Genomic DNA, 144179 nt, shown 5'->3' with positions numbered 1-144179 from the left:
TTAGACTTATTATAAAAATTGAAAGAAACCTTGTTGTGAACAAGCCAAGTAAAGGATACCAAAACCACATACTTTGAATTAGGTTGCAATTTATCCATACACATACTTATTCAGTGCACACTATAATATCCATGATTGTAAATGCAGATCCGAAATTGCAAGAATATGAAGTGGGGGGCCTCTTAACAGAAGCAAGGGTAATAAGGCTTGGCACGAGGTTATCTATTAGGCTACTTAGGCTTCTCTTCAAATTCGAACACAAACTCATGCTCGAACAAAGGACCAAGTTGAAATGATCATGATGATGCTTTGGCAGAGCTTACTTGGGCAGTGGAAGGGGTTGTCTTGCTGTTGCCAGCTTGCCAATATTGGGGGTGTGCCAAAATGCTTTGCAGTCAAGCTCCTATATGCACCAATTGGGCATCCTCCAAGGTGGCGGTGCATGAGACGCTAACTCTAGTATCAAACCAAAGTTTCCCTAACTTCATATTCGTCTATGCAGGAGCAAGAATGGGCCCTTGTCTCTCTATGCTACTTGTGTCCACTTCCTTTAACCTTTATGGCACCAAGGGTCGGTGTTGTAAATCATGTTAATACCAATGTTTACAAAAATGAATTGTAATTTTTTCCAAAATACCTTCAAAATTAAAAGAAAACATTTAAAACTTTCAAATTTACAAAACTTTTAATGATAAAAATAACAAATACATATACTTTAACTTAAAATTCTCGTCAAAAATGTTTTTTAGAATAGCGATTAATACTCAGACCAGACAACTGAACTGGCGACCAAATATGGCGCCGCATGGCCATAATCCTGGTCTTCAATCTAGTCCATAACGACAGGTTTACAACTTCTTCACATTCAGAGGTCTCCCCCGGGCCTTGTCCGTTCAGCGGAGATCCCACATGCGCAAGGGTTCGTTGGTAGGCGTCTGCTAGGATAGGGAACTGGTAGGGTATATGAAAGCCTTCCCGGCTCTCTGTGACCAGAAGCTAGGTGTTCGGATATAATATTAGCTGGCCTATTGGTCGACGCAATGACAGGCCTACAACCTCTACAGCCAGCATTCGATGCTCACACACCCTGTATCTACTCTCGGCATACTGGAACTTTTAATAGGCTATAGCCATGACTTCGACGACTCCTCATGACGATGTAGATGATCACTGCCTGCCACCAGGAGAGAAATTGAAGAAGCTTGGCAGCAACCCCAACTTAGCTTCCCTCCCCATCATACGCTGCTAAGGCCTCGCGAAGGACTCTCTGTTGTCCTTTCATGGAGATTGAATCTGGTGGCTGGATATCTGGATGTGCGTGCCCAGTTTATGAAGATGAGACTCCACTTACTGTATTCCCAACCTCTACTACGTCTCCCTCCATGGTATCAAGGAACGCTGCCTTGCCATCTCCAGTCCACACCCCTTGAACCTCACCATCTTTGACTCCGTGTCCACCCTAACCCTCCACTTACCATTCAGACCTCCGAGCCTTCGTCTCTCTCATCGAAGCCAATATACACCAATTATAGTGGTGCGGCTGGCTGGTATCGGCTAGTTGCTCAGCCGCATCCAATATCCCACTTGTAGTTGTGGGGCCAAACGGGGTGGGTTGCGTGTATCGTCCTTGCTAAAGGATGGAGAGACGCTGGCCTGCGAGGAGGTGCAGCGATCGCCTCCATAGCCAATATCGTGCCTCCTGCTGCTGCTGGTGCTGCTGCTACCATAGCCGATACTTTGACTCCTGCTACTGTTGCTCCGTGGAGTGATGTAGTAATCATCCCTCATTATGAAGCCATCAGTGCGAGGCTTGTCGAACTGACGGCCGAGAAGCTCAGCCATGGCAGCTCGATTTCTCTCGCGGGTCAAATGAAAAGGCCATTCTCGGATCCAATTTAAAGATCGGATTATGAGGAGGTGCTTCCCTGTTTGGGTTATTCTCTTTCTGTTACTGCCCGGAGAGAGAGAGAGAGAGAGAGAAGAAGAGGAGGAGGAGGAGGGAGGTTACAATTATGGTGAGAAGCATGTTATTAGCCTTGAATGCACCGAAGAGAAAGGATATTTTTATTTTTCGAAAAGGAAAAAGGAGATAAACTAGGAGTATTGTGCATATGACAGCTAGGTTAGGTGTTAGGTTTGTGAAATCTTTCAATTATAAGGCTTACTTGAGCATGATATTAGCCTTGAATGCATCGGAGAGGAAAGATATTTTTATTTTTTGAAAAGAAAAAATGAGATTTAGGAGCATTATACACATGGTAGCTACATTCGGTGCAAGGTTTGTGAAATCCTTCAATTGCAAGACTTACTTGTACTTATATTATAAGATTTGTATATTATTATGTTATAAGAGATTAATAGGTAATAGATAATGGATTGTATTTGGTCCCTATGACCTTTTGAAGGTCATTGTCAATATTAAGAGTCTAAATGTTACAATCTTATATGATAAGGGTTCTACTATGATGTTTATTCCTTCTTATCTAGTGCAAAGACTTCAATTTTACATGGTACACTTGTAAGTAACATTTCCTACAAATTAAAGGCATTTCTTATTATCCAAGAAATTTGTGATCCCAAAAAATATACCATACTTTTTGTCTCAAAATATCATGTTGATTATAAAGCACCTTCAAAATCATGATAGCTCTCTCTTTCCTTTTTTGCAATCAAGTGGTTACCCTAATGGTAAGCCACTTGTTTTTATTAACCCATTGACATAGGTTCAATTCTCCCTTCTATAACACCTATATTGAATGACCATGCAAAATATAAGAGTTGAACTAACGAACTTCTAGTCACCACCCTATTCAACTTAACCAACTTCTCTCTCTCTCTCTCTCTCTCTCTCTCTCTCTCTCTCTCTCTCTCTCTCTCAAATAGACTATCATATTATGAGCTCTCCACTTCTAATAGTATGAGAATAAGGTGATTGAGGAGGATGTGAAGGGTGAGTCATGGCATATTCTCTCAACTCTTTAGTATTTTTCATTTATGAAATGAACATTTTGGCAAGGTCCATGGATCTTATTTTGATACCTTTACTGGATATATTCGTATTTGTCACTTTTATCACATATGTGACGTGTCTTACTTTAACTTTTAATATTTATGACTTTTATCTCAAATACTACTTCCTTGATCATTATAAATTATATATGTTGTTTCTATGTACAAGCCGAAGTGCATAGGCAAGTAATGACAGCATAGCAAAGAATATGACAAAATTATGGAGGCAGCATGGATATTTGCTAATGAAGGCAACAAGTATTTTCTCACTTTGATATCATTGTTAGGTATCAAGCTTGTATGTGGCCAAACGGTTATGGCAGATAGAGCTCCATGGATGGAGAGAGAGAGAGAGAGAGAGAGAGAGAGAGAGAGAGAGAGAGAGTTGCAAGTATACACAAACTAAAAGATAAATTGATAGTGACAGGGGAGAACAAGCACAAGTGATAGAGCTTAAATATATAACCTAAGCTAATGTGTATTTATATACAAAAATAAATAAAATTGACAAAACAATGAATAAATAAGTCCATTTCTTTGAATAGTTCATGTATGTAAGGTGAATGAATCATACATTTTAACATATAAGGAACGCTTTTGGATATTTTTTTAAATTAATTTTATAAAAAACTTGTTTGAAACGTATTGCCTACATTGTTGTTTTAAAATTTTTGACTAGTATGGCAATAATAAAAAATAATGTACACTACACAAAAGGCTCAAATTGTGGATCATTGGGATCGGTTGGTGTTAAGATTAGACCTTTCAATCCAACAATGCCATGAGTCTATAGACTTCTAATTGATGAGCTTCATTTATGTCAATATCATCCTTAATATGCAATGGTTCTTTGATAAATTTTACTCTGTTTATTAATTTCATGTATTTTCTTATAAGTTTAATGACCAATTTAATGTGATCAATGGTGGTTCATCCTCCAAGATTATCGAATCTAGCATATATATAATATCAGCTTTGAGATTCAATAGATATTTTTATGATCCAAATGTTATTACCTATGTCTATTTTATTGAAAATGTTCAATTATCTCTTGCTCAATGTAAATTTTTTAATAATAATATTGATCATATTTCATATGTGAGTAAATATTCAGATCTGATCCTACATGAATACGTTGATATCTTTTTGCCCAAATTACTAATGAGACTTTAGTTGTCTCATGATACATTAGATTATAAGACAAAAATTACATACCAACCATCTCGTCTCTTCAAAACCTTATTAGTTTAGCCTGATAGAGAAAAACAAGATCATTATAAAACTTCACAATTACCTGACTAAGGACTCTATCAAACCTAGTAAGCCTCTATGGGGCATACATGTTCTTCTCACTAAAGAGAAAAAATGACAATATACTTCTGCATAGATAATAAAGGTCTCAACAAAGTGACCATAAAAAACAAATATCCATCACATCAAATAGATGATTTCATTGATTGACTCTATGGTGTACATTATTTCATTAAGCTTAACATTAAACTGCATTTCAGACACGACATAGACAATATCAACTTTTGATCCTACCTCTTGAATTGACTAATACTCTCACAACTTTCCAACAAATAATGAATTATTTATTTCATATCTTGAAAAGTGCGCAATCACTTTTCTCGACGGCCTACGTATTTATAGTAAGTTGTTGGAGAAGTATACGAACCATTCGTGTATCATTTTACATTTCAAAAGGCAAGAATAATCATTGTAAAACTATAAGTGTAAAAAATTTTAAAACACAGAACTATCATATTTCATACATGTCATCTTGATTGATCCCAAAAAGATTCTAGTGCTAGATTGGCATTTTTCAAGGACCCTAGAGCAAAGTGAAATCTTTTCTAAACTTTAATGGCTTTTTTCGAAAGTTCATTAAGAACTATGCTTACATTCATGAATCCTTAATATATTTGCTTAAGGATATTCAAAGCAAGAAAAAGCACATTAGTTTGCCAATTGTTTGAACCAGGGAGCTCGATCGATATCTTTAAACTTTGAAATTGTTGGTTACTACTGTATCAATATTGCATATTCTCAATTTGAATAGACCTTTCTAGGTTCATACAATATGATTGATTATGCTATGGATGTTGATATTTATCAAGATGGCCAATCCATTGCATTCAAGAGCTTTAAGCTCATAGATACAAATACCCAAACACATTACACCACTCAAGAGAATGAATATTTCGCAATTAACCACATACTTAAAATTTGGAGTCATTATTTGTACAGCATTCGGTTCATTATTTGGCATAGCCAACACTTCTTAAAGTACCTCTACAATCAAGCCAAACTCTTTGGCTATAAGGCGAGATGAGCAAAGCTTATGTAGGAGTTTGACTTTGAGATCCATTACCTAAAGGACACAACTAATCTTGTGACCAATGATCTTAGTTGCATCTTTAAAGTTATTGCCTTTTCCTTCTCCAACATTTCAACTGAGTTCTATCTTTCTCTCAAAGGGCATTGCCAAAACAATCCTCACTTAGGCAAGATCTAGTAATTAGTCCAAGATAGACCTAGTAGCCCAAGAAACTTTGGCAATCCAGATGTCCAAGTTGGACCTAGGCAGCATAAAATCGTAATGTACCTGGCTGGAAATAATGTACAGCCAGTGTGAACACACTCCTAGACAGTCTAAAACTGTACTGCACTCAAATACAAGGCTGGAAACAGTCAGAGCCCCACTCTGTCCATGATGGCGCTCACAATCAGGAAATGACAGCATGAAATAAACCAGACTCACCATAACCTATCCCCCCAACATCACCCAACTTGCATGCTGGGGTAATTTTATCTTTTCAAGAATAACCTGGACCTGGGACTTGGTTTTGTTCAGAAAGAGAAAAGCATCGTACACTTACATGAAAAGGTGAACTCTCTGCAGATTCAATGTTCCTGATATTTTCACAGGGTATAGACAAGCATAAGCTGATAAACATAACATGCTTATCTTAAGTGAACAACTGCTGACTATTACTCGTGTAAAAGGGAGTGGTGCCTTCTGTACAAGTGGGGTATCAGGCTCTGCTGTATACCGGCTGATTGAAAACTGTACCAGCCTTGAGCCGCTGCAGTGGAGAGACTGTGCCAGCAACACTCTAATGGCTATAGAAAGAGCCACCATTGCAAGTGGCTATCAATAATCATGGACAAACTATTGAATCTCTAAGAGCAGAAGACCAGTCTAAAGGCCAAAGTTACCAATTCGAGATTTGGGTTTGACTGGCCCTCCAGAGCAGACACCAGAAGTGTCAGTCATCACCAGAAAGATAACCCAACTTTGGGAATTTTTGAAGAGCCTATCTTGTGGACTGGCTCATAATGCCTCACTCATGAAAAGGCCAGATGACTTATATTATCTTACAACCTTTAGCAGATGTTGACACCAGGGAGAATCATCATACTACACCTGGTTGTCATATATTTCCTGTTACTTCCTTCTTAGTAGAATGATACATGAAAGGAGAATGATTGGAGAGAAAAGAAAGCCGATATAAAGAAATATGAACTTCTGCACATTATCAGATTCCTTATCCTCAGGATTAGACTTGTATAGTGTGTTGTACCCATCCACAAAGGCATTGAAATACTTCCTATATGGTGAGGTGTCCCAGCTGGATGTTGTTGAGACCTTTAAGGAATCCATGGCCTGTGGTCATAAAGGACCCCCTCCCCACAAAAGACAGATGTGAGTTGGTATGTATATGCATGTACATGCAACATGCAAGCAAAGTACACATACAAAACAAACATAACAATACAGTGTACAAAACATTACAAGGACTCAGAGTGGAAGAGCTTGTATTCTCCACTTACTCTGAATCCGAAAAGTAGCTGCTTTGCCTGCTTCCTCACACTGATATTTGGATGAGAGACAATTTTCTCATACATAAATCGTGCCTCCTCAAACCTGAAATTTTTAAGAAGGCTCATACTAGATCAAAGCATAAAATTTATAAGCATGCAGGACTTGAAAAACACATGTTATGGCTGACAAAGTGAAACATTCAAAGAAAAACAATATCTTGGTCAGGTACCTGTTTAATGAATCAAGACAGAGTGACCATTGTAAAGCTGCCAGGCCATGCAGTTCACTCTGTCATACGAAAAGGAAGTGAAATCTCCCTCATTCCCCTCCCTTCCTCCCTCCACCCTCCACAAGCAAGCTCTAGGTCCAGAATATTCTTAAGAGGATATCCCTCCCTAGAAACGTGGAGTTTTATCAGATCTAATAGGCACAGACTAGGGTGATCCACATCACTGAGGGCTTTTCTGGTGAGACCTCTAGTTTCAAGTTTCAATGTTACATTTTTCTTTTCTCCTTTCTTTTTTCGGAGAAAGGCTTGAAATTTGAAAGATGCCTCAAGGATGTACCCAAGGTTTGAACTCACGCACCCATGTACACACCCACACGCTCAAACCACACATTTTTCATTTATTTTTTTTGGGTTGTTTTGTTTTGTTCTGTCTATCAGTGAAGATATTTGGATTAGAATAATAGGCCTACCTTCTTTACTAGCATTGCCTCTTAGGGCATGCTCAGGTGATGGTTGGGGAGCTAGAATGTTCATGAGAGAAACAAATTACCCTGAGTTGGCATGCAGTGGTTGGTGATCCATATTTTTCTATTTTTCTGTTTTTCTATTTGTATATCAATCGTTTCTTTTTTTTCCCCCTTTCTCTAATCCACAACTAACATACAAGGGGCGAGAGGAGAAAAGCCAGTACAGGGCAATGCTCCAGTGCAAAATTTGCACTCGTCTTACAGGCCTTCTGACATTTTGTGGACATTTATATAATTATTTTCCTGCAGAAAAAAACAGCTCTTTCAAACTACTTTTGCTGGAGGGATTGCTCGATCCAATTGATATTTTCTGAGCAGATGTTCCTCAAGCATTATTTTCTGGTCAAAAATGATCCAATTTATCAAACAGCCTTGTCTTTTCAGCAGAGATCTAAGTTGAGATGTGCAAAAGTGCATTATTTGGCCTTAAGGCAAACCGGTGTGCTGAAAGTAAAGGTTTGCTGCATGGTTTAGGACTGCAGAACCTGATATGGCATCTGCTGCATGACTTTCTCATAGCATTTGAGAGCACTTTGCATCTGCCCTTTCTCCATCAACTCGTCCCCTTGCTTTAGAGCCTGGAAATTTTTGTTATAGATTGGATAATCAGTAATCCAACTTCTGTGTTGCTAATCAGGAGGGCCATGCTTTCACATGGTTAACAATGTAGGAAAAAGCTTACCTTGACAGAGTCTGCTTTCACATCTGGATCCACATCAAGACCTGCCTTCTTGCGATATATATCCAGTAACTGTTTTGTCCTAGCCTCACGCTCTCTTTTTTGGTCCTCTGTCTCCAACTGTTCCCCTGGTTTGATATTTCTACCACCCCCATACTGCGATCATATAGAACTGCATAATGTTCTTGACCAAGATATTCTGAACTTGGCAATTCTACAAAAACAAAACGATTTCCACTGCTAGACTAAGGCTTCATTATCATTCAGATCTTATCTCATGTCGTGCATCATGCTCAAATCAATAGCTCTTTTGTGAAGAACAAATCCGACAAAGAGAAGATTTATCATGCTCAATATTACTACGCAGCCAGAAAATTATGTTCACAAAATTTTGGCTGCCCAAGAACTAGTACTTCAGCAACACTGGTACCAACATATTATTGCAGAAATAAAGACCATCAAACAGAATTAAATACATCTACCATACCTAATGTGCATGTGGGGATGTGTGCCTGTGTGCGCATGTGTGTTCTCTCCAAGTTTTTCATGCTTCGCATGCCAAAGGGCAGGGAGAGCAGGTTTCTCATCTATCTCAAGTGAAGGCAGAAGTGTATGAGGAGGGCTTGCCAGCTGTGTTACAGCCACACTAGGTTCTTACCCCGTTTGGTCCTGTTGATGCTGTCTAAATCACCATCCAAGCTAGAGATTCAGAGAGACAGCAGTAGACCTGAACATAACAGCATGTGTTACTACATGGCAGTCCATGAGACTACTCTAACAGTCTCCTTTAGCTTGATTTATCAAGGAAAAGAGTGGCATTAACACAGCCTTTGTGGAAGCCAATTTAGGTGTTGAAAATGATTGGGAGAAGGATCATAGTTGCCGAGCAATGTGTAGGAAACATCTATAATGTTTACACCTTTTCATAAAGGTATAAAACGGCTGAATTGAGAATTCCAATAGAAGTGATCAGGTTGGTCAAAGAAGACATGTTGGTTGAAAAAGGTGTCTTCTGGAAGTGGCACTAATAGTGAGGATGAAGCTAATTACATTGAGTCTAGAGATGAGGAGATGGCTGCGAATGAGGATCTTAATGCTGATGAGGTTCAAGTCTCGAGTCTTGTGTATGACTTGAGAGTTAGGGTTTTAAGTTTAGTATATCATTACCATACAAACATTTTTGCCAACAATTCTTGTGAGACGTAATCATTTTGATGTCTCAAGCAATTCCAACCATTGGAGTGGAGATTTTGAAGAATCTCTGATGTAAACCGTAATTTAAAGCAAGGATTAGGGTTTGATAGCCACCTCCGAAAGTTTGCTCAGATTCACAAGTCTAAGACTTGAATTTCAGCAACTAAAATTGAAGAAATGGAGGAGATTCAAGAGGCCAATCAGCTAACAATGAATTTGGGGCTGAATTGTCACCCAAGGAGCACAATGAAGGCCAATTCCCCAAGCAAACCAAAGGGCACATTGGTCTTAAGGCTTACTGGTCATTTGTGACAACAAGAGGCAATTGGAGAATGAATGAGATTCAAGGAATCTCAATGTATGTCATCCAAATTGCAATACAAGATAAAGAAATACCGCAAGGAGCGCAAATGCAAGGCTATCTCAGTAGTGCCAATCCAATGGGTTTTGGACAGTTTTGGACAGCAAGGCATGCATGCAAATATGGGGAAGCCAAGTATCTTTCATGCTATAGTGGATCAAGGACCGCATACGAGAATGTACAGCACAACTCCTTATGGTGCAACAACCAATGCATGGAATGCAAAATCCAATGTATCCAACAATGGCTAGTGGTATGCACAACCCCATGTATGGTAGTGTTGACATAGTGCCTAGGGCACAAAGTGGTATGTATGGTAATGCATCTAACCCCGTTGATGCATATGGGGCTCAAGGAATGAATGTTGGTCATACAAATGCTTCTTATGGTGCTAGTTATGATGCAAACGCAACAAGTGCACCCTTTTTGCAGCAATCGGTTTATGATAACTTGACTCCCAAGGGGCCAACAAAGGACCATAATGAAGGTGAAAAAGAGACGAATTTTGAGACCTTCAGTAGTGCACAAGATAGGCTGAAAGCTTTGACTTTCATTTTGCAATTTGATGCAGCCTAGTCTGAATCCTCTAAGATTCAAAAGGCTGCCACTTTCTTGAAGGGAAATACATTGCATTAGTGGTCCACACTCTTAATACAAGGTAGAGCACCATCATCATGGGTACAATTTAAGCAAATCTTTGCTTCAAATTGGTTGACAAGTACTTTTAAGGTAGACACTATGATAGCTTCGATTTAAGATTCAAAAGGCAACAACTTTCTTGAAGAGAAATGCATTGCAATGGTGGTCCACACTCCTAATGCAAGGTAGAATACCGTCATCATGATGGCTTGGATTTAAGCTTCAATTTAAGATTCAAAAGACAACAACTTTCTTGAAGGGAAATGCATTGCAATGGTGGTCCACACTCCTAATGCAAGGTAGAATCCCATCAACATGGAAAGCAAATATTTGCTTCAAATTGGTTGACAAGCACTTTTGAGGTGGACATTATGATAGCTTGGAATAAGCTAGATACAACTCAATGGAAAAATTTGTAGTATAACAAGAAGTTTTGGGATGCCTTATTGCCTGTGACTTATTACCATCCAGTTCCCCTTCATGAGCAAGTTGAGAAGTATGTTTATGGGTTGCCAAAAGGAATCAAGAATTTTTGCACAAAATCCACCGTGTCTAGCATGTCACGGCTCATAGAAACAACTAGTACAATTGATGCTTTGTGGTGGCCAATGCACAATGAAGGTTCGAAGTTCAGCAATGGCAATGGTGGAGAGAGAGAGAGAGTGCGTGTGTATGTGTGTGTGTGTGTAAGCAACAGTAAAGAGTAAGAGAGGGTGAGATGCACGATGTGTGGGTACAAAGAGTTGTACCACTCTTAGGTTTTTATGATAGTTATATGTAAAGTACTAAAGTACAAGTGCTAAAGATATCTTCACACCCGAGCATGTATAAAAGGCACAATGGCCCTTTATTCCCAACAACCTCTCACCTAAAGGCAACATGCCTAAAGGTTGAGAAAATAATCTAGTCTAAGTATATACAAAGCTGAAATACATATACTATCCAACTCCCATCGTCTGTCAGCAATGAGCAAACTGCTCTTTTGGAAGACCCTTCATAAGAAGATCTACAGGATTATCATATGTATATACCTTGAGAAGCTCGATGCTTTTTTTCTCAAGTACATTCCTAATAAAGTGATACTTCACCTGTATGTGCTTCGTATTTGCACGGAAGACGGGATTCTGTGCTAGTATGATATCACTCTGACTATCACAATGGAGGATAGGAGTCTCATTAATGCCAAGCTCTCCTACCAGACGTAAAAGCCATAAAGCCTCCTTGCATGCCTCAATGGCAGCCACATACTCTGCCTTTGTAGTAGACAATGCAACATACTTCTATAGCCTAGAGATCCAAGAAAATTGCTCCCCCCGAGAAGGTGAATACATATCCTAAAGTAGACTTCCTAAAGTTAGTATGACCAATATAGTTTGCATCCGTAAAGCCAACGATAGATGCCTTCTACTTTCCAAAGCAGATACACAAATTCTTTGTGCCCTTACAATATGTCATGATACCTTTCATTGCTTTCCAATGCTTATTACCAAGATGTGCCATGTACCTACTAACCACTCCCATCACAAATGCTATGCCGGGATGTGTAGCAACCATAGCATATATCAAGCTACCTATAGCTGAAGCATATGGGATCTTAGCCATTTCATCCTTTTCATCATTAGATTTAGGGTTGTCCTCTACACTAAGTTTCACATATGGAGGCAATGGTACACCGATTGCTTTCCCCCCTCCATATTGAAACACTGCAAAATCTTGGATACATACTCTTACTATGACAAATAAAGAAGATCTTTTGACTTGTCCCTAAGTATACGCATGCCAAGAATATGATTTGCTTCACTAAGATCCTTCATATCAAAGCTGCTATGTAGGTTCTACTTCAATGTGTCTAACACATGACTATCCCTACCACCAATCAGCATGTCATCCACGTACGAAATCAATACAATAAGGCTGCCATCTGCCACCTTCTTGGTATACAAGTAGTGATCCACTTGACTTCTCTTAAATCCTTGAGCTTGCATGAATGTATCAAACTTATGATACCATTCATGCGGTGCTTGTTTCAGCCCATACAAGCTTTTGTTGAGTTTACATACCATCTTTTCTTGCCCCTTAGCCACAAAACCTCCCAGTTGTTGCATATATATATCCTAATGCAAATCACCATGTAAAAAGACAATCTTTATATCCATCTGTATGAGTTTCATACCCTCACATGCAACCAAGTCTAATATGGTTTGCAAAGTAGTCATTTTAACTACAAGAGAAAAGATCTCATCGAAGTCAATCCCACATTTCTGCTTGTACCCTTTGGCAACAAGCTGTGCTTTGTACTTTGGTGAGAAACTAGAGATGACCTTCGTCTTATAAACCCATTTGCATAGTAGGATTTTCCAAGTACCATTTTTCTTTAGAGATTCCATCTTTGGTAGCATAGCTTTGTGCCATTTTTTATTTGTCCTCTCTATCCATTGCTTCCTTGAACCAGGAAGGTTCACCACAATCTATCAACATGACATAATCAACAATATAACTCACACCAAGAACAAACCGATTTGGCTGTTTGGTATTTCTAGTCGGTATTTTTGGTCGATCTACTACCAATGATCAATGTTTGCTGGCTGTTTAGCCTACAAATCTGCATTAATAGCTTGCTGTTCAAAAGGTTCAACATGCCATCGTGCCTGTTTTGGCTGTTCCAATGACATATTTTCGTACTGAAACTACACCATATCATGGGCAACTTCTTGCTGATCAATTTCAGCATCAATCTTTGCATTTATAGAGTCGTTTACAGGAGGTATTTGCCATTGTACAACCGGCACTCTTTGCTGTCCTATAAATATTTCTTCTCAAAACACAATCCTTCTCAGTTCCTCTGTCTTTTTGGCATGTTTATGCATGCGAACTTTTCGGAAGATTGCATCATTGCTATGTACAATTTTCCTTTTTCTAGGATCCCATAACTTATACCCCATTTCTCCCTAGTCACCATATCCTAGGACAATGCATTTACAAGAATTTGGCTCTAATTTGTTGTGTTGTTCTTTGCGTATGTGCATAAATGCCTCGTAGCCAAACATTCTCAAGTATGTATACGAAGGTAGCTTGTCCAACCACACTTCTTGAGGGGCTCTTCCCCCCCCCCCAAAAGACCTGTTTGGTGACCGACTTATCAAGTATACGGCTGTCATGACAGCCACTGCCCAAAATCCATGAGATAATGCAGCATGAGACAACATGATACAAACCTTCTAGTCCTATTAATACGCTCTACAATAACAATTTGGGGCGGATTATGAGAGGCAGTGAGCTCCCTTTTTATCCCTTTGTTGTCATAAAAGGCCTAAAAGACTTTGGACACATATTTTCCACCATTGTCAAAGCGAAGACACTTTAATGTCTTGCTGGTCATATTTTCAGCAAGTGCCATGAATTTTTTAAACTTATTCAAAGCCTCGTCTTTACAATGGATCAAATAAACCCATACTTTGTGTGTGGCATCATCAACAAAAGTGATAAAATGTTTCTTTCCCCCTAGAGACAACTCTCACATCTCACATACATCTGAATGTACCAACTCTAAGGGTGAAGATTCATGCTTGCCAAAAATACAATGATAACAATGGTCAAAATCAGCATACCTCAAACACAGCAAATAACCCAAACGAGAAAGCACTTTCATTCTAGTTTGACTCGTATTCCCCAACTGGCTATGCCACAAAGATACACTTAGCTGCTCGATTATGGCGACAACATGATCACACACGCTAGATACATATAATGGATACAGAGTATCACTTTTAGAGCCTTTAGAAACAATCCTAGAGCCCTTACATAGCTTCCATTTGCTATCCCCAAAAGTGGTATGATAGCCTTCATCATCTAGCTTCCATATGCTTATCAAGCTCTTCTTGAGCTTGTTAGAGCTAAACATTCCTTGCACAAAGAAGCAATAGGAGTAGCAGGTACAACATGATCACATACACTAGATACATGTAATGGATACAAAGTATCACTTTTAGAGCCTTTAGAAACAATCCTAGAGCCCTTACATGACTTCCATTTGCTATCCCCGAAAGTGGTATGATAGCCTTCATCATCTAGCTGCCCTGTTCTTATCAAGCTCTTCTTGAGCTTGTTAGAGCTAGACGTTCCTTGGACGTCCTGCCAAATATCACTTCGCGTGTTTCTGAGTCTCGTCCTATCCAGGACACGTCTGGAGAGCCACGCTGCCTCTAGTAGTGCTTGTTGAGTAGTCGCTTGCCTACCACGTGCCAACCGCCTAGCCGTGTCTGCCTCCAATGCCCTTGTCAACGCTGCCCTTTACACAACCAACTCCCCTGTGCTGCCCTCTGCACGATCAACTCCCCAACACTTCCCTATTTTGAAGAAGCCACCAGTGCTATAGGCGCACCCCAGCTCTACGTTCCTTGTCCCTAACCCAAGCATCACCTTACTGAATGCCACCAGCACCCAACAACTTAGCCCAGGCTCGCTAGGTCCGCCAGATCTACCCAAGCTCTGCATTATCAAAGGGGTTTTGTTTGCCTGGGGGGCTTCAAGAATGAGCCGAACGTCTTCGATTGGGAAGGCCAAGCGTTGGAACTCGATGAGACGCAGTTCGATTTTGGAACAATTTTTGAGATTGAGTACGAGACCATTGATCCTGAGGCGGTGCAACAGTGACTTGAAAAGTTTTTGGAGGAGTGCCGTACACATATTCCACCTCTTCCAAGTTTGCAATCTCTAGATCGGGGAAATTGCCTGATTTTGAATCAATGACATAGGGGAGGTGGTTCTACATTCCATCACATTTGAATTCCAGGAAAAGATATTGATTTGTGAATCGATGACCTTGTAATGCATTGGCAGTCCTGATTGGGCTTAAGGAAGGGACCATTCTAAGTAGCTATTGACCTACTATGGTAGTTCCACCCTCTGCCTCACGCACGAAAGACCTCTCTAGTCGACCTACTCCGGTGCCTCCATTCTATGCTACACGTTCATACCACTAGCATTCGTTGCTCCCTCCGTCTATAGCAACATTCCCCCTGCTATCACCACAACTAGATTGGTAGCCCCCAGCAATGACGCGCAATGAAAACCTCTGGTCAGATGCCGAGGCATTCTGCGAGTGCCCCCCAGTCAAACACCTTGCACGTCGTCCTCTCTGAGGAACAGCTCCTTTGCGTGCCACAGAGCTGGAACTGAAAGAAACAACAATCTATGGACAAGTCGTAGGACACACTTCATCCAGGGCTTAGCTTTGGGATTGGCTTCACGCCACGCTACGCATTGGCATAGCACAGATTGCAGAGGCAGTTCTCATGGATCAAGGGATCTTCATGGTTTGACTCATCTCTGTGGATGCAATCCGCGAGCTAGTGGATAGCTCACCTTATGCCTCCACGAAGGGGATCATTTACATGGTTCCCTGGTATAGTGGCTTCACAGTGAAGGAGTTCACGCTCCACAACAGGTTTCCTAGACACCCAGTCACCCTTCTCTCCTCACCAACAGCCCAGCCCCCCCCCCCCTCCCCACACAGCCACCAACTCATCTGGTCCAAGCACCCGTCACACCTTCCCTCAACGAGCACAATTACTCCCCCAAGAGTTTTTCCGTAGTGGTCCATGGTCTTATTTGAGAGTTGCGGAGCGCAAAGAGTTGCCACTACCTCTGGAGGTGGGGATCTTTGTGATCCGCAAGTCAAGGAGAGGCAAGGTCCATTTACTTGCACCACCGGATGGACCAAACTATGCTCTCATCTTTTAGACCCTTTCATTTAGGAGACTGGACGATGACACAGATAGAGAAGGAGGTGAGGAGCCAGGTTGCCGACCACATCTCCCAGTGGATGGGAGAAGGAGGACTAGCACTCTTTTCCAGCAGTGGCCAAGGTACATGATGGACATTAACTGGTGGGCTGGAGCTGAGGTCCCACATCTGAGCATTATTTTTCGAGCCCCTCCACAGTGGAGCTCACCGATGTGGTCAAATGGCCCCTTGCACAGGCTGCCCGCTTCTACCAGTTACAGAGTCACACCTCTCAGCCTGGCTGATAAACACCCTAGAGGTACCGCTTGAAGCATCTATCACCCCCATGGTCCGCGCAAGAGCCGCCATGGGGGAATGGAGTTCACTCTCGAAGCCTGCGGCTAAGCGTATTAGACGTTCCGAATGTCGTATGTCCTCCATGATCGGAGAGGTGGCCAACCTCACCAACCAGTCTGAATGTGGTAGCAAAACTGGTAGGAGGGGTGTAAACATCACCATACTTGTTGCGATAGTACTCCTCAAAGTCCTCCTCTGTCATGTTATTGAAATCTGGTGAAGGTGGAGTGTCGTCCTTCTCACCGAGTCCATAATGCTATCTCAGGGTCTCCAATGATGGAGAAGCCTGATAAGACATCATAGGAACTGGAGAAGAAGGTGTCTGGGACATTGTGATTCGATTACGAGTCGTATTGTGTGCCTCGCACAAAGACTAGCTCTCCACAATATCCGCAGGATACTCTTTACAAGAGCACCGGCTCTGATACCATGTGAAGGAAACTGCTAGGCTTTGCACTGAGGACACACAGAATGTACGACCACGACAGAAACACAAAGAGACAGACACAAACATAGAGGGCAAAACTCAAACCCTAAACGCAAAACTCAAAACTCAAACACAAAAAAAAGAAGGGAGAGAGAGAACACAACTCTGAAGTGAATGAATGCTGTAAATGAATGTAAGAGTATACAGTGTGCTCAAGGGCAGAGCAATGTCGGAGTGTGACATCCACCGAAGATGGATCCCAAGTCCGTGACCACCAATCGGAGTGTAGGAGTGCTAAATAGTGAATGGCAGCAAACTGGTCACCAAAATGCAGCAGTCTAGAGGCTAGAATCTGGTAAACACAACAGCGTACCACCGATCGGAGGCTGGAAACTGTGCACAGTCTGCTGTAAATAGCAGGCTGAAACAGTGTCTGAGAGTGTCAGGGCTTGCAACGCTGAAAATGCAGGTTGGCTGACCTTGGAGATGATGGACAGCGGGCTGAACAGCAGTCTAGGACAGTCTGGAGCAATCCCCAGCAATTGAGAGCTGTCGCCTACAACAATGGACAGGGTGAAGATAATGTGGCTACAGTCAATGATGGCTGGACAACAAATGGAGGCGGGCTACAGGCTGGAAACTGGGCACCAACAGCAGTAGAGGGTGTGTGAGCTGGTGAAACCAGCCTTCCTTCTTGGAATGGGTGGTGATAACCTAATTTAAGAGTTAATTACAACAATAAATAAATGCACGTAAAATGAAATACACACTTTACCATAACATTCTTGGACAGTGGACACCCTATTGGCCCCAAAATTGGCACCCCTTGCAGTATTTCTTTAGCTTTCATTCAATTGGAAGGAGTACAACTTGAGATTCTTCAAGCTCCTCCTGCTAACCAATTGCTCTTGCTGTCATAAATGTCCAGCAAGCCTTTTGGGTCATTTGCCCCTTGTTTCACCAGGACTTCTTCTCCAATATGACCCTTGGCTGGCCAAATGCTGCCCCAAATCAATTCAGGTTGGGCTGGCTCCTGAAATCCCTTGATAATCTTCAATTATCAGCTGCTGATTTCAGTCCCTTGAGCCTTCAATCTCTAGCATGGATCGCAAGGTGGCTGCTAAACCCTAATTTCCGCTATGAATTAGGGTTTACTGCAGAAATTACAGATCAGCCCACCAAAAATGGCTGAGATCTCCTCCGAATGGCTGAGAATTGCTGAGAATAGCTGAGCATAGACTGAAGGAGATGAGAGAATGCTGTAGAGAGAGAAAATTTTGAGATTTGTTGCGAAGAACTGGTCAAAATCAGCTGCTGCCCTGCTGTACCACCCCCAAATGGATGCACCAACAACAATAGGCGCTTCAAAGACTGTGATCTTCAAGAGAAAGTGCATCAACAGCAATTGTCAGCTTCCCAAGGTCAAGAATATGCAATCTCCATCACCAAAATGGTCTCTAATGGCTGGGAATTGGCCCCAAAAGCTGGCAGCAACAGTCCAACATCTCTTTCCAACAACTCCAAAATGAAAAAACGAAATTTCCCTCTCCCTTCAGCCCTATTTAGCCTTTCCCCCACTTGCATGGGAAAGTTTTGCCAAGTGGCAGCTTTCTTAATCTATTTTCAGCAATTTCCAGTCATTTAATTAATTTTCAAAATTAATTAATTCTGAAAATTAATTCAGCCCTTAATCCATGCCCAGAAAATTGACCTTGCCCATCCAAAAATTAATTGGCTAGGCCATTTGCAACCCAAAGTGGTCCCATGCATTAATTGACCCTTGAACAAGCATTAATCCATTAATTAATGCCTAGTCCCTAGTGTCACCACTGACACTTAATAGCCAATTAATGGTCCTAGGGGCAAACTCACACCAAAATTCACCTAGAATCTAGCAAGTGTAACTTGTTACAACTTTTGCCTTTGACACCCATCTTTTTCACAGGGTCCTTCGGTCTTCAACTGTGAGAAAGTAGCTTGCACCTCACATGTGCAACACATGTGCATCTTTTAATTGTACATTTGATTAATCCTTTAATCAAATGTCAATTAAACATAAGCAAAGCATCAAATTTTCACGTCCTCATGACAACTGGTGTAACCTGCAAACAAGGATGATGGCTAAATGGGGACAGCCTATCTATTTATAGATATGGAAGGGCGCCCCAAAAATTAGGGTTTCCACTAAACTCTCTCAAACCACTCCTCGTTTTAGGGTTTTCACTGAACTCTCTCGAACCACTCCCAGTTTTAGGGTTTTACTCTAAAAGAGCATTTCTAGTGTGTTTTGGAGCTGTTTAAGAGACTAATCAGCAAGTAATGCATATTTTAGCTCAACACACCCTGCCCATAGCAAATACTTTTCGTTTGTGTACCCTTAAGGTATCGAAAAATACACTTGGCAGCCTCCCAATGTGCTTTGCTAAGATTTGACGTAAACTTGCTAACAACTCCCACTGCATGAGCAATGTCTGGACAAGTAGCAACCATAGCGTACATAAGAGAGCCACAAGCTTATGCATAAGGAACTCCCTTCATAGCATTTGCTTCCATGTCATCTTTCGGGCTGTTGGCTTTGCTAAGCTTGAGATAAGGAGGTAAGGGTATCCCAAAAGGCTTAGCTTCAACCATGTTAAATCTGTCAAGTACCTTTCCAATGTACTTTTCTTGAGATAAAAACAACAATTTCTGCATTTTATCTCTACGAATCCTCATGCCCGAAATATGCTCTACATTCCCCAAATCTTTCATGAGCACTGATTTCATCTAATTTTTTAGAGCATCCAAGCTAGTCTTTCTTTTTCCAACTAGTAACATGTCATCTACATACAAAACAAGTATGATGGGGCTGCCATCTGTATCCTTTTTCATGTACAAGCAATGATCTGCATGGCTGGGTATAAACTCATGAGATAGCATAAAAGTGTCAAACTTTTTGTACCACTACCGTGGTGCTTGCTTCACCCCATATAGGCTACATTTTAGTTACACACCATTTGCTCTTTTCCAGGAACTACAAAGCCTTCGGGCTATTTCATGTAGATTTCCTTATCAATGTCACCATGCAAGAAAGTTGTTTTTAGATCCTTTTGATACAGCTCTAAATCCAAAACAGCAGTAAGAGCAAAAAGCACACGTAAAGTGGTCATCTTCACAACAGGTGAGAAGACCTCTTAGAAGTTGATCCCTTCCTTGGCAACTAGCCTTGCCTTGTACTTGGGTTTCCCATCAACTGTCTTTGCTTTGTACACCCATTTGTTTGAAAGTGGCTTCCTTCCCTTGGGTAGTGACACAAGATCTCAAGTATCATTTGCATATAGAGATTTAATCTCTTCCTGCATAGCTAGCTCCCACTTACTGCTGAACTCACATGACTTGGCCTCTTTGTATGTAAGAGGCTCACCCTCATCTATAAGCATCACATAATGCAAGGAGGGGGATCAAACCTATGTGATTACCTTCTTACGCGTGCAGACCTGCATACCCAATGATCAACATTTTCAGGAATTGGGTCTACATTTGGAGGTATATTATTTTCAACATTTATTGGCTGCTATAAACCATTTTCAGCATGTTGTTCACGCTGTACAGCACCTTCATTTTCATTTCCAGCACCTGTATTTTCATAATCAGCAAGCCTATCTTGTTGTCCATGACCTCCTTGTGCTTCTATTTGCTGTCCATCATCATCTGGCTCAAAAATAACCGGCTAATCATTAGTTTCAGCCTGTGGTACAGCACCATGAGGCTCATTTTCTGAAGTAATAGGTGGCTGCAAACTCTGAAACTTCACCTTTTTCAGATCTTCATTAGAGGCTAGAGTGTCTTTCAGCAATTTTGCCTCATTAAACACAACATTACAGCTGCGAATAATTTTCTTGGACTAAGGTAACCACACTCTGTAGCCAAATTCACCCTCATCACCATAGCCCATGAAGATGCCTTTGGTGGATTTTGGGTCAAGTTTATTCCTCAACTCATCCCTAACATGCACAAAGGCATCACAGCCAAATATGCGTAAAAGGTCATATAAGGCCGATTTGCCAAACCAAACCTCCTCAAGGATGCCATTATTTAAGGACCTATTTGGAGAGCGATTGCAAATGTGAACCGTGGTTTTGAGTGCCTCTCTCCAAAATGCATGAGGGAGATTGACAGTGGACAGCATGCACCGCACTCCTTCACATAAAGTCATGTTATATCTTTCAACCACCCCATTTCAAGAAGGGCTGTAAGGGGTTGTAAGCGTTTGTAAGCTCTCTCTTAATACCATGCAAGTCACAAAAGGACTTGAATTCAATCGATGTGAACTCACCCCCATTATCAGTTCTCAAGCATTTCAGCTTTCTACCTATCTGAGTGGTCACAAATGCATGAAAAGTTTTAAAAACAGCAAACACTTCACTTTTCTTTTTCAGCAAATACACCCAAATCTTCTTGGAACAGTCATCCATAAAGGAGACAAAATATGCAGCACCACCCAACAATTTCACGGGCATACTACATACATCAGAATACACTAAGTCCAAGACATTGGACTTACATGAGACACCAAAGTAAAAGGAATTTTTTATTTGCTTTCCAAACAGACACTCATTACAAAAATCAAGTTTAGAGCCTTTTCCATCAACCCTCTTCAGAGAGGTAAGGACATCAAGTCCTTTTTGGCTCATATTGCCTAATCTCTTATGCCATAACTCCAAGTGGCTGCAAATTTCAGCAACTGCAAGAAACTTACCATTCAAGGCTTTACAGTGCAAACAATACAAAGTGCCCTTCTTGGTTCCTTTTGCAATCAACATGGAACCCTTTTTCACTTTCCACAAACCACCACCAAACAGTGTGGTGTAGCCATGCAAGTCAAGCTGACCAACAGATAGTAAACTCTTTTTAATGCCAGGCACATATCTAACATCTTTCAACACAAGCTCTTGAACATCGTCTAAAGACAAGTTTATTGTGCCAATCCCATCAATGCTACAAGCATGGTTATTTCCAAGATACACCTTTCCATAACTACCTGCATTGTACATAGCAAAACACTCCAAGCAAGGAGTTACATGGAAAGAGGCACCAGAGTCTACAATCCAAGTCTGAGTGGCACGATCATCAACTGTCAAGAGTGCATCAATCACATCCGCCTTGGTAATCTGCATATACTGCATGTGACATACAAGGGCATCATAATCAATTGCACATAATACATCAGCCTCTGTATCTAAAAGCTCTTCTATGACCACACTAGAGGCCACATTGGCCTTCTCTTTGCCTTTGGTTGTCTCCAATGCATCTGTCTTTTCTTCCTTCTTCTATTTATCTCCTGCATTTTTCTCTCTCTCTTGTTCCTTCTTGTAATACCTGCAATTAGGTTTCTTGTGGCCCTTCCGACCACAATGATAGCAAGTAATGTCACTATTTTCCTTTCCTTTGCTCTTGCTCCTGTTTCTATGCCCTGCATTTGCATTTTTCTTTTCAGCCCTGTCTCTTACATTGTAAGCTGAGTTGCTGCCTTCTCCACTAGACATACGTCTAATTTCTTCATTCAAGATAGAGCCCCTCACCCCATCATATGAGAGATTAGGGTTATTGCTGAGTGAAAACACCAAGGCTTCCCACGTGTCCAGTAGTGTCGTGATTAAAAAGATTGCCTTCAACTTATCATCAAAGTCTAAATTTGCATCTTTGAGCCGATTTAGAATCCCTGTAGATGCACTCAAGTGCTCAGTTGCAAGCTTTGACTCATCTAGTCGCATATTCACCAACTTCCGCATTAAATGCACCTGATTAACAGGTGTGGTGATCTCATAAGTAGTTTTCAGCTTCTCCCATATTGCATAACCTGTGTCTAAACCCTTGATGTCTGTCACAATGTCATCAGTGACACCCATCTTTATGTAAGCCATAACCTTTTTATTCACTCTAGCCCAATCTGCGTCAGACATTGGTGCGGGTTTATCTTCCTGCAAAACATCCTCACAATCCTTTAGGAATAAAATGCCTTGCATAAGGTCTCTCCAAAGATCAAAGCCATGACCATCAAACCGTTTAATCTCCATCAAACTCTTGATGTTTGAACTGGAAGAAGTTGCAGCCATTTTATCACAAACACAGGAGTAATCTGCGGAAGCACAAGCTGAACCAGCAAAATACACTGTTGTTCTCCCTCAACCAAAAACAAACCTCTGCTGTTTATACATGAACCAGCCACCACACGAGCAAAAGATGCAGAAATTTACCAAATTTTACACGAATCCCTAAATTTTCAAGTCCAAAAATGCATAAATGTCAATCAATCTGATCCAACTGAACAAAACTTTGCCAATACATGAAACCCAAATTTCTAAGATCTACTGTCATGAAATTTTACTCAAAAAGGTAAAATTTCAACAAAATTGGCAAAATCCCCAATTTAATTTGGGTCACCGCTCGCAATGTCTACAATTTCTCATTGGAAATTTACTAACAGGCATGAACAATGTCAAATCTGGGAAAAGCCCCAAATTTCTGGCTCGAATCCTCACAGATTTGTGATATGTGCTTCCGGCATATGCTCCCATCAAAAAAAGGATAGTAATTGAAAAATTGAAAGAATTTTTTTAATTTTGGGAGATTAACGGGAGGTCGTTGACCATCGTCTACCGCGTAACCCTGACGCGAACCATTGGTTGATCAACGCATGCTTGTCACGATGAAGTCGTCGCCCACCTACAAGAATTGTCATGCCCGCCTGTCGCCTAGTCCTCCGCTTGTCGCCCGGTCATCTACCTAAAGAAAGCCGTCACGCAATCACCAACTACAGCAAGTTGCTCGCCAATCTGAAGGTCATCTGCCTGTCAGTCGCCTGGGACTACTGTCCGGTCCCCCCGCGTATGCCTGCTGGAACCGTGAGCTCGTCAATGAGCCTACTCACTAGACATCAGCCCTGTCCCGCAATCACTCGACTGCCCCTCGATCTCAGAAGCGCACAGAGTCTTAAGCTTTGATACCAATTGTTGGAAGAAAAGGGGGAGAGCACAGAGAGATGGAGGTTGAGCAGGAGTGAGCGTGAGAGTGTGACGGCTGGAGAGAGAGTGTGAGCAGAGTGAAGTACAAGTCGATTAGAGTGTACCAACAAATGTGTTGATACACAAAGAATAAAATGTATTTATACTTAGGGCACGTAAAGGGTGAGTTCACATGTACAATGTGTGTGTACTATACACCGAGGTTACCGGGCCTTTATCCCAACAAGCCATGGAAGCTAAAGACAATTAGGTTGGAGATGAAGAGGATTTGTATTACTCAATGAATGATTAAAAACTAATATTTTTACATCTTATACTCATGCAAGTGTGGCTAAAATAGTTTTCCCCATATTCTCTCCCTAGAAATAAGTGCTTATTTTTCACTTCATTACAAGAGAAAATAAAATTGATGAGATGGAGAGAGATGACACATTTACAAGACTACACAAATAGACACATGTATATTCTTATCTAGCCTGAGCTTTGTAGGATGTGGGGAAAAATCAAAGATCAACATGCATTGAACTTCTTTGATAATGAAGCATGAGGCAATTTAATCTCCATGGATACGACAACCCATCTAGGCATCATAGAGGATGAGGTGGGACCTATGGGATTCATTGGTATGGCATGCAAGGGCCATGCAGAGCCAATTGCACTGCTCGCTAGAAAACATTGCTTACACATTTACAATTAAGTAAACAATGAAGAGTTTTTCATGGCACCACTTGAGAATTGTGATGTATTGCTTAGTATATCTTGATGCCATCATGTGCATGCAGTGATTGACTCCCATACTAAAGCGATTACTATTCAACACAAGGGCAAGATCCATACATTGGATGTAAAACTAAAAGGGAGATCTATCTCAATTATATTGGTTGTTGCCATTTCGAAAGTAATGAAAAATCATCTATCAACGTACTTGGTTTTCACTAAAGATAAGGATGTAAACACCCCAAACAACATAGTATGCTCAACAATTACAATATTCATGTATTTTCAAGACTTGATATTTCAAGAAATGGAGAGAAAAAGTACTTAGAGTTGAACATGACAACTATTCAAAAAATTACAGCCATGGAAACATAAAACTAATGGAGACAAATTTGAGGGTTGACGATGGGCATATTAGAGATTTGGTCATCCCCTGAACGGCGGGCACAAGTAGTTGCATTTTAGGGCAAATTCATGCATTTCTTGATCAAGCCAAATAGTATGCAGCAGTCGCCAACAGTTTACACAGCAGTTTGGGGAGACAATGCCGGGAAGGGCAGGCAGGTTGGGCAGCTGCGCGTGGCAGGCAGCCTGCAGTCGCAGCAGTTTATTATTACTCTTGTGCAACTTATGTTCAGTCTGCCAATTTTTTACTGGCCGATCTGCTATTTGAATTATTTTTTGCAGCCTATTTATAGGCATGACAGCCCATGTGTGCAAGGTAAGAGATCTTCAGCAAATACACAGCCCGTTATACATATCTGCTCCCTTTATTCAGCATTCATTCACTGTAGATTTTTGCGTTCTTTTGTCTCTCTCTCTCTTTTCTCTTCATGTTCCTTTCTTTCCATCAGTCCGGTCATACACTTCTTCATTTGTTGCACTTTGACATGGTATCAAAGAAGCATCCAAGAGCTGATTGATCATGGGCAGACCGAGAGAGGAGATTTCAGTATGACGCGAAGGTTGTGTTTTCAACACAGAAGGGCTATGCATCAATGAGCGGAGAAGCACCCAAAAGGAGAAAGGTTGCCGATTTTTTGCAAGTTCTTGCTGTTTGTGAAGAAAAAAAAAGATTGCTTTTTCAGCCTTCTGGTGCAAAATTTAATTTATCGTCCGCTTTGGTGGTTGAAGAAGTTTGGAATGAGCAAAGAAAGCCTTAGCAAGCCACATTTTTTGAGTCAAAGGGGACTGCCCTTGTTTTTGTGCAAGTTATTCATGTGACAATGCCTTTTGAGGTTGACATGGAGTTCCAGGCTATTATGGACCATAAGGTCCCCGTGTTACCAACTGTTCTACATAATCAAAAACTCATGGGAGAACTACCACATTTGGCGGGTGATGATGCTTGCCATCTTGGAGTCCTATGATTTGGCCAAGCTGGTGACAGAGGCCATAGACCTTCTTCAGCCTATGATTTTTTAAAGCCTTTTGCATATGAGAAAGCCAAGTTGGCGAAGTTTCGAGCACATTGGAATAATAAATGCCCGTATCCAATTGTTGCTCTCTCTTTTTTTTCGTAAAAGGGAATTGTATTAATTACAAAAAAAAAAAGATACAAGTTTACATGATTACAAGATACACGAGGGCCCTAAGCCAACGTGTGTAAAATCCCAGTACTAGGCCACGAAAAGGTTACACAAGTCATGGTAAAGACCTAGAGGAAATTGCCATATGCCAGGGAAGCAAGTCCTCCCGAGGGAACAAGTCCGAGTGCCGAATGGATCTATCTGCCAATGCAAGAGACCTTTAAGCCGGGCAATGTGTCTTGGTACATTAGAGGCCGAATCAAAAAGAAAGGCATTCCGAGTGGTCCAAATGTGCCAGCATCTCCAGTATCTGAAAAAGTGGAATAAGATCTTCATATGCAACTGTGGCGATGTGGGGTATTTTGGGCGCACAAAAACCCAATCAAAAGGGGACAGTGAGGACCCCACCACTGCATGCCAAACCTGTGACAAAAGCGACCAGATATTCCTGGCGAGCAGGCAAGAAATAAATCAATGTCAGGCCGATTCCACAGCAATGGTATAGAAGAAACAATTGCCGTTCGAGATTCGACGCTTGGAAAGGGCCGAGGCAAAAGGAAGACCACCAATCATCACCCGCCAAAGAAAGACCTTACATTTGAAAGGTGTCTTATTCAACCAGCCCTCCATCACAGTTGCCTTCCACCATGACTGAGATTTCCGCAATCCCCATACAGTATTAGCTTTCACACCCAACCATTGATGATCTTTAATCAGAAGATGATACACCTGATTAGCAGAGGCCTTTTCCAAACTCAAGCGGCTTGCAAGGTCCCAGTCCTGCCAAGGACAATCCACAGCCAAGGCAGGAAAGGGTTGTCTGCCCTGAAGCACTGACAAAAGCTGTTCCCATAAATCACGGTATCCGTGCGGGATTCTGAAAAGTCTCCTAGCAGTACGAAACGATGCGAAGACATTACGACTGGCAAGGGTGGCATCTACAACTGAAGTCACACCCAAACGGGCCATGCGGTTAAATCTGGTCTGAGCTCATGTTTGTCTTCCCATGAAAGTAATCTCGAGACTGCCAACATTTCAAATTGAAAGGAGTTAGTATGCACGCGATCCCCCACTGGATGCCAACGCGCCTTTTGGAGCACCACTTTCCAGGAGCCGACCAAATGCAATAACAGAGAGGAGGAGGGACTGGAAAACCGAGAGTCTGCATTAAGGACATGCCACCAGGAGCACCGAAGACGTGTATTACCATGCCGAAGCCCGCTGTCCTCAAGAAAATAATGGGCTATAATGAACCACGGGTGATGATCCACACACATAGCGCGAAAAAGAGACCAACGAAGAGCCAACAAATGAGTTTCAGCATCCAAAATAGCTCCACCACCCAGGCGTTTGGGAGTACATGTATGTGACCATGAAATCCACGGAATACCTGCGTGCAACGAATCCTTCTTCCATAACATGAAACGAATGGGGCGAGTGAGAGCCTTCAAAGTAGTAGGAGTCCACGGCAATAATGGCAAGAAATAACTGAGCATTGGCAGCGTAATTGTCTGAGCCACTTTGAGGCGGACATGGAATGGCCACGCTTGCGACTTCCAATACATAAACTTAGCTGCCAGTTTCTGTGAAATCCACTCCAGTAGTTCCTTTGGCCGAACATCAACCCCCAATGGGTATCCAAGATGCCTAACAATGGAGCCATGGGGAACAACTTGACCCTGCCAGCCCAATGACTGTAAATCAAACTTCGTGCAACTGAGAATGGCTGATTTGAAGGCATTGATGCGAAGACCAGAAGCATGGCCAAAGAGCGTCCAAGCATCTAATGCCTTGCGAATGTTGTCCTTGTCCGCACGCAAAATCATAAAGCTATCATCAGCCAGAGATTGGCTAATGAAGTGCTGTCCCAAAGGAAGAGAGAATCCGGCCAGCTAAGCAACAGCTGCCATTGAAGATAACATTGAAAGAACCGGGTGGGTCGCCAGGGCAAAGAAGAGAAGACTCAAAGGGCAACCCTGTCTCACCGAGCGTGCAAGGACAAATGGCTCTGTAACCCCACCATTGAGCATAATGCGTGAAGAAGCCTCAACACTAATGGTGTAGATCAATCGGGACATCCAAGTACTAAAACCCATAGCAGACATAAGTTCTGCAATGAAAGACCAATCCAAATAGTCAAAAGCCTTTTCCAGATCCAATTGAATCAATACCACTTCCTGACTGAAGTGCCTTGCATAGTCAATAGCCATTTGCACATTTAAAATATTATGTAGAATGTTGCGGCCCTCAATGAAACCATATTGAAGAGGATGCACAATAGCTGGAAGGTGCTTGTGAAGCCGATTCGCCAAGACTTTGAAAAAGATTTTGTACATCGAACCCATCAAAGAAATTGGTCTCCAGTGTTGCAATATTGACGGCGAAGGAACCTTTGGAAGCAGTTTGATAAGGCCGCCTTTCCATGAGGAAGGCATGACCCCTGTTTCCCAAACTTGCTGAAACATAGTTGCCAATGGCTTCACCAGTTGGGAGGCTGAGCTCTCAAAGAATTCATTGGTGAGGCCATCCCAACCAGGGCTTTTATCCTTAGGCAGGTGTAACAAAACATCCATAACCTCCTCCTCACAAATATCTGCCTCCAAAGTAGCTTGCATATCAAGTGGAACGTGCTGGCGGACCAGATCATAGAAGATTGAGTGTGCATGCGTAACCTGGTTAGAAAGCGATGAAGAAGAACCAAGAAGATCCAGAAAATAATTCCTGCACATATTGACAATGGTCTGCGAATCAGTGACCATGCGACCTTCTGAATCCTGGAGTCTAGTCATATTTTCTCGAGCAGGAGAAGTATGCAAGGCGCGAAAGAACTTATGAGTCTGACAAGCACTATCTTGCAATGTATCAGTCAAGTTGTGCAGTTTGGCCTACTGATAAGATTTCAACTGAAATACTTGAATAAGATCAGCCAAACGCATCGCCAATGATAGTAGAAATTCATCATCTGGGGTGTCCCCCAGCAGCAAACGAACCAAAGCCAGTAAGTCCTCCGCTGCGTGTCGACGCCGCCGACAAATAGAATCAATTGCTGCATATAGCCCTGAAAGAAAAGATGCTTCAAATAAGACGAGTTGAAACTAAAGGGAGTCTATCCAGCAACTGCATAAAAGATGCAATAGGTTGCGCAAGCATCTCAAGCTGGAGAGGGAAATGGTCTGACAAGGCATATTGCTGTAAGACTTTCATTTCCAGCATCTCAGGAAGAAAATCATCCCCCTGCATGATATACATTCGGTCCAACCGCGACCAAGTAGTTACATATTGTGCGGAATGAAACCCTAAAGAAGAAGGATGGAGCCACGACCAGAGATCTTGCTTAAGTACCTAAAGAGCAAAGGCATTCCACACCCGACTTTTCGGAGCATCCATCACCGAATGCCCTGAAGTGGACTAAGAAGAGTCAACACACATATTGAAATCCCCCATCAAAAAACCCCTTCTGCCAAGTGACATGGAGCTCTGCAAAGTCTTCCAAAGATCCCGTCGGGATGCAGGGTCATTCAGAGCATAGAGGCCCAGCAACCATAAGATCTCGCCTTCAAATAAAACTTCGATTACCACAAAGCGGCCCTACACATCATTTTTAATAAGAACAGGTTGGTATTTCTCATGGACAATCATAAGCACGCCAAAATAGTGCCTAGCATGTGTCCCTGCATAAAACATGCGAAACCCATGGCAATCCACAACTTTTCCTGCTTCACCGTGACTCTTGTGCTCAACCGCACACAAGACATCCCACTGGTTCTCATGCAAGACAGTCCACATGGCATATTGCTTATGCCGACAACAAATGCCTTGCACATTCCACGTGGCTATCTTCATATATCTTCAAAAAAGAGAATCAAAGAATCAGGAACAAGGCACCTGTTGCCTTGATTTCACCTTTTCCGCGAGAACGTCCAGAACACCCTCATCCAGAAAATCAGCTAACACTGCAAAAGAATTCTGGCGGCCCGCTTTAGAGGTAGAGGGAATATCCACTGCCTTGGAAGTGGAACGGGGATAACGACGATCCTAGGGTGTAATCACATTACCTCTAGTATCAAAGGCCAGCTTAGCAGGTGGGCCCTTTGGACCTTCTGTATATACTTTCCTTGTAGACTGATTACGGGGGGCAGAAGGAACCATAGTACGCGCAACATGCTGTGAAGAGAACATTTCCTTCCTGCGCATATAGGTGCGCACGGAATCCTGTGAAACATTAGGCCCAGAATCCGCCATGCCTACATCCAACTTTTTACCTTTTTTGGGACGTGCCTCTAGCCAGTCATTGCTACGGGAATCCAAACCCAAGACCTGTTGTTTACCTTTATCCAAAACATTAGGTGGCTGGGGGGCCTCCTGTGCCTGAGCATCAAGCACCATGTCATCCATAGGCAGCACAACATGCGCATCATCTGAAGACAGTTGCCACTCTGGGCATTCAGCCATAAAATGCCCTAATTTTCCACACGAGAAGCAGTGTCCTGCAAAGTTGCCCCATTTCAAGCAAAAGTGCAAAGGATGCATGCCAGAGCAGTTGATGCGAAGCCACGCAGGCCTTTTCCTGGCCATGTCCCACAACATACATAAACGGTTTCGATTCATGGTCCTTAGGCTTAGGGGAACCAGCACCGTTCCCACAACTGCCATCGCATCCTTTAACAATGGCCAATAGACCGCGGGACAATTTTCCACTTCAATCCACACCGGGCATTCACATTGAAGCAGGCGCTGAAAGTTTGCCATAGGGCGCCATGGCACAACATGGACCAAGCGGCGATCAAAGAACAATGGCAATTTAGACAGGAGCTCAGCCCGATGCTTCTCTGATTTCAGCAGCACCTCATAAAAGCCGCGGGGTCCAAGAAAGATCTCCTCAACACACTCCCCTTGTAATAAATGGTGCAACCACTGATGAATATGAGAAAGCACTGGGATCCTGCCAGTGAAAAAAAGTATAACCGCACGGTCATAAAACACCAAAAAAGATCGCAAGACAGCTTTCGGGTCCACCGTGGCTTCCAGCACTTCATCAATTCCTGAGCTAGAAAAAGCTTCATGATTATGCTGGACATAATCGCCAAGCAGAGTATTTGCAAATTCCAGCAAATGCTCCCAGTCAATCTCCTGCGAATCCATAGAATCAAAGGCAACCTGCGCATAGGAACGTTCCAAAGGACCCATAGTCTCGTCGGAAGTATACTTGGAGCGTTTGCCCGCAGGCGGCGAGTCAGAACCAGAAGGCATCTCCTCCGTGCAAAGAATCATATCTTCCGGCTGCTCTGTATCAGAATCCGGACCAAGGGCTGCCACCGTCTGGTCGATAAAAGCCATATCCAGCCCAGCCATACTTCTGTCCTCTCTCGCTGTTTCTCACTCTCTTGCTCTCTCACTGGCGCTCACACTCTCTCTCGCTCTCTGTCTTTGTACAGATCAATAGGCACTCCAACCGAGATGCTGCCTCTCTACCAACTGTTTGGCTTAGGGTTTACCGCAGCTGGGCGCCTCAGCAGAAGAGGACCAGAAGGACGAATGGGCAGAAGACAAGCCGATTGGCTAGCACGATTGGACAGAAGGCAGGGCGGGTCTGGGCGACTGGGCAGAAGACAGGGCGGGACAGAGCGATTGGGCGAAGCAAGGCGGCGCTCAGGAGCATGACGAAACGAGGGCCCACGGAACAGTCACGACGAAAAGAAGCCTGAAAACGCAAGAGGCGACTGCACCACGAACGTCGATGCATGGACAGGGATCGCCATCGCTTTCCGTCGCGTCAGCATCCCAATTGTTGCTCTCTCTCTCTCTCTCTCTCTCTCTCTCTCTCTCTCTCTCTCTCTCTCTCTCTCTCTCTCTCATTCATGTATACTAGCCGTGATAGCCCACAGAGCATTTGACCATTACTCGAGAGATATGTCTAGAATTGGATCAATAGTGCAATCAAATAACCACAATAAAGCGGGTGTCTCTAGAGATACAAATGCGGGCATTGAACCCAAACAAGTCTGCTTCCATGTGGGAGCATCTCAATAAGCTTCAATAATTGCAAATATCACGAAGTAAAATTTTATTGCTTTGCTTAGCATTCGATTAAATGTTAATCAAATGTCCAAATGTGACTTACACACGTGAGATACAAGTGAATTATTTCACAATATGGGACTCAGGACCCCGAAATCAGTTGATGCCAAAGACAAAACTTATAATTAGTTATGTCTAACAATATTGGGTGGTGTCTCGTGTCAAACTTTGGCCTAGACCAATTTACTGGCCACTAATGTCAATGGTGACATTAGAGACTAGGCATGCATTAATTAATTAATGTTAATCTAAGGGTTAATAACTGCTCAGGGACACTTGGAAGACAAAGTGGCCTAGCTAATTTAATTATTGGTTGGTGGAAAAAAAAATTGAGCAATAGAATAATTATTAAATTAATTTTTAAAAGTAATATTCTGAAAATTAACTTAATAAGTTACGTAATGCTAGAAAATGGGATTAGAAGGCTGCAACTTACCAAAACTTGCCCATGCAAGTAGGAAAAAAGTTTTTCAAGGCTAGTAAAATTCTATTTCTGCCATTGTGAGAGAAAAGAAGGTTGTTAGAGAGCAAGGAGATACTGCTAATGTGATTTGTAGCTACCAAGGATCCGTCCTTGCAAGTGACAATAAATTGGAGCCCTCCAGGTACATTTGACAGCAGCCCAAGGTCCTTTTGATGCAAGTGACAACACACAAGAGGAGACAGCAGCCTTGCTAGTGGTGCTAAGCTGTAGGTGACAACTTCCATGTCTATTTGAGCAAGACAACAACAATTTTACAACATTTCTCACGATGAAACTCTGTATTTTCTCTCTCTACAACATTCTCTCTCATCCTACAGCCATCTCTCAAGTATCTCAACAAAATCCAACCATTTGAGTCATCAAAGATGGAGGTATTGGAAAATCTCTGCTGTAAACCCTAACTTACAAACAAAAAATAGGGCTTGGCAATCACCTCGAGATGTGTGCTCAAAATTAAGGGAATAGGACTTGACTTCTAGCAACTAAAATTAAAGAATTTCGAGGACATCCAAAAGGCCAACTAGCCCATATTAGATTTAGGGCTCAATTAGCCTTTCAAGGAGCAAGTGAAGGCCAATCCCTGAGCAAACCAAGGGGCGAATTGGTTTGAAGTTTTGCTAGTCAATTTTAACAAAAAAAGGCACTTGGATTAGTGGAGGAGATCGGAGAATCTCAATTGTACTCCAACCATTTGCAATAAAAGTTAAAGAAATACCAAAAGGGGCACCAATCTTGGGGCCAACAAGCTGTCCAATGTCCAAGATTTAAGAGATAAAGTGTGCATTCAATTTATGCTAATTAATTACTTGCTGCCATCACCATTAGATTAGGTTATTACCATCCTATCCAGGAGGAAGGCTGGTTTTATGATTCCATTTCCGCGATACCATCAACTCCCTTGATTTGGTAGGTCCAAGGCACCTAATTGAAGGTCAAAAACTTTACTCTAGTGCTGAAATTGTATTCAATTGAGCAATTACAGCAATGATATCTTCAAATAGTGAGATGCGATCAAGCAATGATGATGCATCTCATTCTAAAAATGCATACAATGAAGGAAAAAATGCAATGCCTAATCTTGAAACATGCTTACAACATGGACAGTAAGCTAATAATGTTGGTTTAGACCAATGTAGGTCCTTCATGGCCACTTGAAGCTGATGACTAGCAAGAGGAAGAGAAATTTGATGACCAATTTAAAGATCAGCTTAGGACAGCAACTAAAATGTTTGTGCAATTGGCAAAACATCCTTAGCTCATATGCTTTTTGAACCCCTTAAAGGATGGCAGCAAAGGCAAGAAGAAGAAATCATCTTCAAGAGCTTCAAGACAGCAAGATGCACTGAAGGAAACGCCAATTTAGCAAAATGATATTCCAAATGTGGGTGGTGAGCATTAATGCTAGTGGGGCAAGTGATGCATATACAAGGCCAACTTGGAACTGCCAATCCCATACCTTTTGGATATCACGGCATGCATACAATGATGGGGCAGCCAAGGTACTTTGGTAGTGGCTTTAGTTTTGATGCTATGGTGGGTCAAGGATCACATATAGGAATGTATGGCACAACTCCTTATGGTATGCAACAATCAATGCATGGTGTGCAAGGCCCAATGTATCCAGGTATGGCTAGTAATATGCATAACCCCATGTATAGCAATGTTGGCATAATGTTGGGGCACAAAGTGGCAAGTTTGGCAATGTATATAAGCAATCCATTGTGTTTAGGACTCATAGTATTAATGCTAGTCATGCAAATTCCCCATGTATAGTGTTGGTTATGAGGGAAATGCAGCTAGTAATGCATGCAATGCATGGGAAAATGTATCTTGGCATACTGGTAGTATGCAAATTCCCATGCGCAGTCACATTGAAATGCTCCAAAGTATGCAAACAAGAATGTTTCCTAATGCATCTAGTGCTCCTAACATGTCAGGTACACATGAGGGGCTAGTCAATTGGATGCAATGTTGCATATTAGTTAAGTTGGAATTATAGCCACGTAAAAGTATTAAGCATCACAATGCTGAAGAGAGAAAAAGACCTTGAACCTGGTGGAGATTTTGAGGCAAGTGAAGTTGGAGGTAATATGTGCTTCTTAGTGAAGCTTCAATATTGTTTCACTCATGAATGCAATTGGATGGAGAAAGGCGACCTGGCAAACGGATTTTGAATCAAGCTCTTTTAGGCTTAGCAAAGCATAAAAGGTCCAGAGTATTGCTTGATGCTCAATGGAGAGGTTGTATCTCCACTCCCCTGGTGATGGACACCTCGGTTATGTAGTGCATCTCGGATATACTTGGTTTGCATCTAGGGTATTGTATGCTAACAGTATTTCTACCATTAGGATCACTATTCAGTGTATTAGTCACTGTGAGTTGGCATGCATATGTATATGGTTTGCACCTAGGCTCTGAAAGTATACATTTGCAAGGTTGCTAGTATGTATGGAATACATGGAGTGTACATTTGGATGTGATGTACATTTGCAAGACATTTATGAAATACATGGATGGTATGCAATGTACATTTTTATAAGTGATGCAAAAGAAGTACAATTGCGTAAGTTACATGTGGTTTGTAGCTTATGTATGCTTTACATGACTATCGTGTGGTACATCATTGCTATGAGGTGTTGCTTATGCTTAATTTATGCATTACAATGCCTTAGCGGTTAGAACAATTCTGGGTTTTGGCATGTGGATGTATCCCTTATGGTTTTGACACTGGTTACAATTCATGTATGTGAATTGTAATTGGTTTAAGTGACTCGAATTTCATATGTAAAGGGCATGAGCAATTATTTGACTACAATGCCAACATATATTTCTAGTAGTGGCAACGGATGCCTTGGCACATTGCACTATAACCAAGGATGATTGCAAGGATTTCAAGGGGGTGGCCTATCCACGAGGACGTGAAATTTTATTGCTTTGCTTAGCATTTGATTAAAAGTTGATCAAATATGCAAATGTGACTTGTACATGAGAGATGCAAGTTGATTATTTCAAAATATGGGACCCAAGACATCGAAATGTCAATCGATGCCAAAGGCAAAAGTTGTAATTAGTTAGGTCTAACCGGTACTAGGCAATACCCAATATCAAACTTTCGCCTAGACTAATTTATTGACCACTACATGTCAATGGTGACATTAGAGACCAGGCATTAATTAATTAATGTCAATCTAAGGATCAATAACTACTCATGACACTTGGAAGAAAAATTGGCCTAGCCAATTTAATTATTGATTGGTGGAGTTATTTTCCTAAGCACCAGAATAATTATTAAATTAATTGTCCGAATTAGTATGCTGAAAATTAACTTAACAAGCTACATAATGCCAAAAAATGGGATTAGAAGGCTGCAACTTGGCAAAACTTCCCTATGCGAGTAAAAAAAACATTTATCAGGGCTGATGGAAGTCTATTTCAATCATTATGAGAGAGGAAAATGCTATTAGAAAGCAAGGAGATACTACCAATGTGATTTGCAACCACCAAGGACCAATACTTGCAAGTGGTAGCAGTTTGGAGCCCTCCAAGTGCAATGGTAGTAGGTCCTTCTGCTGTGGATGATAGCATATAAGAGGAGACAACCACCTTTTTGGTGGTCCTAAGCTGTAGGTGACAACTTCCATGGCTATTTGAGCAAGGCAACGACAAATTTTCAACCTTTCTCGCGATGAAACTCTAAATTTTCTCTCTCTATAGCATTCTTTCTCATCCTATAGCCATCTCTCAAGTTATCTCAATAAATTCCAACCATTTGAGTCATCAAAGATAGAGACATCATAAAATCTTTGCTATAAACCCTAATTTACAACAAAAATTAGGGTTTGACAGCCACCTCCAGATATATGCTCAAAATTGAGGACCTAGGACTTGAATTCCAACAGCCAAGAGTAAAGAATTTTAGGGAGATTCAAGAGGCTTGCTAGAATTGGTTTGAAGGCTTGTTGGTTAGTTTTAATAACAAGAGGCACTCGGATTAGTGAAGAAGATCAAAGAATATTGGTTGTACTCCAACCATTTGTAATACCAAAAGTAGTGCCAGTTTTGAAGCCAATAGGTTGTCCATTGTCCAAGATTTTAAAGGTAAGTGTACATTCAATTTATGTGAATTAATTACTTGCTATAATTGCTCTTAAATCAGGTTTTTAACCAAGAAGGAGAAATCTTTGAAGGACTCGGGAGCACTAGTTACTCCTTCATCAACAACCTTCCTACATTTGGAGGTGATTGAGGCTTCAACACCAACAACTTTTGATGTGGCGATGATGGCTCCACAACCTCGTGACTGGATCATGGATAGTAGCATATCCCATCACATGACTCCTTTAGATGGCATTGCCCATATGCAACTTGTAAATGGGCAATTGTCTCATTGGTGACAGCTCTTCAATCCCTATTAAAAGCACAAGTGATATGTAGCTGATTTTGGATGGTCATGGTGGTGCTCACATATTGAAGGTTCTCTATATGCCGGATTTGGGATATTATCTACTTTCCATGGGCAAGATCCTTCCAAGTTCTTGATGATGAGTCAAGACAAGTTCTTTATACTACATCGGTTTTTTCCTCTCTTCTTCTTTCTTCATTGACACAAACCAAGCTAAGGTATGCTCAATTTGGCCACCTCAACTACAAGTATCTTAGGAAGGCAACTTGTGGTCAACTTGTTCATGGATAACCAGAAATTTGGCTGAGCCACCTGCCATGTATGCCTTGCATTTGTGGCAAGCAGTATAAAGATGTGATTCCCAGCAAGGCTTCTTAAAGGAGAAAGGAGTACATGGAGATAGTTTCAATGGACTTATGTGGACCAATAAGTACGGAGTCTCTTAAGGGGAGTTTGTGTTTTATGCTAATTGTTAATGATTTTAGCAGGATGACATGGGCACATTTCTTGGAGTTGAAGTCTGAAGCATTCTCAAATTTCCAAGGATTGATTGATCTTCAAGGAGAACAGGTCTAGCTAGAAACTAAAGACCTTGAAATCCAACAAAGAAGGAGAGTTTGTCTCCAGCAAGCTTGTCAAATTTTGTGCAGATAGTGGCATTCACCAAGAGTTTGCAAACACAAACACACCTTAGGAAAACAGCATATTAGACGGAAGAACCAGAGCGTGATGGCACACACTATGATGGAGCATTCGCAAAAACAACCATGTCTATGTGTTTAGGCAATGGCCATAGCTGTCCACATCCTCAATCAGCACCCTATACTTGGAGACCTCGATAGTGGAGGAGAAAATTGCTTCGCCACGGCATTCACCCACAGACTCAACACCAATGGATGTTTCACAAACTTCAGCAAAGACAGAGCAATAAGGGCAATACTTGCCTCCTTCTTGTTGGAACCATGAGACACTCCGTGAGGCAAGGATTGAGAAAGTTCTTGAGGAGTGGTAGCCCTGCAAGATGGCCTGTAGCGATCTCAAAGGAACCAACCATATTCCACCAAGCTTGTTTATGCTAATTACTATTTCATGGCTCATGCCATATAGGATAGGAAGCCCACTCCATGAAGGAAACTTTGCAATCAAAGCATTGGTGAAAGGCTATAGGCCAGGAGTTGGAGGCCATAGAGCAGAATGGCACTTGGAGTCTTGTGCCATGGCCCATTCATAAGAAGGTGATCAAGTGGGTCTTCAAGACCAGATATCACAATGACGGCGCTCTAGATAAGCACAAGGCGTAGCTAGTTGCTAAAGGGTTCTTGCAACAGCCAGGAGCAGATTTTCATGATACCTTTGCACCTACAACTCAAATGGCTACCATAAGGGTCTTTCTTGCCTTAGCCAACCATAGGAGATAGATAGCTTATCAGCTAGATGTGAAGTCTACCTTCCTTGATGGTGATTTGAGGGACGAGACCTATGTTGAGCAATCTCCTGGATTTTCCTCATCAAATGGTCAAGTCTACAGGTGAAAAAGACCCTTTACGATCTCAAACAAGCTACACATACTAAGAAAAAGAATATACACTCATTCCTCCAAGGGAAGCTAGGGTACCAACGTTGCAATGTTGATCCCCAACTCTACATCCACACATCAAGGGAGGACGTGCTTTGGTCATGCTTTATGTAGACAATCTCATTCTAACAACTAACCATGCCCAAAAGGTTAAGCAAACAAAGAAGGCACTACATGAGATGTTCGAGATGACAGACATGGGACTTCTCCACTTTATCTAGGTCATGAGATTCGATAGACTCCAAGGCGAATTTTCATCACTCAGCAATGGTATGTGCAAGAGCTTTTGACCACCTTTGAGATGGAGGGGTATCAATCTGTTTCTACTCCCATGGATCCAAACTAGAAGGCTACGACCCATACAAATTCACCAATGGCAAATGCTACCCACTATAAGCAGTTGATTGGGTCATTAATATGGCTCCTAAATACTTGGATTGATTTGTGTTTTGTTGTTGATCTACTTGCAAGGTTCATAAGTGAACCCAAGCTAATTCATTGGCAAGCTGCTACAAGGATTTTGCCGTTCCTGAAGGCTAAGGGGAACTCCCAACTTAAGCCTTTATTATCCAACAAGTGCAAGAGATAACAGCTTTGTTCTTCAAGGCTAAACAGATTCAAACTTGGTTGGAAATGTTAATCATGGGAGGTCAACAATAGGCTATTACTTTACTTTGGATGCAGCTGCTATCTCTTGGAGTAATAAGAAGCAGCCCACAATTGCAATATCATCTACAAAGACAAAGTATAGAAAAGCAGCACCTTCTACCACATGTGAGACAATGTGACTTTGAAGCTTACTAGGAGAGCTTGGCTGCCCATAGACAAGTCCTACTACACTTCATTGAGACAATGAGAGTTGCATTACTTTGGCACAAAATCCTATATTCCATGCTTGAACAAGTACATTGAGATACAATACCATTTCATTCAAGGGAAGATCTTGGATGGAACTAGTGATGTGGTATATTATAAGATAGAGGATAACTTGGCAGACTTGTTTACAAAGGCTCTTTCTCAGGCTGTTCTTCAACGGCACTCCAAATCCCTGAAGCTTATGCCACCTCCAACATCAGAGAGGGGGTATTAGAATTTCAGTCATTGAAACCAGCCTGCTAGTAATGACCTCATTAATCAACAAATAGAGCAAGTATTTAATTACCATAAGCTGAAATGCACAATTTACCACTTAATCTTGGTCAATGGACAGACAGTTGGCCTGAGAGGGGTAGAGAACTACAAAATTTTCTACTTTATGCTCATTGGCAGTACAAGCCAGTAGCCCAGTTTAATATTGATTATAAGCATGGCAGCATGAGAACATTCGAGATGAGCAGTTAACTGTTGTTAACATCTCCATTTGTTTTGTTCTTCATAACCTCCATTTGTGATGATGAAAGGAAAAAAGTTTCTGTGTACCACCACTCATTCAGCTTACAGAAACTTACTGCAGAATTATGATAGAAGTTCAAAATTACAAGTACTCAAGCCAACTTTTAAAATATAGACTATACAAAGTGACACCTCTTTCATCAACGTGGTCCTTAAAATGAAACTGACAAGTTACAAGGCAGGAACACCCCCATCTAGTTTGGACCCTGAATCACAGGAATGACTGTGTGCAGGTCCATTCTAGGCTATTTGATATCCGGAAAAACGACCTATAAACTCCTCCTAGGATGTTCACATAACGTACAGTAAGCAACGAGCATTAAGGCCATTCATTGTTAGGCAGGCTTATAAAAGGATAAGAGGACATCTTGTGCAAACAACCAAAATTATTTTACAGGAAAAGGTAATGATGACGTACTTAATTATGCAAAAGGCTGTGCTTAGGCATTCATACCGTTCGAGATATGTTTTCAGGGCGTTCAAAGATGCCCCATGTAGCGACCTTGGGTTTATAGACACCGCTATCTTTCGTGAGTTCAGTTGCTGCACTGGCATCCCTGGTTATGATCTCAACCTGGGGTAAGCCATCCCCTGGAGGGGGCGGCGCAGGCCCTTCAGCCAGCCCAGCCGGACGCTGCACCTTGCTCTTCTTTTCAGAGAAGCCCAAGCCCATAAAATCATTGCTGCTTATTTTGTTCCTGACGACATAGGGTTTTTTTATTCTTGACAGCGCTTCATCCGGCTTCACTACTTTCCGCCTGATTATCCCGTCTCGTGTGATAATCTCTACTTCTAAGCTTCTGCTAGAAGTGTCTTGATCTGTTTTGTCCATGACGGATGCAGAGCTGTCTTCCTTAGCTGACATCAAGGTGTTGTTTGAATCAGGCACACTAGCATCACTCACGAGCTCCTTCTTCTTCTTCATGTAGGCAGCAACTTTCTCAAAGGCTGGTATCATCTTCCTAGAAGAAGTCGAAGATGATGATTGTACTGCTGACAAATCGGAACTCGTATTCTTCTGCTGTGCGCTATGGCCTTGATCTGCTTTATCCACAACGGTTGCAGAGTTGTCCTCCTGTGCTGGCATCAAGGTTCTGCTTGAATCGGGTACACTAGCATCACTCACGAGACTAGAACTGCTCTCCTTCTTCTTCTTCATGTAGGCAGCAGCTTTCTCAAAGGCTGGTGTCATCTTCTTCGAAGAAGTCGAAGACGATGACTCTACTGCTGACAAATCGGGATTCGTCTCCTTCTGTGGTGCGCTATGGCCTTGACCGTCGTCAGCTGAAGCATGGCAACGCCAGGAAGAGCGTCGGCAAATGAGATAGCCGGTCGATGCTGCAGCTACAAGATTAGATGACCACGCGACGGCGCTGCAACCACCTGCACTGGCCATCAGTCGAACCAACGAGCCACGTGAGGTTCCAATCAGCTATTTTCCAGCTAGTGCTACAAATCTATGGTCGGGACTCGGGACTCGGAACCGTTATCTCCTACATCACATGTAAGATCCACGTTAGACATTGAGAAATAGAGAGAGACATGGCGGATCATGGATGTAAGAAATTATGTGTGACAAAATAAGACCATTAAAAACAACATATAACAGCCACGCCCCACACAGGTCAACCTGCGTGATGGCCTTAACACCAATGTGGAACTCCGGACGCACAAAAGTTCAAGTCATGGCAGGCCCCTATTGCCACCGAGCACATAGGACATTTCATGGGTTCGGGAGCAGAGAGATGAGCACTACGAGGAGAGAGAAATGACAACATACATTAGCGAAAACAAAGAGAAATGATAACTTGTGTTAGCGGAAATGACCAGGAAATGAGAGAAAGAATCCACATCTACATAGTCAATGGAGTAAACCCAACCGCCTCCATTTTTAGAGGTACTTAGTGCACTTGTTGAAGTTTCCCTTTTTTCAAGGTTAAAGTTGTTGGCAAGACAGAGGTAGATCAACAGCTACTTTATCCACTTACACAAATCAATTGACTTGCGTGTATCCTAGCCCTAAGAGTAATGGAAATATGCATGTCCTTAAATAGTTAAGACCATGTAAGAGCAATGATTGCAACTAAATTATTAAATTGTTAGTGAAATAAAAGTTCAATTGCTTAATATCGCATCAATGCTAGAGCGATGCGACATGAGCATCATAGAATGCTATTGAATCTCTTTCTCTTTCACCTACCAAAGGCTAGGCCATTGTGTTCATTCTTAAGGTTCCCATCCTTTATCTCTTTTAGCTAAATAGATAGGTAGATATATAGGAGAGGCCGAGGGTGCCAAATGGCATGTAGTTGCATCCCCCCACAAACATCTCCTTGCTCGCCCATGCTCACAACCCCACATGTATTCTCACAACCATACACCAACTTGCCCACATGATAAACTTGGAAGCTTTTTCAATTTCTCCCTGAGACCTATAACCTGCCCACCATGGAAATTCCTACACAATGGAAATACTCTTTGAAATTATTCCTAGCCATAACCTTAACCCTAAGGGTCCTCAATTCTAACCCTAACTCTAGCAGTGGTATCTATATAAAAAGTTGGCAAATCCTCTCTCTCCCTTCCAACGAGCTTCTAGTTTGAGATCTCTCTCTCTCTCTCTCTCTCTCTCTCTCTCTCTCTCTCTCTCTCTCTCTCTCTCTCTCTCTCTCTCTCTCTCTCTCTCTCTCTCTCTCTCTCTCTCTCTCTCTCTCTCTCATTTAATGCATAAAAATATTTACATCAAGCCTTCAGGCTAGCCAAGCCCACACAAGATCGGTAGCAAACACACACACACTCTCTCTCTCTCTCTCTCTCTCTCTCTCTCTCTCTCTCTCTCTCTCTCTCTCTCTCTCTCTCTCTCTCTCTCTCTCTCTCTCTCTCTCTCTCTCTCTCTCTCTCTCTCTCTCTCTCTCTCTATATATATATATATATATATATATATATATATATATAATAATGATTTTAAATTTTTTATTTTATTAATAGGTTTTTTAATTCTCTCTCTAGCTTTGTAACTCTCTCTTGATCAATCAATTGATTTTGAAAGCTTAATTTCTTTCACTTTTTTGTTAATAGTTATTTAATTTTTCAATTCGTTAATAGTTCTTCAAAATTCTCTTTCTACCTTTATATTTTCGTTTTTAATAGTTTTTTATATTTTAATATGAAATTTTTCAATGCTTGATCCAATTTGTAATATTCTCCCCACCTGCGGCCCATAAAAACCCCCCCTTTTTATTAAGCTTAATACAAATTTTTTTCCCTCCCCTCCCCCCCATTGTCGCCGACAGGTGGCGGGGAATGACGGCGCAATGACGTCGACATGGGGAGGAAGTATCAATGATGACACTGAGTAAGAGGGAGACGATGCTGACAAAGTAGAAGAAGAAGAGGCCGATGACAAAGATCGCTATAAGGGAGGCCATGAGCCTACAAACTTCCCATGCCGCCATGCGCCACAGAGACAGGTGGTGGGTGGGGGAGACACCACCACCACCACTCCACCTCCTCCCCACGCCCCCCCCGCCCCCCCCCCCCATTGTAAGGAGAAAAAAAAAACTAAAAGGCCTTGAACGGCATGCTGAAGGGAGAGAGAGAGAGTGAGAGAGAGAGAGTGTGTGTGTGTGTGTGACAGAGAGAAAAAGGAAGAGAGAGAGGAAGAGAACCTCCCAAGAAGGTTCTCCTTGAATTCCCCTCCTTAGAGGGTATCCACACACATCCTTTCTTCCCCTTTGCAATGAATCTATACCTTTCCTCGTGAGATTGTCCTCCACCTCGCGAGCTCAATTCTCTCCCCAACTTGGCCCCCGCTAATCGAGTATAAGGCACGGAAGTCTTGTGCGATTCATGTCTAAGGGAGAGGAAGATTGAGAATGGCCCCCAAGTGAAGAATATCGCGCGTGGATGGCAACCCCACAACGAGCAAGGGCACCACCGCCAATCCAACTGCGATACTAGTCGTAAGTAATAAGATGCTTGCTTTTTTCTAGCATCGATCTATAAGTGAGGCTAAGAAACCTCCTCGAAAGTAATTTTGGATTCACTTGGCTCAACTTGGTCTAAGTACTAGGTGGATTTTGTAGAGACATCAATAGCTTTGGGATTAGGGTCTAAGGTCTCGAGCATACTACCATATCCTTGCTTCTAGAGTGCTCATATATGTCATTCTATAATATTCAATGAAGATTTCGTAATTGCTTGGGCTCCTATATAATATGGAGACCCTTCTCTACTTCTCATCCTATCCATTTTGTCAAATTTTCTATCATCTCTTACTTGCTACTATGGTGGCTACACTAGCACATCTAGCAAGACCAACACGACTTCTTCATTTACTACTCAGGTTTTCTAACTAGGCTTGACTTGATGTGTTGAACTTTTGACACCTACATGTTATAATGGTGTGTTTGTTCTTACTAACACATTGTTAGGGATGGTTTTGTAGGCAGAAGGCTCAACCATTCATCAAAATTCATTTCTATTTCTATTTTTGTAGCTCATGATGATTCATGGCATGGCAACATTGCATGAATGTTGTACCATCCAATAGGATATATTATACATTGTCTTCTTTTATGCATCCAATGTTGCATCATAATATCACTTTTTATATGGTTGTCTTAGCCTCTTACAAAGGATGATTATGCTAAGTATATGTTTCTTTGATCAATTGATTATCATGTCTCATATTTTGAAAACACACGCATATATATGCACATACAAACATAGCATGCTTAGACTGTGTAACGTGCTCGCCTATTAGCTATCCATGCACATTTTTTAGCGGTCCATCGAGAGACGAATCTAAGTGAAGCCACCCAACACTCCCATGGAATGTTACGAGGTTTGTTGCCTAGGGTTTCTCGAGTCCGCCTTGCAAGGGAACGTTCACGGCCGAACCCACTAGGATCTACCTGAAATCTGGGTTTCTAGCGGTCAAGGTCTCCTATCAACATTCTAGTGACAAGTCCTGGATATCCTACTTTGCGTATAGATACCCAATCCGAATCAAATCCATGCTGCACTTGGTTCAAGGAGAATGGGAAATGAAAGGGATGCGCCGCTCAACCTCTCTGCTCGTAGAGCATAGTCCCATTCCGGTCCCCTAAAACAGTATGAATTGGGTTCTAACAATACATAAAGGTCGAACGACGATAAAACCTTGTGAGAAGCCTCCCAGTTCTCTGGGATCACCTTGCTGTAGGACAAACCCATCGGGGGTTCCATGCACCCGCTTCCCTTGATAGCTTTAGTTTTCTAATTAGGTCCTATCATGTTTATATGTGACATTTAAAATCGGCTTCTTTAATTAAGCCTTTTAGGGAACATGATTCGTTTGCGTAACTTATAGCATTGACACAAAAATAGAGCAAAATGTCCTTTTGACAAATAGGTTCCTTAACTTATCTTCAAGTTAATCTTTGTCTCCTGCCCATATACGAGAATTTATATATCCCTTCTGTCCAACAGAAGTACCCGGCCCAAATCGCATGGCACCATAATTTCCATCCTTTATCTAGAATAGGATCTTCCAATATTACAAACATTGGGCTCACGACAGTCTTCAACTCTATTCCGGACTAGTCAAGGGGTGTCTAGAGCTCCATTGACCCCAAGCGGCCTAGGAGTGAGACACAATTTCCGTGGTTGGCCTTTTCACCACTCAACCTTCGGCCCATGAATCGAGTAGTGCCCTTGTCGAGTTAATCCATGGTGCGATCTTGGAGATAATCCACTCGTGCAAAATATCCTTTCCTTAATTAAATCATTTAAGAATCAAGCACAAACAAGGCAATCGGCCTAATATCATCTTCCAAAAAACATTCTTTTATCCCCATGGCCATTTGTCATTGCAGACCCCGCCATGAATTTACCATCAATCACAAGCACTTGGAATAATCATCCAAACCACAATCCAACAATGAGTTGATTGTAAAAGCATTTACGGTGTTGTTCGATCAACCAACAAAAACAATGGTATTCTTTTCCAAACATTGCAAGAATAGACGGAATAACGTTCCCATCGCACATTTGCTCTCTCCCTTGGGATCGAAGAGCAATTCTATGCAAAATTTACTTAACACTCCCTTCCTTTGTTAGGGGTTTTAACACTGTACACGACATAAGTTCTATAGGTCATTTACATTGTTCAATAATCCAACCTTCTTCTCAACAAGCACAAAAGCATTAGTCTTTCCTTTGACTTAGGGTTTTCCTAATCCTTGAGCTCTTCATTTGCCTTGGAGCAATCCGTTTACATATTTGCAATGTCTATTACATCCGAAGAGTGATGCCCCTAATAAGGTTAAGGCTATAGATGGGATGGCCATCATAAACTAGTTGATCATGTCATTTGGGTCTTATCCTTTTGTAGGTAGATAACTTATTTTGTGTTGTCATGCTAGTACTCCATGCTTTGCGATGCATCATAGGAGGTGGTTTTTTAATCCTACATATAAGAGGCAATGTATATTAAAATGCATGAAATCTACAACCATAAGCACATGCCATCGTATAAAGGCCCTATCTTTTGATGGGTTTTTGGAACCAGGACAGGTTAAATTAGGTTAATCATTGGATAGCTAGCTTTTTTTAAGCTTTTGGCCATTGTTATAAGACATATTCTACTATGTCATAATTGTCCAATCTTATATGCAAAACTAAGCTGGGTACATGCCACGATGGGAAAGTTATCAAGACATTGGAGCCAACATAAGAAATTATGAGTGAGTGTTACTTGTGGTCAATTGTTACCATAATAGATAAGACCCATGCATGAATGAGTTGTACTCATGGATTAATTAAGATATTGATGCATATATAAAGCTAAAATATCCATCCAATACCTCAATATACCATAAAGGATGGGGTTTTGGTTTACCATAATACTTGTGAAGCGTGTGTAGCTATCAAAGGAGGTGTAATCCACAAGCATGGTCGTTAAGTGGAGCTCTTGTGCAATCGGTAAAAGAGATACAAGAAACCATGAGTGTCTCTCTGTGTGAGGCCATTCTGCACAATCCATAGAAGAAACACACATGTGAGAAGCCATTCGAGACACACCGCCTCCATTGCACACATGTTGAGTAGCCACATCCAATGAGCATTTCATGAGTGTAGAGAAGTATTAAGGGAAAGAGAGGGAAGAAGATAAAGTAAGGGTGGCAAGTAACATCACGGAATCCTTATTTTCAAGGCTGGTTTATGTAAGTCCCCTTCTCTTTACAACCTTTTCCTTTTTTTCATGTACATGATCATGATGAGATGATCCTACCCACTTTTTTTCCTTTATCATCTTACTAGATATCTACACAATGGTGTACAATTTGAGTTGTGTACGTGCATGTGTATGTGTGCACGTGTGTGTTTGCCATATTGCTTTAGACATCCATGCATTTGATTAATTCGTATGTCTCCATGCAATGAAGCATGTAGCATGTATGCATTATACAATCACAAGGCAATCCATAACACACCATTTTGATACATCCCAGCATAGCAATCACCATGAATGATGGTTTATCATGCCCGATAATTATTATATGCAATCATAAGCTTCAAGGCAGCATAATTACGTAGCATACCATAGCATATTGTCTTTTGCAAGACCTAAAGCTAATTAATTAAAGGAATCCCTTGTCACCCATGATGGGCTATGGATGAAGCCGGGAGGCTAGCAACTGAGAGGTACAGTCGTATACAAAGGTGGAAGTGACGCTGCGAAGGAGCAAGAACGTCCATGAAAATGGGCTCAGGGGCGGCAAAGCTGACATGTGAAATATGTGTAGTCATGGCGGTTAGTGATCAGAGGCCGCTGCGATTAAAAGGATAGCCCAGATTTTCTTATTAGCTGGCGAGGCAGTACTATCATGGTAGGAGGTAGGCGACATCTCTTTGAGGGTTAAGAGTGACAGAGGGGGAACCTGGCATGGAGCAAACCACAAGGGAGAAGCCATGCATACATTTGGCAATAAGTAGAACGCCCACGGTTTGAAAAGGAGGAAAAATAAGGAATTGACCACACCAAAACCCAAAAGACATTTCCTCTTAGGGAAAAGGAGAATCTAGTAGGGGATAATGAGGGTCAATAAAGAAGCAATTATAATGTTGGGGTTGGGGAAGTGAATCCTAGCGGTTGAATAGATGTTGCATTGGTTAGAGACTAGTTGGGTAGTTTGTCTGGCTAGGTATTCTCTTTTTCAGCCAACGTTTCGTATTTGTAACTATTCAATGGTAGAAATGTGAGGAATTGTGTTTATGCATGTCCTAAAAAAAAGAAAAGAAGATTACATATGGCTTGAGAGAGATAATATAAACAATAGCAACAATACCAGCAAGGTGATGTAGTCACAAGGGCATGCCTATTTACGAATTTATAAAAGAAGAAACTATGTTGTAGATTCAAAAAGCAGGAAAATAATGTATTGAAGTTTATGTATACCCCATTTTAAGAATAATGAACATGCTAAGCTACAAATAATGTTCTCAAGTTTTGGGATTATTGAACCAACGTATATTGTAGGAAGGCCAGTCCTTGAAACAAGGGCTTAGTCATTATTTGGGAAGACACTTGTTAAGCATCCAATTCAATGATGGCAAGTATAGAAACTTGTCTTATAAAAAGTTCTCGTTCCTTTCATGGCAATATTCATGACCATCTTGAAGCTAACCCCAAACTGATAAAATGTTAATAGTCTAACAATTTGTGCAAATGTTCAATAACCAAGAAAGTAATTTACTTGTAACCATTTTTAAGGATAAATTTAAACATGTTAAGATATCAACAACAATCTCAAGGTTTGGGATATATTGAACCAATATATTTTGAAGGAAGGTTAGTATGTGAAACAAGGGCTTAGTAATTACTTGGGAAGACACCACGTAGCTATCTAATTCAATGATGATGGAAATAGAATCTCGTCTTGCGCAAAGGGGCTCATTATTCTCATGGCTAGCTAACCATAATGATCATGATCGTCTAGGAACTAACACCAAATCGATAAAATGCTCCTTGTTCAACATTGTGTGGTCCTTAGGCATGTACACATTTCTTTCTATTGTTACTGCTTCTTCCAAGCATCACTCTAGAGCTGTACGCACCTCTTTGCAACCTAATCAATTAGCGACATACAAGTACAAACTATAAATAATTGTAAAAATTGATTTGGTATGCATTGAAACATACCCCACAAGGATAAATCACAGCTTTCACTAGCATTTCAAATCCAACCCCTTGAAGGTAATTCCCATGATAGTACACCATGTGTGAAATGCTCTATAGACCACTTTATCCATGTCACAAAAGAAACACAAATCTTTGCAAGGGAACATCACTCCTTTAAACCATAAGATTAGTCTATAAGATGTCACCTATCACTCAATGCACTCCGTGATCATTTAGCCCTACTTTTTGAGGATTCAAGGGCCTTAACCACTTGAGCTATAGGATTTTGATATATGCACTTACATAGATGTGCACATACATAGAAAAACACCATACATTATTAAGGAACAAGGCAAAGGGAAAGAAAAAGTGTTAGGAGAGAGAGAGAGAGAGAGAGAGAGAGAGAGAGAGAGAGAGAGAGAGAGAGAGAGATCTTGAAGTTCTTTGTTGGAGGCAATAATATAAGAAAAAGATGCTATGCGACTTTACCTAGTTGTTATATTGATCTACACCATCAAAGGATGTTCTAAAAATGTTTATGCTACTGCTTGCTCTAAGTATGAAGTTGACATGCTAGCTACAAATTGTTTCAAACCTTCTAGAATCCATAGCATGAAAATCTCTACAAGCTCATTTGATTTATTATTTTTCTAATTTGCAAATTGGCATTAGATCAATTCTCAAATATGCAAATATGATGTGTATTTAAAGCCCTTGGGAATAATGTTATATAGAGTAATCTATACCATTAAGGTCAAGTATTATGAGCTCGGCCTATTTTGTCGCAATATGTAGAAGAGAAGTGGAAAATCCCCAAATGATCAAAGATTTTGAGGACTCCACATAATGTTGATTAGCTAGTCAAAGGAAAATCAACTTGGGATTTATTAGATGACAACCAATGGCAAGTATATATTAAGTAGAAATTGCATATCATAGGTTGTCATCCATGGTAGCACCAAAATTTTGACCATATCAAAACATCTTCATCTACATATGATATTCACTCCATATAGATCTCAACCCCATTATATTATCATTTTGTGGGGGTTTGAGATTGGCAATTCCAATGTCCTTACTTTTCACATATGGGTCCACTTGATCAATGACACTATGAAAGTTCATTGTTGGTGAGAGTAAATGTGATTGAGGGTGTCCATGAATAACTAAAACTAATGTCAATATTTATGGATAAGCTAATTTTAGCTTTGGCCATACACAAATTATATGTGCACATGCATATAGCCTTATCATGAACAAAATGTTCTCTAAACTTCAAATACTTGTTATACATACTAGTGAATGTTACAGATATTTAAACCCTTAACTTTGCTAATGTTGTCTAAAACTGTGTACACATGTTAGATATGTTAACTACATTGACATGTTAGATGTGGTATCATTAGGGTTAATTTTTCTATATATCTTGTAAATTTTTATATACATGATGTTATGTGTGTGCACACCTTAAAAGAATGTGTAAAAGAAAGGCTATGTGAGACATCGCATAGTACGATTTACTTGCTAGGCATGCTGATCAAACTTTATCCACATGAATTTGAGTGTGTGAAATAACAACTAATCTATATTATTAGATAATAATCTCAAAGGACGCATATATTATAAAAATCACTTGACAAAAATTGTAAAATACAAAAGAGTGTAACCTTGGATATCAAAGTGCTTTCACAAATTTTAGGTGCATAAATCAATTCCCATGGATATTCATAAGGTTTTGGCTTTACAGTTCTCAAAGCCAATACTTGTAGACGTTAGATTCACCAAACAATCATGACATTTTGGAAGCTTTTTGGAGTTCTCAAAACCAAATCTTGCAAAAGTTAGAAATCACCAAGCATTTAACTTTAGGCACAAGTATAAATGCCAATCAACATTAATTATACAGCTTTTGGTAGCCTCAAAACCAAGAGTTGTAGGACTTAGGATGCAACAAATAATTATTTTAGTGGTAAGGATATTATGTGTTGTGAGCTAGGTGTAGAGCTCAACACCTACATTAAGATTAGTTGTAAATGCTAGTAATTTTACTTTGTTTCAATCTCAAAGGTAATAGTTCTAAAGGTGAAGATACTAGGATTTTACTTTTTGCAATGTCAAGCTTGCAAATGTCAAAATGCTTGCACTTTACTTCATGGAACCCGAGTCTTGGAACCTAAGAGGGTTGGAATTTTAAATCTCAAATTCATGGAAGAGCGTGCTAATGTGGCTAAACCAGAATGTTATCAACTTAAGAGCAATGGAATGATTGGGGAATCGACACGATGGATATGATCTCTAAAGTGACTAAATGAGGTTCCCTAGTCCGATTGAATAGGTCTTTTATCCAAGTGATGCACTTGATGTCGTAGATTCATTTAGAGAGAAAGCTGTGAGCCATTTGACATCAAAGGTTTCTATAGTAGTAGTTAGTACATTGGACTTTGAATCCAATGACATGGGTCCGAATAGCAAACAATCAATAGACATGGTCTATAAATATATGTAAATGCTTCTATGTTGTAGTGGTGCTAGCACTCTAGACTTTAAATTGAGAAACCTAGGAGATGAATAGTTGTAGGACTTGAATCCAATGACATGCGTGCAACATAGCAACATCATATATATATAATCAACATCACTATTTGTAATGTGTAACAGTTTTGCTCCTCACTCGTCAACCTAAAATAATGGTTGCAAGATAGTTTTTAATGTAGGCAGATAAGGCTTGCACAAACAAAGATTTTAAGTTTCAAAAATAAGGGTTGCATTGATAACTTAAGGTTTAGCTATTTGTGACACTCGAATTGGTGATCAATAGCTCATCATCCAATGTTTTACTATTCAAATAAGAATGACATGATGAAGCCAACATACCTATAAATAAAAAGATTGTTCCTAATGGAAACAACTTGCGTCTTCACATTCATGTGTAGATCTATAATATTTGTCCTCGACTTGTGGGCTAGGACACTGATGCACCTCGAGATCTATCCTTGCGGTACACAAATGCGAGCAATGAAGCCATGGTATGGTGTGAATGATAAATGTGGCTCAGTGAAAGTGAACGCTATGGAGTATGCCATGCCCAAAATTTCTATACTATTTTTACTTTCCCAAAAGGACTATCATACTTCAAAGTGTGTATATATGTGTATTTGTTGGCATTATATTTTTTCTATTTTTACTATTGTCTGTACTAGTTAGTGTGTGTGTTTATACAACTAAAATCGTGTGCATGTGCTTTTGTTGGCATGATATTTTTACCATTTTTACTTATGTTTATAGTAGTGAGTGCATGTGCGTGTGCGTGTGCGTGTGCGTGTGCGTGTGCGTGTGCGTGTGTGTGTGTGTGTGTGTGTGTAGCAACTAGGTAATTTCCATTTTTAATAAATCATCTTACTTGTAACTGGTTAATGGTATCAAGTCAATTGGTGTATGACAACCATTTGATAAATGCAATTGTGTTGATCACATGGTGGCAATTATGGGATTTGAATCCCTTGACATTCATCACTACAATTGTAGGCTGAACAACTTTTCTTTTGATGCAATAGAGCCCATGCCTGGCAATGAAGCCTTAATCTTAGATTGCTCATTCTCTGAAGATGAACTCAAGGAGGTAGTATTCCACATGAAAGTTGGTCTTGATGGTATGCTAGTGGAGGTATTTCAAAAGCTTTGGTTGGTTTGCTCGCATGACCTTGTGAGGCTCCGTCAATCACTTATCATCTCGCACTTTGTTGGAGGAGTTTGATGAGGAGCTAGTTAAGCTGATCCCTAAGTCTCCCAACAAAACCAAGATCTCCAATTGGAGACCTTTAACCATGCTAAAATTTTCATACAAAGTATATGCAAAAGTGCTGGCCCAACGGGCCAAATACTTACTAGCTAAGGTTTTTATTCTAAACAATATGGTTTTTTCTTGGCAAGCATATCCAAGCTGCCATTACAAACTTATCTTCTCAATTGACTATGCTCTATCCAGAAAATCCAACTTTGTGCTCCTAGCCATCAACTTGGAGAAGGCCTATGATCACGTTAGCTAGGCCTTCATTCTAAGGGTGTTCAGAGCCTTCAAATTTGGCATAGTGTTTGTTAATATGGTCAACTCCCTCGTCAAGAATGCATGTGCCAAGATTGGCATCAATTGCACGGTCTTCAACTTGTTTCATCTCCGAAGATCCATAAGGTAGGGATGCTCCTAGCACCCCTTGTATTTGCCCTAATTATGAATCCCCACCTAAGGAGGATCAACAAGTGCATTTAGAATGAAGCAATCAAAGGGCTTCTACTCCCCGATGCCAAGATCTTCTTTGCACAGTTCTTTATGGATGACAATGCCCCATTAATTGTGGTTGAAAAAACTCAATGGACAATTTTTTGTAGATTTAAGAGGAGTTCATAGTTCTCTTTGACTCTAGGATCAATATCTTGAAATTTTTGAAAGTGCAGCTATCTTCAGTAGGCAAAGATATAGAAGAGGATGAAGCAATTGTAGTACTACTCAACAGTGTTGATAAACCTAACAAAGGTTATGAGAAGGTGGTAGCAGCACTAAGGAATGTACATGATAGGGGCTTTATATGAGCAAGAAGGTAAACTTAAGGGGAAAGCCCAAGAATCTACACTGAGCCCTGTAGTAGTAACTACACTTTATAGCGAAGTTTCTTCTTCAAAAACTATTTGTAAGATGTGTGGGAGAAATGGACACAAAGAGGAAGACTGTTGGAGCAAAGGAAAACCAAGATGCAAGAACTACAACAAGTTTGGACACACTAAGAAAGAACGTTGGAGCTGGAAAGTAAATTTTGTAAAAGATACAAATTCTAAAAAATGCCCTAAAACTCTTTTCTAAGTTGTAATTTACCTACACTTTCTTTGACATTGCATAGGCTAGAGGCCTTGTAGGCATTCACAGGGGGGACCTACACTCTTAGGTACACTTGTTTATAGGGTGATCTAGCAGCAAGGGGGGGTGTTGGAATGTATGGTGCTAGAGGCATCAGAGCTAGAGATAGGTGTAACCAAATCCCATAAGCAAAGAGAGAAGTGCGTACCCAAGCTAAAAACCCATAAAAAGATGTACTTGCTCAACCATGAATCAATCAAGTTCTTCTCCATTTCATTATGGTCTCATTTCCATTCTTCTTTTTCCCTCCTCAATCTCCTATCTTTCTCATTCTCTACCATGTTTCTCAATTGGTCTGGGATCACCCCCCAAAATACTTGGTATGATGAGATCAAGGCATAATATGGATAGCTTTAGATGCAAATTGCACTGAGATAGATTACAAAGAGGTAGGCTTAGAGAGAACGACAGTGCTTCATCATTGAAAACAACAAGAATATGATGAGACACACCGTTGGGACCTTTCCCTACTATTCACAAGTAGAGATGTGGTTGTAGCATGAAGGAGCTTTAAAAATCCTAGATGCCAGTTGCCCATGGAGGACCTAGGGGCATGGTAGGCTTATGTAGAGTGTCTATATGATGTACCACACCAACTTCCCATAACAAACTTAGCAGAGCCATGCCCCACCTCATCGAGCTTCTAAGTAGAATGGTGGAGTGGGCTATTCGAAGGCTATACCATGGATTGGGGACCGATCAAAAAAATGCTTGGGGGGAGCATCCCATATATGCAATAGAGGTTCTTGCACCATTCATTACTCTCATGTTCAATAGGGCCTTGGCAGAAGGATTTCCCAACAAGTGGACTATGTACACCATCATGCCTACCAATAAGATTGTGTATCTCTTTGATCCAAGGAGCTATCAAACTATCATGATTGTTCATTTGTTAGCCAACTTATATGGAGTAGTGATGGAGGTAGACTTGAGAGCATATGCTAAGTGTGAAAGTCCATGCGAGCAATAAGATAAGCAAGTTTCAGAAATGTCTTCTCCATAATTGACCTTATTTTCACCATGCAATGCATGATCGAGAAAACTTGGACCAAAAGCCATAGACTATACTACTACTTTGTGGATTTCTACAAAGCTTTTAAATGGTGTCGAGGGACAAATTAAATATATATTACTCTAGTGCTTGTTGGGTTAGAAAGTGCCACTAGCATGATATGGGGCATATATGCACTATATGAGTGAGTAGTGAGATTATGCAAATGCCCAAGAGGAATGTTTGGAGAGATAGCTAGGAACCATAGGAGTGAAGTAGGGTTGTGCATTATCACCTACTTTATTTGGGCTACACATCAAGAAGTTCGCTAACTATATCACTAGAGGAGGAGGAGGAGCTGGTTTTGACTTATCAAATATTCATACCACATGTTGTTGTATGTTGATGATATCATTTTGATTTGAGAGTCACAAGAGGGGCTTCAAAGACACCTTGAAGCCCTTGATAGATTTTTCCTAGACAGAGGATTGTCACGTCATTATTAGTAAACCTTGGAAAAACCAAGGTTCTCATTTTTCACACATCAACCAAGGTCTGCTAGGGATCATCTTTCACTTCTAGGGTAGCATAGGTAGCACAAGATTGTCTCACCAAGGGATATGCATCATTGGCACTTTTTGAGAGACAATTCCACTAAATATACTTGCAGGAGCCATATACCAAGTAGTGGCTATATAGGTGGTGGCACTCTAGCACAATTGTAGTAAAACGGGAACTACAATGTTGAGGGTTAATATGACTGTATTTTTAGCTGTTTTTTGTTGGATTTTTGGAAAATTTTTGTGTGATTTGAATGATGATTGATTGTTTTGGAAGTGTTTGAGAGAGTTTTGGATAAGGTTGAATAGATATGAGAACCGCATAATATTTTTTAGTGGAGATATTATGCGATGAAAGGTTCTATTCAGTGTCTCATAATGTTTGATTGGTTTTATTGAGCTTCTATTTTGTTTTGTTTTCCTTCTATATGAGGGGATGGAGCGATGATTGATGGAGTTTAAGATTGTTTGGAATCTTATTGAATGATTCTTGATGGTTTTTAATGGTTTTAATAGAGCTAAATGCTTTCTGATGAGCTTCTATATGGTACTATAAACCATCTATTGAGCTCCTATTGAGCCTCTGTCCATGTTTTGTTTTTGCTCTATATGTCTCTATAAGTGTTATGTGGGATGAATGTGTAGCTTGGGGAAGTTTTCTAATCTTGGGAAGAGATGAATATAAGTTCAAAATAGCTCAAAGAAGTAGAAGAAGTAGCTGCTGAAGACTCAAGTGAAGGCTGAAGTGATAGTGACACTGTTGAGCTACGAAAGGACATTGTAGTGGCTCTGATGACCCTTCGTATCAAACATACCTTTTGAAAGGGGTATCCATGACCAAAGAGGGATTATGGATTATTATTCTTCGTTATTCCAATGCACTATTGAGAGGGATTATGTATGAGAGAGTGTGTGTGAGTGAGTGATAGCCAATTTTTCGTGCAAAATAAGGTATCTATGAGTGAGAGATCATGAGAGAGACTATGAAGATTATGGAGACATTGAAGATGAAATCTATGTGATGATTTCCATTCAAAGTGGAGCATTCCTTTGTGTTCTCTTGTTATTTTGATGAAGAATATGAAGAATGTGTTGAAGTTTTGTTGTGATAAATCTGTAAGAGAATTGTTATATGATATTGCGTGAAGATTTGAGAAGATTGGTGTTGTTTTTCTTATTGTGGTTGATTAAATTATGATGAAAATACTTGTTGATTATACAAGATAGATTTTCATATAGTAGATTCTTCATTTTTTTGGTGTTCCTCTTTGGGCTCCATGTCTTTTGTGCATAGTTTGGGAAAACTCCCATTAACAAGCACCAAAATAGAGGCTTAAAATGGAAGAAATGGCACTGTTGAAGACGAAGAAAAGTAATAAAAGATCAGGAAATCCTTGCAATTGTTGAAGAATTGGAGATCTTTATTGCCAAATCCACTTTCTACAAGAATTGCATCCCTTAATGGTGGAAACATGTCACTATCTTAATGTAGGCTCTATGTGAGAAACTGATCCTGTATCCTCTGAAGCTACAAAAAGTTGTATCACAATAGCCAATTTATTTTTCACAAAACTGAAAAGAGAAGCAGAAACAAAGAGAATGACCGTCCATGGGAGATTTAGCATTCATTGAAGAATTTTTAAACATCATCAAGTGGGAGATTGTGAAGAAGCTTCAAGAGTCATGATCAATTGAAGTTCACAAGAACAAGAAGGAAAAGAGTTGAAATCTGTTTGTGGATGCTCAACAGCAAGATACGTGGGATGCTTGGTGCACTGACAATCTTCTATTTGTCCGATGAGCAACCCACTAGAAGCTAGTAGATAGAGTGTTCTTCACAATCTATGTTATATTGAAGCCCTCCAAAGTTGGTATTATAAAGACAATGGCACTATAGCGATCCTCAAAAGAATTAGTTTTGATACATTCAGAATTGAATATCTTCCCCTCTGTAATGGAATGAAAGCTGAATTCAGAGATGTTGAAAGGAAGGAAGTAGAAGAAATGTTGAAAAGAGAGTCCTCTAGAGACTGAAGCCCTTTTGATTCTATTCAGTTGAGTATAGACAAGCTAGGTGGAGCTAACTCCCTAATGAATGACATAATCAAGAGGTAAGCACAAGAACGAGTCCAGAGGTACGTGAAAAGAGAGAAGGAAAAAATCAAAGCTGAGAATAAGCTAGTAGCAAAAGCCTCCTTTGACACCCTTGGAGCACTCTTTACAGTAGTCCCCATGGCAACTCAAGGTCCCCTTCCTAGTTAGATCCATCCTAGACGGACCAACAAATGTAGTCCTATTGCTCATCTTTAAGGGAGAGTACAATGAAGACCCTGATTTTCATGTAGACGAGTTCATGGTAGCGTGTGTAGCCAACAATGCCAAAACCCTCAAGCATTGGTTGGCGATATTCCTCATTAGTTTCAAAGATGTGGCATTTCAGTGGTATGAGAGACAAGTAGTAGAAACTTTTGGCACATGGGACAATATGAAGTTGGCCTTTCTCATGAAATTTAGGTGTGAAGGTTTTGAAGAGTGGATGTAAAAGGAGTTTATGAACTTAAGTTAGTCCTCTAGTGAATAGGTGAAAGCATATGTCTCTAGAATGAAATCCATATTGAAGAGGTGGACCAACCATCATTTGGATGAAGGCATTCAGAATGGAGGTTTTCTAAGAGACCTACAACCAGAAGTTTGTAAGTTTGTGGAATTGAGAAGACTAGTCAACGTGCAAGGTGCAGTGGAAGGTGCAAGATTGTGTAATGAAGTTGAAGCAAGGTTTTCAATGACCTTAGGAAGAGGAGTCTTACCTCCTCCCATGCCAGAACGATATATGTACCAAGTGTAATCCCAAGGACTGTTCACTACCCCTATCTCAAATGCAAATAGTACCACACTGCAATGCATCGAATCCACGCAGACAACAGTACCTCAAATGATGGTTGAACCACAATAACAGTGGCCTCAAATAGTTCCCCCAATGGCGACTCAACAACAACAATGGAACCCTACCAACTAAAACCAACAGCCACGAGTCTCAATAGGAGCTTTGAATTAGAATCGAAACAGAGGACCCTTTGGGTTAACCCAACTAGTCTATACAATGATTACATAGGCTTTCCAAAATCCTAGTGCAAGTGCTCCAAGAGGAGAAAATTTTAAGGACTATATGTCCAATTCAATTGTAAGCATCAAGGAGCTGATGGATGTGATTACATAATAGCTGCAAATGGTGAAGGTGAGTACCACCAACAAATCCCATCCTGTAGGAAGTGGAAGAGGTGTGATGAGATTTAATACATGGTGCAAAAAGTGCCATCAAGGGAATAGTTAGCTATTGAATGTACCCAAAAACCAAGTATCCCTGGAGCCTTTTTTTCGTACTATTTAAGGAAGAACCATATACAAGATACTTGCTCTTTAAAGGAGATTCATGAAATAAGGAAGAAATATCAAGAAGCAAGATTCAACTTGTTGGAATCCAAGATGACCACCCAAGATATTGGACCCAATCTTAGAGAGTTTGGCCCTAATTTCGGCCCAAGGAGGTTTCCCTCTCGAAGTTAAAGAGGACGACAGTCTGGTGATGGCCAGAGATCAAAAGTGAAGTGTTACACATATGGAGAAAAGGGACATATCTCACCAAATTGTCCAAACCCTAGAAGGTCCATGGACTACAAACCCTCATGTATTCGATGCAAAGGAGAAGGCCACATTGCAAAAGATGTCCCAATCCAGCACCTGGTGAAATCTACCCCTAATACCCAATAGAAGGTCCATGGACTACAAACCCTTATGCATTTGATGCAAAGGAGAAGACCACACTACAAAAGATGTCCCAGTCCTAATCTTGTGAAAGCTACCCTTGATACCCAATAGAAGATCCAAGAACCTACCTCCAATTTGGTGAAATTGAAAGTTGCCACAATAATGCGTGCTAAGAAAAGAGAACCGACAGTTCCAAAAGAGAACATTTCCACTGCCAAAATGGTGAAGTTTAATCTTTCTAAGAAGAAACAAAATAGTATAGAACAGAACAGTACAATACAGAGCTGTCTAGTAATACAAAAGTATACAAACGTAGTTATAAAGATAGGATTAGAGGTCCAAGAGATAGAGGATGCAATAGTACCTCCGGTGATAGAAGAAGTACAGATGTTGCCACTATTAGAGGAAAAATGAAAGACAAAAGTGGACGTTTCCCCATTCCCTAGCTAGTTGCAGAAGCCTGTGGATCCTATCAAAGAGTATGACCTAGTCAAAGACCTAGATACCTTCAAACCAAACCTAACATTCCGACAATTACTAATGTTATCCCCCAACTATCGTAAGAAATTTAAAAGCATATTGACAAGAAGACATGGCTTAAGGATTGCTCCTACCACTGTCCCTAAGTCCAATAAGGCCTCAGAACCTGTGAAAGAAGTAGATGTGGCTATTGCCTTCCTAGATCCCAGTACTCTAGAGATCTGCATTTGGATTCAAGGATGCTTTATAACGGATGCATTGATTGATGGAGGTTCATCAATGAACATAATGATGAATGTGACAATAAAGGATCTAGGCTTGCAAGGTATGCAGCCTACATAGTGGCTTATAAGACTAGCAGACGAAAGCAAAATTAAGCATTTGGGCATTCTCCCATATGCTTGCAGGAAGAGATTATTGGTTGACCTATATGGTGGTAAAACCAAATTCCTACGAGACATCATATCCTCTACTGTTATGAAAACTGTGGCTTTTTAAAGTAAGAGCACGAATGGATTGGTTCAAAGGAACCCTAACCCTAGGCAAAGGACCCAACAAAGTGGTGTTGAAGTTGTATGGCTCGCAAAAAGGTAATGGATTCACCTCCATTGAAGTCTTAATCAACTCCTCCAACAAAGTAATAGATGGTGCATTAGGAGACAAATAGGTTGTCAAACAAATATTTTCCAAGAAAATAGAGGCACATTCCCTAACAGTGGGCAGTGTAAGCCAACTCCCAAAAGAAGAAAAGTTCTTGTAAATGGGTGAAAACCTCTTGCTTGAAGCACTAATGACTTTGAAAATCACCTGTGACACTGAGATAGAGGCATGGATGTACTGTTCTCCTTGTTACATGGCCATAACAGAGCTAGAGATAGAAGGAGAGACAGAGACAAATACAAGAGCAAAGCCAGACGCAAAATCAGAAGTAAAGAATACAACAGAGAATCTATTCTTCTCTTACAGAGCCTCTACTGAGGCAGAGACAGAGTCTGAAGTGGACAATGATGATAATACAAAAGAAGATTATGGAAGTGAATTGGAAGGATCTATCTAGCTTGAAGAGGATACAAATGAGTGTGAAGTCCGAGAGGTTCCAAAAGTTGAAGATCCCATGCTATTAGACAAAATAACAATGGTACCCTTTGGACTGGCCAATGAGTCACATCATATGCAATATATCCATAAGAAATGGATTAAGCAAAATAAGCCTTTCTTTAGTAGTGGCTCTTGTAACCCGTATTTACCCTTCTCAAGAAAGGATGATGACAATGCACCTTGCCAACAACCGCTAGTCCTACAATCCAAGCAAAACTCAGATGGTTCCTATTGTGTGATGTTCCTAGAGGCATCTTCAAAAGATGAATCCTTGAGTCAAGAGATAATGAACCCTCCCATAAAATTCGAAACATTAATGATACCCTTTTAGCATCCAAAGGAGCAAGCTTAGTTCTCATTGAGAGAGGAAGTCAGCTCCAGTGGTGGCGCATCAGATGAGGAGACCACTCCCTTGAAGGAGTCAGATCTATGCCCAGAAGCAGTCCATGGGACCTTCATCTACAACCTTCACCATAGAATGGGGGACCTATGCCTATAGAGTGATGCCATTTGGGCTTTGTAATGCTCCTGCCATCTTCCAACGAGTAATAGTGGCTGCCTTCCAGAATCATTTGCATAATTTCATTGAGGTGTATCTTGATGACTTTTGTGTCTATAGCTTAATCCGTGACCATTGGGGACACCTAAAGCAATGTTTTGACAGATGCCGAGAGTATGGGATTTCTGTCAACCCCGACAAATGTGTCTTTGGCGTCTCATCAAGAGTTCTTTTGGGCCATATTGTCTCTACACAAGGGATTGCAACAGACCGGCGAAGATTGCCGCCTTGGCAACACCAACAAGCCTCAAGCGATTGAGGGGATTTCTCGGCCACGTGGACTACTACAGAAGATTTATTGCACATTTTGTAACCAAGGCAGCCCCTCTGCACAAGCTCCTAAGGAAAGATGCGGATTTCCTTTGGACCAATGACTGCGAGGGCGCCTTTAATACCCTAAAATAGTGCCTTATCCAAGCACCTATCTTGCAGCCTCCTAACTGGACGAAGGAGTTCCATGTGCACACAGATGCATTAGTTGAAGGGCTAGGTGCTGTCCTATGTCAAAAGGGCCCCTCTAAATTAGATCAACCAATATATTATGCAAGCTGAAAGGTCACTGATAGGGAACGGAACTACACACTGACAGAGCTTGAGTGCTTGGCAATGGTGGTTACACTGGAGAAGTTTCGACACTATCTATTGTCAAGGCATTTTAAGTTCTATGTGGATCATAAAGTCATGTCCTTCTTGATGAACAAAGTAGATGTTAAAGGACGAGTGATGAGATGGTTGCTACTATTCTAGGAGTTTGACCTCGAAGTGGTCACTAAGCCTGGCCGTTCCCATGTCCTAGCCGATCATCTATCATACGGATCCCTCAAACTACAGAAGAGGTCTCTATAATTATCTTTCTCTATGTTCCCACTCTCTCTCCCTCTCTTTCCTCTTCTTTTTTTTGCTCTTTATATATTTCTCTCAGTTTCTCTCTCCTTATTTTTCTTTTGCTCTCTCTTCCTATTTTCAAGTTTTTTTCTCTCGCTCTCTTTTCTCTTTACATATTTTTTCTTCTCTCTCTATTTTTCTATTTCCATTTCTCTCCCCCTATTTTCTCTATCTTTCAAATTATATATTTCCTCTCTATCTCTCTCTCTAAGTTAAAAACTATATAAAAAAGTTTTAATTAAAAAAATACTATTCTCTTTTCTCTTTCCCCCCTCTCTCCATCTTTTTCTCTTTATTATTATTATTCTTTTTATCCTTCTCCTTCTTCTTCCTCTTCTATCTCCCTCTTAAAGTGTGTGAAAAACTATGTCCAAAAAAATTTAAATTAAATAAAGCTTGTAAAAATATTTAATTAAAAAATTAAATTAAAAAGTTTAATCTAAGAGAGAGAGAGAGAGAGAGAAAACCTAGGCCCTAAACATAAGAGAGAGGGGGGAGGGGGAGAAGAAAAATGTTTAATTTAAAAAAGACTATTCTCTTTCCTCTTTCCCCTCGTCCTCTCTCCGTCTTTTTCTTTTTATCCTTATTTTTCTTCTATCTCCCTCTCAAAGTGTGTGAAAAACTATGTTCGAAAACTTTTAAAAATATTTAATTAAACATTTTTAAATTAAAAAGTTTAACCTGAGAGAGAGAGAGAGAGAGAGAGAGAGAGAGAGAGAACCTAGGCCCTACACATGAGAGAGAAGGGGGGAAGAATTTAATTAAAAAAGGGAGGGGGGACCACCTTTTAATTAAAAAAGGGAGAGGGAAGAGAAGAACAAAGATTACATGCGTGAGAAAGAGATGAGGGGAGGGGGTTTTGATTGAAAAAGGGAGGTTTGGAAAAGGGGGTAGGTTTGGGAAGCCCTCTTGAGGTTCAGGGCTTTCTAAACCTATAACAAAAATAATATAGTAGTAAAATGACTTGTTGCAAAGCACGTGATATCATATAATTCTACTCCATTCTTTCACCTATCTTAGAAAAAATTATGTAATAATTTCCAAAATATAATTATCCCACCTGAAACAAAACAACACTAATATTAAACAAGCTCACTTTTCTATCACCAATTCAAAAGTTAAAGGTCTTTGTACTTATGCTTCCCATTAGTAAAAGATACTCCCACACATTTATTGGGCTCTAACGATCACTGACTATGACCGAATCAAGCATTCCACCTAGCATACAAATTGGAATATCAAAGGCTTGTTCCATGTCTTTGGTGGACTCTAAAGAAATCCATTAGCCTATGTTTTTCATCCATTGTACGAAATAGAAGAGTACATATAATGATGACCACGAAATCAAGTAGCAAAATGTAATACTAGGAACCACCTCTCTGCATGAAACTTTCACCTTTGTGCACCCCACCCACCTCGTTTCATCCTTCTTCAAAGTTGGAATTAAAGAAGTCCTCATTTGTATCCTTATAAATGAATATGAAGCGATAATAATGTGCTTTAGTGACTTTGAAAATATAAACAAAAACATGAATTAGTGCAAACCATGAAAGGCCCATTGATCTTGAAGCTTTTTCAAACTTCAACAAACTGTGAAGGTCATATGTAAAATTTTTAAAAAGTCTATTCACTTTTTCAAAAATGTAGTAGTATTATTTTGAGCTTATATCTAACTGTGATGTTAAACATTCTCATAAGAAGTTTGTACTCTTGGTAACATGTGAACATTCATATTGCAATTTGACTCTTTAGTCATCTCAAATTGCTTTTATTGTTCTCAAATTTCATCATTATCGAGTTTTCATTCCAATTTGTACCTAAAGTGCATATACACCATGTAAGAATTCACTTAATCATAACCTACTCATAAGTATGTATTACAAAAATTTTTAGGGTAATTATTCAACACCCATATGCAAAATTTCAACTATTACAAAAATGCTTGTAAAATCAAGAAAAGGGAATATTCTATAAGTTATTTAGCAATGCACACGCACGTGCGCACATGCACATGTGCATGCACCAAGTTATATTAGTGCTTTAGACCTTGCAAATTTGCTATGCATCCTTTCACCTCAGTTTTGGAATGAATTAGGTCTATAGGGGTATATGAAGGCGTCAAAGTAGATGAAGATTTTGATGACTTTTGGGCTATAAAATACTTCCTTGACATTTTTCACAATATTTCCTTCGATGGAAGGTTTCCTTTAGGTCTCTTTGTGTGCATGTCAAGTCATACACACATATCAATACTAAAGGCATATGCCTACACAAAAGATCACCTCTAGAGCATACAAAGCAATGGAGGCCCATACAATCATATATGAAACCATGGTTGCTTGAAGGACAACACCTTCACCTAGAATGTTATGGCCATGCCTTAACAAAGAAATGATATTTTACATAAACTTTGAATACATAATGAAGGTCCCACAATGACATAATGGATTATAATTGCAAGTTGTTGATTTTTGTTAAGTCCTCCACTTAGCACCTCTCTCTCTCTCTCTCTCTCTCATAGGTGCTTCTCGAAGAAAGTAGTGCTAATGAAAAACCTTTTTTTCAATAGGTAAAATCAAGGCAAGTTCTCAAAGCAATCTATTTTGATGTTCAAAATGTACATGAAATGCAAGTTTTATAACTTGTAAGCACTCCGACCAACCTTGATGTGTAAGGCCTTGTACTCTTGCACCCACTCCATAAACACTCCCATATATCCAGGTTGTTCATTTGTGTGTGGATAGTCATAGTCCTTCACCCATAATAGGCCATTAGCCTTGTGCTTGGTTGTTGCTTCTAGGATTTTCTTTGGAGATAATAGATTAGAGGACTCTCATGGAGAGAGAGAGAGAGAGAGAGAGAGAGAGAGAGAGAGAGAGAGAGAGGAGTTGAGTGCAAGAGCTACAACAATCATCACCACCACTTGCTCTAGAGAGAGAGAGAGGAATTGAATGCAAGAGCTACAACAATCATCACCACCACTTGCTCTAGTGTTTAGCAATTATCTTTTAGAGGTTTCCCATAATGAGTTTGAAAAGAGACATAAAGGGCATGAAAGTTTCAAACACATAGCATGAAGTTTGGAAGGAACTTCGCTTGTTAATGAAGTTGGACAACTAGTGCAACTACTAATGTGTATGTGGTGGCAATGAGGGGAAAACTTAAAAATATATATGACCTCCTACTGTAGGTAATGAGGGTGAAATTATCATGCTTGTTTCATAACGTTTGTTATTTAGCAAAAGTTTCACAAAAGGAATAGAGTTCCCAAATTTTATGGGACTCCTAAACTCCCATGGAAAGGGGATAGCCTTAAGAAAATGTGCAATTTTGGCCTCCCCAACTTACCCTGGGACACCCCTCTTCATGAACCATGCATGATGACTCCTCATCGGATATTGAGCAAGCTTTTGACAATTTCAACTAGTTGTGTTTTCATGCTCTTGGAAAATTTTAACTAAACCTACTTGTTTTCAATAAGAGAAAGTTCATTCTCCACCATTTTGGTAAGGTTTTTACAAACCTTGAGTTGGTCCCATGATAAACTTGTCTTTCTCAAACCCTAGATTGCTCTCTTCCTCTCTTCATGGAGAAAGTGAGAGTGATGACTCTACCACTTGATCTTTTTCCCCACCCATAGCTTTTGGCCCACCTCTAAATCATCTTGACCATGCCATACAAACCCCTACTTTCAAGTTGCATTTCAATGGTCACTCATCATCATTAGAAGGAAAAGGTAAAAGTCAACACCACCCCTATTAAGGATTTGGTTTTAAATGGTAAGATTAGTACTTATGTACAAAGTGTGAAGCACCACGTCTACAATGTAAACTTTAAGTTGTAGATTTATGCCCATGTGCATTCATGGGCACACACTCAAGCACCACATTTTCCATGAAAGCAATAGATCAATCGGTTGTAGTTGAAATACACGTCATATTGCATTATCGATAATTTTATGAGACGCCACAAGTTTCAAACTTATTAGATGTAGTATCATTGAAATTCCTATTAACTGCAATTGCAACGCTTGGTTTATTTTTCAATGGTGTTCTTGTGCTCATGGGTCTGCTCTAGGTGCTTTTCACTGTTATGATTTGTTTTCTATTTGATTCTACTTTGTAAGAGAGAAACTACGCAGTCCGTGATTCATAAGCAAGGGATCATTTAGACGTTCCAAAGTGTATATTTAATACTGCTCGGATACAAAGTACACATATCACTCTCAAACGATGGGCTGTTCCAAAAAAGGAAGAAAAGGAGGAGATCCCTGATATGTATCTCTAATTTGGCCGTAATCTGGCGATACATGCGATGTAGGGAAAAAGAAAAGGAGAAGATCCCGACACCCCGCAAAATGCCACTGCCTACTCTAAAGAAGACCGATTCGAAATCGCATTGACAGCGTGGGAGTTTTCCGTCCTTAGGGGGGGAGGGGGAGGAGAGGCAGGATCAGCGGCAGCGGCAGCAGCAGGGGAGAGGGCTTTGGGTTCGAGCGGCGCATCCCTCTTCTTCATGTTGCGCTTGTAGGACGCGTTCACCTCCACCCCCTCTTCAACGGACCCCATCTTCCTGAACTTCGCAAATCGTTGCCGCATCACTGCGTCCCCATCCAGCTTCAAAAGCTCCTTCATCCATCCATTCAATCATTATTCACGAGCCGTTACTTATCCTGACAATCCTTACATAATTTCAATCCATTTCACTACCTGCACATGCTTCATTATGCACTCTTTCATGATTCTTGAGGTTTCGTAAGGATCCGAATGAGCACCACCGAGCGGTTCCTGTGCAAACCAAAAGCGAGGCTTCATTATTTTTCACTCGGAGTTACTTCATCTAAATGTGAAAGAATGCCCAAAAGGCTGGGGGAGAAAGAAAGAATTAACCTCGATAACTTCATCCACCACGTTCAGCTTCAAAAGCTCTGCTGCCGTAATTTTCAAAGCTTCCGTCGCCTGCAGTAGTTTTGGCCAGTTCGAGGAGTGAGCAAGCCACAGAAATAAATCACATCCATAGATTCAGTGGTTGGGGGAACAGTAAGTTTGTCAACTGACCTTTGGGGCTGCCTCAGCTGTCTTCCATAAAATAGCCGCGCACGCTTCTGGGCTGTGGCAGGGTCGCATTACGAACCAATCAATCTTCTTTAAATTAACCAGACAAGATCCAAGACCTCTTCAAAAGTTCAGTTAGTCCACATGAGCTAGTCAGCCGATACATACGGCTATAGAAACGTTGCAAACCTCAATCGATGCTTACATGATACTATACCCAACTAGCACAAGGAACTACGAGCCTCATATTCAAACGGAGATGAAGAAGTGCCGCAAGAGCAATACAGGGCCCTGGTTCAACACTCAAATGCATCATAACTTATTGGCCCTGGTTCCACACTCGAATGCATCATAACTTATTTGTCCAGCTATCTTGCAAACTGTAATTGCACCCCTACATTTAGACGATGTTTCCTCATGAGGTGCGTCCCCACCAAGCAAAAAAGATGGGGCCCTCCGTGTGGGACAAGTTTCAATGCTCACCATTAGTGTATTGGCCAATCACTGGCAGCTTTTTGATGCCTCTCAAGCAACTAAGCACTCCTAGGTAATACTTAATAGTGGTAGATGCATGTGGCCTTCGATTGCACCCTACCTTTCTAAGTTGGAAAATCAGAGTGTAAGATAAATAGATAGATAGATAAATTATACTAATATCTGCAAAGAGGCCTTTCCAACCCAACCGATAGAATGTTATGATTCCAATACATACATCACCTGAACAAAAGAAAGGAAAGTTTCCTTGCCTGAGCGAGAGCTAAAACACTGAATCTCATAAAAGCATGCTATGATGCTAGACTAGCCTAGATCTATAATCATGATAGGCACACGTACATGTGTCTTGTGAGGGAGCACAATGATGAGAGGGGGGAACAAGCCTCCTGACAAGAAACTAACAAAGTGGGGAACTGTTGTCATCTAAGGATGACCCTCATGGGTCACTGAAGCCTGGTGATATATCCTCACTAAGGTGGCAAGCCAAGCGCCTTTTGTGGTGTACATGCATCAATGGGGGAGGCTCATCCTCCACCTCACACACTTTCAAGATTTTTCTCTGGTGTGGATTAGTTGGTACCACAGTTTGCAATGAACAAGTCACATTGTTCCTGCATCCAAAGAAATATTGCAATTTCATTCAACAAGTGACTTCATTGCCAACTATGCCCACATTTTACAAATTTGAGTGTCAGCTACTGCATTATGCTTGGCTATTCAATCAATTTCATAACACTGCCTCTTTAGAGGGGGCTCTTGTTGCTGCTTCTTGGAAGGGGCAACAAGGGAAAGGCAAGAAGGCTCAAAACCAAGACCAAAACCAAAATCAAAGATCAAAACAGTGAATCATGAGGAAATACCCAATCTTCTCTCCAACCAAGGTGGTAGAATGTGCCTCAAAAGAATAGGTATGACCAACATTGTCAAAAGGCTGGCCATTTTGACGATGAGTGTCACTCCAAGGCTAGAGGTGCACCCCCAAAAGTCAGTTCTCCGCCCCTCAATCCGAGGGTAACCCCGAACAGGGGAAGTAGGGTGGTGGCAACCAAAATCAAGGGCAATGGAGATGTCGCACCTACACAACCACTAGCCAACCAGTGGAAAAGGCAGCAACTCAGCTTATAATGTTAGAGGCAGGGCTAAAAAGAAAAATACAAATGCTAGACAGAGAAACAGAAGCAAGAGCAAAGGAAAGGAAAAGAGTGATGTTACTTCTTATCAGTGTGGTCGGAAGGGCCACAAGAAGCCTGATTGTAGGTACTACAAGAAGGAACAAGAGAGAAAGAAGAATGCAAGAGACAAAAAGAAGAAAGAGGATAAGACAGATGCATCTGAGGCAATCAAAGGCAAGGAAAAGGCCAATGTGGCCTCCAATGTAGTCATAGAGGAGCTCTCGAATGCACAAGCTGATGTATTATGTGCAGCTGATTATGATGCCCTTGTATGTCACATGCAGGATATGCAGATTACCAAGGCTGATGTGATTGGTGCACTTTTATCAATTGATGGTGGTGTCACTCTGGACTGTACACACTGGTGCCTATTTTCATGTAACTGCTTGCTTGAAGTGCTTTGCTATGTTCAATGCAAGCAGTTATGGAAAAGTATATCTTGGAAATAACCATGCTTGCAGCATTGATGGGATAGGCAATGTACACTTGTCTTTGAATAATGGGCAAGAGCTTGTGTTGAAAGATGTCAAATACGTGCCTGATATCAAGAAGAGTTTACTATCTGTTGGTCAGCTTGACTTGCATGGTTACACTACACTGTTTGGTGGTGCTTTGTGGAAATTGAAAAAGGGTTCCATGCTGATTGCAAAAGGAACCAAGAAGGGCACTTTGTATTGTTTGCATTGTAAAGCTTTGAATGGCAAGTTTCTTGCAGTTACTGAAATTGGTTGTCATTTGGAATTGTGGCATAAGAGATTAGGCCATATGAGCCAAAAAGGACTTGATATCCTTACCTCTTTAAAGAGGGTTGATGGAAATGGCTCTAAACTTAACTTTTGTAATGACTGTCAATTTGGAAAGCAAATGAAAAATTCATTTTACTCCGGTGTCTTTCGTAAGTCCAATGTCTTGGACTTGGTGCATTCTGATGTATATAGTATGCCCGTGAAATCGTTGGGTGGTGCTGCATATTTTGTCTCTTTTATCGATGATTGTTCTAGGAAGATTTGGGTTCATTTGTTGAAAAAGAAAAGTGAGGTGTTTGCTGTTTTTAAAACTTTTCATGCATTTGTGACCACTCAGACAGGTAGAACGCTTAAATGCTTGAGAACCGATAATGGGGTGAGTTCAGATCTACTGAGTTTAAGTCTTTTGTGACTTGCATGGAATCAAGAGGGAGCTTACAGCTCCTTACAGCCCTTCTTTAAATGGGGTGGCTGAAAGATACAATAGGACTTTGTGTGAAAGAGTGCGGTGCATGCTGTCCACTCCTAATCTCCCTCATGAATTTTGGGGAGAGCGCTTAAAACCGCAGTTCACATTTGCAACCGCTCTCCAAACAAGTCCTTACATAATGGCATCCCTGAGGAGGTTTGGTCTAGCAAATCGACCTCATATGACCATTTACGGATATTCGGTTGTGATGCTTTTGTGCATGTTAGAGATGAGCTAAGGAATAAACTTGACCCAAAATCCACCTAAGGCATTTTCATGGGCTATGGTGATAAGGGTGAATATGGCTAGAGAGTGTGGTTACCACAGTCCAAGAAAATTGTTTGCAGCCGTAATGTTGTGTTTAATGAGGCAAAGTTGCTGAAAAGTACTTTAGCCTCTAATGAAAACATGAAAAATGTCAAATTTCATAATTTGCAGCCACCTATTACTTCAGATGATGAGCCTCATGGTGCTGTACCACAGGCTGAAACTGATGATCAGTCGGTTATTTTTTAGCCAAATGATGATGAACAGTAAATAGAAGCACAAGGAGGTCATGGACAACAAGATAGACTTGCTAATTATGAAAATGCAGGTGCTGGTGATGAAAATAAAGGTGTTGTACAGCATGAACAGCATGCTGAAAATGGCTTACAGTAGGCAATAAATGTTGAAAATAATATACATCCAGATGTAGACCCAATTCTTGAGAATGTAGATCATTGGGTACGTAAGTCTACACGCTTAAGAAGGCAGCCGCATAGGTACGATCCCTCTTTGCATTATGTGATGCTTACAGATGAGGGTGAGCCTCTTACATATAAAGAGGCCAAGTCATGTAAATTCAGCAGCAAGTGGGAGCTAGCTATGCAGGAAGAGATTAAATCTTTGTATGCTAATGATACTTGGGATCTTGTATCATTGCCCAAAGGAAGAAAACCTCTTCCAAATAGATGGGTTTACAAAGTAAAGACAATTGATGGGAAACCCAAGTACAAGGCAAGATTGGTTGCCAAAGGGTATGCACAAAAGGAAGGGATTGACTTCAAAGAGGTCTTCTCACCTATTGTGAAGATGACCACTCTACGTGTGCTTTTTGCTCTCGCTACTGTACTGGACTTAGAGCTGTACCAAATGGATGTGAAAACGGCTTTTCTGCATGGTGACATTGATGAGGAAATCTACATGAAACAGCCCAAGGGCTTTATAGTTCTTGGAAAAGAGCAATTGGTGTGTAAACTAAAACGCAGCTTGTATGGGCTGAAGCAAGCACAACGGCAATGGTACAAAAAGTTTGGCACCTTTATGCTCTTTCATGGGTTTACACGCAACCATGCAGATCATTGTTTGTACATGAAAAAGGATATAGATGGCAGCCCCATCATACTTGTTTTGTATGTGGATGATATGTTGCTAGCTGGGAAAAGAAAGACTAGCTTGGATGCTCTCAAAGATCATCTGAAATCAACTTTCTCCATGAAAGATTTGGGGAATGCTGAGCATATATTAGGCATGAGGATTTGCAAGGATAGAATGCAGAAATTGTTGTTCTTATCTCAAGAAAAGTACATTTAAAAGGTATTGGACAAATTTAACATGGCTGAAGCTAAGCCTTTTGGGATGCCCTTACCTCCATACCTTAAGCTTAGTAAAGCCAACAGCCCAAAAGATGACATGGAAGCCAATGCTATAAAGGGAGTCCCTTATGCATCAGCTTGTGGCTCTCTTATGTATGCTATGGTTGTTACTCATCCAAACATTGCTCATGCAACCGGAGTTGTCAGTAGGTTTATGTCAAAACCTGGCAAACCACATTGGGAAGCTGTCAAGTGTATTCTTCAATACCTAAAAGGTACACAAAGAAAGTGTATTTGCTATGGGTAAGATGCACTTAGTTTGTAGGGTTATTGTGATGCAAATATGGCAAGTGACTTGGACACTCGCAGGTTGGGGTGTAAAGGCTCTTTTATTCACCTCCGTTGTGTATTATTTATTTGTACATGTAAATGCACCCTTACGTGCTATAAATACATTTTATTATTTGTGTACCAACACATTTGTTGGTACACCCAAATCGTATCGTACTCTCTCTCTCTCTCTCTCTCCCCTCCAGCTGCAACACACTCAATAGTGGATTGCCTCCGACACTTGAAATCGTCCAACACTATCTATAAAGCTTGTCCACTTGAGAAACAACACCACACTCCATTTCCTCAACAAACCACTCATGGAGCTAAGAGGCCTCTGTGATGCACATTGACCTTTGTGGGGGTGATGACTTTTTGAGATACATGTGGGTATATTTTTTAAAGCATGAATCTAACACCTTCACATATTTCTCCACATGGGTGCATTTACTACAAAATCAAAGGGGTGTCAATATAGGTACTATGGGTGACAATGGTGGTGAGTTCATCTCCCATGAATTCTCCAAGTTTTTACATGGGCATAGCATTTCTCAACAACTCACCTATACCAAATCCCCTTCTTAGAATAAAATCATAAGTGCAGGAATACCATAGTGATGAACATGGCACGTTGTATGTTGTTTGCAATAGGGCTCCCTAAGCATCCATGGACTTAGATTGTTAAACACTTTGGCTTACATTCTCAATCGTATCCAACTACCGCAGTCCCTCAAAAGACCCCCTTCGAGGCATTTTCTTTGGCACTTGTTCTCTCATTTTCCACCTTAGAGTCTTTGGGTATCGTACTTACATGCACAATCTTGATGACTAAGATAGTAGGAAAGCACATGCCCCAAGTTGATCTCTTGATCTCTGTAGACCACTCCTCAAAGGCAAAAGCATACCACTTGTTTGATCCCAATACAAACAAAGTCATTACCCACAGAGATGAAAAAGGAGCTTGAGAGCATTGACCGGAACAAAACATAACCACCTTAGTGAATCATCTAGGCCACATGAGGATCATTGGGACCAAGTAGATCTTTAAGACTAAATGAAAGCTAATGGGATCTTGAATAAATACAAGGCTCACCTTGTGATGCAAGGGTTTCGACAAACACATGGCCATTGATTATGAAAAGACCTTTGCTCTAACTCTACAATTGACATTCTTCCGTTTGTTACTAATAATGGCCACTCATCATGGTTTTCTACTCTCAATGATGACAAAAGTACATTTTGAATGGTTATTTGAATAAGGAAGTCAATGGGCAGCATATCTTCCAAGTTTTCTCTTCTAAAACAAAAGGATAAGGTCTTTCGTTTACAAAAAGCTCTTTATGGACTGAACCAAGCACTACATTCTGTTAGAGGTAGAGTCATCCCTTGGACAAGCAGTCAGACACACCAGCAAGGTACGGCAGTGCCACATCAGCACAGTACGACAGAGGACATGTCAATAGGCACCATGTCAATAGTGCAGTCGGACAGATTTTATGTCTGCAGTCAGCCAGTTTTCTGCAGCCGACCTGGTGCTGTTATTTATTATTTTGGCTATTTATAGCCAGTGTGTGGTACACTCAGATATTCATTCATTCAGGTTCTGGTCTTGAGATCTGTTGGCTGAGACAAACTGTGCTCGGGGCTGACAGACATCGAGGTCATCAAGTCAGAGACACACACAAATATTTCAAAGTAAATATTTACATCAGACCATCAGGTCAGCAATCTCGTTGTATCTCTTACTTTCTTTTACATCAGACCATCAGGTCATCCGAGAAATCTCTCTCTCTCTCTCTCTCTCTCTCTCTCTCTCTCTCTCTCTCTTTACATTTTGTTACATCAGACCATCAGGTCCTCAAAGAAAGTGACAAAAGACTATTAGGACTATGACACAAAGAGGAAATCACACTGCTGGTGTAGAGCGAACAATGGGCAGCAATGTCAGGAAGAACCAGGTCAGCTGATATCATAGAAGAAATTTGCCATAGCACTAAACCTCGAATACACGGGCCACATGACCATGGATACCCGAGACCAAATCAAAAAGAAAGGCATTCCGAGTTCGCCAAATATGCCATAAGGCAGTCCATCTCAGGAACTGGAACAGGCAGGAATAATCAGAATGCAAAGAAGGCACGGAGGGCAGCTTTCCCATAATCCATGACCGGGCTGTTATCCGTAGCTGAGTCGCCGAGAGCTAGACGCTAGAAATAAAACACCAGATCTGTCGCACTACTGGACAAGAGGCAAAAAGATGAAGCAATGTTTCATCACATGTAGTGCAAAATACACAACGGCCAACAAAGATCTTTCAGGCACACAGCACCTCTCCAGTTGGAAGCTACCAATCAGCAGTCCCACAATAAGACTTTTCCCTGATAGGGAACCTTAGACTTCCAAAGCTGAAGGAATCTTTCCTGCCACTTCTTTTTGATGTCCTTAATATGCCTTTATTCAGCTTTGTAGTGACCCATATCTTTCCTGCCACTTCTTTTTGCTGTCCTTAATATGCCATAATTTATTCACCTTTGTAGTGACCCATCTCTTGGCCTCCACCATCTGATAGTATATCTGGTTAGCAGACATCTTCTCAAAATCATCTAGAATCACAAACTTCCAGTCGCGCCATGGATACAATGGTTGTAGCACTTGTAAAGGAGAGAACCTCTGAAGTGTGACCTGTATGGATGACCAGATATCACAATATCCACGGGCTACCCAAAAGTGTTGATGAATACGCCGAAAAGAGTAAAGATGGGACTGCCCAGGAATAACACCATCAAAAACTGCCTGCAACCCCAAACGAGCCATCCAATTAAACTTGAGTCTATGCAAATCTTTGTCCAGCCAATCCAACAACCTGGAGGAGGCTAAGACCTCTCCTTGCAGTGAATTCGCCTCCTTGCGAGTCTCAGGAGGGCGCCAAACTGAAAAACGTAAGATCTCCTACCAGGATGCAATCAAATGAGAAAGGAGAAAAGATTGGGTGGTCTTAATTGCTCTCAAAGAGTTGAGCACATGCCACCAGGAGGCACAAATAATTGTATTACCATGAGAGATACCAGTCTTTTCAATGAAAAATCTTGCAATGTCCGACCAAGGATGACTCTGTACACATAACGCCTGCAAAAGGGCCAACCTCAAGGCTTTCATATGCAAATTAACATCCAACATCGCTGCTCCCCCCATTCGTTTAGGCGTAGTCACATGCTGCCACGAAATCCAAACCTGACCCAACCAATTCCAGTTCTTTTTCCACAACATAAACCTAATAGGTTGAACAAGATCCAAAAGGGACTTCTTAGTCCAGGGAAGGAGTGGCAAAAAGAACGATATCATGCTGATCATAATACTTTAAGCAACTTTCAGTCTGATATGTAAAGGCCAGCCTTGAGATTTCCAGTACATGAACCTGCCATGAGTCCGAGAGGCCATCCAATCCAGTAAGGCCCGGGATGCTACCTCCACCCCAATAGGATATCCCAAGTGTCTGGTTATATTTCCCTTTGGAATCACAATTCCATGCCAGCCCAAGGCCTGTAGATCAGTCTCCGTACAGGAGAGAAGTGTAGATTTCTGCGTATTAATATGAAGACCAGATGCCAAAGCAAAAAGATTCCATGCCACCATTGCCCAATTAACATTAGTGCAATCAGCCTTAAGGAACATAAAAGAATCATCTACCAAAGATTGACCCACAAGTTGGGTACCACTGGGAAGAGTCAAGCCAACTATCCCGCCTTGATCAGCCAACTTGTCCAACAATGAGAGTATTGGGTGAGTGACCAAAGCAAACAGCAAAGGGCTGAGGGGGCAGCCTTGCCTAAGAGATCGAGATAAGGCAATTTCTTCCGTGATCCCTCCATTAAGAGCAATATGAGCTACAGCTCCCTGACCAATAGTGTCAACAAGAGAAACCATGCAAGGGCCAAATCCCATTGTGGACAATAATTGCCGCAAAAAAGGCCAGCTAACATGATCAAATGCCTTCTCCATATCGAGCTAAAGCATTACCACTTGCTGTCCTAAAGCTTTAGCATAGTCAATTCCCAGTTGAACATTCAAGATGTTATGCATGATATTCCGACCTTTAATGAAACCATATTGACGTGGATGAACTAGGTGCGGAAAAACTTTTTGCAATTTGTTCGCAAAGATTTTGGAGAAGATTTTATATAACGAACCCATAACGGAAATAGGTCTCCATTGTTTCAAAGAGGTAGGGGAGGGAACCTTGGGCAACAACCGAATGACAACAATCTTCCAATCGAATGGCATGGTACCAGAGTTCCACACTTGCTGGCACAGGCGAGTCAATGGGTCTTTAAGCTGCTGCACATTAGTTGAAAACAGCTCATTAGGAAGCCCATCCCAGCCAGGGCTTTTCCTATGGGGTAGATGGGATAGCACTTCTTCCACTTCATCTTCTCAAATATCCGCCTCCATTAAGTCTACCCATTCTGGTTTAGCCTAGTTGCTTACCAACTCACAAATATAGCGGCGAGCGGAGAGGACAACATCAGAAGAATTCTCTTGTGGTCCCAACAAGGACTTATAAAAGTCCACACACGTACAAATGATGGCGGCCGGATCCGTCAACATAACACCTTGTTTATCCATTAAGCGCACAATATTTTCCCTAGCATATTTCTGGTGTAGGCGTGCAAAGAATTGATGGGATTGGCAATTATTATCGTATAAAGCTTTTGCTCTGGCCAACAGTTTGTATTTTGCATATTCCTGTTCTTGAAGAGAATGAACCCTGCCTTTCAACCATTCAATGCATGTGATCAATTCATCATTAGAATCCCCTGATTGACTTAAAGACAAGGAGTGGGCCAATAAAGATTGGGCATTCCGCAATTCAGCTCGTAAAGAGGAAGCTTGCTGAATACCATACTAACGGGATAATTGTCGGGCATTGTCCCTAAAAACAGCCCATGCATCCCTCCCTCTAGATAGGACCTTCAAGCTAAAGGAAGCGATCAGTTTGCTAAACATATTCCAAAAACTGATTCTGCTACATGAACAGGTCTATGGGTCATTTCCAAGACCAAAGGGTAGTGATCTGATAAGACATGCTGTCGTTCCACCCACATGTCAATAATTGCACGAAGAAAGGAATCACTGTGACAAATATATATCCAATCCAGTCTGGCCCAGGTGTTAGGATGTTGCAAAGATCGATAAGTATAACCAGATTGTGATGGATACATCCAGGACCACATGTCCTGCTTTAAAGATCTAGCTGCAAGGGCATCCCAAGCCTGTCGCTCAGGAACATCCATAACCGAGTGCAGAGAAGTAGCCTGATCCCCAAATAGACATGCATTAAAGTCGCCCATGACAACCTTGGCGAGCCATGAAAAGGCAGCGCATGTCATCCCAAAGTTGACAACACTCCCTTACCATGGAAGGAGCATACATACCCACCAACCACAAAACCTCTCCCTCATACAGTATTTCCAGAATTACAAATCGACCTCGAGGGTCTTGAGAAACCAACGATGGCTACAGGCATGATTTGACATCCAACATAACTCCAGATTTATATGGAGCTCGACCACTAAAAAAAACAACATAATCCTTATAAACATAGGAGGATCCAGCCAAAGCATGCTGTTTATGTTCCACCGCACAAAATACATCCCACTTTCCAGCTAACACAACTTTCCACAACCGATACTGCTTACTACGTGAAGAGATACCTTTCACATTCCACAAAGCAATCCTCGTAATAAATCGGAAATGAGAAAACTATTGGGCCACTGCTTTTCCTTTCCCTTTTGCATCTAGAGCTTTGGATGCCTGAAATCTTTCCATCTCGCTTCGAATTACATCTACAAGGTCCACCCTTTGCAAACCAACAAGCGAAGCACGAGAAGAAAACTATTGTTGCTGTGAACGAAAAACATCCCTAGGAGGCACAAGCCTCCCTTGCATATCAAAGCGCAAAGCAGAATTGGAATTCCTTTTATTATCCCCAGTCGGAGCACATGAAGATTGAGGGTTCATATAAAACCCCCTACCTCTGCGTTGAAAGGTCTGAGTGATAGGGTGTGGTGATGGATGGGCAAGAGCCGAATGAGATGCTTGTCTTGCATTACGTCTAACCACGATACCCAAGAATCTTTCCGAGAAGACACATTCCGGTCGACCGGGAGGGAAGTATGCTCAGGGCCCACTTGAGGAACCTCCTTTTTACCTTCATCACGACCATGTTGGGGAGGCATCTCAGGATCAGCTTGAAGCTTCTGATGTATGTGGGGAGGATGGTGATCTTGCATATCCATGTTTGAATCTATAGATCACTGCAAAACCTCTGGATTTTTGTCACATTCCAAAATAAAATGGCCCAATTGGCCACATCAGAAACAGTGTCCTGCAAAAGTACCCCACTTCAACTCATAAACCAAGGTTTTGCAGTCCTGGAACCTAAAAATGAATTTTGGTCGGGCGAGGTTTTCCTGTGTCCCAAAGCATGCATGCCCTGTTCCGATTGCGAGAAGCCAGGTAAGGCTCTACCAACACGTCGCCTAAGGTTCTCAAGACCAAAGGGAGGAGTCTCCAAAGATGCGCAGGGAAATCAACCACCTCCACCCAAATAGGGCATGCCTGCCTCAACACCTCTTGAAACTCGGCCATGGGCCTCCAAGGGACCATGTGAACCAGTTGCCCATCCAAACACAAAGGGATGCGCTGCATGATGAATAACCGCACTTCCGAGGAGTGAAAAAGCACCTCAAAAAACCCCTTGGGACCATCATAAATCTCTTCAACAAAAGGGACCTGCACATGCCCTGGAGCATCTTCTTGGCATTGTTGAACATTTACAAGCATAGAGAGCAGCCAGGTACGAATCCTTGTGATCAAGGGAGTCCTTCCTATAAAATAAAAGATGGCTGCCCTCTCATGGAAGGCAACAATCTGCTGTAGAACCACTTCTGTTCCCATAATTGCATCTACATGATCCCCTTCCGGAAAAGAGTTAGCTTTACTCTCATTAGCATGAACATAATCGGACATAAGATGATTGGCAGTGGCCAGCATGAACTAAAGAGACCCATCAGCCTCGACCTCTGGCTGAGGCAAATTTAGGGGGCATAATAGCGGATCTTCAACCAACATCTTTTGATGTTTACCTGTCTCATCCCCTTTTGCCAACTGATTGGAATCCTCCGCCAATGAATCGCTGTCTGAATCCGGCAGAAGTTGGTCATTTCCATTCCCTAAATGCTGGTTGAGAAAGGCCACATCGATACCATTTGCCTCCTGCAAATTCTCCATCACTGATCTAGATGCTGAGCATGAACTGCTTTGTCTTCCTTATTGCAAGCTTGAAGACCACAACTCTCTCTCTCTCTCTCTCTCTCTCTCTCTCTCTCTCTCTCTCTCTCTCACACATTTTGCAGGCAGTGAGCACTCTGATCTGTCCAGGGACTCAATCACGCTCTGCCAAATTACGTCTCACTCTCACTTCTCGGCACAACAATGTGCATAGTGTGGCGCCCAAGGGCAGCAGGATGCAGGGCTGTTGTCTAGCGAGGCAGCAGATATAGAATACCTGGGTGTAACATGCCGCTTCTCTTCGTTGGTGAAAACGGTCAAATTAGGGCTTTTTACAGTGTGGCACTTAAGCAAATCAGGACGAACACGATCAGGAGGACTACAGGCCAACAAGGCGGTCGAAACCAATGGGCATTTGCTGAGTGGAAGGTCTGTTTCGACATGCGCACGCAAGTCTAGGAGACAACAGGGACGCGCACAGGTGCACGCAACAGCAAGTGAAGGCAATGACAGGCACAGGTTCCCGGCGATGGCAGGGCCACATGAATCATGCCCTCTCTCTTTGTGTGTGTGTGTGTGTGTGTGTGTGTGTGTGTGTGTGTGTGTGTGTGTGTTCACTCTCTCTCGGTCTTTGTCCTACGCTTCCGCATTGCTGCACTCTGACATGGTATCAAAGCAGTGAAGACGGACTAGCTGAGGTTGTACCTACCTAAAGAGGAGATTTCAGCGTGACACAAGGCTGTGTTTCCAAGATTCGAGGGTGAGCGGGAGGGTTGCGCATCGGATCAAGGCTGAAGCGAGAGTGGGCGTGTAGGAAAGGAGTTTAACCGGTGAATTTGCTGCAGGTTATTGCTATTCGAAGGGGGGGAAGGCTGCTCTTTAGGCCTTCCACTCCAGATTTTACCTTTTCATCGCCTCTAGCGGGTGAACAAGGTTTGGGCAGCGGAGGAACCAGCCCTAACAGGCTGCATTTACACAGTCAGAGGGGGCTGATTTTGCGTTTGTGTAGGCATTGCAGGTGAACATGTCTACAGAGGCTGATTTGGAGTTCTAGGCGATCATGGACAGGAAGGAGCCTGTCCTACCAACTCTTCCATTGGATCAGAAGCTTGATGGTGACAATAACCGAATTTGGCGGGTGATGATGTTGGCCATCCTTGAGTCTTATGATTTGGAGAAGCTTGTGTTAGAGGAGATCAACCGACCCTCAATGCTAGATGAGTCCAAACTCTCTTCCAATGCTCGTGAGGAGTTGACCAAGGCCCAGTCTCATTGGGACAAACTGAATGCCAGGATTCGTTCTTTTCTTTATATGTCTTGCACTACAACCATGATAGCTCACATCGAGCACTTGATGGTGGCCCGAGAGATATGGCTGGAGCTCGACCAAATGACCCTGATGAAAAGGGTTTCTTTGGAGGTGCAGATGCAGACCTTGTCCATGAATGAGTCTTCTTCGCTTTGGGAACACATCAACAAGTTTTGGCAACTTCAAATGCAGTTTCAAACTGCCGGGAAGCCTATTTCCTCCAAAGACATGGCAATCACTTTACTGTCCCAGTTGCTGCCACGATTCCGTACTTTCTATTCCACTCTTATTGCGTCAGGGCGGGAGTCGACTCTTCAATGGGAAGAGTTTTCCTATTGTCTTGGACCAAGAGGAACAGTTGAAGGGACAAAATGCTTCCAAATCAGAGGCTTTGGTTGGTCAAGCCTCTCAAAAGAAGGGGAAGGACCAAAAGAAGAAAAAGGAGGACAACAAATCCAAGAAGGACAAGGAGAAGAAATCAACTTGCCATATTTGTAGTAAGACCGGTCACTAGAAGAAGGATTGCCTCGACAAAGGCAAGAACACCGAGAAGAAGGACACGAAGGATTTTGGAGTGGTGACTGCACCCTTATCAGTTGCTTTTCTACACTTAGCAATCATTGAGGATTCTACACCGAAGACTTCTGATACTGCAATGACAACCCCCTAGGCTTGTGAGTGGATCGTGGACAGTGGTGCCTCCTGGCACATGACTCCTCCCGTTGGTGTTGCCCATTTGCGACCTTCGCGTGGGCAGATTCTCATAGGAGACAGCTCTTCTGTGTCTATTGCTGCACGGGGTGAGATGCAGCTGATTCCAAATGGATGTGGTGGTACTCACACTTCCGAGGTGTTGCATGTGCCAAGCTTGGGGTATCACTTTCGGTTCATAAGATTTGTGGTCTTGGCCTCTTGGTGGAGTTTGACAGTGATATTGTTCGAGTCCTTGATCGTGGATCCAAGCAGGTTCTCTCTCCAAGATATGTGGAGGATGGCATCTACAAATTGAAGCCTTCTACAGCTCTTACCTCTCTTCTTCTTACCTCTCAGACACAGTCCGAGCTATGGCATGCTCGATTTGGCCACTTGAACTATGAGTACCTTCGAAAGGCGTCACGAGGATCCTTTGTCCGAGGTTTGCCCGATATAGTGGTGAGCCATCAGCCATGTGTCTCCTGTATTCGTGGGAAATTGCATTGGGATGCAATTCCCGACAAAGCTTTGCAGAGGTCTACTTCACCTTTGGAGCTTGTATCTGTGGATCTTTGAAGGCCCGATGAGGACCAAGTCCCTGAAGGGGAGCTTGTACTTCATGTTGATCGTAGATGACTACAGCAGGATGACATGGGCCTATTTTTTGACTTTGAAGTCGAAAGCTTTCTCTCACTTCAAGGATTGGCTTCTCTTTGAGGAGAACCGATCTGGCCGGCGCGGCTGAAGACCTTGCGTTCACATAAGGGTGGTGAATTAAAGTCTAATGAGTTTGCTCGTTTTTGTGCAGATAGGGGCATTCACCAGGAGTTTGCTTACACCGACACTCTTCAAGAGAATGGCATTTTGGAGCGGAAGAACAGAAGTGTGATTGTGATGGCGTGCACCATGATGGAGCACCGACAAACACCTCAATTAATGTGGGCCGAGGCCGTGGCTACCGCAATCCATATCCTCAATCGATCTCCCACTTCGTCTGTTGACAGGATGACATCTTTTAAGGCTTACTTTGGGACAAAGCCTGATGTCTCTTATTTCAGGATCTTTGGGTGTGACGCCTATGTGCACATCCCGAAGACACAGCGTGACAAGTTTGAGGCGGCTTCCCGACGACAGGTTTTTGTTGGTCACAGCTCCCAATCCCAAGGTTATCGTCTGTTTAATCCCATCAAGCGGGATGTCTACACAAGCCGAGATGTGCAGTTCATGGAAGTTCCTGCCACTGCGGGGGGTGAGAAGAACCCCCGTCCTTGGAGATCTAGGGGAGAGTTGGGCTCCTGATGCAGTTCCTTTGGAGCCAGAGCCTCTTGATGGAGATTCTTCTTCTGATTCAGAGTTTTCCCTTCCACCGGTCACCCCTGAGGAGCTTCCGCCGGTGGATGTACCCGAGTCTTCAGCAGATGGAGAGCCACGGGGAGAGGTTCGTCCTCCTCCTTGTTGGGCCCGTGACACACTCCCAAGATTCAAGGATCGAGGGGGTCCCTGAGGAGTGGGAACCGCAAGATGGACCGCAGAGGTCACGGAGGAATCAGGCACATTCTACGGAGCTTGTTTACTCTAACTATTGTTTGATAACCTGTGTTATGCAGGATCGTAAGCCCACTTCAATGAAGGAGGCTTTGCAGTCTGATCATTGGCGGAAGGCTATGGAAGCCGTGTTGGAGGCTATTGAGAGGAATGGCACTTGGTCTCTTGTGCCTCGTCCCTTTCACAAGAAGGTGATTGGTATCAAGTGGGTCTTCTAGACCAAGTACCTTAGCAATGGTTCTTTGGACAAGCACAAGGCTCACCTTGTTGCTAAAGGTTTTGCTTAGCGCCCAAGCATTGACTTCCATGATACTTTTTCCCCCATTGCTCGTATGGTGACTATTCGAGCTGTACTTGCCTGGGCTGGCCATAGGAGATGGCCTATCTATCAATTGGATGTGAAGTCGACCTTTCTCAACGGTGACTTGCAGGAGGCGATCTATGTTGAGCAGCCTCCTAGCTTTGGATCCTCGGATGGGAAAGTTTACAGGTTGAAGAAGGCCTTGTATGGCCTCAAGCAGGCTTCGCGTGCATGGAACGAGAAGATTAACTCGTTTCTTCAGTCGAAGTTGGGATATTGGCGCTCCAAGGCCAATCCGTAGCTTTATGTGCACACTTCTGAGGTTGGTCGTGTTTTGTTTATGTTGTATGTTGATGATTTGATTCTGACATGGGATCATGTACAGACCGGTTCGAGAGACCAAGGCAGCTTTACATCAGACGTTCGAGATGACAGATTTAGGGCTTTTTCATTTCTCCCTCGATCACGAGATTTATCAATCTCAAGAGGGGGATTTTCATCTCTCAACAGTGATACATGCAGAAGCTCTTGGTGACTTTTGAGATGGAGACTTATCGGCCCATTTCTACTCCTATGGATCCGAACTGGAAGGCCACTTCCCACTCCAATTCTCCCGTGACGGATGCTTCCAGCTACCGTCAATTGATTGGATCCTTGATTTGGCTTCTCAACACTCATGTTGATCTTTGTTTTGCTGTGGGTCTTTTGGCAGGGTTCATGAGTGAACCCAAACAGGTGCATTGGCAGGCTGCCTTGAGGATTCTTCGATATTTGAGGGGGACCTCTGACTTAGGGATTTCTTATCCAACAGGTACAGATGCTTCAGATCTTGTTCTTGCAGGTTGAAGTGACTCGGATTGGGCTGGCGATGTGGACCACCAGCGGTCTACTACACGCTATTGTTTTCCCTTGGGTACAGGTGTTATCTCTTGGAGTAGCAAGAAGCGGCACACGGTAGCCCTTTCTTCTACTAAGGCAGAGTATCGGGCTGCATCTTCCACCACATGTGAGGTTGTGTGGCTTCGGAGATTGGTGGAAGAGCTTCTTGGCTGCCCCCCGACTCGTCCTACTCTTCTGCGGTGCGACAATAAGAGTTGCATTGCCTTGGTACGGAATCCTGTATTCCATGCCCGGATGAAGCACATTGAGATCCAGTATCACTTCATTCGGGAGAAGCTTCTGGATGGGATCATTGCTGTGGAGTACTGCAAGACGAAGGATAACCTTACAGATTTGTTCACGAAGGCGCTTCCCCAGGCTTTACTTCGTCAGCATTCCAAATCCCTTAGTCTAATGCCTCGTCTAGGATCTAAGAGGAGGTGTTAGAGATAGAGCCATCCCTTGGACAAGCAATTGGACACATCAGCACAATACGGCAGAGGACACGTCAGCAGGCGCCACGTCAGCAGTGCAGTCGGCCAGTTTTTTGCAGTCGGCCAGTTTAATGCAGCTGACCTAGTGCTGTTATTTATTATTTTTGGCTATTTATAGCCAGTGTGGGGCACACTCCGATATTCATTCATTCAGGTTCTGGACTTGAGATCTATTGGTTGAGACAGATTGTGCTCGGGCTGACGGAGATCGAGGTCATCAAGTCGCATCTTGTTGTATGTTGATGATTTTTTTCTTCCAAGCTTAAATTCTACTACTAGCATAGATTTACTACTAGCATTGCAAATATTAAGACACAACTTTGCAATACAGTTGAGATTATTGACTTAGGTCCCTTGTCTTATTTTTTAGGCATGGAGGTTCTTCAATCTAGGGATGAGATCTTTGTATCTCAGCAAAAATATGTGTGGCAATTAAGTAATATTGCACTAATCAAGCATGGCTTGTGGCCATGCCTCTTGATCCCACTATGAAACTGTCTAAGGATCCCCATTGTGAGTCCTTCAATGTGCATACCTATAAGTCTATGGTAGGGAAACTTCTTTGATTGCTTCAAACTAGGCCAAACTTAGCTTACTCAGTTCTTTGCTTAGTGCAAATTTCAGTGCACCTAAAATGTCATATTGGATAACTCGCTTGTGTATGTTGAGATACGTTAAATGCATTCACTCTTATGGTTTACATTATGGTTGGTTTAACTCTAAAGGGTACACAAATTCCAACTAGGCAAGAAATTCTAACACCTAACATTCCCATGGTTGTTACATCTTCGTTCTATATACAACACCTATTGTTTAGTCTACCCGTAAGCAAGAGACAATGGCTGCCTCCACTGCCAAGGTGGAGTACATGGCTCTATTGTGGCACCCCAAAGGCCATCTATTTGAGGAGCTTGTTGGCAACACTTCAGTTTCCATGTGATATTCCAATAGTGGTCTTCTACGACAGCCAGAGTGCCATCACACTAGCTGGTAACCCCGTCATCAGTCCGAAGACAAGGCACATTGGAATACACTACCATTTCACTAGAGAGCAAGTTGAGTTAGGCACCATCTACCTAGAGTTTGTGCCATTATCCGACAATTTTGCAAGCACTTTGACTAAGCTGGTTTAATAAACCAATCTTATGGTACCTTCCTCTACACATCAGCATGGGTGCTCCCTCCCCTTCTACTTAAGCATGATGGGGAGAGGAGGGTTTCTCTAGCTTTCCCTTCCACCATCAACTAGTGAGAGGGGGCAACTTCTTCTCTTAGTGCTTACAAGACTTTTGTTACGTTTGCTTTAGTTACATTATTATTGTAGTTGATAATCATGATTGTTAAAGGGCACTTGGGCAAGTAACTAATTCCAAAGGGAGGACACTATCCAAGTGACACCATTGCAAAGCATTTTGCTTGAGCATGACATATTGCATCACCCCATGCATTGGCATTTTGTTCTTATAAACATACATCTATGCATATTTAACTCCTTTTTAGTTAGAGAGTAGTCAACTCTCGATCCACCATATTCGTGGCAACTCACATAGTAGCATAGTTACCTAGAACAGGGAACGAGAACGGGAACGGGACCCCCTAGAACGGAGGGAACGTCCAAGGTCAGGGAACGGGAGCGAGGGGAATGGCACATGTCTTAAGTGCCCCAAATATGCCCTGCATGACCCAAATTGCCCCAAAGAATGGTCCTCTAATTGCCCCAATACCCCTCAATGCTTGAAATTGACCCAGATGTCCCAAAATTGACTCGATTATCCCCATAGCTCCAAATTTCCTTGAATTGTCCCAATTATCCCAATTTCCCTTGAAATTAGACAATATAAATAGATGAATACCTTGGAATTGAGGATAGGCTGAAATTTGATTGTGATTTGCAAGAGTTGATAATGCATCAAATTTGAACTTTGCATGGACTCCTAATTAGCTTGTGGGTTGTCTTAACACTTTGAATCTTCAACCCGAGAGAGAGAGAGAGAGAGAGAGAGAGAGAGAGAGATTAGTGTGTGCACATTAGGCAATGGAGATGGGTGAACATGTGGTAGGAGTGTGACCCAAGCAAAAAGAAAAAACTGGAAAAAACGTCAATTTTTAGTCAACAGGCCTGGAACGGCCGTTCCAAACAGGGAATGGCAAGGAACGGCAGGGAACAGTAGAAAATGGCCTTGGGAACGGTAAGGAACGTTCCCTAGCCGTTTCACCTCCTTGGAGGGTTTGGAACGTGTTAGGCCATTCCTACAGGTCGAAACGGTCGTTCCCTGTTTCTATGCATAGTAGTCTCCCCGGACACTCTCTATGGTAGCATTCCCCACATACTCCCTATACTTTTCTTCTTCACTGACACCCACCAATCAATGGTTGGAATAGCTTATTTGTTTTCTCATGTGTAGGATTTGACCATCTTTTTTATTTCCCCCTTAGGTACAAATAATTAACAAGATCAAACCAAACTCAACCGAGAGAGAGAGAGAGAGAGAGAGAGATCAAAATTTTTTACAAAAAAAAAAAGAGAGAGATCAAAATTCTTCCATCTCCTTTGTAGGTCCTAGTAGGCCATTGTGCACCCGATGAGCACCCTTTGTCCGATACCTTGGCCTCTCTAGGTGACCCTTTGGACTCCCTTGGTAAGATAACCATCACCTCTATAGTCTTGGTGGGTACATGGATAGCCAAGGTGTATCCTTGCCCCAATGCCCTAGCCGCTTTGGGGTGAGACACCTTGAGATGATTATGGGTTGAGCTTGCTTTGCAATCCCTTTCTAGTTCCAATTTTGGGCCCAAGAGGGAGTCTTGAGCTAAATTACATTTTATATACTGATTAGCTTTTTGCAGCCCCAAAATATGATTGTTACTAAAAGTTTCATTACAATACCGCTTTCTTGGAGAGTGTCCATGTCACATAAGCCAAACTCTAATTTCGGAGGGTCCACTCATCTATAAATAGATAGTCTGCCCACCACTCAGCCTTATCTTTAATTGCATATTACTGGCACCTTGTTCTGTGCTGTTGACACACCTTCCTAGCAGATATCTCATTTCAAGCTGTTGTCCATCAGCTAGACACCTGCATCTAACCCTCCATTTGTATTTCTTTAACTTTAATTGCTAATGGATTGAGTACATGTTGAGATTCCACAATCTTCTTTTATTTTCACCCACATACAATCAACAAGCAATTCAGGCCAATTGCCCCTTGATTTTCACCCATGATTTGCAAAAATGAAACCACCAACTCGCTAAATGTTGCCCCAATTCACAATGGATGGTATGGCATCTAAAATCCCTATCAACTCCACGAATTTCAAAAGCTGATTTCAATGTACGATGACTTCTCCTATTGGCATGAGGTGGTTATTAAACCTTAATTTCTGCAAAAATTTAGGGTTTACAGAAGAGATCTCCCCGAGTCCACCAAATTTGGCTAAGATCTGCTCAAAACAACTAAGAAATACTGAGATCTCCTAAGAATGGATTGGAGAAGGTGAGAGAAAGCCAAGATAAGAGAGAAATCTGATTTTCTTCCCAAGAAAACCCTAAATTCTACCTGCTACCTACTCCAGCCTACATTTAATGCAGTCACCTACTACCAAACACCTCCAAAATGTTGTCACCCGATTAACAATGTCGTTTCTAGCCCCTAAAAGGTGACTCCTTGTTGGTGTCCCTTACTTACTGAGGCTCCCAAATGGCTATCTTCTACAACAAATTGTTGTTCTTTGATCAAAAAATAACCGAATGGCTGAGACATAGCCCCCAAAAACGTTTTCTCAGTTTGCATGGGCATTTTTCCAAGTGGCAACCTTCTAAACCCATTTTTCAGCACTATCCAACCATTTAATTGATTTTTAGAATTAAATTATCTTGAAAATTAATTCCAGCCTTCCTAACCTTATCTAAAACTAAATGTGTCTATCCATATTTAAATTGGCTAGGCCATTTGCAACTTGGAGTGGTCCCCAACCTTTGTTGACTCTTAGGCTGGCATTAATTAATTAATTAATGCTAGTTCTTAGTATCGCCACTAACACTTATTGGCCAAATAACCGTCCTAGGGTCAAAATGGACACCAATTGACCACCAAAGTCTAGCTAGCATATCTTATCACAACTTTTGCCTTTGACACCCACTACATCCTCAAGGTCCTTAGCCTATTACCATGAAATAACTACCATGTGCATCATGTGCTAAACAACCTTGCACATTTGATTAATAACTTAATCAAATGTCATCAGCAAGATTAAAGAATCTTAAAATTTCACATCCCATGACAATGTCTACATTCATGTGCCAAAGGATAAGAGGGGGAGGCCCAATCGAAGTTCCACATCTCATCAGCTACAATCTATTGAGCTAAAAAATGCATTACAAACTAATTAGCCCTTTGAAACAGCCCCAACACATGTTAATTACCAAACTACCAAACTAACCTAGAGAGTGTTTGTGTCCCATAAACCAAACCCTAATTTGAAAGGATCCAAACATCTATAAATATAAATAGAAGGCGGGCCCTTCTTGTTTTGCAAATTCTCCATCAACTAACACCTTCTTCCCATTGCTGTCTACAACTCTCCATTGGTGGATACCTAAGTTTGTGATGCTACCAGCTTATGTCCAACTCTTGGCGAACAGTCTACTCAGCCCAAATTGCTGCATTTATTGATGGCGGCCGCTATCCAGCCTGCCCACGCAGATTCCCAGCAGTTGCCATCATCCTTTGGGCCTCCAAATAGCTGTGTTTCTGCAAACAGCCCTTCCTCAGCCTGTTTGTGCAGATTGCAGCAGTTGCCAGCCTTACTAGGACCAGCAGAAGGCTGCATCTTAGCCTGCTACCCACTGTCTCTCACCTGCCACTGCCTCTTTCACCCTAATCCAAACACACACATCTGTGTTTGCAGCTGTTGATCACATACACTACTGAATTTCGGGATCCATTCGGAGTACAACATACTCTCCAACTCATCTCTCTACCCCAAGTCCTTTAGAGAGACACAAGTTTGAGGTTTTGTATTCCCTCTACGTATTATGTTTACTGCATTGAGAACTATTTTGAGTTTGATTGTCAACTTTTGCATTTTCCAAGGTTATTCAATCAATTTCATTAAAAACCCCAATTTTCATATGCAGATGGGGCCTTAACTTCCCAGAAGATGAAGCAAATTCATAGCAAGAACAACACAAAGACTAAGTCAAATATGAGGAGCAAAGTAACTCACCTCCAGGATTCAAATGGGATTGACAAAATATCCCCAAAAGGACAAGATATTGTCTCCATTGTCAAGAAGACTAAGTCAAATATGAGGAGCAAAGTAACTCACCTCCAGGATTGAAATGAGATTGGCAAAATATCCCCAAAAGGACAAGATATTGTTTGCATTGTCAAGAGGCAGGTCATTTTGGCGACAAGTGCCACTCGAAGGCCAAGGGTAAAACTCGACCCCCTTCCCCACCTAGTAACTCGAGCACATTAGAAAAGAGCACTTCTACTCCACCTCCATAGCCGAAAGGGGGTCATCCTCCACCCCGATAGATAGATCCATTGGTCACATGGTGATTGGACCATCTGCCCTAATTACACCCGAGGGGCCATCTGATTGGTTCACCAATACTACTACTTCGGACTTTGGTCCCCAAGCACTCATTGTCTCCCTTGAGGATAGACTTGATGAGTCCCCTTCTCTTTCTGAGTTGCCATCTACATCTAATGCATAGCCAAAAGTAGTTGAGCCCACTTTCCCTAGAAATCCTCCAATCCAACCAATATTGGAGCCTTCCTTTGATTCAAATATCAATGATACTTAAAATAGTCCTACCACATTTTCCACTTGTATATCGTTTGATTCTTGCAGAGCATGCTCTAGTTTGTATTCTCTTCTACTGCACTTTCCTATTCTTACTTTCCTACATCTTTAGCATACCTAGCTTTTGGCAATGGAAACATCTAAAAACCCAACACAAATCAGCCACAAGCACTTTTTCATTGAAGTCAAAGTGTGCATGTTTTATGGTCTTATGTGGTATTTTTTGCTCATCTTTTCAAGTTGGCACTCATTCTTACAAAACCTAATCATTTGATCAAAGGAAAGACTTGGATCGTTCGGCACTTCTTATCTTGATTGACCTTCCTTGATAGGGCTTTTCCCACTTTGGATCAACATGGAGTCTTCTCTCCCAAGGTTGAGTCATTGCCTTTCTTGATGCCACCTCGAAGGTCATTCATTTCACAAGTTTTCAAGTGGATATACATCACACTCTTCTTGTTTGGGTATTTTCCTTTCTCCCATTGACATCAACATCTTGGGGAGAAAGGGGATACTTGCTTCTCCTTTCACCGTCTAGTGGTGAGAGGGGGCTGTATTCTTCTCTTAGCTCTTATAGGATCTTGGTCATTCCTACCTTTGTATCATCATCCATTTGCATCTTAATGATCATGGTTGTAAAAGGGGACTTGAGACGAGTGAACAATTCCCTCATGAGGGAACTCTCTCGCACCATTGCATATCATTTTGCTTGAGCATGACATTTTACATTACCCCATGTATTGACAATGTGTTCTTGTAAACATGTATCTATCCCTTTTCCTTCATCAAAGAGTGGTCAACTTGGATCCACCATATTCACAACTGCTCACATGGTAGTTCCACACATATCCTCCATATTTTCTTTATGAATGAAAACCACGGGTAGTTGGGATAGCTTTCTATTTTGTGATATTGGATCTAACCATCCCTTACTTTTCCCCTAGGGACATAAATACTTGAAAGGACAAAAACAAAGAAACAAACAAAACCAAGCAAACAAACAAACAAACAAAACCAAAAAAAAAAGTTCAAGGTGGTTTCAACACCTTTGGGCCACTAGGCAACTGACGTTCGATACCTTGGCTTGTTTGGGGTGACCCTTTCGGCTACCAAGATAAGATAACCATCGCCTATGTAGTCTTGGTAGGCCATTGGGCAGCCGACATGCAGCCTTTGTCCAATGCCTTAGCTGCTTTGGGGCGAGACACCTCGAGGTATTATGGGCTAAGCTATGCTTTGCAATCCCTCCTCGATGCCAATTTTGGGCCTAAAAGGGGTTTTGAGCTAAAATACATTACAAACTAATTAGCTCTTTAAAACAGCCCCAAAACATATTTATGACCAAACTACCAAACTAACCTAGAGAGTGTCTATGTCCCATAAGCCAAATCCTAATTTGGGAGGATCCACAAAATCCATAAATAGAAGGCTGCCCTTCCACTCAACCCATCATATTTTCAAATTCTCCATCAACTGGCGCCTACTCCCCACTATTGTCTACACCCCTCCATTAGCCAATACCTCAATTCGTGCTGCTGAGAGTTTGTATCCAACTCTTGGCGATTGGTCCACTCAGCCTAGATTGCTGTGTTTATTGCTGATGACTCCTCTATAGCCTATCCACACTGATTTCCAACACTCATCATCATCCTTTGAGCCTCAAAGGTAGCTGTGTTTGCTGCAGACAGCCCTTCCTCAGCCAGTTTGTGCAGATTGCAGCAGTCACCAGCCTTATCAAGGGCAGCAAAAGGCTGCAATTTGCAGTCCCAGCTGTCGCCTACATCATCCTCTTCACTCTCAGCCTGCCATCCACACTGTCTCCGAGCTGCCACTACATGTTTCAGCCTGATCCGAGCATACAGATCTTTGTTTGCAGCTATTGATTATGTATAGAGACTATCTGCTGCATTTTGGGATCCATTTAGAGTATGACACTCTCCAACTCATGTCTCTATCCCGATTCTTCAAAGACACCAAAGTTCAAGCTTTTGTATTCACTCTGCATAGTGTGTTTACTACATTGAGCATTGTATTCATTACTTATCTCATCCTTTAGTGTTCATTGTCTCTAAGTTACTCTTCGCCTCTATGTTCTTCCATTATCACTTTGTCTTTTGTCATATACACTTGTGTTTGTATTTCGTGCTGGATTATTTCTTTACACATTTAATAGACCAAAGCCTCCAAACTCTTCGACCTCCTTGAATCATGAGAGGTGGTGGTGAGTCAATATGTGGTATTCCATGAGGATTCCTCTCTTCCTCCACTCTCTTCTCCCTTAATTGGTACATCAACCAATGGTTCCGCTTCATCCTCTACATATAATGTCCCTTCTCTCTCTTCTAGGTTACCTATCCCTTACCACCTTCGTCAATGGTTCACATTTCTCTGCTCCCTCCTCTTTCACACAAAGGCCCACATTCTAACAATGAGGACCCCTACAAGACACATGAGCTCCAAAGATTCCCGAGGCTTCACAACCTTCTTCAAAGATCAAGCCTACACTATATTTTGGCGGCCTTTCCAAAGATCATCAATGGACCTCGAAGATCAACACATCGTCAATAGCTTCAGTAGGAGTAGGACCATTCATTTTGTGTAAACTATGTTCTTATGAACAAGGTCATGGACGATAGGGAGCATACCATCATTTAGGAGGATCTCACCTAGGAGACTTGGCATCATGCTATGCATGAGGAGCTTAATTAACAAATACTTTTTTGTCTATAAAATCATATTGAACAATGTATAAAGTCTTTCCCAAACATTTCTTCCCAACATTGAGGGGGATCGAACTTGCAATGGGTTTTGTGTCCTCCCAAGAGGAAGATAGTTAGTGTTCGTCGAGTCTACTAGATCAAGTATTGGGCTGATGGATCCTTGGACAAGTATAAGGCAAAGCTTATTACCAAGGGTTTCACTTAAAAGTCCAGCTTAGATTATGCATAGACATTTGCTCCGATCACATGAATGCCTACCATCAAGATGGATTCTTTCCCTTGCAGCCCATCATCATTGGCCAATGTATCAAATGAATGTTAAATCAGCCTTCCTCAATAACGTCTTACAAGAGTTGATTTATATTGGATCAGCCTCCAAGCTTCAGTGTGCTAGGTAAGGAGAATCGTCTATTGTTTGTGGTAGGCTCTCTATGGCCTAAAGGAGGCACCTAGGGCCTAATATCAATGGATCGATTGCTCCTTCCTTTGTGTGGTTTCAAGAGATCAAATCACGAAACTTTACTCTCAGTTGGAAGTTGGTATGTTTCCCATCATTCTTTATGTTGATGGTTTGAATTTGAAAGAAAGCCAAACAACTAAGATCGAGCATACATGGGAGATACTCAACTAGGGATTTGATATGACATGTTTAAAGCATCTTCATTTCATAGCAGTCTTAGATCACTAAGATGCTTACCACGTCCAACATGGCTGCTTGCAAGACCACTTCTTGCTCCATGGATCTTCCATGGTCCAAACTTTCTTTTGAGGGTAGTTAAGATTCGCAATGATATTCCACTATCGTTATTTAATAGTAGTCTTGGATCACTAAGATGCTTACCACGTTCAACATGGCTACTTGCAAGACCACTTCTTGCCCCATGACTCCTATGTCGTCCAAACTTTCTTTCGAGATTAGTTAAGATTTGCAATGATGTCCCGCTGTCATTGTTTAATTGGGTCACTAATTTGGCTCATTTATACCCAACTAAATCTCTTATTATGTAGCTCTTCTCAATTCTTTCACATCTCCTTTCCTATTGGCAAGCTACTATACATGAATTGCAGTACTTACAAAGCAATTGTTTATACAGGATTCTCTATGGGAAAAAGGTCACACTTCCAAGCTAGTCAAATTCAAATCAAGCATGTGATATCAACACCCACAAATCTACCAGGTATGCCTTTTCCCTTGGATCTTATGTGATCTCTTGGAGCAGTAAGAAGAAACCGATCATTGCTCTATCTTTGACGAGGGTAGAGTATCATGCACTATGCTCTTCACTCGAGGCAATTTGGCTTAGAAGGATGTTAGTGGGCATTGGGTTTTCTCAACACAAACCTACTCTTTTTTGGTGCAACAAGCAAAGTGCTCTTACCATTGCAAAGAACCTTTCACGCTCGCACAAGACAAATTTAAGGTCCATTGCCATCATGTTACAAGAGCGTATCTTGGATGGAGAGCTAGAGCTAATCTATGTTGTAAACATCTTCAAAAAGGCCCTTTCTGTAAACACCCTGTAGTCCGAATATGCTCACAATTATAATATTTATTGGGTTTTCTCAACACAAACCTACTCTTTTTTGGTGCAACAAGCAAAGTGCTCTTACCATTGCAAAGAACCTTTCATGCTCGCACAAGACAAATTTAAGGTCCATTGCCATCATGTTACAAGAGCATATCTTGGATGGAGAGCTAGAGCTAATCTATGCTGTAAACATCTTCACAAAGGCCCTTTCTGTAAACACCCTGTAGTCCTAATATGCTCACGATTATAATATTTATTTATTTTAAAGACTAACAAACCAAGAAAATAGAAAGAGAGAATCACCGTCATGGACACAAAAGAGAAATGAAACCCGACTGAGGTTTGAAGATGATGACTCTCCCTCCCTCCCCTCCCCCAAAGGAGTATATTTCTACTCGCAGCTCAATCCAAATCTTGTAAGAAATGAGCTCAATTACAATCAACCCTCGAGTGAGGAAAAATATTTCTCTCTCTCACAAGATTATGCAAAGGATGAACATGCATACATGCATAAACTAACCTAGCAATAAAAACAACTAATTTCTCTACAAGATAAGAGTAGAAAGAGGGAAAATCAACCTTTCTTCATTCTTGATCAAAAATACATTGATGTGGATTTCTTCTTGTTCTCAACACTCCACCTCTGTAGATGATAAGGCAACAGTAGGCTGCTTCTTGCTACTCCAAGAGATAAGCATCTACACCCAATGTGAAGCAATATCATGTTGTTGACCTCTTGTGGTCAACATCTCCAACCCAATCAAAATCGGTCCAACCCTGTAGAATAAAGATTGAATTTCATGTACCTACCAGATAATAAATACCTAGGTTGGGGATCCCTCTCAAGAACCGCAAAATCCTCATAGTAGCCTGCCAATAAACCAACTTTGATTCACTCATGAACCCGGTAAGCAAATCTACAAGAAAACACAAATCAGTATTAAGAAGCCATATCAATGACCCAATCAATTGCCTATAGCAGATAGTATCCACCGCTAGCGAATTTACATGGGCTATAGCCTTCCAATTCAAATCCATGAGGGTAGAAAGAGCCTTACACCCCTCCATCTCAAACGTAGTCAAAAGCTCTTACACATACCACTATTAGCAAATGCAAATCCCCCTCAGAGTCTATCAAATCTCATGACCTGGAAAAAAGTGGAGAAGGCCCATATCCATCATCTCGAACATCTCATATAGTATTTCCTTTGCCTAGTTTACTTTCTAGACATGGTCACCAATCAAAATGACATCATCCACATAAAGCACAAACAATGCATGCCCTCCAATTGAGGTGTGGACATACAATTGGGGATTAGCAGAGGAACACCAATACCCTAACTGCCCTTGGAGAAATGAGTCTATCTACCTGTTCCCAAGCACTCGGAGCTTGTTTGAGGCCGTAAAGAGCCTTCTTCAACCTCTGCACTATGCCATTGGATGAGAAAAAGCCAAGAGCCTACTCAACATAGATATCCTCATTTAAATCTCCATTAAGGAATCCAAACTTCACATCAAGTTAATAAACCGACCATCTCCTATACCTAGCTGAAGAAGAACAGCCCTAATGGTAGCCATTGGAACTATAGGTGCAAAGGTATCTTGGAAATCCACTCCTAGCCTCTACATGAATCCTTTTGCAACAAGCCACGTCTTGTGTTTATCCTGACTAACATCACTATGATACTTGATTTTAAAGATCCACTTGACTCCAATCACCTTTCAATGAATGAGCCATGGCACAAGATCCAAAGTGCCATTCCGCTCAATCGCATCCAACTCCTACTCCATAGTCTTCTCCCAATGTTGTGACTACAAAGCCTCCTTCACGAAGGTGGGCTCTGTTAGCAGAGTATTTGTCAGCTCATGTGTGAGTCTGAGCTTGATCTGGGCTGGGCATTTTTATTAGGTATTTTAGGTATTTTTCTGGTGTGGCATTTTATGCCAGTGGAGCATTTTATGCACCAGATGGCCAGCATTAATGCTGTCCGACCAGCATTATTGCTCCCCCCTTTTTTAGCCTATTTATACTCAGTGGCTCCTCCTCAGTCAGTCACTTCATCTTCACCATCTGCAGACTCTGTGGAGAGAGGAGCCAGTGCCAGTGCCCACGCAGCCAGTGACTCACTGTTGTATGCGACTGTCTCGTGTTCAGATATATGGATTCCATTTCCCGTGCATACATCTGAGTTCTCATCTGTATCGTGTTCTTTTCTTTTCTCTTTTTGTCTTGTGTTTCAGCAGTTTATTTCAGCACATGTTTATGCTTTCACCGCTGCTCCACTTCTGACATGGTATCAGTTTTCAGGATTTGTGTTTCTGCTGTGTTTTCTTGCTGATTTCAGGACTGTTTTGCACCCCTGCTGATCAGACGACTGCTGTCGCAGCCAGGCGACCTGTTTTGGGGCTGTTTTCAGCCTGCGTTTTTTGCAGTTTTGCCATCGCCTGCTGCCTCCGCACCCTCTGCTGCCTACGCACCTTCTGCTGCCTGCGTTTTTCATCTGCAGCTGCTGGCGACAGTTTTCTACCTGTTTTTCTCCAGTTTACAGCCTGCGTTTTGCTGATTCAGCATCTCTCGTGGCTGGGTGACTGTTACTTCAGGCCGTTTTCTCTGTTTTTGGCAGTTTTTGACTGATTTTTTGACTTTCTGCAGCAGATTTTGTCTTCTATTGATCAGATTTTGGGTTCTATTGCATGTGAACTCTCATTTTCTGTAGTCTGTGCTTGTGTTTTGGCTGTGTTTCCTCTCTAAATTCCATCTCTTCTCTACTTCTCTTCTTATCCTCTCCATATGGCTCCTCCGTGCACTTCCACTGATGATAAGTTACATGGACCTGATTATCTCACATGGAGTGCTGTCATGAAAGCTTGGTTTGTGCAGAAGCGGCTATGGTACATCGTCTGTGGAGCTATTGCTCGACCTCTCCGTCCTTTTCCTCTTCCTGAAGACTTTGATGAGGACAACCATGAGGAAGCGGTGCTCACATGGGACTCGGACGATGCCCGTGCTTACTCGGCGTTGCTTCGGTGTATTTCTAAAGCGGTCTTACCGGCGGTTACCTCCTGTAGGACATCTCCTGAAGTATGGCAGAAGTTGCAGCAGATGTACGAGGCACCTTCCACCATGCGGGCCGTCACACTTTATGGCCAGCTCCAGCAGATGAAGTTTGAGCCGAAAGATACTATTCAGTTTTTTCTTCTTCGTGTTACGCAGGTACAGGATTAGCTTCGGCACATGCAATCTGCTCTTCCCAAGGTGCATCTTGTCGGGACGGTCCTCTACAAGCTCCCCCCGGAGTTTGATGGAGTGGCCAATGCTTTGCGGGCACAGACATCATCGACTCCTGTCAGTTTTACACATATGACCTCGATGCTTCTTGAGCATGAGGCATCCTTGAGATTACAGGGGCGGCTTCCGGCACATTATGGAGGTGAGGCTTATGTAGCTTCAAAGAGGGGTGACTGGAAGAAGAAGTTGAAGGCCCAGTGTTACCACTGTGGCAAGAAGGGACATTTGCGGAAGGACTGCAAGAAGTTAGCGGCTTCCAGGAAGAAGGAGCAGAAGACGAAGCGGGATGCTGACTCTACCGATGAGTCCTCTCCTTCATCAGACTCCGACTCCGATCCTCCGACCAAGGTGAAGTCCAAGGCGCGCAAGGGATCCTCTTCTTCGGATCGCGGGAAGGGCTTGGTGGCCCCTTCCTCGGCTGCTTTCTAGTGGTGGTGATGAGGTCATCCCTCACGACTCTCTTGTGCCAGAGAGGGAGTGTGAGCGGGTGTTCAGATGGAGCAGCCGCGCCTCATCTATACTTTTATACAGGTGCACAGGTTCCAGAGAGGGACGTCCCTGACGCATCGACTTCAGTCTGGTGAAATCAAATCCTGGAGCTGGGATTGACATCCAGGTTCATGATGAGCTGGTCATCTGACAGAGAGCGGGAGGCTTTCGTCTGGAGCTCACATGAGGGGACACTTTGGTGGTCTGGCCAAAGGCGGGGAATCCATGGTCACCTATGTTCAGGGGCATTTTTGACAGGATGGTCTTGTATGCTACTGCGAGACATTGATTATGGACACAGAGACATGCTATGATCTTCTCTATTTTCAGGTGTTTGGTACGATCGACATCGACATCAGGTTCTCTCCGAAGCACCTTGGTGGTGGCTTGATCACCCACTGCTTGGATATCCATGGTTCTACTTGGTGGTTCTCTGTTGTATAGTTTCTGATCCCTTTTCATTGTACTATTGTATTGTATCAGATCACTCATGATCTGAGAGAGGGTGTTAGCAGAGTATTTGTCAGCTCATGTGTGAGTCTGAGCTTGATCTGGGCTGGGCATTTTTATTAGGTATTTTAGGTATTTTTCTGGTGTGGCATTTTATGCCAGTGGAGCATTTTATGCACCAGATGGCCAGCATTAATGCTGTCCGACCAGCATTATTGCTCCCCACTTTTTTAGCCTATTTATACTCAGTGGCTCCTCCTCAGTCAGTCACTTCATCTTCACCATCTGCAGACTCTGTGGAGAGAGGAGCCAGTGCCAGTGCCCACGCAGCCAGTGACTCACTGTTGTATGCGACTGTCTCGTGTTCAGATATATGGATTCCATTTCCCGTGCATACATCTGAGTTCTCATCTGTATCGTGTTCTTTTCTTTTCTCTTTTTGTCTTGTGTTTCAGCAGTTTATTTCAGCACATGTTTATGCTTTCACCGCTGCTCCACTTCTGACAGGCTCCGTATCATGTATGGCACAAGACATCACACAATAGTTAGTACAAACAAGCTGGGTGGAGTGTACCTCATTTCTCCAAGCTTGCCGCTTGCCATCTTGCGACTACCACTCCTCAAAAACTCCCTCAATCCTTGCATCACCAAGTGTATCACGCACCCAATGAGAAGGTCAATACTCCTCTCGCCGCTTTGCCTTTGCTAAAGTCTCTAGAGCATCCACTGGTGCCGTCTCAACAAGTGAATCTGATGGGTGAAGCAATATCCTACTCCACTAATGGTGGAGCCTCAAGAGGCATAGGCTCCAAATGCACTCACATAGATGCCCAACTATCACCTAGATCTCTAGGTACAAGATGTTCAACACCCTCCTCTACAAGGGGAAACTCCAAGAACAAAACATCTCAACTCATGTATACCTCCCATAAAATAGAATCATAAAGCCTATATCCTTGGGACTGTAAACTATAATCCACAAACACCTGTCTTTTGGAAGTGGCTCAAACTTATCACTCTATTTCTTTGGGGTGTGAACATAAGCATCACACATGAACACACTAAAATAAGACACATCAGACTTTTGAAAAAAAGTAAGCCTCAAAAGGTGCCATATGAACCACGACCGTTGTAGGGATCGATTAAGGATGTGGATAGCGGTAGCCACTGCATTGGCCCATAGACACTAAGGTGTCTACCAATGCTCCATCATAGTCCATGCCATCTTGATCACACTGCAATTCTTCCGCTCCAATATGCCATTCTCTAAAGATGTATTCGTGTTGGCAAACTCCTAGTGAATGCCACAATCTACAGAAAACTCCCCTCCTTTGTCAGAACACAAGGTCCTGGGTTTTCTACCAAACTTGTTATCCTTAAGAAGATTAACCAATCCTTAAAGTGAGAGAATGCTTTTGACTTTAACTCCAAGAAATATGCCCAAGATTAACCCATCCCTTAAGTGAGGGAACGCTCCCGACTTCAACTCCAAGAAATGTGCCCAAGTCATTGTACTAAAATCATCAACGATTAGCATAAAGTATAAACTTGCTTTAAGGAACTCTGTCCGCATCAATCCACATAAGTCCGTCGAAACAAGCAACAAGGGCCACTTACCCTATGCAAAGCCTTGTTGGAAACCACATCTCTATGCTACTTGCCACAAATATAAAACACACATGGCGGTGGCTCACCCCAATCTCTAGTAATCCACGCACAAGTGGACCACAAGCTACCTTCCTAAGGTACTCGTAGTTGAGGTGACCAAACCAAGTATACCATAGCTCAATTTGAGTCTGTGAAGAGAGAAGAAGAAAAACAAAGATTGATAAAGTCTGCATCTTGAAGACTCCATTCTCCTCATGACCTACACAAAGAACTCGTCAAGAAGCTCCATCAAGAACCTGGAAAGAGTCCTTATCAAACTCGATCATGAGATCAAGAGCACAAATCTTGCTCACTAAAAGAAGATGATATCCCGAGCCCAACACAAAGAGAACTTCTTATATGTGGGCACCACCTTGCCCGTGTGAAATTATCTAGATATCACCTTTGTCTTTGATAGGGACCAAAGAGCTGTCACCTATGAGAATTCGCATATGCATCGAATGCATACAGGCAATTGTTAGAGATCAGGTCATAGCCTGATCAGGGGCAGCAGGCTGGTGAAGTCGGACTGCACAGTCGGACTGCCACGTGGCAGTCCGACCTGCAGCAGCCAGTTGGCTGCATTTAATGCAGCCGCCTGGCTATTTCTGGCGCCCTCTTTTGCCCCGTTTCTCAGCTATTTATACCTGGCACTTTCAGCAGTCTGGTACACTTCTCTGCTCGCAGATTACAGACCAGTGACACGCGCAGATTCCGTCTCTGTTCGCAGATTTCAGACAGCAGACAGTGGAGACTGCAGCGGACTTCGAGGTGGACAGCAGGTTGCATCGTCGAGGTGGAGACACGCAGTCTAGCGCACTGCGCCCGTGTATATATCTACATATCTTTGTATTCAGCATTCTTTATACAGCAGATCTTCATCGTCCACTGTCTCTTTCTCTCTCTTCTCTCTCTGCGTTCTCTCTCTCTCAGTCCTACGCTTCCGCACCGCTGCACTCTGACATGGTATCAGAGCAGTGTTTGAGGGCTGACTGAGCGCAAAATCAACCTGAAGAGGAGTTTCCATCGCGACACAAATTTGCGTTTTTTGTGTTTAAGGGCAGACAGGAGGGCTGCGCCTTGGAACAAGGCTGAAACGAGTGTGGGCGCACACGAAAGGAGTACAGGTGGTGGATTTGCTGCTGTTTACTGCTATTTGACGCGGAGGAAGTTTGAGTTTTCAGCCTACAAGTGCAGGTTTTGCTTTTTCATCGCCTCCGGCGGGTGAAGAAGCTTCAGGACGCGGAAGAGCCTTAGCAGGCTGAGTTTTCCCAGTCAGAGGGGGCTGCTTTTGCGTTTGTGAAGGCATTGCAGGTGAAGATGTCTACAGAGATGGACTTGGAGTTCCAGGCGATAATGGACCGGAAGGTGCCTGTCTTACCGGCTCTTCCTACAGATCAGAAGCTCGACGGCGATAACTACCGCATTTGGCGTGTCATGATGTTGGCTATACTTGAGTCCTATGATTTGGCGGAGTTGGTACAGGAGGAGATTGACCGGCCCTCGGTAAGAGATGAGTCCAAACTCTCTTCCGATGCTTGTGCGGAGTTGGCCAAGGCCCAGTCTCATTGGGACAAACTGAATGCCAGGATTCGATCCTTTCTCTTTCTATCATGCACTACAGCCGTGATAGCTCACATCGAGCACTTGACGGTGGCTCGGGAGATATGGCTGGAGCTTGATCAGATGTACAATCGGATGACCCTAATGAAGAGGGTTTCTTTGGAGGTACAGATGAGGACCTTGTCTGTAAATAAGTCTTCTTCGCTACGGGGGCACATTAACAAGCTAAGGTAGCTTCAGATGCAGGTTCAGAATGCAGGGAAGCCGATTTCTTCCGAAGACATGGCGATCGCACTCTTGTCCCAGTTGCCGCCACGATTCGGTACATTTTACTTTGCCCTTATAGCTTCGGGGCGAGAGTCGACTCTTCGGTGGGAAGAGTTGGTTCCTATGGTTTTGGACCAAGAGGAACAGTTAAAGGGACAGAATGCTTCCAAGTCGGAGGCGCTGACAGGTCAAGCCTCTCAGAAGAAGGGGAAGGACCAAAAGAAGAAGAAGGGGGATAACAAGTCCAAGAAGGACAAGGAGAAGGACAAGGACAAAGACTCCACATGCCATATTTGTGGAAAGACTGGCCATTGAAGAAGGATTGCCCTGACAAAGACACGAAGGACACCAAGGATTCTGGAGCGGTGGCTGCACCCTCATCAGCTGCATTTCTTCATCTAGCTGTCATTAAGGACGCTTCACCGAATGCTTCTGATGCTGCGATGACGGCTCCCCAGGCTCGAGAGTGGATTGTTAATAGTGGTGCCTCACGGCACATGACTCCTTCATCAGATGGTGTTGCCCAGCTGCGACCCTCGCGTGGGCAGATTCTCATTGGAGACAGCTCTTCAGTTTCTGTGGCAGGTCGGGGTAAGATGCAGCTTATTCCGGATGGACGAGGTGGGACCCATACCTCAGAGGTTTTGCATGTACCTGGCTTAGGGTACCATCTCCTTTCAGTTCATAAGATTTGCTCCCTTGGTCTTATGGTGGAGTTTGACAGTACTACGGTGCGAGTCCTTGATCGTGGATCGAGGAAGGTTCTCTCATCCGGATATGAGGAGAACGGCATTTACAAACTAAAGTCTTCCACTGCCCTCACTACTCTTCTTCTTACCTCTCAGTCACAGTCCGAGTTATGGCATGCTCGGTTTGGTCACCTGAACTATGACTATCTTCGGAGGGCGTCACGTGGACAACTTGTTCGAGGGTTGCCGGATATAGTGGTGAGCCAGCAGCCATGTGTCTCCTGCATTCGGGGGAAGCAGCATAGGGATGCCATTCCCCACACAGCTTCGCGGCGGTCTACTTCACCGATGGAGCTAGTATCTACGGATCTATGTAGCCCTATGAGGAATGAGTCCCTGCGTGGGAGCTCGTACTTCATGCTGATCGTGGATGACTATAGCAGGATGACATGGGCCTACTTTTTGGCACTAAAGTCAGAAGCTTTCTCGCACTTCAAGGATTGGCTTCTCTTTGAGGAGAACCGGTCGAGCCGGAAGTTGAAGACCTTGCGATCCGACAAGGGAGGTGAATTTGTTTCTAATGAGTTTGCTCAGTTTTGTGCAGATAGAGGAATTCACCAGGAGTTTGCCAATACCAACACTCCTCAAGAAAATGGTATTCTTGAACGGAAGAACCACAGTGTGATCGAGATGGCGCGCACCATGATGGAGCGCCGACAGACCCCTCAGGTTCTGTGGGCTGAGGCTGTGGCTACTGCAGTCCACATCCTTAATCGATCCCCTACTTCGGCCGTGGAAGGGATGACCCCATTTGAGGCTTATTTTGGGACGAAGCCAGATGTTTCTTACTTTCGGGTCTTTGGGTGTGATGCCTATGTTCACATTCCCAAGGCTCACCGTGATAAATTTGAAGCGGCTTCCCGAAAACAGGTATTTGTTGGCTACAGCTCCCAGTCCCAAGGCTACCGACTGTATGATCCCGTGAAGCGGGATGTGTACACTAGCCGTGATGTGCGGTTTGTGGAGGTTCCGGCTACTTCACGGGTGAGGAGCATCCCGTTCTTGGAGATCCAGGGGAGAGTTGGGCTCCTTCTACAGTTCCCCTGGAGCCCGTGCCTTTTGATTATGATTTTGTTTCTGACACAGAGTCTACTGTTCCACCGGACACCTCTGAGGAGTTACCGCCGGTGGATATTCCAGAGTCTTCTGCTGATGGAGAAAGACGAGGGGAGGTTCGGCCTCCTCCTCGCTGGGCCCGTGACACACTCCGTGATTCAGGGATCAAGGGGGTTCCTGAGGAGTGGGGACCGCAGAATGGTCTGCAACGGTCACGGAGGCACCAGGCACATTCTACGGAGCTTGTTTGCTCCAACTATTGTTTGATGACCCGTGTTATGCAGGATCAAGAGCCCACCTCCGTGAAGGAGGCTTTACAGTCCGCACCATGGAAGAAAGCTATGGAAGCCGAGTTGAAGGCTATTGAGAGGAATGGCACTTGGTTACTCGTGCCCCGCCCCCCGAAGAAGAAGGTGATTGAAGTCAAGTGGGTCTTCAAGACTAAATACCTAAGCGATGGTACTTTGGATGAGCACAAGGCTCGCCTTGTTGCTAAAGGTTTTGCACAGCGCCCAGGTATTGACTGTCATGATACTTTTGCCCCCACAGCTCGTATGGCGACCATTAGAGCTGTTCTTGCTTTGGCTGGCCATAGGAGATGGCCTATTTATCAGTTGGATGTGAAGTCGGCCTTCCTCAATGGTGATTTGAAGGAGGAGATCTATGTTGAGCAGCCTCCTGGCTTTGGTTCTTCAGATGGGAAAGTCTACAGGTTGAAGAAGGCCTTGTATGGCCTCAAGCAGGCTCCGCGTGCATGGAACGAGAAGATTGATTCGTTCCTTCAGTCTCAGTTGGGATATCGGCGGTCCAAGGCCGATCCGCAGCTGTATGTTCACACTTCCGAGGATGGTTGTGTGCTGTTTGTCTTATATGTTGATGATTTGATTGTCACAGGTCATGATGCACAGCAGGTCCAAGAGACGAAGTCAGCTTTACATCGGACGTTCGAGATGACGGACTTGGGTCTACTCCATTTCTTTTTGGGCCATGAGATTTATCAGTCTCAGAGGGGGATCTTTATCTCTCAACAGAGATATGTACAGGAGCTCTTGGTGTCTTTTGAGATGGAGGATTGTCGGGCCCTATCTACTCCTATGGATCCGAATTGGAAGGCCACTTCCCATTCAGCTTCTCCTCTGGCGGATGCGTCCCACTATCAACAGTTGATTGGGTCTTTGATTTGGCTTCTTAACACTAGGGTTGATCTATGTTTTGCTGTTGGGCTCTTGGCAGGGTTCATGAGTGAACCTAAGACGGTGCATTGGCAGGCTGCTCAGAGGATACTTCGGTATCCGAGGGGGACGTCTGATTTAGGGATTCATTACCCCGCAGGGACAGATGGGTCAGATCTTGTACTTGCAGGTTGGAGCGACTCGGATTGGGCCGGTGATGTGGACCACAGGCGGTCTACTACAAGTTATTGTTTTACTTTGGGTTCCGGTGTTATTTCATGGAGTAGCAAGAAGCAGCCCACGGTAGCCCTTTCGTCTACTGAGGCGGAGTATCGGGCCGCGTCTTCCACCACATGCGAGGTTGTGTGGCTTCGGAGATTATTAGAGGAGCTTGGGTGCCCCCAGACTCGTCCTACATTGCTGCGATGTGACAATGAGAGTTGCATTGCCTTGGCAAGGAACCCTGTTTTTCATGCCCGGACGAAGCACATTGAGATCCAGTACCACTTCATTCGAGAAAAGCTTCTGGATGAGACCATCACTGTGGAGTACTGCAAGACGGAGGACAATCTTGCGGATTTGTTTACGAAGGCGCTTCCTCAGGCTCTACTTCGGAGACATTCCAGATCCCTCAGGCTTCTGCCCTACCCAGGCTCTGAGAGGGGGTGTTAGAGATCAGGTCATAGCCTGATCAGGGGCAGCAGGCTGGTGAAGTCGGACTGCACAGTCGGACTGCCACGTGGCAGTCCGACCTGCAGCAACCAGTCGGCTGCATTTAATGCAGCCGCCTGGCTATTTCTGGCGCCCTCTTTTGCCCCGTTTCTCAGCTATTTATACCTGGCACTTTCAGCAGTCTGGTACACTTCTCTGCTCGCAGATTACAGACCGGTGACACGTGCAGATTCCGTCTCTGTTCGCAGATTTCAGACAGCAGACAGTGCAGACTGCAGCGGACTTCGAGGTGGACAGCAGGTTGCATCGTCGAGGTGGAGACACGCAGTCCAGCGCACTGCGCCCGTGTATATATCTGCATATCTTTGTATTCATCATTCTTTATACAGCAGATCTTCATCGTCCACTGTCTCTTTCTCTCTCTTCTCTCTCTGCGTTCTCTCTCTCTCAGTCCTACGCTTCCGCACCGCTGCACTCTGACAGCAATACCATCCGTAGAAGGAGTCATGTGGTAGAAAGTGCCACTATCCACAATCCACTCATGAGACTAGGGGGCTCACTACATCAGAGGCCATCAAAGGAGCATTCTCAATCACCTTGAAATGGAGGATGATGACCGATGAAGGAGCAACCATCACTCCTAAATTCTTTGTAGTTTTCTCCTTCTTGGTGTCCTTGTCCTTGTCGAGATGATCCTTCTTCCAATGACCTATCTTGCCACAAATGTAACAAGTAGACTCCTTCACTTTATCTTACTTGGTCTCCTCCTCCTCCTCCTCCGTTCTTCTTCTTTTTCTTTGTCTTCTTCCTCTTCTTCTTCCCATTCCTCTTCTTTTTCTTCTTCCTCTTCCTCTTCTTCTTCTTTCTCCTCTTCCTCTTTCTCTTATTCTTCTTCTTCATCCTCTTCTTCCTTTTCTTCTTCCTCTTTTGTTAGGAAGATTGTCCTATATATGCCTCCGACTTCGGAGTGTTCTAACCTTTGAGTTGTTCCCCCTAAGCCATGACCATTAAAACCAACTTCTCCCACTTAAGGATATTTGTCTACCCTGAAGCAATCAAGGCGGAATAGAACACACTAAATTGGGGCAATATTTGTGAAAGAAGAGTTATTGCCATGTTCTCCAAGGTAATCACCTTCCTTGTGTTTTGAACTTGTATTTGTAATTGCCCACGCTTATTGACATGCTTCCGAAAGGAAATGAACTTGGATGGGTTCAACATCCACATCTATACCTCTAAACACACCCGTTTCATAACGGTCATTCGATTATACAACTGGTCTAATTCCAACAATATCTCCCAAGCAATTATCAAATGCTCAATGTGAGCCATCATGGCCGAAGTGCAAAAGAGAAATAGAAAGGAGTGGATGCACCATTCTATTTATTCCAATGTGCTTGTACTTGTACCTTCACCAACTCAGCTTTCTCATCAGCAGAAAGCTTGGAGGCATCACGAGCTATAGACAATCTATAGCCTCAATCACGAGCTCTACCAAATCATAGAATTCTAGGATGGCAAACATCATTATCTGCCAAATGTGGTATTTCTTCCCCTAGAGCTTCTAATCGGAAGGAGGAGCTAGCAACACGAACCTTATCGTCCATAATTGCTTGAAAACCATCAGGCCTTGCGTTTGGAGCTTCCCCCATCCTAGCATTGGCATCCACACTTTGGCAACAGCTTCCTCTCCCTTCAAGCATAACAAACATCATTGCATTTTGATGTCTAGAGGTCTTCCCCCCTGCCTGGCATCATCATTCCCAGCTTGGCATCAGCATTCTCCACCTTGGCATCAGCCTTCAAGCACCTAGCATCAACCTATGCAGCCCTTAGTACTTGTGTTTGACAAACAAGTGGCCACATCACTGCATTTGTCGGCTTCCAACATCATTCTCACATCTCGCGACCTCCTCCTCATCAAATGTCAATTTCTTTAGGCCTTTGGCATCTACGTTTGTTGCCTTGGCCCTTTCGAGCATCTGCATTTTGTAGCCTGGGCCACTTTCCAACATCTAAGGCCTACACTTCACTCCCTTGACAACTGTTGATTATCTTCTTCATCCCTAAGAGGGCAACATTTCACTTCCTTCAATATGCAAATTCCCTGTAAGTATTGCCGCTTGATTCACATAGGAAAGTGCAGTCACCTTCTAAGCTTCGGCTTCACTATATCAGCTTTTCTTCAGATAGCATGATTCAATGCTTCATCATCTTGTTCTTCTGTGTTGTTTGAGTTTCTCTTCTGTCTCAGTGTTTGTTGTACACACTGTGTTTCTTCCCACAAACCCTATTGTCTATCTAGTTTGTCACATATTTTGACATGGTATCATTGCATACCTATTACTCTGACATGGTATCAAAGCGTGGGAGCTTTGATAGCTAAAGATCATGTCCATCAAAGAAGGCAAAGACAAGTTGCAGGTTCAGCATCATCTATTGATTATCCCCTTCATTTCCATTGCATCACTAAGAGATAGAGATACCCTTCTCTTCTTCTCCCTCCCACCCTCCCTTTTATAGGCTAACACTCTGATGCTATGACTTCTCCACACGCAGATCGACTAACCACTGAGTGCGCCTATAGCAGCATCATCGGACCCCCCACCGATGCTTACCGACATCAACCTTTGGTCCCTACACCACCGTAGCACACGCGTCTTCCCCCAAGCACTCATGTCACCTCTCCTTTTTGGGCCACAAAGTTTATTCTGCACCAACTTTCAAATTTTTATGCTCAAGGCAATCAGACATCGAACACACACTAAGTCCTTTTGCGCCAAAGGAGGATCCCCCGGTGCCTCGATCTCCTTGATACCACCACAATGCAATATGAAGGTTTCCTCTACTGCTTCTAGGGTTCAGTGGTTGCCCTCACAACAACTTGCAGTTTGCAATCCGCTCCATCGAGAGATAGTGATTGTTGGATACCAACTGCTTGTCAATCCACTCCTTTGCAAGGCAATGGCTATTCGAAACCTTCCATTACTTCAACTCTGCACTCTGCTCCCCTAAGAGACAACAGTCGTTGCCCACCCTTGGCTCAACATGAGCCTCATCTTTCCCCACCCTCTACTACTCAAGTTTGAGAGGCCACCATTGGGAGCTCTTCAACATCTTTGGTATCCCAAATACCTTCTTCAACACAATCAACGGCACTGTCCTAGTCATCGAATGATTCGGAGTCCATGATCCATGAGTTTATAGATTTTCTCTCTCTCGTAGAGAGGAAATCTAGAGGAAAATGTTCTTTCTTTGCCCTTGACGAGGACTTCTACTTCTTCTTTGACTTTCGCAAGGGCCCCTACATCTCCACCCTCCAAGGGATACTTGTTCATCATGAAGTTCTTCACCCACCATTTACTCTTTGGGGATGGCCGTCTTCCGAGTAGTAATTTCTCCTATTGATACACAAGATCTTCCAATACCACGTAGATCAAGGCCTTGGAGATTCAGCCACAACTTGATGATGAGGCCTTTGAATTCCTTTCAGTATGGAGTTATAGAGCTAGTGGCATCTCTCCCAAGGTGGAGTTGAGTTCTATAGATCATCCCGTCTATTGTTCCTTACTATAAGTTACTTTTCCGGTGGAAATCTTAGATCTCAAGGATTCTCTACATCTTCTCCTTCCCTCTCTTCACTCCTCTTTCTTCAAAGTTCATCCCTTTTGGGGCCTAAGAGGGGGTGTTGAGAAAGCACTTCTTCAATTTATTCATCTTAGTTAGGGTTTCGCACTGATAGCCCCCAAAAAGAGACAGCACCCTCATTCGAGGCACTTTGTCAATGGGTTGTGCCACCCTAGACTAGTCAGGGCCTATATATAGGCCACCTCTCCCCTCATTTATCCACCACCACCCACACTCTTCACCATTCTCTCTCCAGTCTCTCCCCTGTTTCTCACACCCTCTAAAGGACATTGCAATTCCAAAATCATGGTTGGCTTACACCACCTTCACCCTTTGCTTCAAGCACCCTACTCCACACCATCAAGCCTTGTGTTTGGAGCTTCCACCAACCTAACATCAACATCCACACTTTGGCGACAACTTTCTCTCCCTTCAAGCATCAAACATCATTGCATCTTGCTGTCTAGAGAACTTTCCCCTACCTGGTATCGTCATTCTCACCTTGGCATCAACATTCTCTACCTCAGCATCAACCTTTAAGCACCTATGACACCATTCTCACCTTGGCGTCAACACTCTCTACCTTGGCATCAACCTTCAAGCACCTAGCATCAGTCTGTGCAGCCCCTAGTATTTGCGTTTGGCAAACGAGTAGTCACGTCATTGCATTTATCAACTTTTGGCATCATTCTCACATCTTGCAACCTCCTTCTCATCCTTCTCATCAAGCATGAGTTTCTTCAGGTCATCTTCTTCATCCTTGACACCAAAGGATTGTGTTTCACTCCCTCGACAACTATTCTTCACCTTCCAATGATTACTTTGATAGCCCACTGCCCAAAGGACTGTGTTTCACTCCCTTCACTGTGTAGATTCCCTACAAGTTCTGCCGCTTGATTCAAACAGGACGATGCACTCACTTCTAAGCTTTGACTCTGTTGTATCAACTTTTCTTCACATCACATGATTCAGTGCTTCATCATCTTGTTCTTCTATGTTGTTTTAGCTTCTCTTCTCTCTCAGTGTTTGCCGTATACACTATGTTTCCCCCTGCAAGCCCTACTATCTCTCTGATTCGTCATATATTTTGACATGGTATCACAACATACATGTTATTCTAACAAGCCCTCCCGCTCACCCTTGAACACTGAAAATGCAAACTTTTGTCATGCTAAAATCTCCCGTTCAAGTCAGCCAATGATCAATCAGCCCTTCCATGCTACTCTAATACCATGTCTGCGTGCAGAGAATGTGGAAGCATATGATCAAAGTCAAAGAAAATGAACACGAAAAGAAGAGGGAGAGAAAAGAGATAGTAGAATGCAAAAATCTCCAATGAATGAATGCTGAAATGAAGAAGACAGATATGTACACGGGCTGTTGAATGTATCTCCATGAGGCAATCATGAAGGAGAGATAAACCAGCCAGCTGTCCCATGTCAGCAAGATATGATAACATAGAAAGGATGGCGTGACTAACAAACACAAAAGGAGAAGGCTTAGAGGACAGCCCTGTCAAGCCAAGCATGCGAGGTAAAAGGACTCACTGACTCCACCATTTAGCACACCACAAGATGTAGCACTTGTATTGATGGTATAGATCAGCCTGGACATATGAGGCCCAAAACCCACAGTTTGCATGAGATCCACATGAAAAGACCATCCCATGAAGTTCAAGGTATTTTCCAAATCCAACTACACTAAAACAACCTCTTATGTGAGCCGCACATAATCATCTCTCTCTCTCTTTTTTTTTCTTCGTAAAAATCATCTCTCTCTCTCTCTCTCTCTCTCTCTCTCTCTCTCTCTCTCTCTCTCTCTCTCTCTCTCTCTCTCTCTCTCTCTCTCTCTCTCATATATATGTGTGTGTGTGTGTGTGTGTGTTTATTGACTTTGCCTTCAGCATCCCACATACCAGACCTGAATCCCAAGGCTTGTGTGGGCTTCTATTGCCTATTACATCAAGCCTTCGTTCCCACTCTATAGGCTGAGGGTGAGTGTGTATGCAATGAATGTATACTACTACACTTAAAAACATTCTCTATTACTATTTCTTCAAGACTCTTTTAATCTTGGAGAACTTCCTCAAAATCAGCCAGCTAAAATTACTTCTCCACTATTTCATTAATATAAGTTGTATGACTCTGAGACATCTATCTAAGTATTATCACATAAATGAAGTAACACATTATTTTTGTGAGGGTTAACAGTATGAATCCCGATGAGGTGCATGCACACGCACATACAAGTTCAAAATGTTCACCCAAGGCTTTGGAAAACTAAGTAATCAATGAAAATTTTGCATAAGGCTTACCTGGCAACATAATAAACTGCATTTTCAAGCATTAACATCTTGTTGCAACACCCAATTGCCAAGGCACCACCTGAACCACCCTCTCCAATGACTACTGTTATGACTGGTACTCTCAAACCAAACATCTCTCTCAGATTATGAGCAATGGCCTCCCCCTATTATGATTTAGTAGCCAAACAGGTTGTCAGCCACTTCAGATATTATTTGCATAGCATGTTTAGACCTTTTTAAGAAGAGAAAGAAGCTTACTTGACCAAGCTCCTCAGCTTGAATACCCGCATATGCACCAGGAGTATCGATGAAAGTTAGAATTGGAAAGCCATGATGATCAGCATGTCTCATCATCCTCAAAGCCTTGCGATACCTAACAAAGTACAAAAAGTGTTAGCAAACGTCCATTGACCTTTTCCCTTCAAATGCACTGCAGATCAGGTTTCAACAACTGACCCATTGGGCGTTGGCATTGCGAAATTCCGATAGATGTTTTCCTTTGTGTTCCGTCCCTTTTGATGCCCCATAAACATAAAGCTCATCCCATCCATTTTCCCAATGCCTGTGACCAGAGCTGGATCATCATAGCCACCTCGGTCACCATGCAATTCCACCCACTAGAACATGAGCATGCAATTTTAAGATGATCAATGTCTTGCTGAGCCAGGCCAATTATCAAAACTAATAGTAAACAAATCCAGGCCAACGTGCAAAAAAGTATAGTAACCAATCTGTTGGCACCTTATCAGTCATGTTGAGGACATGATCTAAGAATGTGGGTCGATTAGGATGTCGCGCGACACTGAGACGCTGCACTGGGGTCAAATGCATGTATAATTCTCTCCGAACCTGGAAAAAACAAAGCACTGGTCATTGTAGTTTGAAAAGACCAAAGAAGAAGACGCTGCTTTACTACCTGGTCGTACTTTTCCTCCAGCTCCTTCATTTGTACACTAAAATCCATGCCAGTCTTCTCGGCCAGCTCTCTGACCTGAAGGAAAAAAGAGCAACCAGAAATGTGTGAGGAACCTGTGTAAGGTCAAAATCTCGGGACAAACGCACAGAGTAACCAACCTCCTGAATCTTGTTCGAGAGGTCCACGAGTGGCCTTTCGAAAGGGAGGGTCATGGGCTTGGGTTTGCTAGGGAGAGGTTTGAAACGGGCCAGGAATGTGAGGTAGTGTTCATGGACGTCCCCCCGGAGCTTCTCGGGCCAGGGGTAGTCCGTGTCTTTGCGAATCTTGGCCAGGCAAACCACATGGCGGGTAGAGCCACACCGGCGAGGACTGTGCGATGATGATGATGATGATGATGATGATGATGATGATGGCGATGATGATAATGACGACGACGATGATGATGCACACAGAGAAGAGAAGCGCGCGACCTCAGCTGCTGCTGCTGCGCCACTGCCGATCACCTCCGAAGGTGACGTAGATGGAGAAGAAGACAGAAGCGGCCAGCAAGCCCGCATTGTGCCTGTGTGATCGATCTCCTCTCTCTCAACTTGCGAATCGCTTCTACTGGGACTAGTAGGCCTCAGTGGTGCGTGCCTTCTTCTTCTCCTCTCCTCGTGTGATCAACAACGCACTATTTTCTGCAAACTTCTTGTCCCCATCTGACGTGCCTCTTTCCTTTATCCAATCTATCGGTTGACATAGTTAGAACTTAGGTTCTTTTCACACCTGCTCTTCACTTGGCCGACACTCGTATCCACTAAGGAGGCCTTCCCACGAGCCCGTTACAAACAAGGCCTCCGATAGAGAACAACTTCACAGGTCTGCAGATTTCCCTCCCAAAGGGATGATGGGATGATGTTAAAGGTCAAATTTACCTTCAATGCTGCCTGCCATGTTCTTCTTCGTACATCCATGCTTAGATGTCTCTCAGCAATAGGTTGTGAAAACATTGAACAAACAAGAACGATTTTTTAAGCTGCAAAACACATGAAATATTAGCCCTAAAAACATTCTAACTGGTTATTTTTAAAGAGGATGCACTTTAGAAAGTTGGAGCTAGAGACCACGGTTCATGCAGGATTACGAAAATGGATGGCATTTCATACATTGATCCCCATTGTAGCCATTACATATTCCACACAAATGCATCACACAACCTTCTTATACTTGAGGATGGATAGCAACAGCGAGTGAATGATAATAGTTATTGCCCCTCCAACCTTGAACTAACCACCAATAATGACATGGTGTACCCACTACTTCGAATGTTTATAAAGATGATGCATTGTAACCATGGCTTGGAGAAATTAAGAGACCCTTTAATTCATTAGTCTTGTTGTGAACTTACCATCTTTTCTATTATTTGGAGTTAATATGTGAAACTACAAGTGCAACATATAGTTAAATAAGGAAGGATCAATTTTTGATAACCCTATTGTTAACATTGAATTATGAAGGTAAAGTCAAAGGTATTCAAAGAATATCAAGGCAAAGTCAATGTGCAAGTACTGGATATATTTTTTGAAGGTGTATTATTTTTGGAGCTTCAATGCATTATTTTTAGTGTACTCGTGTTATTTCATGGACACGTCCTATTTAGTTTTGTATTATTATGTGAGAGCTAAGCTTATTCCCATGCACATCACACTCTCTTGCACAATCCCTAGCCTAAGGCACCACAATCACTAGTGCACACACAAGGTGGTGACACAACCCTCTTAGCACTTAGACACGTGTGCACCTTAGCTTTAGGGCACATAAGCACCACAAGTGTAGTGTTAGGGCGTGAAGCTAGCATCATCCTTCTCGCACAAAATTTCCTCAGGACACCTTCACACATTAGGGCACCCACACACATACTTGACCTTGCACTCTTGGATATGCCCCTACATCACATAAGTCAAATAATACACTTAGGGACATATGCACCTTAGTCGAGCACTTTAGATTTACAATTTAAAGCTATTATAAGTCATATAGAACCATCTTTCCTTAGGTGCATCAATCCTTCACCTTAGGATGCATTTTAGACCTCTTTGTTTAAGGTGCATCGACCTTTCACTAAGGGCACAAACCTTTTGTCCTCTTGAGGTCATAATACTTCTTACATAAAGGCATAAACAACAACTTAAACCCTTGCCTTTCCACATTGGAGTATGCACCTCCCCAAGACAATCATAGGAACCATTGCACCATTGTTTAAGCTACATTCAAGCATTTCTTACATCTCATTATCATTTGCAGGATCAAGGTTCCAACTACAAGTATTTAACACTCTTTCCTATGCATCATAAGCATCCACACTTCAAGGGTAGATCTTCACTCTTAGTTATACATACCAAGGGCACATAGGATAGTACAATTACTAAGTCACTGCAACTTAGGGGAACCACTCTTAGTCTAGCCTTGGATAGGTTTTGTCAACATCTTAGGAATTCCTAATGCACCCATAGTCTTCATACTTAAAACCTTAGGTGCACATTTTACTCATACCCACTAACACATCCTATCCTTTTAGGTTAGGATCCCAACCATTCTTATTTCTACAATTCTTTTTACACACATAGTTCTACCTAGGATAGGTTCCATTTAAGTGCATTTTCCTTTAGGTCATCTAGCTGATGCACTTTATTCTAGGTTATTTAGTTGTTAGGACAATTTCCTAGACTCAACCTTCACACACTTAGATTGCATCTAGGAATGACCCACTTAGCACCCAAGACACTGAGGATCACAGTTTGCAACACACCATAGTCACTTAGATGTTTAGGCACTAGCCCACTACATTGAGGGGGGAAACCATCCAATTGAGTTGCCAAGTGCTAAATTCCAATCATTACAAGGCTAGTGCAAGAGAGCTATAGCGATCAAGGGCTAGGAACACTGTACTAGTTTCAAATCATTACAAGGGTATCCAAGAGTGCACCAAGACCAAGATATTGAGAGGAGAAGTCAACATTTGAGCTAACGATTTCAACATCGTTAGAGCATAGACCGAAGTGTTGTGTTGCAAAATTCCAAGCCTACACTCAGTCAATCATACCTTCTTTTTCTTTATGCCAAACTCTAGTGGGTTTTACTTACTTCATTGACTAAGACTAGTAAAGGAACTTTCCCTAGAGCATTATTACTTGACTCTAAGCTAGTGTTGAGCAACACACTCGGTTGCACATTGGTCAATCTAATTAAAAGACCACTATTTAGAGCTTTAAAAAGTAATAACTAAGTGTCATAGAGGATTTACAAGGGTGATTAGATCTACAAGTCCAAGGCAACCACAACCATCAGGAGCAGGAATTCGAGAAGACAATATTAGCCAAGCATAAAGACACATCAAGGAAAAGCCAAGGGCATTCACACCTTGTGCAAGATCTGGAGGAGGATTAACCAAAGGAAGATTCATAGAACAATAACCTGAGGAGAAAAACATCAAAGGCTCAAGAGATAGAACTTCTAGGAAAGGAATTATTTGAGAGATAAAAAATTTAGAGAAGAAACCAAGTTGAAAGACTAAGGGAAGACATCCATGAGCCATAAAGCTTCAAGGCATAAAGCACACTCATATGAACTTGATAGTGCAAGAGGAGTCCATGAGTTTTTTACTAGGCTATTGAGAACATGATACTTAGTTGACATGATTACATAGTGGACTAGACCTTAGGTCTACAAGTCCTAAAATCTTATAGTCAACAAAACCTTGACAATGTTCTCGTCTTACTATCCATTCACAATATGGTAGAGCTAGCAACACAAGAGCCACTACCAAGGCTAGCAAACTAGATGGAGACCAACACATATTGAAAGGCTAATTTAAGATGCATTGACTATGGCATCACAAACACATATCATGATTGTCATACACATAAGGAATCAAGTAGTACCCTATCCAAGTCTACATAGCCTAACATCTAAAAAGTCAAACAAAGCCACTAACACTAACCCTAAAGATAAAGTGTCAATAACTCTTGCATACCTTAGGATCAAACTCATTCCTAAGTTGTCATTGATGCTCTCATTGACAAATGTTCCATTTTGAACATCTTGACCTATGATGTATGGATTGAGATTGGTCAACCTGGCCTTTTCTCGTATTAAACCTTACAAACAATCTCCATATTCCTTTCTCGAAAAATGCACAATTCTCATTACCATAGAAATTGAAATCATGGCCATCATTTTTTATTTGCTTCTAGATTGAGAGGACATGGGAAGAAAATCTTTCTTGGAAGATCTTTCAATCGTGCAACCAAATATTAGGTGGACTATGAAGCACACCGGATACACTTGACCTTCTAAGGAAGGGCAAGAAACCTACCATAGAGACAAACAAGAGCCCTAGTGAGCATAGCTAGGTATTGTTGAAGGAACTACTCAAAGCACAAGAGGAGGATAGAGAACCACATAGTAGGAATCCTCTTAATCCAAAAGAGAAAGCCAAGCTACTAGGAATAAACCAATTGTCTTCATGACTACTAGGAAAAGCACCTCATTAAGAAGAACGAGAAGACTTAGGGCATACGACCATAATCATTGATAGAGAGTTAGAACAAAGCCACCATGGGTTTCCAAATAGGGTATTATGCAAGGAATCAATGGGTCTACTTGCCCAAAGCACTCACACAACCAGCTTCACTGACCACAACCCATGATTCATCAAAATCAAGGAAGAAGAAAAAGAGATCCAAATGTAAATCTAGGTCAAGGACCAAGACATTTGAGGTTAAAATGCAATAGCTTGAACTAGTTGCTAATCCACAAGAGAAATATGTGATGTTTAAACAGTCAATAACTTGATAGGAGGAAACAAAGTAGCCATATCCTTGTGATGTCATTGAAACATGAAGAAATAGTCCAAAGAAGGAGACACTAGAGCCATTCAGTCTAGATAAGCAATAGGCTAAGGTAGTTGTTAGTATTTCCAAGTGTTTAAAGTCTCCCAAAATCAAAGAACCTTTGTAACCTAAGTAGAAACTAAAAATATAGTAGCAACCTAGTGCAACTACCAAATTCAAGGAAAAGGATCCACAAGGGACAACTAAGGAAGCACCCAAGGAACCATGACCTCCCTTTGACAGTGTTATCAAAGGCACATTCGAATTTTTTAAGATCAATACTACTTCCAATCAATCATTCGAGGATCCAATCAGGTAATCATCTTCAACGAGAATGACCAATCCACTAAATTAACAATTACTATTGCCAAAATTGAGGTTTGGTCCCATGCATTCGTAGTCTTTGGCTATGACGAAACCTACCATTGCAACCAAGAAACAAGCCCTTAATGTTTCAGCTCAAGCCACAAGCTCTAAAACAAGCAACACATCAACTCACAAGATATGCTTCTCTCAACCAAAATCTTTGGTGTGCTAAGCTAATTAAGAGATATGTTATAGAGATAGCACAACAAGATGATCAACTAGCAATAGAGTGTCTCGTTGAACTTGAAGATACATTAAAATCACTTCTTATGCATATGTTCACATTGACATTATTGTTTTTATTGAAGAACAAAAGAAGCTCTTGCAAAAGCCACTAACATGGGAAGAAGAACAACACATTTGCTTGCATCATCCAATGGCTATGGGAGAAATCATTGAGCACATGGCCAAAGGTAAAAATGAGGAGCTTTGCTTAGTTTCCTTGTTCCACATTGAATATTGCGAGATAAGTAGGGATAAAATAGAAGCATTTGAACAGAAGGGAGAAGGATTTAGTATGTTTGAACACAAATAATATCCTACTCAAAGTCTAGAAGTTAGAATTAGTAGTTAATTAACGAGTATTACTGAGAAAAGATGGCCTCTTGTCTGCCAACATATTTCATCCCTACATTCCTAAGAGTACTCACAACTATTTGCAATGTCAAACTTACAAAACCAACCTAGAAACATCCAAACTCCTGACAAAAGAAGAGTTACATGTTGCTTCTAGGTTTGGATAAGAAAGCATGGTGCTCGATGTTCTTATGAATGTCTTTTACCTCACCTAAGACCCACAAATTCTAGATGCATATGCTCTACTTTGATATACTCCCAACTTCTTTGAATAGTTTATTCCAAGGTTGAGTGGCATTGAGGCTAACTCTCTACTTTTTCTACCATGCAGAACAAATATTCATCCTATGATGTGTAGTAGAGTGATAGCAATGAGTAGTATGCCAAACTCTAGATCTTAAGCAAAAAGCTACTGAAGTCCCTACTAACCCAACCAACTAGCTAGACCAAGCTATGTAGGTTGAATCCTAAAACATTGTAGAGGTTTCTCAGACTCACCTATAGAACAATCCCACTCGAGTTGATTCTTCTACAAATCTTAAATATTTTCTCATGTGCCAATCTGTCAACAACACAGCTACTAAGTTGGCTAAGAAGGATAATTCTCAAAACAAAGTGGTTGCTCCAATTTGACCCCACCTTGGGTATTTTTTCCAAGCTACTTTCCATGATAGACTTGGGTCTTGCCATTGTTGACATGACACAACTTGCTTCAAAGTTATCACTTCTTTCAATCTTATGAACTAGAATTTATTGCATGGCACTCTCAAAGTTTCACAATGTAAGGTAACAATAGATAGTAAAGCAATGAAAACTAGGGCTTGAAGACATCGCCAATAGAAGCTTCCCTTAAAGATCCTTAATTACAAGAACATTAGGCCAACATGATTACCTCGGAGCCTTGAATGAGAGTCAAATACATGAAAGAATCATAAATTTTGCAACTCAATTTCTTCAACCAATATGTACCTTGATTGTGACATACAATGGTCATCTACTTCCCTAGGAGAAGTTGCAAATTACTTCATCAATGGGCACACAAGTAGTCATGAATAGCACAACCCTTCTTCAAAAAAAACTTCAACAATAGCAAGGCATTTTGCTTCTAATATCTATGCTCAATATTCAATCTTTATTATATGCATTTCAGTGCAGCCTCCATCCTATGAACCAATTTTACTATCGCAATTAGCCTTTTGATCCCTTCTAATTCCATTTCAATCTTTGTAAGGTTGTGAGCCTAGTTATATGGCATTGTATTTATTTTTTAAATAGAGTGAAAAACAAGAAAAGAACAAGAAACATGCATTGACAAGCACTAGATAGCACCTCTAGGCCCTCAAGTTAGGTATGTCTGATGGCCCTAGTCATCAGGCTCTGTCTTTAATCCTCTAGCCCCTAATAAAAAAATCCCCCACATTTACTAAAGGCATATCAAGGTAGGACATAGCTATGGAGTCTTGACTTTCTTTGGTTAGACTTGTCTCCCTAAGTCACTTACACTTTTCCCTTCTTCATTTTATTTACCCCAATGACTACACATGAACCTCAAAGCAAGGTGCAAAAGGTGCTTCAATAGAAAGATAACAATTACATCAACTATTATTTGGACTAATCTAATGGAGAACCATGTGCTTCAAAAGTTACTTGGATTGGATTCTAGCTTTTGTTCATCCAACCTTCTAGGTTTGCCTATGATCTTCTTCATGGACTTTGTTTTTCCTTAGTATCAACAATTCTTTCCATCCTCATTAGTTCAAGCTACCTTGCTCTTCTAACCCTCATCACATAGAAGAACCCATGAAGCAATCATCTAACCAAATGTTAGCCTATATAAGCAATATAAGCACACATACTCACATAGTGTTTGTAGCATAACATATAAATGATTTTGGATCCTCAAGTATGGGACAACACTTTAGGTTTAAGACCCGTTTTCTAAACTAGCAATAATATCTATCCATTGCATAAGATAGAAGACTAGTACTCTTCCCCTAGAAGTGAATGTGTACGAGGTCTTTCTTTATAGGTACAAATTTTTGTGGAGAATCCTAAGCCATCACTTCTAGTCCAACAACGAATCTCTCATCTTCTACCACCTCCAATTCATTTTTCCATGGCCATTCAAGTTCTATCCACTAGAAGGACAAACAATTAAGAATAATGACATCAACATCACCATCTTCTACAAGTTGTGTAGTCCACAACCACATCAACCACCATATACCAAAGTACCATGAATATCATCATCTTTATCAACAACAAAATTCATCAATAGCATGCATTGCTCCTTGATTGGGACTACTTTATCATGACCATTCCTACCATTCCACATCTACAACATGCTACCTTTGGCATGAGTGCCATGGGACCTACACTTGACTTGGGGGGGGGATAATGTTAACCGTAAATTGTGAAAGCAAAGGTAAAGGTATTTAGAGAAGGTTAAGACAAAGTGAAAGCATGCATGATAGATTTATTTTTTGGAGGTGTATTATTGTTGGAGTGTATTATTTTTGGATATTCTAACTCTTGCTATTGTGTTTTTGGGTAAGATTGCATTGGTCATCTCTCTCTCTTTCTCTTTGTGTTTCATCTTTTATACTATCTTTCCAATAGGACTTGATGTTGATTCTAACTTTAGAATAAGATATTATTGTAAGAATCCATATAGGGTAGAGTAAAGATTCCATATTCTATTCAATAGATTTTAATAATCATAACTTATGAATTGATTGTTGTTTTGGGAATCAATAGAGAGCAATGCAAATATTTTATCTTATAGGTAAATTTACCCCCTTTTTTGTTGCTATAACTCATATTCATGATTAGTTATTTTGGTTTTTATTGAAATGATATGTTTTTATATCATGCATATATTGTGCAAGGTTTAAGTGGAGCACACAACTTTTGATCCACTTTGGTGTGGTGAGTGATTCCTTTATGTTGGACGGCATGGGTCTACTAGAAGATGACGTTTAGAAATCCTCTGGAGGAGTGTTAGTCCTATGTGTCCATTTGGATCTCCATGCCATTCTTATAAGTCATGTATTACATCATCAATATAGCTCACAATGTGTTGAGTCATAAAACATCTTAGGTGTCAATCAAAAGTGTCTATTCAAAGTCCTATACCATTTGGTTGCCATCTTTTTAATAACAACTATATAATATCCACATCTTCATACAATGTGTCAAGTCATATCAAACTCTTTTTATTATAATGAATTTTATTTTTGCAAAATTATCTAAGTGTTTTCATATTGTTCTTTGCATATTTTTTCGTATAAATTGTATGATGGGGATATATCAATGTGATGTTTTGAAATCGAATTGGCACTTTGTGTCAAAGTGCATATCTATATGTGTTTCAATATTCATGTTTGTGTCTAATTACAAAAGTGTGAATATCTCTTGATGCCATAGTTGATTCATATTTGTGATTACTGGTTAGACTTAAAATACTTATTATTTAGGGTTTAACATATATTTCTTTACATATATTATATAGGTTATAATTTTTGAGATAAGAATAAGCATTCTCTTGATAGAACTACATAACCGAAAAGATGAGGAAGAAAATTGGATCACTGATATGTATCATTACTCATCTTGGGTCCAAGTATAAAGGAAGCTTTCAAGTGAAAGCATTTGCACTGATTGCAAATATATCAAAGCACTGGAAGGTTAATTCTTTAGCTCTCATAGACAAAGAAAGGTTGATTCTCACCTTGTAATAGAGGTATTCCTACAATATGTATTTATGCATAAACAAATATATCTTACACCCACAACAATCATTCAATGAAACATTGTAAACATTAAGTATTTGCAGCACATTGAGATTAAGCAAATTAATGACATTTGTGTGACTATTTGTCTTGTGTTTATAGAACTATACTCTTATGATTATTGTGAGTGGCAAAATGTTGAGAGTTTTACAAGTTCTTTCAAGTGTTACCATATTGAATTTGATCGATTGCTTTTTGTGGGGCTTATGCCCAAGTAGCTCATAAAGGACCTTGTTATTTATTATGATTTGAAAGTATGTAGTATATCCAAGACGGGTGAAGAATATAGAATCCTTCAGTGCATGCATGCATTGGATCTCAATAGCATATAATGGCTATTTGTAGTAGTGATATTTTGCACATGTGTAGCATAAAAATTTTAGTAGATATATCAAACACTAGCTCAAAGAATGTACACCTAAGTTGGTTTGTTCCAATTGTAATTTTTGCATACAAGTTCAAGGAATGTGAGGGTTTGAGATGTACTAAAAACATGTACATTGTAAAAAGTACATGGAGAATTATGGAATAAGAATTCTAGGCAAATCTTGGATATTGAAAATCATTCAAAGTCCCAACATAGTAGAGTGTTGAGTCATAACAAGTGACATGGCTTTTAGGTAAAATTCTACTTTCTTTTAATTGATTACATTTTCATTTTTTATTTTCCTAGCTAACTTTCCTCTCCAATTGCAAATACCTTCATGCATGATAAACTTTATCCCTAGTGTTCGAGTATTGCGAATAGAGGATACTCAAGGGTGAATGGTTGTTCCTTAAACAAGACATATGTGATAGTGTAGTTGTAACTAATATTGTCATCTGCGATAGTTGCGAGCCTAAGTGTTGCAGATGGAGAACAATTGGCCCTTGAGTACAATACATTTGGAAATCTAGAGTTAAAGAAGGATCTACTTGTTGCTAACTTTTATTTAAAATTAGATAGTCGAAAGATTTGAAGTTGAGCTAAGAGTACCATTACTAGTGAAAAGTGTGTAGATCTACACATTTTAGAAACTATGGAGTCTTCTTAAATATCCTAACTCCACAACCTGTAATATTCAACACTTGTTAACTTTGGATTTCTTGTGCATGCCTATGTACGCGCACGCGCACACACACACACACACACACACACACACACACAGAAGTTTATTATCGTCCCACGAAAGGCCAAATTATGATCCATGGGACCTTTCCAGATATACCATGATTCTCCTTTCCCATGGTAGGAAAGGGGTAGCTACGGTGAAAGAATGATCTATGTAGCATGGTTCTCCCAAAAGTGTAACATGCGGGTGATGAGAGCCCCTAACTTCGATATAGGAGTAGTGGTAAAAAATTGGTGAAGTGGCCCCTGTAAAGGGATATCAAAGTCAGCCCGTATGTGTGCATATGTTGGGCATGTCATAATCATGTGCTCCTCTAATTCTACACTTTGTAGTCCACACAGCTTGCAGAACCTCGTCTCTCTTGCTTGTCCACTCCATGCACCTATCTTGATCAATAAAGTGTGTGATCGAGTTCGAAGTCATGCAATACTCAATCTAAATATCACTGAGAGCGGGTTGGCTATGTATGACTATGTGTGTGCCTCTGCATGCATGCAAAATTCCCAACATGAAGGATAGATATGCATATTGTAATAAGCAAGTTTGCCATTTGCTCCCTGGCTTTGATGTTTTGTTGGATACGCTTGTAAGAGGTCTAATTGAAATGTGTTCATGAATATATCTTCGGATGCCATATCTAGATATCTATCCACTCCCCACCCTTTAAACCATTTTCACATATCCAACACCCATCTTGCTGAAAGCACTTTACTTTTCCAAGTTTTTTATAGGCATGTGCTAGCATCCCATGCCCATTTGGGGAGCCTACTGTCATCCATTTGATGTACTCGAGTGGCATATCTCAGTACTCGAATCATAGCATATACCTCAATTGGCTGATGGCTAGTTTCCAAAAGCATATGTACATATGGTGTGGTGCTTTTGATGCCCAAATGTCTACGAATAAAATGTCGTTCCATGTTGATGAGGAGATGCTTCCCCCCCACACTTCCGCTCCCTATAATACCATTAGTAAAACATATGCATAAAAAATCATACAATGTATTTTCTAACATTTAGTATCTGTATGGTTGTAGTCGTTTTCAAAGTGATAATACTTGCTTTTCCCTGCCACTAATCACTACTCCACACATGTATGCCATCTGTGGTCTGCAGGTATCTCAATCCCCAAGTATTTGAAAGTAGATACTACCTCTATAGATTGTCCCGCATAATGTACTTTTGTTGGGGTCTTAAAGAGAGAGAGAGAGAGAGAGAGAGAGAGAGAGAGAGAGAGAGAGAGAGAGAGAGAGAGAGAGAGAGAGAGAGAGAGAGAGAGAGAGAGAGAGAGAGAGAGAGAGAGAGAGAGAGGGCTCCCTCTAGATTTAGCCAATATGGTGAACACGTGTCACACTGATATATTTATACTTGCATGCTAAAATTACAAAGGTGTTAGTTTGCATAATGTACTTTTGTTGGGGTCTTAGAGAGAGAGAGAGAGAGAGAGAGAGAGAGAGAGAGAGAGAGAGAGAGAGAGAGGACTCCCTCTAGATTTAGCCAATATGGTGAACACGTGCCACACTGATATATTTATACTTACATGTTAAATTTACAAACGTGTTAGTTTAAAACATAAATAAATATCATTAAGGGAGATTTGGACTCGTGTTTGGGCCTTTTAGTTTCAGAGAGAGAAAGCCTCTCAACCAATAACAAGAAAGTTATTATTATGGTAAATATGAAAATTTTTATTTTTTAAATGTCTCCTCTCATTCTTAAAATTTCCTAACATATAAAACTTTTGTGTATTTTTGGGAGACAAATTTGTTGAGCCATAGAAATAAAGAGGCTCCATTCTTCTTATCGTTTTCTTGAAATTCTATAATATTGCATCAAAATACTCTCCCTCCATTCTAGCATCCCTATCCCTTTCTTGAAACTCTTAATATTAAAATGAAGTATCTCCCATCCCAAAATTCTACACGTGATTCGTTGTTCTCATTCTCACTTTTTATTTCATTTTCTCATTTGCTCTATTTTCTATTTCAATGAAAAGTATATGTTTTAGATATATATGACCAAAGGTGGATTCCATGAGGGGAGACTTGGGCCAATACAATGCCAAGAGGGGGCCCTAAGATTGTTCGAGGGTCCCACCTCATATTCTGTTGGCCCAAGATCCTTTCACATTGTGCTAGCCTAGAGACAACTCGATGCAGGGGGGTCCATCGATATGTTTAAAATGGTCTTATCGCATTTTGAGCCATTCCAGATACACAAATCAATTGATACTATACACTCAATATTTTGGGTATAGAATCATGCAAAATCAATTCTATTATTGCGTCCATAATGACCCAAAACCCTTATGTAAGGTCAAAAAGCTCTTAAAACAAATACTAGGAGGCCAAGATATGAAGAAATAAAAAAGCCTATTGGGGAGGACTTGCACAATGCAAGTGGGGACACTCCAAAAAATTTGAACTAGCACAATGGTTTTGTGCCATTCCAAATGCAATGGCACCATCAATTTTACCAAAATTTCCATCCCAAATGTCAATCTGGGAGGACATGCACAATGTGAGGGGGATCCCCCACCTATTTTGGTGGGGGTCCCCTCATGTTACACAAGTTCTCTTGTGTATCTTTTCCATTTCCTTATATCTCAATCTCCTGTTATCCATTTTGAGGATTTTTAAACCCCAAATGTAGGTACATCCTGAATGGTCCAAAAGCCCTGTGGGGTGTTAAAATTTTGTCAAAGTGAACACTAATAGACCAATCTATAAAGAAGTCGGGTGGTAGTGATCCACACAATGCTATAAGGCATTTCGAAATGAAATGGTGGACTCCCCCTTGCATTGCGTTGGCAATAGATCCACATAAGGTGAGGAGGGGATACTTAAAAATCTTGAGGGCCAACTCTCATTGTGTGGGTCCATGCTTGCATTGGACTAGCACAATGCAAGGAGGGGTGACTTGAAAATCTCGAGCTTCCCCCCCCCCCCCCCCCCCCCTTTCCCCGCCACCCTCCCATTGTGTTGTTCCTCTTTGGTACATTCCTTATTTTTTATATCTTTGCATATTTCTTCATATCATGGGTATGTTCCTTATTTCTTTTAACAAGTGTCAAAAAATGAGGGGGGGTGATTGATATATGATTGTCCATGTATACTTGTAGATGGATCTTATTGAGATAGGGGAAATTATCTCAATAATATGGGAGCTTGATCCATTTCTTCTATCACATGGTATACAAGGGCCTTGACATAGAAATATCATAGTATATTCTATTATGAGATCAACCTTTTCACTAAGATAGAGTTTGAAATAATCTAGTGTAAATTGAATATTTCTTATATGGGGAGAGAGTGGGGAGATCACAAGATCCTTTAAATCCTTCATCCATCAAGTTTAAGGAATAAAGCATTCCAACATGGAGTGATGTTTTGATTATACTTGAGAAGATTCAAAATATTTTAGTATAATGAGTTGTAATGTGATTTTGGTATGTATGGTGTAACTAATTATAAATGTTTTAGTATCCTTGAAGCTTATGAGAACTTTAGAAGAGTTTATAGTACAATTAATTGCAACTTATGGTATATGATGATATCTTTATTGGATATGGAATTGACAAATAGATGGGAGGTTTAAGTATAGATATTTTATTTCCACAATATATTAAGGATGTTTAATTATTACATTAGATCTCTAACATGATTTCCTCATTGATGTCTCTTTCAGTGTTACTTTACCTTATTTTAGATTGACTTTGTGGAGCAAGCATTCTTTATATTCATTAAAATGAATCCTCGAGAATAGCTTTCTATACTTCATTGCATCTTGTATAGCTAAGTAATATGAATGACCTTGGTACCATGGATTCTCTATACTTATTTGAAAACCGAGGGATATGATTGTATTTGTTGTGTTATCAAAGAATTCAATACATTTTAAATTAGTAAATCACTTTGAAACCCAAGGTTAAACTAGTTAAGTATATGACACTCTTTATTTAATACAACTAGTTAAGTATACGATATCTATATCAAAGGATTTGTTACTTTGACAAACTCAGCAACATTTTGATATATGTACCTGGATGTTTTTTAATTGAATGGATAGAACTATTGTCAAAAATCAATGGTCAATTTTAGTCAAGCAAAGAAAAATGGTTTGAGATATAGACATAATGAGCATCAAAAGATGGTAAGAAAATATCTTACTTTGTTGCATGTATCCTTTTCTTTATACTACCCTATTGCAGCTTCATTTCTTGCATATCTCAAAGCTTTTTGTTACATTGCAGAATCCTAATATTTCTTTAGAAGTAGAAGATGAAAGATAATATTTATTTTTCCCACTTAAGGATTCATACTCATGATCAAGATCGTTATGAAGATAATGTACATGTTACCTATTCCTCTTGAATATAGATCTAACCGTCTCCTCAAACATATGTATATATCAAGTTTACCATGGAGGTAATAGACATCTCTCTTATACCTCTTTGATGATGATTTGGATCCATCCATCTTCCTGTGTGATGTTGATAAAGTAATGGCAAGGCAAATGGGAGAATGTTTGTGATTATCCAAGATCATAGAGGTGTGGGTAACAAACAATGCTTCAAATATAATAAGACTAGACACTTACATATAATAATCAAAATTCAAACTTCAATCAACTAGCAATTAGAGGAGAAAAAAATGAAAACAATCAAAGAGGTCAAGAAAGAGGAAGAGAAATAGGAGCTCAAGTCAACTTCACGATAGGACAACCATTTGAAGAAGAATTTCACTTAAGAGATAAGGTAAAGGGAGGAACCATTCGTGCAACTATTGAGAATAAAAGATTTAGTCACCAATGCTTAGTCATTGAAATACCAACAACTTACCTAGGTAAATTTTTTAGAATCTTGATTCCTTGTAAGAGAGAAATAACTCACATTTATCTCCAAATACAGTAAGAAGATTGCATCTAAATTCAAGGATGACAAAGAAAATGATTGTGCCTAGCACAAAGCAAATAATATCTGTTCAAACTATAAGCCAAATTGAATTCGAATTAGATAAGGATATAATGATAGGTGGCTTTAGTACTTTCTTTAGGATGCTATGATTGTACATTAGGTATGGATTGGCTGAAACAAAATAAGGCTCCAACCTTATATATTGATGAAAAAGTTATTTTCTAAGACCTCAATGGTGAGACCATCAAGACCCAAGGTAAAGCAAGAAGGGAGAGGGTCTACTTGGTTAGGTGTATAATGAATTGAGTAAAGGGAAACCAATCTACTTGATTTAGTTGAAAAAGATAGCGGAGACTAAGGAAGGCAAGGTACCTTTTTGGATCAATGACATTGAGGATGCATTCTCCAATGAGTTGCCTAGCTTACCCTTAAGGAGGTTGACCATGAAATTGAGCTAATTTCTAGCAATAAGCTAGTATCCGAGAGACCTTATAGAGACAATCGATTAAACATGGATTTATTATCCCAAGTAATTAACTTTGGGGTATATTTGTTCTCAAAAGAAGAAGGATGGATCTCTCATATTGTGCATCACATTAAGGAGTCTCAACCAACTAACCATTAAGAAAGAACAAGTATCCTATTCCTAAAATTGAAAATCTACTAGACTAACTACATGGGGCCAAAGTCTTCCTCAAAATTAATCCAAGCTCAAGGTAGTATTCTCGATCAAAATCAAGTAGCAAGATATTGCTAAGATGGCAATTAATAGTGCACTACAAAATTTTGAAGTAGAGATGCTAGTGCCTAGCGTGTGTTTATGGCCATTTCTAATTATCCATGAAAACTGTCATTTATATCTACAACCAATATGTAGCTGCTAGAGCCCAATAAAATGTGTATATAATCGTGATAATGTTAGGCATTTAATTTTGCATTACAATGCTCTTATATACATGCAAGTACAAAATGCATGTTGGGTTAAAGGCCAATGGCCAATAGCTAGGTCAGCATCTCTTACATAAGTATAGTCTTATATAAGTGAAGACAACAAAAATAAGGCTACTATTCATTATATCCACAAAACTTTATTGTATGCTTCTCGCTCTCAATCCTTGTGCATTCCATAGCTTTTGTCTTGCATTCCACCATTGCTTCCCTCTCAATTGGTATCAAAGTGGTGTTTGTGGAAGCTCTACTTGGAGTGAGAAGCATAAGGAGTGGACCTTTGAAACAAAGATCAAGGATTCAAGCTCTTCTTACTACATTTATGCTTTAACAAAAAGATTAAGGATTCAAGCTCTTCTTGCTACATTCATGCTTATTGTCTCAACCTTGAAAGAGGGTATTGAAAGGTGAGAAGGATCGAAGCTTGCTTGGAAGAGCTATGGCGGGAGAACAAGAGCAAGAAAGAGAGAGAGACCAAATGAGAACTCCAATAGTCACAATGTGTGACCAGGCCTTCCTTTATTCAAAGTGTCACTAAAAGAATAAATCTTAAAGTGATGATGATGGGTGCCCACCACCTGCAGTGTGCAGTGGCAGGTATTGTCAATGTAGTAATACACGAGCCGCTAGGCAGAGGCACCTTTACCCCCAACAACCTTGCACTTAAAGGCGAATCTACCCCAGTGAGGAGTGAAAAGAAAAATAAAAGATAGTACAATGTACACATGTACAATGGGATGAGGAAAAACGTCATCTCATCCAATGCCCATCAATCTCCTGAGGAAGGCAAAGAGCTCAGTAGTGAGGCTTTTCGTGAGTAGATCTGTAGGATTTTTGTCAGTGGAGATCTTGACAAGGTCAACAGACTTGTCCTCCACGACCCCATGTATAAAGTGATACCTCACCTCAATGTGTTTCGTCTTCGCATGGAAGACCGGATTCTTGGCTAGCTGAATAGCACTCATAAAATTTGAATGCAACGTAGGTATAGAATCAATCCCAAGGTCATGAACCAAACGGCCCAACCATATGGCCTCCTTGCAAGTCTCAATGGCTGCAACATACTCAGCCTCAGTGGTAGAGAGAGCTGTACACTTCTGAACCTTGGACATCCAAGAGACAGCACCTACAGCATAGGTGAATACATAGCCATAAGTGGACTTCCTACTATCTGCATGTCCCACATAATCAGAGTCTGTATACCCCACAACTCTTGTATCCTGGCTACCATAGCAAATACACATATTTTATGTGCCCTTCAAGTATCTCATGATACCCTTCACGACAACCCAATGTTTCTTGCCAGGTGTAGCTATATAGTGTGCCACAACACCAACTACAAAGAAAATATCTAGATGAGTGGCTATCATGGCATACATCAAACTGCCCACGGCTGATGCATAAGGGATCTTGGACATCTCGACTCTCTACTTATCTATCTACAGACAATTGGCCTGTGAAACCTTCACATAAGAAGGTAATGGACAGCCAATAGGCTTGACATCTTGCATGCGGAAACGCTTAAGGACTTTATGAATGTACTCCCTCTGTGAGAGGTAGAGTAGTTCCTGATGCCTGTTGCGCTTAATGCGCATACCAAGAATGTGAGAGACATGTCCCAAATCCTTCATCTCAAAGCTCTTCTTTAGCTGAGATTTAAGAGCATCCAGCTCATCATGAGCTTTCCTTGCTATTAGCATATCATCTACATAAAGTACCAAAATAAGCAATGAGCCATCACGGGCTTTCTTCGTGTAAAGACACGGATCCATAGCACTCTTGCTGTAGCCCTGTGATTGCATAAAGGCATCAGACTTATGATACCACTCCCTAGGTGCCTACTTTAAGCCACAAAGACTTTTCTTCAACTTGCACACTAGGTGCTCCCTGCCAGGTTCTGCAAAGCCTTTAGGTTGCTCCATGTAAATCTCATCATGCAAATCCCCATGCAAGAATGCGGTCTTGACATCCATTTGATACATGTCCAAGTCAAGTTGCACGACTAAGGCCAAAACCAAGCATAGGGTGATCATCTTGATCGTAGGAGAAAAAACTTCATCAAAGTTAACTCTATGCTCCTATTTAAAACCCCTAGCAATACGTCTTGCCTTATAAGCCGGCTTGGGGTATCCAGGGGTACTTTTAAGCTTGTACACCCATTTTCATGGCAGAGTCTTCTTGCCATTAGGCAATGAAACCAAATCCCAAGTCATATTCTTATGCAGGGAGTCCATCTCAGACTACATAGCCCTCTTCCATGAGTGACTGTCACCCTTGCGCATAGCCTCATCATAGGTGAGAGGCTCTCCTGCATCTATAACCAAGACATAATGCATCGGGGGTTCAAATCTATCAGGTGGATGTCTAGCTCTAGTAGACCGTCTCACTTCAGGCTCTACTGTACGTCTAGCATCTTGTCCAACACCCTGGCCATGTGTACCAACTGCTGCAGTAGGCTATCCAATTGGTTGTGTAGGAGCACGTAGCTCCTCCTAGAATATAACCCTACGTATCTCTACCACCTTCTCAGGTTGCCTATGTATCTTGCCTTCATGGAAGAGTACATCATGACGGCGGATGACTTTCCGCGCCTATGGATCCTAGAGGCAGTAACCCATCTCACCACTAGAAGGTGATCTATTGATGACATGCATAGTTGTATTGACTGCCTCAGCCCAAAAGCTTTGTGATAGGCATGCATGGCTAAGCATATTGCATACACGCTCCTAGATGGTTCTATTCATTCACTCAACCAAACCATTTTGGGGTGGGATATAGGGGGTGGTCAACTGACGCTTAATACCCCTCTCATCACATAGTTGCTCAAAGGCACGTGACACATATTCTTCCCCGTTGTCAGTCCTAAGGCATTTTAGCCTATGCCAGTCTAGTTCTCAACCAATGCAAGCCATCTCTGAAATACAGCCAATACATTTGACTTAAGCTTAATGGGATAAGCCCAGACTTTACACGAAAAATTGTCAATGAATGTCACAAAATACTTTGCACCACCCATATAATGGTAGGGCATGGGCCCAAAGACATCCGAATGTATCAATGCTAGGGGCTTACTCATGCACATCCTATCGGACTTCTTATGCATATTCCAAGTCTGTTTGCCATAAAGACAATGCTCACAAGAATCAAAACATGCATAGTCAAGGGGCGATAAGTACTGCAAACTAGAAAGCATTTTCATTTCTTTCAAGGACATATGGCCCAAACGGGCATGTGAAAGAGATATGTGTGGGATGGAATTGACTAAAAAAAATATGGTCAATAGAGGATCCATCAACTACAAGAGGATAGAGGCTGCCAACCTTGGCACCTCTAGCAAGCACAAGTCTGTCGTGATCTTCCACGCAGAATCCCCAAATGAAACATGAAACCAAGAATCATCAAGCTACCCTGTAGACATAAGACTGCATGTAAGTGCAGGTACATGACATACATCCTGTAATAGAAAAGTAATGCCAGTAGAGAATTGCAACTGTACATCCCTAATGCCAACAATAGCAAGTGACCTATCATCACCCAAGCGAGCTGAACCAAAGACAGTGCGGTAGGAATGAAACCACTCACGGCATGGTGTAACATGAAATGAAGCACCAGAATCCAAAAGCTAGCATTGCGCATACATAGAGTGAACCTTGGTCAATGGCGTAGTATCACAAGAACTAGCTGCAAGTATGTACTTCCCATCGGAGTCATCAATCTATAGAAAATTTATATACTCAATTTTCACATTGGATTTTGCAGGTATAATGTTGTGATCAAAGGACTTTTCTTGTACTTTGTCTTTCCCCTTCTCTTTGCACTTCTCATTGTCACATTAGCATTTCTCCCGCGAGACTTGTTGTGTGACTTACCACGCGACTTAGACCTAGACTTCTACGATTCTCTGCCATGTCCATACCCACGATCATTCTTGCCATTACCATCTCTGCCATGCGACACACGAGAGGCATCTAAGTTCTTACGATTGATCTCTTCTTGCAGAAGAGCACTCTCTACATTAGGCAAGTTCAAAATAGTAGTAGGAGCACATAAGGCAGTGCGGAATATATCCCATGACTCACTCAAAGTCCCAAGAAAAAACAATGGAGTAACCTCATCATTAAAGGTAATGCCCTGCGAAGTTAAGTCCTTGAGAATAGCATGGAACTGGCTCAATCAAATGAGTAGACATCGTCATATTCTCCTTCGTGCGCATAAGTTGCTTCAGCCACCAATAGATCTAACTTCTTGGACTTTTCTTATCATAGAGGTTCTTAATTTTATCCCAAAGTTGCCAAGCACTTTGTGCTTCCTCAACCACATTGTAATGCACCTATTCAGTGAGAGACAAGATGAGGGTGGACTTGCATAACTCATCAAGCTCATCCCATTCGTCATCAGTCATAGTTTTAGGCTGCTCGCCATGCATCCTTAGTGGCTTTATCTGCAATTTTTGCACCAATACCTACCAAATTTGGCTCTTCTAGTAGGCATAATTCATACCATCAAGCTTAGTGATGTTGAAGATGGCATTGCCAGTGGAACAAGATGCCATACTGCAGTCCAAAATGGTGCAAACATTTCAAAATTGCTTGCTATTTTCTATTATAAACAACCAAAATACCACCAAAACCAAGGCAAAATGACCACTAATTGATAGCTAATAATGCTGTCCACCAAGTAAATCAGGATGATTCAGTATGAAAATTCCACATCAATCCATGCATAAGTGCTTGTTGTAGTAAATTACAGCCAGGTATAATGAGAGCAAATTGTAGGCAAAATGAGTGCACCAAGTCAACCATTAACTGTCAAAGCATAACCAGCATCAAGCGGGCATAAATTAGCATGTGACAGTCATACAGACATCGATCAAACACCCAACCATGTCAAATGAATCCTTTAGTAAGCCGGCACACCCCCTGTGTAATAGGGCAAAGTGTACACAACACTGGCAAGACTTGACACAAAGAGGTGTGTGCTCAGGGAGTGCAAAGCCCAAATAAGCCCAAGTACATCTGTGAGAACCATCGCATATCAACCATGCAACATCCAAGTGAAGATCCCAGTCTCAAGTATTTTAATACGCAAGTAGTATAAACCGCCTGTGTCAAGTGTATGAAGATGCTCCCACTAGCACAAAAGCCGTAAATATCAAGCAAAGAAGCTCAACAAGGGCATATGATAGCACCAGTACTAGAGGATCCAAGATCAAGCATCAATAAGACCTCATGAGCATATAGGCTGTGTAGCATCCATACATAGCATCTATAGACACCAAGTATATACAAACTGTAACTCTGGCAAGTTGCGAAATAGCCAAAGTAAGCTCTGGGCAATCAAATGTCAAAGCCAAGCAAGGCTCAGTAGCATCCAACTCCAAACAATTTAACGGGCATGTATTAGTGGCATAGGCCAAGCATGTCAAGACCGATCAGACATAAGTAAAGTACATGCCATAAGTACATCAGAGGTGAAGATGTCAATGCTATGTGAAGCAAGCTCAAGCTCAACCAATGATTCAAGAGTAAATCCAAGCTCAATGTCAATCCCTGAGAGTCACTACATCAATGTATACATCCAAGACATAGCCCGAATCCAACAGGCATATCCAAACATATGCGAATAAGCTTCAACTCTAAATATTCCAATAGAAAATAAATGTCAAAAACTAAGCAAACAATGGCTCAATCCAAGCTCAAAACCATAGACAAACCATAGGCATGCTTTCCCATATGTATAGGCACCAACCGTGCATTAAATGACTATGTAGCATGAGCATAAAGTGTAATGACAGAGGGCTGCCCTATTTTGGGCTGCCTATGGACTATGTAAAATATTCAATGACTAAGTAAATTCTACCCCAAAAGCATCTCACATCATAGGTATACATTCTCCTAGCATTCGGGCAATATTTGAGACAACTGGGCAACCAATGTCAATGCCAAAGTGGTCCATACATAAAATACTAATGTAGCACTATTGTGGGCTACCTGTAAAATGTGTATAACAATCCCAAACTTGAAGTAAATCACATCAATGCTCAATGCCAAGGCTCAAGATCAAATGCCAAGCATAAACCAAGTGTACAGTGCCCAAATGAGGTGTTTTCAAGCTGCCAATGAGTGCCAAGGGAGGGGTGAAGTAAAAAATGAAATTTTTGCAAGTCTTCAAGCTAGACCAAATTGATTTGAGGCCTCTGGAAGGGTTGGGAAAGGTCAAGGCAAGGTTGGGGGAGTAGTCAAGGACCCCCAAGAGCTCCCTCTTGAAGGGCAAAGTCACTGGTAGAGAGTAGGCATCACAAGAAGCAAGAGGACATGGCCGCTCTGCTTCACAAAACCTTCAGACTGAAGTAAAGTAACAAAAGAGAGCTCCAATACCTCTGAAGGAATGCCTTGAGGGTGTCCAAATGTGCCAAGTAGGTGCTTGGGAAGCCGAGGAGTGACGGGAGCTCGGGAGAGTCGGCTATGGCTGCTGGGAAGGAGACCCAATTAGTTTAGGTAATTGATAGGAAGCTGAAGGAGTCATGAACCAAGTTGTAATGCTCGAGCTAATACCAGTTGAAGGGTGAGAAGGATCGAAGCTTACTTGGAAGAGCTATGGCAGGAGAGCAAGAGCAAGAGCAAGAAAGAGAGAGAGAGAGACCAAATGGGAACTCCAACAGTCACAATGTGTGACCAGGCCTTCCTTTATTCAAATTGTCACTAAAAGAATAAAGAATAAAGTGACGGTGATGGGCGCCCACCACTTGTAGTGTGCAGTGGTAGGTACTGTCAGTGTAGTAATACACGGGCGGCTAGGCAAAGGCGCCTTTACCCCCAATAGGTATTCCTTGAGATTTCACAAACTTGGAATCAAATCAAGAAAGCTAAAATGGGGAGACATCTACCTCCTTTATTTGTCTATATAAAGATGAATGAATTGATCAGCCTTAAATCTTTTGGGTTATCACTCGAAGCATACTATTTTAACATTATGAGCTTACAGAAATATGATCCATGCGTGTTTATTCCATAATCAGTAGCCCAATTTTATTGGGAAGCTAAGCTATCTGTTAAGTTTCCCACTAGGTGCAATGGGATCCACGCACCTAGAAAACACTTTGGTAAGGGCCAAAACATTGGTCAATGTGGTCACTAAAGAGAGCTTTAGCTTCAAATCCTAATCAATTGATAGAGGAATTGATTGAAAGCAATTTCTTAAGAAGGAAAACTATATTTGTAGGATGGAAACCAAAAACATCATAATCACCATGCAGCACTAGTACTAGTTGCAACAGTTATAAAAATGAAGACGATCAAAGAAGACTTTGTTAGTGCAATCAACTCGGCCATCTCCAACCTTAATGTCCAAATTGAGGGGGTGTGGTGTGCATCAATACTACCAATATCAACACGTGTGGGCCTTAACACAATTAATTCATCTTACCATTGGCTTTGAGCTTCTAGTCTTGGACGCCTCAAATATAGCTTAGTCTCTTGTCAAGTAGTCTATATGACCAGAGTGTTCTTGATTGGTATATGAATTTGCACTTTTTGTTGGTTTATGGATTTAGTAGTTTTTTAAAACATGAATCTAGATAGTGATATGATTCTAATGTCCTTGCAACTTTAAGCCAAAGGGTGCCATCTCGAATATAGCACACTTGAAGCTTTGTTAGTAAGCCATATGTTTTCACCATTTTTATGACGGCACAAATCATTGTGTCTACATTGGTGTAGTGAGTTAGAAAACAATAGTTAACGTGGTAGAATATATTGAGATATATACTATTAGAATGATATTAAACTTAAATATACACCTCTACTTTTTGAGCATTAAGTTGAGCAAAAAATTATCAAGATAATGTTCTTATAGATCTGTATGGTATATTATCCATAATAGTTGTTGCAATAGTACTCGATAGCATTATGCATGGGCTTCCATATCCTAGTATTCAAAATGAGAATTGTAAATATCCCGCTTATTAGTCCTCATCCTATTTAGGTAAAAGTTAAAACCACGCATGAAATAATGATAGGATGGGGCTATGTCTCATAATAGTGAGATTAATATTATTAGATGTAGCAAGCTTAAATATCACACATGCTTCATCTACTCTTAAGGTTCCATAAGGAGTTCACTAAACTGGTAACAACTATCATTACATAAAAGTGACTAAATGGACTAATGGCACTAAGCCTTAGCTAGTACCATGAAAATAAAACCAATGCCTCATAAATATGCATGATTGGTCATATACAAGTGAATTAGGGGAGTTTTGAGGCGTCGAAAATGCCTTTTAGGATGTAGAGAGTGAGTGCTCTAGACTAATGAGAGCAAAGCCTTTGGAATGGAAGTTCTATTTTTGAACAAGCAACAAATCATTTTATAAATAAATATGGATACAATATTAATACCAATTTTTATTATGAATATCAATTTTCATCATCTTACAATTGTGATTATGACATCCTTTACATTAATGGCATAGGCTTGTGGCCACCTTATATTAATGATATATCTACGATTGTATGATAATGACAATTGAAACTAAATTCAAACTACTAAAAAGCTTAGTGTTTTTTTCCTCCCTTGTTTTGTTATTCTCATTTGTTTCCTTCCTTGGTAATAGCTTGTTTCTCTCTCTCCCCTCTCTTTACCATGGGTATAGAAATTCAACCTTCAACAAGGTACCTAAGCTCTGAAATCACATTCATATCTGTGTTTAATTCATATGGATTCTTACCATTATTAGCAAAGGTAGCTAGATTACCTTACAACAAGTAAAATGTAGCAAAATACAAAGATGTTAGAGCTCTTTCATATTTTCTTAGAAGGGTAGGATCAAAGATTTCAGACTAGGAGCAAACAAGAATAGCATAAAAGAGGTTTTAGTACAACATGTATTTACATATAGAGAGTTGCATTTGAAACTTGGAACTTAAAGTCTTCTAGTGCATAAATCAAACTATAAGTATTTCATTCTCAATGCTTTTATTTTATTGAACTTGTTATTAAGTTTTATCATGATAAATTTTATTTTTATCATAGATATCTATCCTTTTAATCTTGAGGACTAGCATCCCATCAAGTCTATTATTGATGTTATGTATGGTTTGATTGGAGAAGAAATGTACAAAGGCAGGATAAGAATACAATTGGTAGAGAATGGAACATGTTTTAATAACCATCCTTATATTATCCCTATGGATACTAGCCAAGGGGAAGCAACACCCCTGCTTTCTTTACCTAATTTTACAAGCCTTCAGTGGTCTTTACCAAGTCCAATACTGACCACTAGTGAGAGCTACACATGTAAAATCTTTTCTGAGATATAGAGAGCATTAAAACCCAATATCTCAAGTAGCCTAAGCAAGATTACTTTGTTTGTGCCTATTAATGTATTTATTGAATTCTTTTCAAATATAGAGATAAGAATATCAAATGCCATACTATAAGTCAAGAGACTTGCATATGATCATGTCTGACAATTTGTAGCTGAGGGGTGGAATATCGAGGTAAGATAACTTATAAGATAGATCAAGATTGTGTTACTTGCAAATACATGCTTGCTACTCAAATTTTTATCCTTAGCTTTTATTATAGTAGATGACATTATATTGGTGGTAGCCTAGTTGCTTTGGATTAGAATCTTGAGGATTTTAGCAATGATCCTTTAGTGGATCTTAATGTTTGGCTCAATGAGGACATTATTATGATACTAAAGGTTAGATTATCATGTATACTACATAAGGTGCGGTTGGATTTACAAAATAAAAATATTGAAGTGCCATGCTCATTTGCATTTCAACTTAACAAGAAATAGATAAGCTTATACATCAAGTTATATATATAATTTTACTATTTGAATAGTAAATATCTATATTAATTTTTTGCAAATATTAAAGAGGACATATAAAAATATACTGTAGGGATCTTGAAGAAAATATTTCTTTACTTTTAATATAAATGTAAGTTTAGATATTGCAATAAAATTATATTTACTTTCTTCATTATCTATATATATGAGGTCTTACAAGAAAATATACAAAAGCTATTTCTTATTGTGAAGAAACATCTTTTTTAGAAGTTCTTTTATCTTTCTTTGATGCTTCAGTTACCTTAGGTGTTAAGGGTCCCTCCTTTTCTACTTCCACACTCTCTATCCTCTCCTTGCCAATGCCCTCCTTGTCTCATTATTCTTGCTATATGAAATTGATAAGTATATACTTGAAAAGCTTTGCTCATACATACCAAACATACTCACTATTGAAAAAAAATCACACATTTGAAATAAAATAATGTTAGTTAAGTGTTATTTTGCAATGCACTATCTTTTGAGGGAAACACTATCTTAAAGTTAAACATATTCTATATTACCTTTATAAATTTGTTATCAATAAGATAAATAAATTTGATGAATCTCCTGGCATTCACAATTACCCTCCAACCATAAGAATGACTCATCTTGATGAGGTCTCTATAACCAACAACACAAAGCAACATTATACAACTTATTTATGATAGTTAATGGAATCAATGCATTTTGATTAAAAACTTACCATAACTTGTATATACTCCATTTCTGCAAGTAGATCATAAGGCATATGAGGGATTTTTTAGCACTTTAATTAATATTTTTATAATTTTATATCACAAAATAATAAAATTGAAAGTATTGCAATAAATAAAAGTTCAAATAATCAAGGAGCATTGGGATTATTCAACTTACATCTTAGCATTTCTATCTGTTCCTTTTAATGAATTGAATAAAAAACATTACTTATCTACACAATTTATAACAATCATGCTCCAATGAGATTTGAAAATAATCATAGGTAAATATTTAGTATAATAAACTCTTTTGAAAGTTTAAAAAAAACCAAGCAACTTACTTTTCATGGTATGGAATCAAAACAAGCTCAAAGGTATTTTAATCAATACTATTGAGCAAATGGTCAAATACATTTACTTCAAGCTCACTTATCCTCATGTAATGGGAGATCAAAGGATCAAGAATCTTTTTTTTTTTTTGGTATATCAAAAGGGAGTTTATGCATCATACACCTAGTAAAAACACTAAGATAGTGAATATACAGAAAAAAAAATTATTGCTAAAAAATGCCATTTTTTAAAACAAACAAATTTAGATATGTTATACCTTAATCTAGCAAGAAGAATGGAGTCATTTACTTCTCTCCTTCTATCCTTGAGGATTTGCACATATTTTAAGTCCAAAGCAACAATATCATTTCTCTTGCATATATCACTAGGCAAAGGAGCAATATACATTGAAACTTGTTGGGTTAACCCTATCAAGCATATCAAAAGGCTCACCTTCTAGTTGTCCTAGTTGCTCTAGTTATTTTTCTTTTGCTTTCTATCTCTTGTGCTTCCTCCATTTCTTTGCTTGTTCCTCTATAGTCTTTTTCTCCTTCTCATGCCGACTTGTGTCTCTCTCATGTGTGACATCCTCCACTTTAGGATTGATGTTCTCATTCTTCTTTTTGTATGGTGGCACATTTAGAATATTGTACGTCTTCTCATATGTAAGAGGAAGTAGCGCTAAAACATTGGACAATTTATATCTCAAGCTTCTTAATATAATCATATCCTCATCCATAAGTGTCACCCTATGTGCATGGGTAGCATACATGTATGCCTATTAAAAAATTCAATTAAGAAATCCTCTATAGCCTCTTGGATGCAATTGAGGGTACTCCTTGTGTAATTGTAATTCTTTGACCACCCTTTGGAATGACAACTTTGGAACTACATTATCAAGCGCTTTCATTACTTTCTTCTTGATCTTCCTAAGATATCTCATAGCCTATGAGAATATTCTTTTATGCTTTTTTGGTGGGCTAGATGGCTTGGAGGACTGATGGATTTTCTCAGCAATGTTCTTAGGATCAATCGTTTACTTCCTTGTAGTAGCTTTAATTTTAGCCATAGGTCAACAAAACAACTACAAGAAAAATATAGGACAATACAATTACTAACCACTAATTTGCATACTGACATATCATATATGAAAATATTACCTTGTAATAATAAGAGATCCTTAAAATTGTGTTTCATACAATAGCCATCAAACTTTAATTAGTAAATGTATATTTAAACGTGAAAATAGAGCAGTCAGAAAATCAACCAGGCAACAGATTTCATGTTTTACATGACAAGAGAAATACAAGCAAGAAAGAGAATTAAGACGTATAAAATGCGAGCATTCTATTATACATATGGTCTCATTAATCACTTTTTGTAGGTGGAAAAAAGAGTCTCACGTGTGAAAAGTTAACTTTAAAAAAGCAAAAAAGTTAGAGCTCTCTTTTTGGTTAAAAAATATCATTTTCAGGACAAGTTTCAAGATCAATGCTTTTTTGAAATCTTTTTAAGAGTAGCATCTCATAATATTTGACCATTTCTAGAGAAAATTTCCCCTATCTCTATCAAAGTAAAGATAAGCTCTCATGTGCCCTATTGATAGAAAAAGCAAGCATCCATCATCAAATCAGACATTGTAAGTGATCAAATCAACTCATTTTTTATCTCAATATCAAATGAAATGCAAAATTTTCAATTGTGTGTGTGCTTTATTGACTTGCAATCGTGTTTTATCCAAACTTACTATTTGGAAACTTGTTTAGGATTATGTCATATGAAATGCATATTTAATAGTGGTATTCTCCATTGTTTGCAACTAGTCTTGCATTTCATGCATCGGGGTTTTGTTGTGTGTGTGTATTCCACTTGATTTTAAAAAAAATCTTACTCATTAGGGTCTGCTTTGTAATTGTCTATTTTTGTGGGATTAGAATTATTGAGTGCTAAAATGATTCAATTTAAAGCTATTTTTGGTTGGATTTTGGGTGATTTTTAAAAAAAATTTTGTGGTTGATTGATTGGTTATTAGATGGCTTGGAAGTGTTTTTGAGTGTGTTGAAATGGGTTGAATAGGTTTGGGAAACTTATGATGGTTGTTGATTGAGTTATAATGTGTTGTTTGGTTTTGTTCTGTATCTGTTTGGTTCTGAAGGGTCTGTTTTACTTTTGTTTTGATATATTTTCTTTATGTTTGAGAGGTTATGATGGTGAATGAGTAGTTTAGATTGGTTTTAGTTTGAACTGAATGGTTTTTTGTACTTCATGTTGACCTTTTGTTAAGCTTATGCAGATTTTATGTTGTCTTTTGTATGCTTCTGTGAGCATTCTATTTGATGGATGTTTAGCTTGGGAGAGTTTTCTAATTTTAAAAACGCAATAATATTAGCTCAAGAGAGTTAGAAGAATCAAAGAAAGTAGTTATTGAAGACTTGAAGTGAAGACTAAAGCGATGGTGATAGTAGCGAGCCTTGAGAGATCGATGTAGTGTCCTTAATGTCTCTTTATATTATCAGATATATCTATTGGGAGGTGTATCCATAATCAAGAGAGGATTATTGAGTGTGATTATTTGTTATTCTCATGTATTATTGAGAGAGAGCATGTGCGAGAGAGATAGTAAATTTTTATGAAGAAACATTGTATCTATATGAGAGAGATTGAGAGAGACTATGAAGACTATGAAATCTATAAATATAAATACTATGTAATGATTCCATTCAAGGTTGATCATTTATTTGTGTCTCTTTGATTCTTTGGTAGTTTCTATGAAGAATGAAAAATATGTTGAAGTTTTTTTGTGATAAATATGTGGGAGATTCATTATATGATGACACATATAAAGTTCCTATGTTCTAGTGTTCTTTTTATTTCTTGTGGTTTCTAGATGATAAAGAACACGCTTGTTAGTGAGAAGAGATAGATTTTCTTATAGTAGTCTTCTCTTTTTCTTGGTGTTCCTCTTGGGGTTCCATGTTTTTGATGCATAGCTAGGGAAAACTACCATTAACAAGCACTAACAGAGGTTAAAGATGGAAGTACTTGCATTGTTGAGAAGAGGAAGAAAAGCAATGGAAGAGTGTAGAATTCTTACTACTATTGAAGAAGTGGAGATCTTCATTGATAAAGCCAATTTCTAGAAGAACTAGATAAAATGAGTATCAATGAAAGATTTAGTCTTTATTGAAGAATTTCAAACATCATCAACAAGTGGGAGATTGTGAAGATGCTTCAAGAGTCATAGTTAGTGGAGATTCATAAGAATAAGAAGGAAAAGAGTTGGGACTTATTTACGTATACACAATAGTAAGATACATCAGATATTTAGTGCATAGATAATCTTATGTTTGTCCAATTGAAAACCCATTAGAAGTTGGTAGACATAGTATTTTTTATAAAATACACCATTGAGACCCTTTGAAGTTGGCATTATTAGGACAATGGCACTATGGAAATCCTCAGAAAAATAAAGCAAAACTCAGATATGTTGAAAAGAAAGAAGTAGAATAAATGTTGACAAGAGAGCTCTTTAGAGACTAAAGTCTC

At 41.2% G+C, this 144179-nt stretch overlaps 2 protein-coding genes across 5 annotated transcripts; both read right to left on the bottom strand.

Annotated features, from left to right (window-relative positions):
• Positions 1-5216: 5216 nt before the first annotated feature.
• On the bottom strand, positions 5217-41909 carry LOC148009516 (cytochrome C oxidase subunit). Of its 4 annotated transcripts, XM_087672652.1 has the most exons (7): positions 41788-41909; positions 40612-41650; positions 8277-8429; positions 8080-8172; positions 7068-7126; positions 6847-6940; positions 5217-6679 (listed from the first exon to the last, which is right to left on the bottom strand). In XM_087672652.1, the coding sequence occupies exons 2-7, from the start codon at positions 41551-41553 to the stop codon at positions 6461-6463; spliced, it is 1560 nt and encodes a 519-aa protein (XP_087528778.1). In that variant the 5' UTR covers positions 41554-41650; positions 41788-41909; the 3' UTR covers positions 5217-6460. The 4 variants fall into 4 exon arrangements, 3 of the variants coding, with proteins under 3 accessions (XP_087528778.1, XP_087528777.1, XP_087528779.1); XM_087672651.1 differs by lacking the exon at positions 41788-41909 and having other exon boundaries at positions 40612-41753; XM_087672653.1 differs by lacking the exon at positions 41788-41909 and having other exon boundaries at positions 6525-6699; positions 40612-41757.
• A 24809-nt stretch (positions 41910-66718) lies between these two features.
• On the bottom strand, positions 66719-113893 carry LOC148009515 (uncharacterized). Its single transcript, XM_087673290.1, has 10 exons — positions 113347-113893; positions 113189-113263; positions 113014-113121; positions 112729-112889; positions 112531-112645; positions 112282-112436; positions 67628-67679; positions 67460-67528; positions 67280-67357; positions 66719-67198 (listed from the first exon to the last, which is right to left on the bottom strand). The coding sequence occupies exons 1-10, from the start codon at positions 113743-113745 to the stop codon at positions 66938-66940; spliced, it is 1473 nt and encodes a 490-aa protein (XP_087529416.1). The 5' UTR covers positions 113746-113893; the 3' UTR covers positions 66719-66937.
• Between the last annotated feature and the right edge of the window lie 30286 nt (positions 113894-144179).

This window comes from Lygodium microphyllum, chromosome 30 (assembly GCF_053477565.2).
Source record: "Lygodium microphyllum isolate KBCC chromosome 30, Lygodium_microphyllum_v1.1.10, whole genome shotgun sequence".
NCBI classification, from domain to species: Eukaryota; Viridiplantae; Streptophyta; class Polypodiopsida; order Schizaeales; family Lygodiaceae; genus Lygodium; species Lygodium microphyllum.
This window is presented reverse-complemented; position numbering and strand designations above follow the sequence as displayed.

Coding starts and splice junctions, on each gene's coding strand:
- LOC148009516 (XM_087672652.1), bottom strand. CDS start 41,553: ATGGCCAGTGCAGGTGGTTGCAGCGCCGTCGCGTGGTCATCTAATCTT. Junction 8,430..40,611: donor CTGAAAACATATCTCGAACG/GTATGAATGCCT, acceptor ATATGATCGCAG/TATGGGGGTGGTAGAAATAT. Junction 6,941..7,067: donor TGTCTTGATTCATTAAACAG/GTACCTGACCAA, acceptor TAAAAATTTCAG/GTTTGAGGAGGCACGATTTA.
- LOC148009515 (XM_087673290.1), bottom strand. CDS start 113,745: ATGCGGGCTTGCTGGCCGCTTCTGTCTTCTTCTCCATCTACGTCACCT. Junction 67,680..112,281: donor GCAGTTTATTATGTTGCCAG/GTAAGCCTTATG, acceptor ACCCTGCCACAG/CCCAGAAGCGTGCGCGGCTA. Junction 67,529..67,627: donor CAGCTGAGGCAGCCCCAAAG/GTCAGTTGACAA, acceptor AAACTACTGCAG/GCGACGGAAGCTTTGAAAAT.